Raw genomic sequence first — 144,179 nt, forward strand, 5'->3', positions numbered from 1 at the left:
CCCACTACATAAAATCAGACCCCTAATAACTCTAACCAATAACATACTAAAATCTTTATCGATAAACGAAAACATTTGCGTAGATGAGCAAATTATTCCATACAAAGGGATAAGCAGGTTGAAACAATATAACCCTCAAAAGCCAAAAAAATGGGGCTATAAAGTATTTCTACTATGTGGAGATGATGGCCTTCTGCATAATTTTGAAATATATTCTGGGAAAATACTAGCAGCGGAAGGATTCCCTGATGTTGGAGCAAGTGGCAATGCTGTGCTCCGTTTAATTTCTTATATACCGCAGCAAATTAATTATAAATTATTTTTTGATAACTGGTTTTGTTCCCCAAATTTGCTAGTCGTACTCGCTCAAAGAGGGATATTTTGCACGGCCACGGTCAGAGGTAATCGACTTCCAAATATAAACTTCCCAACAGATAAGGAGTTAAAAAAAAGGCGAGGATTTTTTGTTTCAAAAAAAATAATAATAAACGGAGTGGAGCTAAATTCAGTGATGTGGCACGACAATCGTGCTGTGACTTTATTAAGCACTTTTGTAGGTGCACATCCTCTAATAGACTGTGAAAGATATGATAGGAAAAAAAAGGAAAAAATCATGATAAAATGTCCAAATATTGTTAAAATATATAATAAATCAATGGGAGGTGTAGATCTCATGGATTCTTTACTTTCCTTATATAGAATTCATACGAAATCAAGAAAATGGTACCATAGTTATTTCATATGTTTGACATGTTACTTATAAATTCATGGTTGCTATATAAACGTGATTGTAATAATATATCAATAGCACGCAAGGATCGATTAAGTTCGTACAATTTCAAAATTTCAGTGGCGGAAGTCCTTTGCAAATATGGCAAATGCACTTCAAACAATATACCAAAACGAAAATCAGTTCAAACTGGTTATCGGGAAAAATGTAAAAAAGGACCAGCCCTATATTTACCACTTGAAGAGGTTAGGAAAGACCTCACGGCTCATTGGCCAAAATATAATGATAAGAAGGGTAGATGTAAAATGCCAGGATGCTTATTTATAACAAAAGTATCTTGCAAAAAATGTGGTGTATATTTATGTTTTACGACCACAAATAATTGTTTTATAGATTTTCATGAAAATTAAAATGTTTAAACCTTTATGTTGTATTTAAATAAAATTTTATATAAAGTACAATAAAAATTATTGTGGAAATGATTGAAATTTGTATCCTTAATTGCATAATGTGTATTTAAATCCACATACCATTCATCTTCTAAGAAATTTAGAATTTTTTTAAAAAAAGTGAGCCATGAGATTATCAATAGTATCTAGAGAAATAAAAAATCTAGTTTGCCAAAAAAAATTATTCTAACATAGTACATGCAATACAGGGTTAAGACTAATCAACATTCATTCATGGATTTTAAATCTTTCGGACTAGACGAAAGGCTCCTAAAAGTAATCTAGATATGATCTTAAACTTAGTTAAAAAATCTTCAGGCTATAGCAAAACTGGGTTGGGCAAAACCTACAATAATTCAAAAAGATGCAATACCTATTGTAATTGCTGGGAAAGATGTAATAATCAAAGCTTTTACAGGTTCAGGAAAAACGGCCATTTTTCTCATTCCAATTATTCAAAAATTATTAAATGATAAAGAAGTACGTACCTATATATTTTTGAAATTATATATTTTTTCTTATTAGATACATTCAACTGATTCAAAAATAAGAGCATTAATTTTGGTCCCTTCTAAAGACTTGTCAAATCAAATATATGAAAATTTGAAAGTTTATTTCTATAAATCATTAATATCTAAAATAGGTGCAAAATTTAGAAATTGACATATTCCTGTTCAGATGAAATAAATTTTGTCCAGCTAAATAACAAAATGAATATGTAAAATTTTATACATTATTCGGTTTAATAAATTAATTTTTAGGAATTACCCTTATAATAATAATGATATCATTATTTCTACTCCATCCAGTATATTATCATTATTAGATGAAAATAAAATAAGCATTTCATTTATCGAAATGCTAGTTGTTGATGAGGCTGATTTACTTTTATCATTTGGATATGGGGGAGACTTCAGACAACTTACAAAGTTTTTATTTTATTAATAAAAATATTAAAATAAAGTATACTTTTTATAGGTTAAAAAGATAATATTTTATTTATGTATATATATAAAGCAGGTTGTACTTAGCCCTTAAGTCATAACTTTTTTTCTGATGTATACTAACTAAAATTTACAATTTTTTCTAAAAATATTAATTATTGATTGAAAGAATATAATGATTTTATTTTTATAAAATAATTCTCATAAATATAAATTATAAAGAATTTATAGAACACATATAATGTGACAGCTTTATTATTTTGACATATTTGTTTTTTGTAGTAATGACATTTGGGCATCATCACTCTTAGACCTGCCTATGCCCTGTTTTAGGTTTTATAATTTTACTGTTGCAAAAAATAACATGACATCTTGCAAAATAAAAAAAATTCAGCGAAATATTCATAAAATATTAATATAAACTCAACAACATATTTCATTCATAATTTATGAAATAACTATTTCCTTCTTGCAAAATTTTGAAATTAACTTTAAAAATGTAATAATTATACATTTAGATATGCAAGCTCTTTAAGTTCAAATAGTAAAGAAAACAATTAAAATAATTAAGTATGCTAAATTTGATTTAACTAATGTAATTTTTAGATAAATATTTTATATATTCCATGTTAATGTAATCAATGTTCAATCACACCTATTTAATTTGGTTCTTGATTATTCAGAAACTCCCTAATTTGACCAAATTTTTAGTTCCAATCAAATTCCTATTAACTATTATTATAAAATGCCTTGATAAATTTGGTAACTTCCTACTTTGAAAAGTGTGCATTTTTAAATTTTGTTCATTTGCATAAACCTATTTGAAATGGGAATTTGTTGTATTCATTCATTTATACAATAAAATTTTATCATCTTTTTAAAACTACTCATTTCAGGCGCATAACCAATGGAGAGAAAAAGGGGAAAATTTAACCCACATTGAGTTTTCATAAATATCAGCTAATAAAAATTTTACCTCCCCCCCTCCACATCAAATTTCTGCAATATCAGAGTTTATCTTTGCTGCTAGTTGCATTAATAAAATATTTCCCTATAGCTCACTACTTTGTAGAAATTTACAAAAACCAAATTTAGATTTGGTTCAGGTTATTGATTTGGCGGAAAATGTATATGAACATGTAAATAAAAATGAATGTAGATGAATATTTTCATAATATTTATCTAGACGTTGAATCGAAGGCTAAATCTTATGATATAACACTAATTAAAGCTAGTCTAGCATTGACAATTGATGTAATATAAATGTTGACTCAACTGAAGAATTATAAAATAACCATTTTCATCCATTCTTAGATACTTTATCGCAAACTAAACCTAAAGTACGGTTTTTAGATAAAAAACAAGTCTTTAGCAATCTTCAAATTTTATTACCTCTGATACCACTATTGGTAAAAAATATTTAGCAAAATTTTATTCCTACGATATTGATGGTATATATATTTACTATGTTTGGCTATTTTATCTAAGCATGCTATTGATGCGCTCAATCGGTTTAAGGAAACCTTGGCTCAATTTCCAAATATTTTGAAGTTGTTTTATATTCATATTTGCCTATTACAACATGTACGAATGAAAGGAACTTTTCCAACTTATAAGGTTGATAACTTATTTACAAAGTACTACTTCCGAATCCCGGCTATATGGGTCAGCTCTGTTAAATATCCACAGAGATTTGGTTTTAACAACGAACGAAATTCTTGATGAATTGGCAAATTTCCCACGAAAATTAAAAATCGCAATAATTATAGTATTTAATAAAATTTTTGTATAATATTGTATTTGATAAGAGGTTATAAAAACTTGTTCTTTAAAAAATTTTCTAGTCAATTTAAAATAATTTGGAAATAGATATGGAAAGCCAAAATTATAATTACAACGTGATTAAATAAGATAGTAGGATAGGATATGTATATGGAGCAAAAATTACATCGTTATATGCAATAGCGCAAAAATAATATTTATCAATCAAGCTTTTATTTTTATATATATTGGCAATAACTCAAATTTTCAAAATGTCGAGTGGAGCACTCAAACACCGTCGATATAAACCAGAGATATATAATGACCTCTTATTCTCAATTGAATTTATAAAGACTGCTTCACAATTTTCAAACAAACAATGGAGAATAAATTATTTTGTAATCTAAAATTATTGTTATTTCTTGTCTTGCATAGAAAAAAAAATTAGCATCAAAAACTATTTAATTTATTACCCAAGATTTTTGATATTCTTCAAAATAGTAGTTGCTTACTTTCTTGCTTTGCACAGAAAATGTATGAAAAACTAGGGTAGTATCACAATTTGTGAGAGGAACTTTACTTTAAACTTAGGTGATTATCCTTATTATTCTACTTATTCCTTTTGAAAAAGTGATATATATTTCTCAATTAATAATTTAGTATTTCGTCTGCTCAGTATTTTTCTAAATTATATTTTTATTGCTAATCTGAAGGATTTGATTTATCGAAAAAACTAATTGCAAGTGGATATATATGACTATAATCAGCCGACGATTTGACAAATAAAAATTTTAGACTTTCAAACATTTTAAATTATAGGACATGCGAGTTGATTTGTATTAATTTATTTTATATCATTTGTAATTTCATAAAATAAATATAATTTTAGATATATACCAAGAACTTGCCAAACAATACTTATATCTGCAACTCTAAATAAAGATATTAAATTTTTAAAAAACATGATGCCTAATGATCCAGTATATAATATACTACACTTTACCATTATATATTTTTTTTTACTAGTTAATCATTAAATTGAAGGATTCAAATCTACCACCGCAAACACAACTATCTCAATATGTCATTAGGTATTTGATATCATTTTATTATAATTTAATGATAACTGCTTAGATGTGATGAGGATGAAGAAAAATTTACTTTATGCTACATCTTATTAAAGCTCAAGTTATTACGTGGAAAAACTATATTTTTTGTTAATACAATTGATCGTGGTTATAAGTATAAACTAATTTTAATTTTTATTCAATAATATTGTAATATAGACTTAAGTTATACTTGGAATTATTTGGTATCAAGTGTTGTTTACTTAATTCCGAATTGCCTTTATTATCAAGGTACCTACTATTCTTACATTTTATCTATATGTTATCAAGATGCCATATTATGAATCAATTTAATGAAGGTTTATATGATTATGTTATAGCTGCAGATGAATCGCTTAGACAAATAAATACTAGTAATAAAGCGAAGAGTTTAAAAAGGTATTGAATATCGTTTTAAATAGTTTATATAAAATATAATTAAAGTTTTGCAAAAGATAAAGAGTTTAGAGCCTCGAGAGGTCTTGACTTTCAACGAATATCGAACGTAGTTAATTTTGACTTCCCAAAAACAGTCAAATCATATATTCATAGAGTAGGGAGGTTAATAATTACGAAATAGTTTGCTTTAAAATACTTCATTAAAAATTTATAGGACGGCTAGAGCTGACAATAATGGCACCGCTTTATCTTTAATTAAGGATGAAGAGTGCGAAATATTTAAAAAGGTGGAGAAATATTTAAATCCTAAAAACAGTACGTTCAACATTCTCGAGCCCATTATAAAAACATTCAACGTTCCAATAAAACAATTAGACGGTTTTAGGTTTTATCATTTATAACGTATATCATATTCAAAATTGCTTCCGATTTTAGATATAGATCGACTGACGCCTATAAATCTATTACTCGTATATTGATAAAGGAAGCGAGATTTAAGGAGATAAAAACAGAAATTTTAAATAACGAAAAATTAAAAATATTTTTTCACAATAATCCTCATGATTTCGCCGTTTTGAGGCACGATAATGCGTTAAATATTAAAAATTCGCTTGTGAAAAGCCAAGTGGCATCTCATCTAAAACATATACCGGACTATTTAAGTATAACACTAATGTTGATTATGATTATTATAAGCAATATTTAATTATAATTTAGTTCCAAACGCTTTTAAAGAGCTCACTCCCAACTATTCTTCTACTCTCAACAATTTAGCGCACAAGAAAAATAATGAAAAATTACCGAAATATAAAGTTAGAAGAATATTAAGAAATTAAAAATACATTATTTATTAGAAACAGAAAATGGTAGATCCTCTCAAGTCATTCAAATTTTAGCGATATATAATTAATGTGACATAAATTACTAATAAATAAATTTATAGTAAATATGAATACTCATCTTGAATAAATAGTACATATAATTTATGAGAGTAAAATATCTTATTTTTTATATGAATTTTTTTTTATTAATTGAGATTTTTTTTATAATGGTTCCAGGCATGGAAGCATTTTTTAAAATGCGAAGATTCATAATTCTTTAAAGTAAACATTAATTTTCTAGGTTTGTCCATTTGAATTACATTAAGATGCTCTAGATACAACTTAAATATATAGTTTATTTATATTTATGCTATTAAGACATACTTTGGCGCTCTTTAATGCTAATTTCATCTCTATTTCACTACTTTGTGGGCCTATCCAAATAAAAACTTTAGACCCGTCATCTAAAAGCATAATATCCTCATCACATAAATCATCCTATTAAAGATATTTGTATAATAAATATGTTTTATAGCGGTTTCGCCTTTTATGAATTTTTTAATTTTGAATCTTATTCCATATATATTAATCACAAACAAGACTAAAAATTAATCTCTTTTCAGTAGATTCTGGAATCTTAAAAAATTTACACATGCAAGTATTCTAGAAAGATCATATTTAAATCAAAAATCCGAATTGTAACAAATATCGGTTGAACCATTTTATATAATATAATTATGCAGAGAAGCACTTATTTTCTACAAATATAGATAATTATTTTCATAAAAATGCTATTGAGCCATACAATTTAAATACTGACTGCCAAATAGCAGTCCATACAAATATCTAAAAATGGTGATGACTGATATTGATTAATCAAAATTGATTGTTAATCTTTAAGGATATGATAAGATTCAAACAGGTGCATGGGATAAAACTTTTAACGGTTCGAGCTCGGTAATTAGTATTGGTTCGAGTTCGGATCTCTGTTTTAATTACCTAAGGATCATTAAAATAGAGTTAACACTATGGCCTTATATTTATTAATTTAATACCTGACAAAAATCTGCGCATCTTTCAGTTATCCTGAAATATCCCATATCATTAGAACAGCGAAATAATCGAAGATAATTCATATATTTAGCTTCCTTCAATTTATAAAAATTATGTTGTATGTATATCCAAATATATTTAAATTTTTACTTTTTCATAATTATTTTTGCCACCTAAAGCAGGCCAAAAGAAATTTTCAGGTTCATTCCCTTCTTTGATAACTTGAATATTATAATCCTATCAAATAAGCAAAAAATTATATTGATTAATATTTGTGGGGGCTATTGTTGTTAAAAATCTCAGTTACGTCGATAATATACCTAAATCTCAAGATATCACAAAATGGTGGCAAGGTTTGGTCTTTCTTATGGCGAAATCTCGAAGCTTGGGTAATATTTATTTAGCTAAGATTTTGATCATTTAAAAAATCAGTAAAAGCTCAAGAAACGGTTTAAAAAAAATAATTGTGTCGGGTACACACTCAGGATATTTTTAAGGGTATGTTCATTTAATTCATCTTAATAAATCCAGAACATAAAAACGTGAATAAAAATAATGGTCGTAATTATGTGCGTCTTTTGTTTGACATTTTTCATCAGATAAGTGGGTGCCTACCGGAGTTGTTAAAATAAAAAATATAACTATTGTTTTTAAATACATTTTTATTTTATGTTTATTATTTTAAAATATCCTATTTTTATGTATTAAATACAAGTTTTATTTTATACAATGGATGGAAAATATGGTATAATAACTTCTATATTATAAATTCTGAGATGATTAATATTAGTAATACTGATGAAGAAGAAGAAAAAAGAATTGACATAGCGACTAGTCGATAAACTTCAAAGTTTCCAAATGAAGAAAACCGAAGGATTCAATATTATATATTTTTAACACTCAAAATGATATAGATAGGATATAAATTTTAACACCCACCAAACTTTGAATGATTATTTTAGTGTCGTCATTTTCATAATATAAAGGTGTTTTCCAAAATAACACCCTACCTTCCATCGCCAGTTGTAAGACTTATTAAAAATGTATTTAAATGAGATTGACTTGGGTATTATTTATGGAAATATTTAGATTCAGATAATGTCATGTCATATATGCCAAATGTGTGAAATCCGCATTTCATATTAAATATTTCAATAATTTTCATATTTAAATTTTCTCCTTTTGATCTCACATTATTATATATAATTTTTTTATTTTTTGTACTCTTAACGGTTAACGGTGTAGATATTTACCAGGCTAGATATTTAGGATTATTTTTAGCCAATTTTTTTAAAAATATCATATTTGGGTTTTAATATAAAATGAAAATATTGAGCATTTTTATTCAACAAAAAAACCTGACCATAGTTTAAAAAACCGGCATTCTTTTTATATATTTTTGATTACTCAAAACTAATAAAACATTAAAATAAGAGCCGCACCTAATTTTTGCAATGCTTTCGAGAGACAAAAAATATTAATAAATTTTTAACTGGAGATATTTTGTAAGCCAATTCTTCAATTATTTCGATATCATTAGCACAAGCTTGGCTGCCTATCCACGCATAACAAAGCCCTGGTTCTTCATTGAAGGAATTTTGAAATGGTATTTTCAAAATATAACTTAAGAAAATAAAGATATAATTATTTATTGTATTTTTTAAGTTAAATTTGAAATATTTTATTAATCTCTAATTTTAAAAAGACATAATCAATAAACTTAAAAACGTAGAATTTTCTTGCCTTTAAAAAATATTGATAATTCCAGTTTAAATTCATAAATTAACATACCAAAATGCACTATTTAAAAGGGTAGAATCACATTTTTGTATTTGTATACATCTTGTATAGAAAGTCGTGAAATTATTCGTTCTAATTTGGTATAATGATGGTGCCATCATATTTATCACATCATGATTTTGTAAATTTTTCTCATGAACTGTGATACTCTTGTTTTTTATTCTTGGTCCACAATGAATTATAAATTTTCTTTTGAAATGAGATAAAAATTTAGGACTTTCTTGTTGCTAATTTATGTACATTTTATAAATTTGTAGAAGTTAAATAATAGGCAAATATATATAAAAACTTGTAAAACTCGGACAACTTGCAAATTTTCCTTGCCAAATGTCTGTTCAAACTTTTTACCTAATCTAAAAAAATATGTATTTTAAAGATAGTCATATTAAGAATAGAATATCAAATTTATAAACTAAATCAACACGAATGTAAAATTATTAAATGACTATACAATATACTACTAAATGCGAAATTGCAAATGTGTAGACCTGTGCACCCAGATACAAATCGGTGGCGGTTTTATTTTTTCATCGTCGGCTAGTTTCATCGTTTTCAATAATAAAATATTTTTTAAAAATAGTTCCAGTCGAATCAATAATATTTTATCGATTTCTTAGTAAATATATATTTAAACAGAAACACCATATTATATAAATTTCGAATGCAAAAAAAATATTTAGGTAATAAATATAAATAACTAAAATCAAATATAGCTAAATGATAATTTTCATCGATAAATCTGATTATATTAAAATTGGTAGGATATGTTCTTTTGGCGTTAAGTATTAATTAAGCTATAAAAATAATTATTTCGGTAGGTCCACTAGTTGCGTTTGTAAACAACTTTTATAGCTAAATTAAATAATTTCGAGAATGCCAATCGTTTTTTTCCAAAATGATTGTGCATATTGCTCTAAATTGTTATTATTTAAATCTTTACATAAGATGGAATGGTTTCGAGTTATTTTTGCATTATATGAGTTTAAGTCGCATTTCGATCATTGTCAATAAGTTTTAGACACTTAATGAAAAATTGAAGTGGTGTAAAATCTTATATCAAAATATTTGGAAAATGAATATGAATGATGTTTAGACTATTCTTCATTTTTTTCGCAAATTTCAAGCATGGTTCACAATAAAAAATATCAGGCATGTGCTTTTCTTAATTTCTTTCTCCAAAATTATTTTACCGAAGTATCTTTACACATGAGATGACTAGTTTTCTTAATATTATAGAGCGTTGTTATTTGTTTTAATCCGTTTGAGTCCATTAAAATTTATTACACGAATAAATAATTGGAGAAAAGGGACATATAGTTTAGCAGGCTATTTATTTTAATAAAATGCAAAAATCTATTTAAAATTATACATAATATATTATGTTAAATCGGTGGCGAGCTTATCGACGCGGCTCAACTTAATAGGTGGCCTTTTCGGCGTGGCAAAAATTATCAGCGTAACACAGGTCTAGGACTACTATAATTATATATATTCAACATTTTTTTTTAAAGTAATACCCGAAAGAAAATGTCAACCACCCAATAGTGCTGGCATCTCTTCCTTGCCAAAAATATATAACAGGTTGAAATTTTTCTTCCCAGAAATGATTTTCAGAAGGTTTATTTAAATCAATAACATTTCCTATTCTATCAGCATCCTTATCTTCCGAATCTGACTCCACATCTTCATTTAATTAAATATTATAAATAAATTATAAACTAAAAATTGCCTTTTCAAAAAAATATAGAAAAAGATGAAGTAACTTATAATAGTAACTAACTAAACAAATTATTATATGACATTAAAAAAATAAATTATTCTTTTATACTTGAAGCAGAACGTTCATTATTTTTTATGGACTTAATGGTTATGAATGCCTGATTTTTAATTTCAACCGCGACCCAATATCTACAAATGAAAGCATAACACGCTCCAGAATAAAACTGACCTTTATTTGTAATAATGTGGATAAAATCATTAATCATTACATGTATAAATTCAAAAGATATAACTATTGAGAGAATTAATTATTCACAATTTTTTATTCTCTAGAATGATAAAAATATATAATACCTATTTCATTTTCCGGTAACTTAACATATTTTTTGCCTTCCAGCACAAAACATTCTAAGGTTTCAAGATCTTCATTCCATTCATTTATTAGTGCCTTCGCTCTTTCGTCATCTAAAGCTGGTTGACGAACTTTAAAAAGTGCTGATAAATCAATTTCATTATGTATTCCCTTCAAAAACTGTTTTATATCCATTCCTTTATTTTAATATGATTAAATATATTTAGTATTACGTTAAATATAGGGAGGAAGATATAATATGACTAATCCAATCAAATCAACCAAGCCTTCCCATTTTTTTTTCAAAATTACTAATGACCCCCCCCCCCCCCTAATGGATTGCCGATTTTCCTTTTTTCATATATTTAGAAGTAAATTTTAGTTAAAAAAATATATTGCATAAATTAACCTAAATACCAGGGATGTGAACCCGGACCCTGAACCCTCGTATTTTGGCTGAACCCGGACCCTTTTAAAAAGTGGAGGGTCCAAGGGTTCAGGGTGCTAAAAATTTTTAACTTAAATTTTTTTTTTAAATTAATGTAAAAATATAATTTTTAAAAAAATAATATAAAATTTTTATAATTTTATTAATTTTTTTCGTGGAATCTCCCTAAAAAATAGTCACTTTAAAACTATAATTGATAAAGCAAGGGATGTTGTAAAATATTTAAGAACTCCTACAATTGTTAGAATATTAAAATCCATGAAAAGGTAAATGGCAATTTTAGATTGCACAACACGTTAGTCCTCTATATGTATGATGCTAGAGCGATTATTAAGTTTGAAAGATTTCTGTAATGATTTTATCATAGGAGCATGTGAAATCATTTTGTCAGAAGATGATTGGAATCAAGTAAAAGAGATTACTAGTGTGCTGGTTCCTTTAAAAATAACAACATTGAGAGTGCAAGCAGAACAATTATGTTTATCGGATTTTTATGGCATATGGTTAAGATGTCGATTAGAGTTAGGGAGATTAACAAGTTCTTTTTCAAATGAAGTATTAGAAAATACCAAAATAAGAGAGCAACAATATTTACAAAATAGTGTTGTATATGCTTCTATATATTTAGACCCGCGATGGTTTTATTAAGTAGTGAGCAAAAACAAATGGCTATAGAACATCTTGAAGATTTATGGAATACCCAAAACTCTATTATTTACAATACATTGGTGGTTACAACAATATCTACTGGTTGTAGCGATAACAATGTTAATGATAACGATATTGATGATCTGGAAGTTTTACTATTAGATAGAGAAAAAAAATTAAATTATCATCTGATAGAAAGGAGCAAAAAATATCTATTGTATCTTTAATAGAAAGTTCTCGGAAGTTATGAGAATAAATAGAGATGCAAACATTTTAAAATTTTGGGAGGAAAATTCTTCAATATATCCAGAATTATATACCTTTTCTAGAATCGTCATGGCTGTGCCGGCAACACAAGTACAATAATTTATGTATTATAAAAATGACTATCTATTTTAGGTAAGCGTAGAAAGTAGATTTTCATCGTTGACTAATTTACGTGGAAATTTGAAGGATGATATTTTAGAAGATATCATGATTGTGCGATTGAATAAAATATTTAAAATATAAAATCTCATTTCATGTGTATATATTGAAGTATAATAAAAAATGAATGAAAAAAAGTCTTATTTTGAGTCATTATTTTTATGTTCCCTCTGAACCCGGACCCGGGTCCCTTTTAAATTTATTACCGGACCCGAACCCGGACCCTTTTTTTTTGTCGAAGGGTTCACATCCCTGATTAATACTTCATAAATTATGCTTTTAAATATTGCATAAATTATCATTATTACTTAATTTAGTCATTAACTATTTATTTATATTTCTCTGATATATTAAATGTTTTTATTTATTACCTAATAGCTGGGATGTGAACCTGATCTACTAAACACTGGTATTTTGGCTGTACCTCAACCAGAACTCTTTTTAAAAGTGGATGGTTCAAGGGTTTTAGGTGTCAAAAAAAAAATGTTTTCCTTTAAATTCGTGAAAATTAAATTAAATTTCTTTTTCGAAATCATATTTTATCTCTTCCCATTTTTTAAAATTTTCTGGTTTTATACTTCCATTTAATAGATAATATCTTTAATTTATATCAATTTTAGAAAATATATATGTGAAATTGTAGTGTAGGTCATAATATCTTATAAATGAAAATTTTATAATATGCTATATAATAGGAATCGTTGCTTATGTTGTATATCAATTTTAGAAAGTGAAATACTGAAAATTTGTAGCAGACGCGTAACTAAACCCCCTACCTCCATCGCAAATTTACCTGCTCTAGTAAATAACATTTTAAGATAATAAAATACCCCAAAATTGTAAACATTATATACGAATTTGAAAGATAAATTAGGAAAAGTTAATAACTTTTTAAATCGGTGGGTCTATTTATTTTATTGCTTGACTAACAACATAATAAATCATTTATTACTAAATATCACTCGGCAAACCACATAATAAATCATTTATTATTAAATATCGCTCGGGTGGGAAATGTCAATCGGCTAACCACATGCATTCCTTTTTTATGACGAACGCGGCCGAATTTAACGTTCGTTCAATTTTAAAAACACTTTATTTATATTTAATACTAATCCGAATTTTTAAGAAAAAAGTCTTATAATTTATAATCAATTGTTTTTCCTTTTTCACATTTCAATTTTTTTAACACGCCATTATTATAGTTTATATTTTAATAGATTAGCATAAGCATGGATATTATTATTTCAACATCATCTGATTATGAAAATTCAAAATCAGATGAATTAACACAATGGCCAAAATATGATAAATATTTTACAGTAACATCCTATATTGAAGGAACTAATTCAATACTTACCAAATGTAAAATGTGCCCAAAAATTATATCAGTTTCAAAATCTTCAGTTCCAATTAAAACGACATTTGATTCTAATATTAATTATTTTATATAATATATTATAACTAAGCAAAATCATTAAATTGAAGAAAAAATGCATTTGGGCTACTTGACGTCAACGATAACGATAGTTATTTTAAAACTAAAAAAATTAGTGGCCTAAAATATGGTCAATCAATGATAGACGCAGTATTAAATGGGATTAATAAAAGGTATTAAAGCTATCACTCTCAATTAATTACATATATTTTATTTTTTTTAAAGATTTGAACATATACTATATGAAGATCAATAAGTTCTTTCTGCAATTATACTTCCAGTATTCAAGCTTCAATGGCCATGGATAAACTTTCACAGAACGAACCTCTAAAAAATAAACTTATAGCGTTATTAAAAAAATGCATTGAAAACCCTAGAAATGATAATGCAAGAACTGTTAATTTCGAGATATCTTTTTTTTGACGAGGAAGTAGTGGATAGATTGGTGAAAGATAACTTATCTCAATTTTTTGAAGCAAAGGACAAAACAATAAATGTTTTTAATAAATTCCCCACGTTAAAAGAGTTGTTTATTAAGTATAATATCGCAATCCCCTCATATGCCCCTGTAGAGCGTGTTATTAGAAAATTTTTAAAACAATTGTGAAGAAAATTTTTTTATAAATAAAAATATCTTTTTACTCGCTATATTATATTGTATTTATAATTATATTATCAAAATAAAACTATATTATTTTTTAGCATGTCTAATATATTGTGTTAAAAAATATAAGCATGACCGGAAAAAAAATAATTATTTTTATTAAATTAAATTTAAAAAAAAGTTTCTACATCTTCTACAAGGCTTTCCATAAAAATCTTTATAAATTATATATAAAAATGAGCTTTACTGCATTCCAGATGTTTTCTTCCAATACATTAAATAATCTATTAATATCATTATGCGTTAGGTTTTATTTTGTATGAGGGTAACACATCTAAATTGTTTGATGTTGCTATCTGCAACAGTCTTTTGCATAAAATGTATATTCCTTTTATTTATATTCAAGTTTTCCTTCTTTAGAACCTGATTTGTTCAATTGGTCTAAAATATTTCAATTTCTTTTTTAGATATAAGGTACTAGTATCTAAACCAGGCTCATTCCATGTGCTAAAAATATTATTGTATCATTTAATAATAATTTTTACATTTTAAGATGTTATATTCTATCACTTCAAAATTTAAAAAAGTTTCAAAAAACGCAAGCTATTTTGACTTTTAATAAATAATTTAAAATGCAAAACGTAAATGTGATCAATTATTTGCGTTTTGAAACGCAGCGTTGAAACGTTCGATTTGTGCGCACTATAAGACATATATTAAATCAATAATAAAATACTTCTACAAATATTTTTTTAAAGATAAGATTAGTGTTGCTTAATCGGCAAACTACACCAAAGCCTAAAAATCGGCTAAAACTAAATTAGTCGAAAATTTTGCATCGGCTAATCGTCCGTCAGCGTTCTGTATGATATGCCTAGCATTAATTATTATTTATTTATTTTTAGTAAAATAATTTTTTTATTTAAATTTAATGTTAAATTTTATTATTATCCCCAAATAAACATATTTATATGATTTAATATTTTTTATTTAAATTATTATATTATGAGAATAGATTTATTTATTTGATTTTTTTTTAATAAAAAAAATGATATGATGCTAATTGTAATATTATTTTTGTTACAATTTATTAGTGATTTTCATGCCCAGAATTTTAAGCAAAAATATTTTTTGAAGTTAAAAAAGATTTTTGAAGTTAAAAAAGATTTTTGAAACATATTTTAATTTGATAAAAATTTTAAATCTTCTTTGTAAATAAATCTTTTTTGAGGAATTCTTTTGTGAATTTTATTATAAATAAACAATCTTTTAGGTGAATATAAATTTTTAACATGTTAAATTAAAATTTCAATTAAGATTACCATATAAAAAAGATCATGATCGTTATTTTTAAAGTTTTTTTTGAGGCAAATGGGCAAAAATACAGATTGTAAACATGTTAAATTAAAATTTCATAGAAGATGTAGCATGGAAAAGTGACAATTGTCATGATCGTTAATTTTAAAGATTTTTGACGCAAATGGGTGATAAAATATAGATTGTAATCTATTTTTGCCATATGTTTATAAAATTCAAAATCTTAAGATAAAATTTTTAGGGATTGTATCATATTGATAAATAATATTCGTATGGGTTTTAAGTCCTTTTAATAAAAGTCTTACCCTGAATTCAGACTTAGCAAGATTTCGCCGTTAGTATACAAAATTTTGGCTAACTGTGAGTGCAGAGTTTTACATTTTAATAGATGTAGAAATAAAATTTATTAATTTAAGTAATAAGATTGTGAATCTATATCTTAAAAGTTTAGAATTTAACATGAGTTACAATTCTCTTTAGTAATTACCATATTTTTATCAAATTTTAAGCAAACGGGAGGATTATGAGTATTAAAATTGCCATTTGTTTTTTTATTTTGCCAAATGATACCAACATATTTTTTAAAAATATAAGAAAGTTGTAGAACGAAGATTGTTATAATTCGCACTTTTCTGAATTATTTCAATAAAATTTAAACACAATATCTTTTTCAAAATGATATCTCAAAAAATATTGAAAATTGTTTAAAAATAACGATTATGACAATTGTTACTTTCCTATCGTACATCTTCTTGAAATTTTAATTTGGCATTTTTACAATCTATATTTTTAGCCATTTGCGTCATAAAATTCATAAAATTTAAAAAATAAAGATTATGACAATTGTCATTTATATAAGGTACTTCTTCTATGAAGTTTTATTTAAACATGTTACCAATACTTATTTTAGCCATTTGTGTCAAAAAATCAAGAAATTATAAAAATAACGATTATGATAATTGTCACTTATCAATGATACATCTTCACTAAATTTTTAATTTAACCTGTCTATGTATATATGGATAAATTTTTTGTATGAGACTATTTTGCGACACCCGTGCTCCGTAACAATAGCCAAAAAAATACCTAAACCTGATAATATATTTAATAAATTTATTTGATGTGCTGCTGGTATCAAGACAAATTACAGATCTGTAATGAGTGAGTTTTAACCTGAAAGCCCGCCCACTCATTGTTTTAAAAATTTTTATTCGCGCTTATAGTTTTTTTTAAATTTACCCAACCGTTAATTTATTTATAAATTTTGTTTAACTAGACTACCAACCCAATGTTTAAAAATTATTTTTTTAAAATTAAATTAATAAGATAGGTAATATTATGAAATAAAAAAATATTTTAAATTAATAGAAGTCTGTTCTGCTCATTGCGTCCGAAAAATATTTAAAATTCACCTCCCATTGTTTTAAAAAATATTTTTTATCCACCTGCCACAAGCCCAATGTTTAAAATCGTTTAGAAAGTCAGCACGCCAGCTAGAGGGATGGGCAGGCGCTAATCCCCCACCCGTTGCAGACACCTAAAACAAATCGTATAATTTAATATATCCAGTTCAATTATATTAGCTCGTAATCTATCCAATTACCGAAGGGGGGGGGGATTTCAATAAATCAAACTTTCGATAAATAAAATACAGGTGATCAGATCATAAAAAACGATTTAAATTTTAATAAAACTAAATTTAAAAAAATCAAATCAGCTCCAGTTCAGCTTGACTCATAATAAAATTAAATCCGGTCTGATTATTTATCGACTAGGACCAGTTCATGTGATGTTCTAACATAGTAAACTTACTAATACTAATACAATATTTATAAATGACTATTTTGGCAATTTGAAATGGAAATCAGAACAGTATAATAATTATTTTATATCTTACCATATCATTTTTGTTTTAATTAAAGAACAATCATGACCTTTTTTGTTAATAGATTGAATAGAGCGAGTGTGGTCAACAGCCAAGACGTCATTCCAACCCAAAAATTTGCATTTAAACATTTGAGTCTCTGTTCCTTCGAAAAGATGGATAATTTCACTGTATCCAGGTCTATCAGTATAAAAAATACGAAGCTACAATAATTAACTTTATTATGACTACTAATTTTTTAATCTTCTTTTAAAAGTAAAACTCTTATTTTAATTTATATCATTTTTAGAATTTAAAAAATTTGATTTATAAAATATAAAAAATTAACAATCAGAGATGCACAAATCCCTAATATCGGCCGATAGAAAATTATTCAACCCTCTAAAGGCTAATTGGATAATTTTTCAATGAAATTTTGCAAGGAACGTTCCCAAAAATATATGTATATAAATTTCTTATTTATTTCAATAATTAAAAAAATAAAATTTTTTAATCCATGTAACAGTTGCATAAATTAAGTTCTTTTTATTTTCTTTTATAATTTTTTTAATAAATAATTAATAATCATATTAAACTATACAATAGTAGAAAGGTAATAACAATTGTCAAACAAGTATTAGAATAAAAAAATAAAAAGAGAGGAAACATTTTTATCAAATTTAAAAATTTATTTAATTGTTTTTTTCTATATTTTTTCTTATTAAATAAAATTTTAAATGGATAATTTTATTTTTGATTATAAATAATAAATCATCCATAGCCAGGAAAGTGTTGAACGATGTTTTTTGACACTCAAATTTATACTAACACTACAAAGAACCAATATGAATGATAATATGTAATAATTGTTTCATTTAATGATTAAATAAAGATTAATTTAAATGTGTATAAAGAACGTTCCGAAAGTTGAAAGTGAGCAACTTTTTGACCTGAACTGGAATGCAAAAATGCCCTTGTTCTGGGTTTCTGAAAATGACTAATAAATATAAAATAATATCAATCTGTGTTATTTTTATAATTTTAGAAAAAGATTTACTTGTCTTTTCGTTCTTTTTTAAGAAATAATTTTATATATTCCGTTTGGTTGGTGGGTATTTCCATGACAAATTGACCAGTGATTCGGACGACCATTTTTAAAATGAACGAAACTTGGCTTAAAGGTTAAATTGATTGTATACTTTATACATCCAAATTTTAATGCCCTAGTTCAAATATATCCCAAGTTATGGGCCTCCTCATTTAATGAATCTTAAAATAAACAAATTTTATATCATTTTGTAGCCCTTAAAACTCTCCTTAAGAAAATGCAAAAATTGTTTTGAAAATATCTTCAGTGTGGTTGTATTTCCGGTAAAACAAAAAAATTATTTAAAGTGCCCCATTTTAAATGTTTGAAACTCATGAAATGTGTTTATTACCAATATATTTGTATATTTAAGTATAGATATTAATGGATTAGTTAAAAATATGAATGGAAAAAATAAGAATTAAAATTTTATTTAGATTTTATAATTTTAAGACAATCATAGGGGCGCTATATATATAAAGATAATTATAATATATTTTTTACTAGGATGCAAAAATATGTATGTTTAATTTATAAAATACATTATAATTAACTTCTAAAAATAGCGCCATCTATAACTAATTTATTTATTCCCAAAATTATAAAAACTAAATAAAATTTAGATTCTTATTTTCTCCATTAATATTTTCTTACTTAAATATTTAAATATATTGGTAATAAATGTATATGATGAGTTTCATTGTTTCAAACGCCATTTATTCTTAATTTTTCTATACCTAAAATTATAAAAAACTAAATAAAATTTAAATTCTTATTTTCTCCATTAATATTTTTATTAAAAATTTCATCATTTTAAATGGAGCACTTTAAAATTTTTTTTTATATTTTCCCGGAAACGACATTGAAGATATTTTTAAAATAATTTTTGCATTTTCTTAAGGAGAATTTTAAGGGCTACACAATGATATAAAATTTGTTATTTTAGACCAAATATATTTTAAGTATTTTAAAAGAGGAAAAGGCCTCATCAAATTTTTAAGGCCTATAATCGGAATATATTTGAGGTAGGGCATTAACATTTTCAATTGTATAAAATATACAATCTATTTAGCCTTCATGCCAAATCTTATCCATTTTAAAAATGGTCGTCCGAAATCATGTTATTTTGAATTAGTTATGGAATTACCCTGGTGCCTTTGTAAGAAAAGAAACTAATCACAACCCGAAAAGAAAGAGAATCTCAGATTCAAATTTTTATTTCATTTCATGATTATTTTTACAATATTTATTTTAAAAAAAAATAATGAATTTAAATATATGGATAAGTTATTCTGTTCGTTTTCCAGTTAATTTTTTTATATAAATATTGGTACCAGATATTTGTCGATATCCGACAGTTTAGGCAAAAAGTGGTATAGGCACATCTCTGATTATTATTTTTAATCTTCGTTAACACAAATTTTAATCCACTGGTCATGGTATCAATATAAAAAAATTATAAATAAGATATAAATAAATAAAATCTACCTGCGCTCAAAATCGTAGATGACTTCCTTGGCTAACTTGAAAGCAGCTGTTCGAACCAATCTGTTAGCTTTTTTACCAACCCATATAAAAACGTCGCAAGAATATGAATCCAAAATATAGACTCCTTTGCTATCTAAAAATGATTTCTTTAACCGTTTGTCCTTTAGTGGTATTCTAACTTGGGTTAATTCAAGGTAACCCATACCTAAACCCACTTTGTAAAGTATGTGTTGGGGTTTTTTAACGACCAATTCTAATTTCATCTTCGGTATTGTCCAAAAAAATACATTAATATTTCGAGAAAGTTTTACAATTGTTAAAACAATACAAAACACGAATCATATTTTAAAATAAATTTATAATAGAAAAATAAAAAATAAGTCATTCCATTACAGATGGACCAATAAAATGAGATTTTCATAATATTTTTTTACAAATGAATGAAACTTGTTATGGTGAATAATCTGAAAATTTATATAAATCAAAATTTAAAAGCTCTAGCTCAAATATATTCGGTTAAGTCTAATGCGGGCATTTTCATTTACTCGAAAAATATTTAATTGAAAGTTACAAATTTAATATAATCTTGTAGCCTTTAAAATTCTCGTAAAGATATTATTTTTAAACAAATTGTTATGTGTACAAGCATTTCCACTAAAACAAGAAATAATAATTTTGAGCTATCCCTAGTATTAAAAAGTCGAGTTCATGCTACTCCGAATCAGATGCTGTAATCGTTAGTCGACTAACTCAAGTGATGCACTTGATTCGACTAGAGAACGAGCATTTTAATTTGTATACATTATTATTAACAACAAAATTCGTTCTGATCTTTTAAAAATATCGCGAAATACTTGTATCTAAGACACAAGAAATTTTTATCTCTTGAACCAATATCTATTGTAATTTTAATAAGATACTTGCATCTGTATCTAAGGTCCTTTATTCTGAAAAGAATCTTTTACATTTTCTTGACAAAAGATACAGATACTTTTTAATAGTTATGCTTAAAAAATTTATATATAACAGAATATAACATTTTTCTTTGTAATTAATTTTCTTATTTTTTTTCGTCATATTTTAAATATATTGACAAGCAAAATTTATTACTCACAGTAAGATAACAGATAAAAATAACAAACCAAAAAAATAAGTAAAGAATAAATTTTATATAAATGTAACTCGATAACATTATTTACCCTTTTTTTTCAATATTAATTTTTAAATTTTCGAATCATGCAGCCTTTAGCTTATATAGCTTGCATTAATAAGTCTAGAATTGGAGTACCCCACTCGACATTTTCAAAATTTTGAGTTAGACGTGGATAATAACTTTCCAATATATATAAATAAAAACTAGATTAAAAAATATTCATTTGTGCTATTTGCATATAACGATGTAATTTTTGCTTCATATGCATGGCCTATCCTATTATCATATTTAATCACGTGATGTATTTTCCACCTTTTCTAATTTTTTGCTTTCCATATTGAATAGTAAAATATTTTCATTCCAGATCTATTTCTAAATTATTTTGAGTAAATTTTTTATTATTTTTTAGTCTTAATATGTTTTCATGTGTAATCTTTAAATAAAGATATAAAAATTGAATTTAAATTAAATAATTTGTATGTAAAATTCATCACAATTTTTTAATAATCTACTTGCTCATAATTTAAAAAAAGATTACATAAAATTGAATTTATATTTAATTATGTAAAATTTCAAATTTTTTTTATTAAGCATTACTTGCTCATTAAATAAAGATATAAAAATTGAATTTAAATTTTACATACAATTACTCTTATTATTATAAACCTTACATAGTCCTTCAACTTCTAGAAGTAAAGCCAATGAAAGAAAATGATTAAGAGAAATAGGTGACCTATATTAATATTAAAGGTTATATAAAAAGAGTTAGGATTGTTCATGAAGATCATACGAATAAATGTATATTTCAGGTCATAAGAAAACTTATGCTGATCAGAGTAACATGAGGCTTTTTGGAGCTTAGCTGATGAAGCTTCTATAGTAAATTTATTGCTCGGACTCCATGTTAGAGAAGGACAAAAAATTTTTTTAAATTATAAATACTGTTCATACTTATATTTTTTTGAAGTGGATAATGTTAAAAGTAGAGTTTGCAGATAATTTTTTTACAAACACTTGACATCAGTAATAAACATTAGTTATTTCTTTAAAAATTTATACCAAAATACTGGAACTTATTTGGTTCCTAGAAAAGGTAAAAATACAAAAAAGTTTTTGTGATGGAGTTAAAGATTTTATCATTGATATAAACACCATTCCAAGTGTCTATACACATTACAGGCAAAAAGATTCTTCTAAGGAGTAGTTTGAGGGAAGTCTCAATTATAAAATACTTAATGATTTATATTCTAAAAAATGTGCTGAATTATCATTAATTAAATAAATTTAAAAAAATAAGATATAGTGTTAATTTCGATGATTTAAAGTTTTTATGGAGCATTTTGAACATATATAGAATCATAAAGCGTTATATTTGCTTCATTTGCATTTTGATATTATCAAATAAATTTTATATTTAAATATTTTAAGCAAAAAATTTTAAATAAATTGATCAATAAATTTTTCCAATATTTGATTTTAAATCTTATTGTTGATTTTCTCATTTTAAACATTTGCGCAAGTGGAGCACTCCAATTCTAGACCGACGATATATTATTTATTTTTAATGCTAAAAAAATGTTATAATGAAAAAGAAATATGCCTATTAATTTAATGTTTATTTCTTATAAATTAATATTTTATCTCGCGAAAACAGTTTATTTTCTTACATAAACCTTAAACACTGATGAATATAAGAAAATTTTATCAACCAAAAAAATTCTATTTAATTTCTATTAATAACTATGCTAAAATTTCTAGAGTGTAGAGGTGGGCGCGGGCCTAATTTTTTATTTATGGCCCGCCCGCTCACGGTGGCAATAAATAAAATTCACGCCCATTCACGCTTACCACTAAAGAATTTCTGACCCGACCCGCCCGCTCACGACAAGCAATATTTTGATTCACGCACGTCACGCCCGAAAATTCACGGTGTTTTTAAATTTTTCAAAACTATTGCTATAATTTTACACTTTTTTGAATTCATTCTATTTATTTTTCTAATTTCATAATCCACATTAATAACAAAAAATAAATATAATCTATAAATCGAAATCTATTTAGAAAAAGAAGAATGTCCATCTTTTTTTATTTCAATTGTATACGCACTTCCTCTAATAAGAGATTGGCTATAGAAAATAACCTTTCACTAGAAGCCAAACTTGCAGCTGACAAAATTTTACTCGATAATTTTCTCAAAAAAGGAAATAAATATTCCTGCTTCCAAAACTTCAAATATTGTTTTGTTATTTATCTTATATGAATCTTTTAAGTTCATCCTCACAGCCTTCATCGATGATGTTGATGCTTCATCAGAATCATGTAAAAATTCTCTAATGAGTGTAGGATGAATTAGAAAAGTGATAGTTGGTATTGACCATTTAGAATATACGGTTTTTTATGAGTTTAGGATAAGTTAGGAAAGCTATAAATGATAGTTGGCATTGACTTTTGCATATCATCTAATTTTATATCATTTAGCATTTTTAAGTTTATTTTATATATATCATTTTCTTCTTTAAATTCGGATGTAGAATTAAGCCTACCTTATGTAGTGGCTGCATAATAATCTTTTAAAAGAAATCTTGTTCTGTATTTTGAGGTTTTGATTATTATTGTATCACGTTCAGAAGGTTAACAAAATTTTAATAATTTTTGTTTCCACAGACAAACTTCATTTATTGTGGGACGAGAATCTGCTCTCAGATTATCCGAGCATTCTTTAAATATTGATAAAAATTTATCTAACTCGCGATGTTGATATCAATTATGGCTAATCTATTTAATTCTTGCTTGCTAAACAAGTACGCCTGTATTTCAGAATATGATTTTAAGAAACTCTGCATCATGATATATACATTCCATCTCGTTATTCTCGGTGTTACATCTTGTTTAAGGGTGTGGTTTAGTTTGCTATTAACTGTAGATTGTTTGAAATATAGTACTATTTTTTTTACACCATTTATATTTAAGACTATTTCAATTAAACAATTGTCAAAAAACATAATGTATAATATTATTTGTATATGGCATATACATGCTAGCGTTTCGTCATCTTTGAATGCACTTATAAGATTTGCTCCGTTATCACTCACAAGTCACAACTATACATTTTTTTAAGTAATTTTCTACTTCTGTATATTCTCCTAAAATTGAATTGACTGCACTTTTAATTTTGACGTTTTTTTATCCATTGCCTTTGTGGCCAAAACAAATGTTTTAATTTAAAATCCTTAAAGATAATATGTCCTTTAATGGTTAAAAAACTTAGATTTTTATAGTCATCCGTCAAATATCAGTGATTATGGACAAGTAATTATTATTGATCATGCTTTTAATCTTAAATTTTATTTTATGGTATATTTTTATAGTATTCGTGAGTTTTCCGGTCCACAACTTTTATATTTTGTTATCCATATGTAACACCAACATTTATCTCTTGGCCTAGCTTGTAAAATCCTTCACTTTCTGTTGCATTTAAAGATTGAAGATCTTTACAAATAAAATATAACTGACTTTTCTGTAAAATGTTTAAGCAAAATTTAGCATAAATTCTCGCGATAAAAAACACCTAAACATAAAAAAGAAAATAGAACTAACGAAATGAAAGATGTTGTTTATAAAATGCGGAAGATTTTTAGTTTTCATAAATTATTCTTTTTTTAAAGAGGAACTAAATTAATAGGAAAATATATAATATAATTAAAAAATTGCAAATTTATATTTATAAAAAAACAATTTTAAAATAAAAATTTCCGTGATTCACGGGAAATTTATGTTCACGCCCGATCACGCCCGGGGAAAATTTTCGGAAGACCCGTCACGCCCAGTCACGCCTTGGAATTAAAAATTTATTTACACTCACGCCGTGACCCACCGTGACACGATGGGTCACGCGTAATTTCACGGCCCGCGCCCACCTCTACTAGAGTGTATAAAATGTTCAGATATTTTCTAAATATAATTATTTCCGAGACTTCTTGTGCTACCGGAAAAAAGAAACTAAAAAAGACTGCGCGACAAGAGGGAGCCTTCGACATCAAACAGTTACAGCATTTTTGGGATATAGAAGAGCCAATTTTGTGTCCTTGGAGAAATATCAAAATCACATGAAACAGATATTTTATTCGAAGAGGATATATTATGAGATTTAATATGACTGCTGATTTTTTTCATTGGAATGTATTAATAAATTATTTATTACACTATAATTTATGCAATATTTACAAAAAAAAATGGATTTAGCTGAAGTCATGAGAATCGCGAATAATTATATTACAACTTAGAAAACCAAAAAATAATATCGACCAGGAATTTCTCGAGATTTAAATTTTTCATGATATTGAGATTCATAAGCCTCGACTTTCACCGATAAACCAATCGTTCCAATATTAACATGGACACAATTGTGGATTATTTTAAAATAACTGTATTTATTCCATTTTTGGATCTAATTTTGACTCAAATCAATGGATTTGTGATTTATCAAAATAGCTCTATCCAATTTACAAATACTATATCTTATAACTCCCTATGATCTGAGGATATATCAAATCTTGATATTGAAAAATTAAATATTTAGTTATTATTTATTCGTAGGATATAAATGTGTCTGAAGGCCAATTATTTCAGAATTTTGGTTCCTCAAAGAAATACAGTGGAAGCATTGAATATTTTAAAATAATTTTTAGAAGTTTTCCAAATTATTAAATTTATTGTAAAGCACAAATGAGACTATCAAAATTAAGACTCCTTAAAATTGATTAAATAGACTAGCTTTACTCATCGAGATATAATCTACAATATAGAAAAAATTGGAAAAATCGCAAAGAAGATAAAAATTTTCATTTATAAATGATATTTTGATTAACTTTGTCTTTTTTTAAATTGTTTACTTAATTTTTTTATACTTTTTATACTTTTTTAATTTCATTTAAATGTTATTTTAATATAGATTTATATATCATGCTGTTTTTTATAAAATTTTTAATTTTATATTTTATTGTGATTTACATGGCTACGCGCCTGATAAATAATATTAGTAGAGATTTAATATTAATAATAGCACTTGAAGATAATTTAATAAAAATTATCGAAACTCGCTTGCTTGAACTCATGTTATGGGACAGGTTTTAAATGGCTAAAAATTTGGAATCTTGGTATATATATCTCCTATAGATTATTCATAGCAATATTTAAAATATATTGTTCTAAAAAATATTGCTAAAAATGGGGTAAATATAATAAAATTTTAAGTTTGAGAATATTGATGTAGCAGGCTATTTATTTGTCAAAAATTGTAACAAGATCTAATAACGGGCTAGATTTTCGAAATTTTGGGAGGAGGTGGTGGATATATAGGGATAAAATTATTATTAATTAGCTTTAAATGATATCACGATAATATAATATTTCCGACGGGGGGATCCTTGACCCCCACCCATCGCCCTAGGCAACGCTTATGCTAACTAAAAAGTTTTAACAAAAAATATAGATTTTTTTTATCAAATAAAACAAAAATTTACAAAAAACAGAATTTATGAGAGATAAACAGGCGTTTTCACAAAAATACGGACAATATCACGAGTTAAATTGGTAGTGTGATGTTTAAATATACAATATTTGAAGATTAATAACAGAAGGAACAATTGGTAAAGAATATATTTAGTTTAAAATTTATTTAATTACTTTGATGTTGTTAATAATATACAATACTCATTTGAAACTCGTCCTCTAGTCTACTCAAGTTTACAACTCGAGTTAAGAACTTGTGTTTAAAAACCGAGTCAGTTTTGGGTCATTTTCCAAAAACTTGGCTCCAGTTTTAAACTAAGTTGATTCAAATCAGTCGATTAATACACTAGCTAACCCTATTTTGGACGATGATTACCGGCCTATAGCTCTAGATATATATATATAGGCAAAACTTTAAAATTTATAATATATACTAACTTATATTCGTTTTACTAAAGGCGAAGGTTAAAACATATATACCTTCTAGTTATGTTATATTAATCAATCTTAAGTACAATATAATCCAAATTATATATTCCGAAATATGACGATCATCAGTGGCGTAAACCTCAATCGAAAGAGGTGAGGGGAAACCTTCAGACCTACCCTAGTGGGTTATTGAAAACAGTCAGCGCCGATATCCTTGGCAATCTAAGATAACAAAATCAGGCAACTATATGATGGAGAGCCCCTTCGTACTCTATTGCGACATATTTGCTTGATTGGGGTATTTTTTATTCATTGTCAACGAGGAATATTGAACAAATATATAATACTGATTACAATACATTATATTTAGTAATATTGTAAAGATGCTAGTTCAATATTTATATAGTAAGAGAAAATATTTTATACTAAAAATGGTATAAAAAACTGACAATTTTTTAAAAATTCTTTTTCTATCGTTATTTGTCTGCGTTCTCTACTTTTTACGGCCTGGACATCGCTATTTGTAAGACCCATTATAAGCCTTCGGTTATCACTTTTATCCATGTCATGTTTGGTTTTCTTCGATGCAGTGATCAAATCCATCGTACCCAATCATGTTTCGTTCAACTTGTATAAGCCAACTCAGTCTATTTTACTTGACTACTCTTCAAAAGAAGACTAAACTGAGGATAATTTGAAGAGGTGTATATAATACCATATTTAGTAACTAATCAAATTTAACGTTCATGTTTGGAATATGGTCATTCAAACTCAATCAGAAATATGCATCATGGTTGTCTTCAAAAAGCAATGAAATTCCCAAATAGTGTGGGATTTTATGAGTGGGAAAATTTTATTATGATTACATTTTAAAGGAATGCCACAAAATATAAATCTAGATCAAGCCAAGGATAAATTTTATCCTGATGGAAGGATAAAAAAAAGATAGGCTAAAAAAACATACCGCAAATCCTTAAAAGAGAGCTAACTAATCAGAAAAAATAAGGATTCTTAAATAGAAAATATCTCGATTTTATATCTATATAAATGAATGTCAAAGAATATTTTGGTTTATTTCTTATATACTATTATTAGGTTTTGTAGTTATGAGTTGTTTTACATTATATTTCCGCTTCCAAAAGATTATTATAGCATAAATAAAATAGCTGCCTTTCAAAAACTTGTTGGCAATATACTTTTTTTCATTTATACAATTTAGATTATTAAATTTCCCGTTATGATGCAGATATTCTGCCACGTCCTGCTCAAATTAACTTTGACCCTTACCATATGGTTCGGAAAATTATAGGGTTCGCCCCGTTATAAAGGTTCGGTTCGCTAGGGTCTCTGATAAATATATAGTATATACTACCTACATCATTAATTCTCCGTCACCAATATTCATACTTAAATAAAATATAAAAAATGTATTAATATATCATTACTTTAAAAAAATATTCTATAGCCTTCTTCTTCTTCTCCGTTTTATGGCGATTTCCAGGTTTACCCAGGTAGGCCAGTTTTCATTCTGATTTTTTTTTCAATTATTGACGGTTCTGAGCATCAATATTTGAAGATTCATGCTTCTCATATCCGCCATTGTTACATTTGTCCACGTCATCTTGGTCTAGGTCTTGATCCTCCTACTTCCATCAAGATGCACCTCTTTACCCAGTCATCTTTTGTCATATGTTCCAAATGCCCTAACCAGTTTAGTCTATTTCGTCGCATTACCACTCCAATTATTTCTATATCCAATCTAGCCCGCAATTCCTTGCTAGTTTTTCTTTCTCTCAGAGATACCCCACACATCCATCTAATCATCCTCATCTCTGTTCTTTCTAAATTGGCTTGGTGAGTCGCTTTCATAGCCCATGTTTCGCCGCCATAAACTAAACAATTCCTCACACAGCTTACGTAAACTTTCCCTTTTAACTTCAGAGACTATTTGTTAGAATAGATGACATCTCTCTGAACTTCTTCCATGCTTGTCTGACCTTGCAACAACGGCAGAATCTACACCACCATCTGCGTTTAGCATATCACCTAAATAACAAAACTTCTCCACTTTTCCTAGGGTTAATCCATTGCCAATATCCAAACCACCATTTTCTACGTTATCATTTTTATGTACCTCTTTTATGCACGTTCTACATACAGGTCATTCTTGCTAACATCAGACTTCCCTTTTCCCCACTACATCTATTATGCACCTATTCGTGGCATCTGGTGCATTGGATTGAATTTCTAGCAACTCCTTTCCCGCATACACCACAAGGCCACTTACTGGATTCCTCCATCTTTAGATTTTCCCCACCAATAATCACCGTTGTCTGTGCTGCATTCATTTTCAGGTCCTTTGCTTCTGTAGCCTCAATTCTCCCTCACTGTTTGCCATTAATACAAGGCCATCTGCATATAATAGCTCCCAGGGAAGTCCTTCACGCATTTCTCTAGCCACCACATCCATTACTAAGATAAATAATAATGGACTCAGGACGGATCCTTGATGAAGTCCTACCTTCACTTCAAACCTTTCACTATCTCCATTATCCGTCTGTACTGCAGTTTGTGCTCCCAGATACATTGCCATCACTGCCACTACCAACCATTCCTCCACTGCTGATTTCTCAAGGCCCATCTAGTAACCTCGCACGGCACCCTGTCAAATGCTTTCTCCAAATCAACAAAGGCATAATACAGTTTCTTTCCCTTCGCAAGATACTTCTCCGGTATTTGTCTCACCACAAAAATTGCATCTGTCGTTTCTTTATTTTGATAATCTGGAAGTAATCAATGAAATACATTCAAACCAATGTTTCATTTTTATAGTTAAAAAATACTTGGCCACCTTCAATATTTTCATGATTTTGTAAATTATATTGTCTGCCTTTTATCTCAGCCATATAAATACTTTTTAACCTTTTTTAATATAAATTACAATTCTAATGGCCTCCGGAAAACTACATCTGATAAAAAGGAATATTTAGAAATAATTTTTAAAAAGGTATATTATGGTAATATAAAGACAATTAAAAATCCTAGAGGTTCAAAATATACCATAATGAGAAAAAATAGATTGTTAAAAAATCATATAGAACGGTTTGAATAAAAAGAATCCTAATCTTCCCCGGTCTCCTCAGGTTTGTTCATAATGATTTTAAAAAATAGTTTTCATTCATTTACGAAATATTGTCTTCTTTGAAGTTTCAATTAGGGGGAAGAGGTAATTAATTTGGGGGTCCAACTATTTGGGTTTTTTTTATAAGTCATTAGAAACAAATTTGGAGTCCAGATATGGGGGCTGGGGAATTTTTTTTGGGTAGGGGGGCTTGGCCATGAGTTATGAATTGTATCTATGGAAAATCATTATTCTTAAAAAAATATATAGAGGTCCAATGTGGTTTTTTGTGGGAGAGCTCTGAGGTCCTCCAATACGCTTCTGCATGGCCGAGCATTAACGACGTTGGGTTATATAATTAATACTATTAATAGTCTTATTTTCAACAAAATATAAATATTTTATAATGTGTATCAGAGACTTGCAGGCCCTGTCCTAAGCCCGTGTTTAATTTTTTAAATACCCAGATAGGGCCTAAAAAAATATTTTTTAAAAAAATCAGAGCCAGCCAGGCCAATGGTACCTCTGCAGGTCTCTGATATATATAAAGATAATTTAAAAAAACATAATTTAAGAATTTTATTTTCTCGTTAGGGGACCCAGTGCACTGTTTAATAGAAAAATAAGAAATAACCAGGATACAATTAAATGAGAGTGGCCCAGTATGAAAATGTAATGCGAACTTACATTAATCACCAAAAGAGGAAATAATATAAGAATGATTTAAGTGCTGATAAAAATAAAAGGGACTAAGAATGATGTGTAAAAAAAGTTATAAATAAAATTATGTGATAGGGAATTGTAAAATCTGCATATTTTTTGCAACATTTGTATTTGTTTTCTTCGGTTCATGTCTCATCCCCAAAATGGACCCTTTAGATAGGCCACTGACGATCATACATATCACATGTGAACTAATTGTATAGGTAAAATAAAATACCGCCAAATACCGGAGTATGAATATCAATTATTTGATGATCTGCAGTTAGATAATCCCAAAAGCTATTTGGTTCTTTGCCCTCTTTAAATTGTATTGGGATGCAAGTTTTCTTTCTTTCAACATTATTTATTTTTTCCGCTAATAATCTAAAAATAATATTAATATCGATATGAGATATTATCATAAGCTTTGCTATATATTAGAACTTATTATGACCGTCCTGACAATAATTTTGAGATAAAAATATAGGGTTTAACCTAGCTTTGCTTGCATTCACAGATTTGCACTTATTTCCTTGCCATACAATAAGGGAGTTTGGAGTATCCAATAAATAAGTGTTTTCCGAGTTTAATGAGGAGGTCATCAATGGAACCTGAAATAATAACGATAAATTATTCACAAATTAATTGCGCCTTCTTTGTCTTAGGCCACATCCAAACAGAACGGGCATTTAATTGTTAATAAAAATCACTGTTTGGAAATGGTCTTATATAAAAAAGAGAGATGAATATACCTATTTTTAAAAATATTGTATTTGCCAATGAAATTAATAAAGCCATATAAATTCACTTTTTTCGTTACAAACCCAACCCATATTTTTATTTATATTTTTGAGCAACAAACTTTTAATAAAAAATTTATAACATATTCAATTAGTTTATTTTTTTACTTTTATAACTTTTCGTATTATATTTTTATCAAAATTTTAATCTTAATTTTATAAACATAAAATTAGTTATATAATTTTAATTTTGTTATATTAATATATAATTGTAATAAAATTTTGAGATTATATTAATATAATAAATAAGCGTCATGGAAGATAATTTCCTTGGGAAAACCCTCGTTTTTTCTAAGGAGGGGGGGGGGAGTATTTTTGATAATTATTTTTAAAAAAATTAGTTTTTTCGGGGAATTATCTCGTGATTCGGTAGGCCTACCCCCATTTTATTAGTAAAATATCTCACTCAAATATTTTATTAAGATTTGATATTTTCGACATTTATAAGCTTAAATAAATTATCAATAAGTTTTAATATTAATTAAAAATTTTACTGGAATTTTTGTAAATAGTATTAAAAATAAATCATAATATGACTATATTTAAGATTTTTATTATAAATCAATTTGAAACATTCAATAATCAAAATTTTCAAAAACCAGTTCTAAATATTAATGACTGGTATTTTTTGTAGTAACATCTCAAAAACTCTGAGTGTCATGTCTCAGTATACAGGAATCCGCGAAATTTTCAAAGTAGAAGGCCCAGCGTGCCCTTTCAAAAAATTAAAAAAAAAAATTTAATATGGTATTTTAGCATATAATTAATATTTTAACATGAAATAAACAAAATATTTTATAAACAAAATGGTAGTATATTAATATAATTGTACATTTTTAATTTAAAAACTATCCCTACCTATTATTTTAGCAGGTTCTTAAAAAATAATATTCAATAGAAATAGGAGAATGTCATTGTATCCGTTTTGACTAGCCGTCTATTAGCTGCATCCCTGCTTCTACACAAGGACTGCATATTAGAGGTCTACATTGGATGGGTTTTTAGCCCCGCCCATCTAAGTGGGCGGGCGGGTTAAATTTTTTTAAAGAACGGAAGTGGGCTAAAAAATTTACAACTTTTATTTGTTATTTGAAATCCTTTGAGTAAACATTAAAAAAATATGCTCTCAGATATTCAACATTTTTAATACCAAAGTATCGATAACTGAAGGAAGTTGTCTTTAGAAGAAATTAATTAGGCAAAAATAAATAGAAAACATGTTGGATTTGATTTGCATGGAAGAATTTAACATCAACGTGAATGAAAAACAGATTTTACCCATTTCCTTAAAAGCAAAGAGAATTCACTTAAGATTATAAATGCAATGTTTGAAATAGATATCATCAACGTTAAAATTAAACAACAGATGGGTAGATAAGGCTGTTACAGATGAGGAAATGACATAAAAAAATATTTAAATCTTAAGGTAACGAGTTTTTGTATAATTTAGCAAGATTTTAGGCTACTTAGTTTAGTTTAAGCAGGGTTTAGAACCGAACCGCCAAACCGGGATGAACCGTTGTAATTCTCTGAACCGTAACCGAATCGTTATCAAGAAAATATAAAGAGTGAAAATTAATTTTAAATTATTAACCTAAATTTTAGATTTTACCTTGGGGGCAATTTTTAAATTCGTGATTTATTTTCAAATTAAAATTTTTTATATTATCTACATATCAATCAATACCAAGTTTATTGCTTTTACTTTAAATACTCAATTAATAGAGATTTGGCAAATTACCAGTCAATTGGCTATTCCAAATTAAATTTGAAAAAAACCACTAATAAATTGTTGCGCAAGATGGAAGACTACTAGAGTTAAAAAATTTTTGTCTGCCAAGAAATATTGCTCCAAAGCAATGATCGCGAAAAATGTTCAGATAATGAATGGAAAATAATTAGCGATATAATAAAACCTTTATATCCAGCTTATATTTTGACAAAATATATACTTAACAATCGGCGATTTTTATGCTACGTGGATCAAATGTATCATGTAAACGAGCAAAGTAGACACTCCATTTGCCATACTTTTAGTTTCTACGATAAAAGCACGAGAAATAAATTTGAAAAATGACGTTTTTTGCTCAGCTATATATCTCGACCCAAGATATAATGTAATTTTAACATTTGAAGAAAAAGAGATGGCCAAAAAACATCTTTCTAAAACTTTGAACTTAATACAAAATTTAAATAATCCGAACATTGAAATTTTTGATAATATGCCTTCACATTCGAAAGATAATTTAATGATGATTTTGAAGATTTATTAAGCCTTAATAAGAATAATTATGAGGGCATAGAAAATTATAATAAATGTATAGAAATAGAATATATAATTCGGCCATTTGATAATATAGCGAGATTAAAAAAAGATACTAATCTTTTGAATTATTGGGAAAATGTAATGAATAGTATGCCAAAACATTATAAGTTAGCTAAAACCATGCTAGCAGTTCCAGCTAGGCAGGTATCCGTAGAAGGAGCATTTTCTAGACTTTAAATTTTACTCTATTCGCAGAGAACAAAATTAAATCCTGAAATATTAGAAAATATTTTAGTTATCTGTTCTAATTCTCTTTTTAAACATAAATAGTATAAATTTCATTATATTTATGCGTTATTTTATTCCTTTGTCAATTTGTCAAATTTATAATTACTAAGTTTAATAAAAATATGTATTAAATTATCGTGGTTAAATTAAATAAGAAATTATAAAAATATATATTAAAAAGATTTTCCTCAGATTTATATATATGGTTTATGATTAATTTTTTTTAAAATCAAATTTATAAAAACCGGAACAAACCGAAAAGAACCGTTATAAATTATAAACCGAACTCAACCCTAAGTTAAAATCATTTTTTACATCAGTCCAAGTCTAACCTTCCAAGTCAGGCCTGCCATTCAAATAAATTTTTTCAAAAAAAACAGAAATGGAACAAAACATTTATAAAATTTTATACTGAAACCCGAAACGAACCGACGGCTATACTTAACGGTTCGAAAACCTGAGTTTAAGTTTACAATTTATCAACAATTAATTTAAATTACTTTTTTTATTATTATTAATGGTTACACTTTTTATTTAAATATCTCTCTTAAGTAGAGGATATACTTCAAAGTGATATCCTAGTTTGATGGAAACTACATGAAAAAGATTTATCGAAGATAAAGATTAACTAGAAAAATATTGGCAATTCCAACAACCAGTGCTTTTTCTGAACGAGGAATTAGCATTGCTGGAAGGTTTTTAGTATCATTAAATATTAATTTCTATTATTTGTTAAATATATTATTAGATCAAATTAGTGTTGTTAAACGGCTCGATTTGAGCCGGCCTTTTTTGACGAACTGATTTTTAAATTTCTAGATCTGATTAAACTGGAATCATGCAGAGGGGATTGTTCATACCCTATGAATCTTCTTAATAAGTTTTCTTAAAAAATTTTGCAAAGAATTGGATTTCTTTTGTTAGCGATGTTGAACAGTGTCATGACTTGGGAGAAATCTAGTATAGCAACACCCCTTTGCACACTATATCCAACATACCCTGGCTTTGATTAAATCACCGTTTAGAATGCGCGGGATCCATTGCAAAAGTGCTGCAGTTATCACTTTAAAGCCTTTATTAATACATAATATATTGTATATATAGCCAGTCTAACAAAAATCAAAAGGCGTTGGATCAAATAGCATTTGAATTTGGCATTCAATTGCTGAAGATTGGAAGGGTACTTGATATACGGTGGATGACTAGCTGTCGTCGTAATGTTAGCAGTTTGGAATAACTACGAGAATCCAGCAAATTCTAGCAACAGTGGAAAATTTAAAGGGCTGTCCACCCGATTAGAAAGTGATAAATTCTATCAGATCTCGTGTTGAAGTATGATGTTCTACTTGAATTATCCAATCTGTATTTAAGGCTTCCGGCAAGAATAACCAGTTTATCTAAAACTGAAAAATTAATAAAGCGAACGATTCGTGTTCGAAATTGTTAAAAGATATGACTATTAGGTTCTAAATCTCCTTTATAATTTCTAAATGCATGTTTATTTATTTTAATTAGTGATATTAAAGGAAAACAGAAGACTATCAATGATCAATTCATTATTGCCCTAATAGGCAATAATTCTAATTATAATAATTAAAAGTATCTTTTTAGCTATCTTATCTGATATAGAATATTTATGAAAATATAACTAGCCAGCAGACCCTCACCTTCGTTATGGAAAAGAGCAAATTGACTTTGACTGAAGCTCGATGTGAATCTCGCAATAAATGGAATATGTTGATAATTAAAATGAAAGCAATAAATTCTTACGTTATCTGAAAGAGTTTAAAAATACGTGTAATATTGCTGAATGGGATCGCGTTCATGAATATCATTATGACGGATTTGCGTGAAAGTCTAATAATAAAACCTATTTCCAGTTAATGATGATGAACAAAATGAGTCACAGGTATACAAACGATAACCAATTCAAGTAAAAGTGGGGTTAGTATTATTAAAAATATTCGAAAACTGGCTATGGAGAATATTGATTTTTTCACCTTTTTTGATCTATTCAGATTTATGCATTATAATAATATAATTGTGGAAATCATTCTAAATAATTACCTCTTTTTTTATGTAATATATATTTTTTTCAATATATTTCAATTTTTATATAACTTTTTAAATAGCTATTTTATATAATATAGACGTTTTTTTTTGAAATGCTTCGATACAAAAAAAAATTCCCTCAAATTTTTGAGAATTTTGCCCATTTTAGCGTGCCCCCTATTATTTTTGTTAGAGTCCACGTCGTAAATTTACTACAACATTGCCAATGTATTACTTAAGAGGTAAATTAATAGAAAGAAGAATCAAGTAGCGTACAAAAACACAATATTGAATTATAAAGAATTCGTTTTTATAAGTCTTAAGAAAGATCTAACTCAAAGTTTATATGCAATTAGAAATAGAAGTAGATGATTATATTGAATAATAAATGATAAAATAGCGGCAGCGTCACCTTTATGTTTGTTTAAGATTGGATATATTTTATTTTGATATAGTTTAATGGTATCTTATTTTAATATATTGAAATCGTTTTAAATAAATTAAAAAATATTTTAAAAAAGTTTACAAATTGATAGCCTTTAAAATTATATGCAATATTAATAACTTTAAGTCCAAATAATATTATTAATGAAAATTTTTATAAATATATTTAATAGTTCAATAAAAAATGGAGTTTAATTTTATGTATGCATAATGCAACTTGTCTAGATTTCTATTTTGTAAAATATATTAAATATTGTTATTTTTATTCATAAAGTATTTTGTCTTATATTTGATATTTAATAGATTATAATATTCGATATTAATAAATTGTCAAGTACATGCTCAGGCTCTTATATGTTTAGCACTAAATGCTAACTTCCCTATTAAATAAAACACTACCTTTCCAGAAATGAAATAACATGATTTTTAATGACACCGATTTCAGAGTGTATTAATGAAAAAACAATTAATATATAAGAAAACAGCATAATTTAAAAAATGAAAAGTCAATTATTGGTAAAAGAAAAATAGGATATGTAATTTAGTCACAAATAAATAAATCATAACGTAACAAATATTTCAAGGTTTTTAAAGTAAAAATGCTTTGATATTTTTATGAAAGCATGATAATATATAAAATATTTTTACCGGTTCTGTGATTATGCTATTTGCATCGCATGAGCAACGATATAGTCGAGTAATATGTTCCTAATATTTTATAATTTAAAAAAATCATTATCCTGTAGAAGAGTTTAGTTTAGAGTAATAAGCTAATAGAATAAATCGAAACCATATTAGAAGAATCTCTCTATCAATAAAAAAACAAAATTTTATAAAGAAAATTATAATGTATGCTACATTTTTTTAAATTATATTTTTAATATAAGTAAAAGAATAGAGTTATTAAAGTAGGGCGCTACTTTATTTGAAAAATAGTGATTGGCTACTTTTTAATTAAAAGGAATAAATATTTTTTTTTGCCTATTTGTTTATTAAAAATTTCTATCTATAAAATTAAAAATACAATTTTATAATTGTGTTTCCAAAAAAGATCCATAATTATACCTAAAAATTTTTATTTGAATTTTTTGACATATATATAAAATTCTTTAACTTCGTTTGTAAAAAGGCGGATACGAAAATTAATTTCTTATTTCATAATTAAGTTTAAAATTTTATTATTTACTTTTGAAATTTAAGTGTATAATATCAAATATAAGTTTTAACAAAATATAACAATATTATTTAATACTACAGTGAAAAATATGTACAGGGTTGCAGGTGTTTAATTTGGTGATATATTAAAAACAAAGACTATTAAGTGGGATAATAAATAAGTTTGAAGTGTTTAAAAACAGAAATACCTCATTTATGTATTAGGTAAAATTTATTAAGTAAATAAAAATTTCTCATAAAACTTACAAAAAATAATTTTTTAAATTTTAAATGTTTAATATTAATAATATTTTATCCAATAATACTAGTGCTGTAAACGTTACTACAAAAAAGAAACCGTTACTCGTTACATCTGAAAAAAGAAACACGTTCCCGTTACTCGTTACCTTTTCAAAAAAAACGCGCGTTAGCGACTTTTCGTAACGGGCTACTTGTTACTTAAAAAAATAAAATATATACAAAAATATTTTTTCCGGACAATATATAATAAAATAAAACTATACAAAAAGAATATATAAGATCGTTATAAAAAAAATATTCATATATTTAATTATAATATAAATAAAATTATAAAAAATAATATATTATAAGATAACATCTTTATGTAACAATTTTTTATATATTTTTAGCAACAATTGATTTCAAAATTTTTCAGACAAACAAGAGCGCTTAGTGCTCAACACAGCTGGTTAAATAATGGGATGTGATATATAGTATTTTAATAATAAATAAAATATATAATGAAATTCTCTGTAAAATTTTATTATTGGATAATCCTGGCTACGCCACTCTTTCATATATATTTATTATTTAAAAAAAGTTTTTAAAATCACTATTTTTTATTCTTTAAATTTATTAACAATTATAGTCAAACCAATAGCAATACTAAAACAAGAAATAGAAGATATAACAGGGGCGTCGCTAGCCTTTACAATCTCAGGGGGCTCAACTAAAAAAATTTTTATAAGGGGCGAAGCCCCTCCATAACTTCTAATTGCGGGCCTTCGGCCTGCTTTTGCCCGGCCTTCGGCCGAGTTTTATATGAATATATTATACTTTTTAAAAATTTGCTAACTCTGAATAATTATTCTGAATTTCATATTTTGCCATTTATTATACTATGCATACAAAATAAACTAGCATATAAATAATTAAAACAATATAAGACATTTCTAAAAATATTATTTTTTAATATAAAATCGATTTATTACAGTATAAAATATTTTCGATTGCTAATATAAAAAAATTTTGCCTCTAAAGAATTACAAGTGATAAAAAAAGTTAATTAATTCATAAATATGCCTCAATTGATAATAATTTTTAAAAACTACATATTATTAAATTAGTAACTTACATTGACAAAAGGTCAAGAAACTAATATAACACACTGCTACCATTTTTAGACAATGTTTTATAGATTGACTAATAAGGAAAAATTTATAGGCCTAACCAAATCAACAATTCTAGGAGAAGAGAATATAAACGACCAATCCAAATCATAAAACTATATGGTGGTCAGAACTTCCTCTTAAATGACATGATAGAAGCTAGATAAGTAATTGAGAAAAAAATTGTGAGATATTAAATTTCTAAAAGATTATCTTCCATTTTTAATGATATATAAACGACTACACAGTTGACCATTATTGCTTATAAAATATGCAATCATATGATTTCAGTAGCTGTAATAATAATCTTAAATTACATAGCCACACAAATAATAGATGCTGGTTAATTTGCAGTCGTAGCCATGACACTCACTATATTAATTTATATCAGAATTTATTATGCTAGATAAATTGATAAAACAAAAACACTAAAAACCTTTAAAAGAAATTATGCAAATGTCTTGAAGCCTTAAGTTATTAACAAGGCAGGGATGCCATATTAGAAATGAAACATTTTGTAACTATAAAATAAGAACCAGAGTGATATGATATGATAAAAGAAATTAATTAAGATTTTATACACCTCTAGTTGGTATATTATATCTTAAAATAGTAGCAGTTTGTAATAATATCAAAAATATACTAGTATTAAAAATTTAACTCAAAACTGCTTTTCAAATAAGAAAAAAATAGTTTTCTATCTAATTTATTACATCCATTCTGGGATAAATAATAAGATGTTAAAATATTTGAAAACAATTTATTATTATATTTATTATCAAAAGCATTTATTAGTAAAATTTATTAAAATATTAACTGTAATATATTATATAACTGTCAAATACGTCTGTAAAAGTAATATTTAACCTAATATTTTATAACCAATTATATCTAATAGAGGATTATTAACTATATGTTTACTTACTTTTTATAAATAAATCTCTTATACTTATTAGGATTTGGACCTTGAAAATAATTTTAAGAGGCATAGTAACTAAATTTAAATATCAATAATATAGTTGATTAGTGATTTTGAACTCGGCTAATTACAATATTAAATTTTTTATTTTCAATTAATATTTATTTAATTAGGGTTATATAATAATTTAAATAATAAAAGTCAATAAAGCTTCAACTGTTAATGCTAAATTTATATTTAGTGAGTGATATTAATATTCTATTTTTAACACAGAATTTGATTGCAAGCTAACATAGTGAAAATATAATTTATAAGTATTAATCTAATCTAATAATTAAAATAGTATTCATTTAAGAATAATTTAGATAGACTTATTAATTTTTAAAAATTAAATCTATATATTACTCAATAGAATTATAAAAGAAATCATACAGTGGGCAATCAAAAAAATTTATTATTAGTTCAAGGGGATATTAAAGAGCCATTAAAAAAAATTGTTTTTCTTCAGGGGGCTATTCAAATTTTTCAGGGGGCTCGAGCCCCTGCGCGGCCCTTAGCGATGACACTGAGATAGAAAAAACTTAATATAATACTTTGAACCAACACCAATATTTTGTTAATTTTGGGTTTTTAATGTTGGTTTCCAGCCCAACATTGTAATATAATTTAATTGCTAATATTTAGGACTGTGCCGATCCACATATTTTCACCGATCCGATATTGCTCCAAAACTGATGCGATACTGATACAGATCCGATATTTATATTGTTTTTCACCCCCCCCCCCCTCCCCTTTTGAACCAAATGTAATCAAGAAATCAATATCTTTTAGGCAAAAAATCAAATTATGCATTTAATTTAATTTTTTTATTTCCACAATTAAGACTATATAAAAACATATATTTGATACTATATCCATTTTATGTTGGTATGAATAATAAAATTGCATTTAATATATAAAATTATAGTATATTAGATTTTTTTTTTAATAAATACGAGAGCCTCTAGATTTTCTGGCAATAAGCTTCTACGATATGGAGTATCTATATCCCCTACCGTTGAAAGTAAACTGAGATGCCTTTAGCATCATTATTTGTTTTGATAACGCATTTTGCAAAATTATCTTTGTCGTTTGTAAAATATTTCCATAATTCAGATACCATATTTAAAAATAATCTTTTATTTAAAGAATAATTAATAAAATTGGCGTTACTATTTAAAAAGATTTAAAATAATTAAAACTTTGGGTGTTCCTTTCTATTTTAATAAAAAAAAATTTAAAAATACTATAAATCTATTTTAAAAAAGAATAAAATTTAAAGGGTGTTGTGCATTTGCATTGTCTAAAAAAAAATTATTTAGAAAATATTATAATAATGTAAAATAAATATACATAACATAAAATAACAAAAAAAAAGTAAAAAAATCGGATCGGGTTTTTACAGGTGTCGGCCCGATCCGATATTGAAAAATTCTTAATATCGGTGCCGATCCGATCCGATATTTAATATCGACACAGCCCTACTTATATTTTAATTCCATGATTTAGCTTTTCAAAATATTATGAAAGAATATTATTCTATTATTGTAATATTTAAAATAATGATATATTAATTTATCTTTTTACCTTCAAATGCTTTTTTGAGTTTGAACTGCTGGACATTCAGGTTGAAATATTTGTGTTGGGATATAATTTACATTTCCAAAGTGTAGACTTGTTACCATTAATTTTCTTTATTGGTTTAAAATATATTTCAAATTGGGGCCAGGGAAAGATTAAATCATCTTTCATCTGAAGAAGTAAGTACTATGGACATAATATTCTTAAAATAAATTATAAGAATAATAATATCATTATTAACATTTACTTTGAATTTTGATTGAATATTAATTTCGATAGAAAATTTAACGAGAATTTAAAATAGGCAATGGTTGATATGAATTAAAACTCGGATTAAATTATTTATATTAATAATTAAAAAATAAATAAAATAATTTTATAATACAATAAAATATGTTTTTCTTTTTGTTGATATTTTTTAAGAAAAAATATAAAGTAACGAGTAACGTTTTGCGTTACCGTTATTCAAAAACAAGAAACGCGTTACCGTTACTCGTTACCCCTAGAAGAAGGTAACGAATGGCGTTTACAGCACTAAATAATACCAATAATAGTTTTACTCTTTATTTAATAATAATTCCTTTTTATCTAATTATTCTTTTTTCATTCCAGCATTTTCGCAATCCATAAGTGCCAATTCTACTATAATAAACAGTATAAACTCACCGACAATTCAAAACCCAAAAAGAAAATATAATTGTTGGAATAAAGAGAAAATTGTGTAGTAACAAAATTGTTATCCCAACGCGAAATGGAGAGAATGAAAATTAAGGATATTGCTAAACATATTGATTCAATAGCCTTGGTAAACAAATTAAGGCAAGATATCTTTCCATAATTTATAGGGGGACCATTGAAGCAATATCAAATCCAAAAAAAGGGATGCAAAAAAAAGAAACATACAAAATCGAAAGAAAGATGATAAATCTTTTAATGGATAACAACACGTCTACTAGATATCATAGAAAATTTGCCTCCAGGTTTCCCGAAAAATGAAGGGACCATCCGAAAATATATTTAAAAATAGGATGGTCTAAAAAAAGGGAATGGAAAGAGTCCGATCGACGAAATACACCAAGAGCAATTCGTATTCGCCAGGCATCGCCTTAAAATGCTAAACATTCCTATGGAAAATGTTCTTTCTGGATGAAACAGGCATAAAACTACATGTTATACCTGTGCATGCTTGGGCCTCCCTACAATGTCACACGAACTGTGATAATTCCACCTTCCAAAGGCAAGAACGTTAGCATTTTATGTATGATAAGAATTGGAGGCCTTATAACCTATCGAATTATTGAAGGACCTTATAATGAGTTTCTCTTTGTTGATTATCTGAGGGAATTAGTAACAATTCTTCCAAATGATGCAATTATCATTATGGATAATGCCGCAATACATAAGTGTCATCTTATCGAATAAAAATCGAATTGAATATCTTCCGCCATATTCACCTCAATTAAATCCAATTGAAAATTTTTTCGGTGTCATGAAAAACAAATATAGGTCTATACCAAGGCAAAACAATAGAGATCAAATCGTAAATAATGTTACTTCGATATTAAATCGGTACATACCGTACGATTTTACAAATTTTTTAATCTTAAAAATAATTTTTTGTAATGGTTATCGGGGACAACCAATCAATTAAAGGTAATATAAATTTATACAATATTTTTATCTTTTCTCTATTTATATAAAAATAAAGATGCCAATTTCGGAACACTCAAACTCAAAATTAAACGAGAATACAATTTTAAATTATAATATTTTCTCACAAAATTAAATCATTATGTAAATTATTATATTGTTTGTACTTGTAATTATAGATTATTATAATATATAAATTAAAATATTCAACTATATTTGAAGAAAAAAAATATTTGAAATTTATATTTTCTAAATTTAAAAATAAAATTTTATTTATTGGTAAATTTTCTTATTGGGTTGTTGCCAGAGTTGAGCAGTACCGCGAATACTTGTATCTAATATACAAGATCCTTTTGTATCTTGTATTCAGTATCTTATTGACATTTTTAATAAGATACTAGTTATCTAAGATCCTTTATTTTGAAAAGAATCTTGTATCTTTTTCATTTTCTTTAAAAAAATACAGATACAGATTCTTTTTAATATTCATATTTAAAACATTTACATATCACACAATGTAACTTTATTTTCTTCTGAAATCTTGTATTAATTTCTTTATTTTTTCCTGCTATATTTTAAATATATTGATAACAATTAGTTGGAAATTTTACAGATCACAAAGATAGATAGATTAAAAATAACAACACCAAAACTAAATAAGTAAAGGTTATATTTTATATGTAATATTTTTTAATTTGTAGAATGTTTAACATTTATAGTAGTGAAGATGAAATTATGGAGATAAATTCCCGTGAATCAAATCCAAATAATAAAATTCTAGATGGAAAATTTTATAAAGTAATTCATGTGAAAAAGGACAAGGTACAAGCCGAATGTCAATATTGCACAAGTAAAAAAGTTATTAAAGGTTGAACAAACTCCTCTACAAACTTTTTTATACATATTAAAGTATATTATACATTTTTATTTAATAATTATTAACATAATAATACCAATACTTAAGTCCCTCTTAGATAATTGTTATTAAAATATTTTATAGAAGATGATTGATTATAAAATTAAAATCATTTTGGATATATATTTTATAAGAGTGTACCGATACCACTTTTTAGAGGTCGATTTGATCTGATATTCCGGATATAAAATTGATATCGGCCGATTACCGATCCGATATCATATCTAATTTTGTAAAGATAGCAATGGTTTTAATTTTTAATATACTTTTTATCAGTATAACATCTATAATTTAACTATACCATAACTTATGTCATTTAAATATATTATAATGATTAGTTATAGTTTATATTCAATTCAATTGCAATTCTAAAAGTATATAAAATATTTTAACTGTTAAATCACTTTTATATAATAAGTAATAACATTAATCTATATGCATATTAGGTAATAAACAATTATATTATGAAATTTGAAATAAATATTTAAAATAATATTTAACATTAATATAGCGACGATTTCTTTTAGAAATATCAATATTTCCAATTTATAAGAAGTCAGTTTGCGGCGATAGTAACTGTCAAAATCACCAGCTTCGCTAAAATAAGATTCTGAAGAGATTATCTCACACTTTTATAAACAGAATGTGCAAAAAAATAACAATATGGTAGAATGTTTATTAATTAATTATTATTATTAAAAAAATATACATAAAAATGGATTTCGATTTTATTTATAATAATAAATAATTTTAGATATAATATAACTATTTTTTTAAATTTTATAACATTTTATTTTTGTTAAAGAAGCATTTTTATCTCAGATCAAATTTTATAATTACTATTTTAAGACGCAGAAAAATATACAAATATTGGAATACAGAAAAAATCGACATAGTTAATAACATGTTGTACCTACCTGAAAAACAAATGAAAATTAAAGACATAACTAAATATATTGAAATATCTACAACGTCAGTTCATAAATTTAGACGAGATGCATTTCCAGAAATAAATGGAGATCCTCTAAAAAAATACACTTTTCAAAATAGAAGAAATAAGAAAAATTTCATCTATCATGAAAGAGATATATGGACTTATTAATGACAAATAATACTTTTACGATGTAAGACATTATAAAAAATTAACCATTGTCCCAAAAATAAGGAAATATATAAAAAATATTGGCTGGTCGAAAAAAATAGTTGGCAAAGGGCCTGACAGAAGAAAAATGCCCGGTGTAACGTGTGAAAATGATCTGTAAGATTTCGATTTAAATGGCCCCCAATGTTTTTGAAGCGATAAATTAAAAGTAAAAGTTTTCATGACAAGTATTTAAAATTAATATTATAATATAGTGACAATAAATATACCCTAACTGTCTAATTATAATCTTTGATTGCTTTGCAAGATATATTAGTTTCATTTCAAACTTCATTTGTATTTTTAGATTAATAAGTCGAATACTGGGATATATCAAATAAATAAACACCATTAAGCAATAAAGTAAAGGATTTATATAATTTCTATTTTTAATATATATAAATTATTTATAATTATATACAAATAAACTTGAATATTATAATTATGTAGCGTAGTCTTATTGGTTATATGTTACACTCCCTAACCTACCTTCAAAATCTTGGTTAGAATCCCCGTACATTCCTTTTTTTTAAATTGAAAATCTATTGTTTTGTATTAATTTATGATACCTCCCTTTTTACCCTACCCTCTAAAAATCATTACTTACCCTTTTTAAATAATGCAAAGAAATGGTAAGATAAATTCTAAACTTAAATGACTTAATCATAATACTTATTTTGTTTACCTGATATAAAATTTTTTTAAAAAATCCATCTCTATATTATTTTATACTTATATTTGAATTGGGTCACATAAACTAATAAGCAAATAGACGAAATTGATATAACTATTTATCATATAATGCACATTATAATGTATATATAGAATTTTATTTATAAACTACAACTTTCATAAAAAAAATATATCAGCTGAATATAAATTATAATATGAATGAAATATATATATTTTTATAATAAAAATTATCTGATCCTAATAAGGAAATATTAAATAATGACTAGATAGATGATAAATTATTGCAAAAATATATATTATGAGGAATATAAATTATAATAATGACAAGATGGATGATAAATTATTGCAAAAATTAATATTATGAGGAATATAAATTATAATAATGAAGTATTTATATTTTTATAATAAAAATTATTTGATCCTAATAAGGAAATATTAAATAATGACTAGATGGATGATAAATTATTGCAAAAATATATATTATGAGGAATATAAATTATAATAATGAAGTATTTATATTTTTATAATAAAAATTATTTAACACTAATAAAGATGTATTAAATAATGATTAGAGCGAAGATAAATGATTGCAATCAAAAACATTTTCAAAATGGTTTCCTCCATTTTTTATATAAATAAAATTTTTCAATATTATCGCGAATATAAAATTATTCATATCGGGCCAATACAAAGTTATTATTATATTTTAAATATGTAAAAATAGGAGTATTAAGCATTGTGGCCATAGCCCTGACTTCTGTGTCAGAAGCCCATATCCGTCCTGTCATCACATTATTTACGATATACGTTTTTATATCCATTCTTTTATTTGTGTCATAAATGTAATTCTGAATTACTTTTTCCATCTGTTAGCATAAATTGTGCCAACCATTGCCTGAGAATAATATGGGAATTTTGAGCCCCTGTGATCTCCACACTAATCGCCCTAAATTTTATAAAGTAGAATAAAATGAAATTTTATATTAACATGTTCTACCTATAAAAAATTCCCATCACCTTCAATTTGCCCCATGATAGTTGGTTCACCAAGTTGTTTATCATAGTCTACATCCCGACAATGTTTGGGAGGCTTTAGAGCATATATTTTGGCATGATATTTTTTACATGCTTTTGTTGTAAGAAAAAAATATCTAGGGATATTTTCTAATTTATTTTATCATAATATCATCATCCAATTCTGTATACATAATTAATTAAAAAATATACGAAATATATATCAGAAATAACATTACCTATGGGAGACTTTGGATCGATAAAATCTGTATCAATTTTCATCTTCAGCCAACATTCTGGGAACCACTGTCAATAGGTAATGTATTATATATATCTTCACCCAGATGTGCTACTTATAATATTTTTAAAAAATTATCATATCATTCAATAAATAATTTGAATATATATCAAAAATAACATTACCTATGGGAGACTTTGAATCGATAAAATCTGTATCAAGTGGGAAATTTTAGGGAAGCAATATCTAAAGGCAATACATTATAATAAAAACATTTAAAATAATTATGTTGATATTAAATATTAACCTTTGTATCTAAAAATATTTTTTACTTTATAAAAAAAATGTGATTTTGAAAAAATCATTGCCATTTTCATCTGGATCTTCATTTTTTCGTACAATAATCTTTTAGATTGCGTAGATTGTATTTAGTTTTCAAAATAACATTATTTGTTGTTATTAATTTATATACACCTTGATACACAATAAATAATTTATATAATATAATTATTACCCTTATCAAATATTTTATTGATCAAATAAGGGCCAATCCAGGGGTTAATATTTTCCCCCCTTTCCTATCTGACCTTTTATGATTCCATGCAAGAACCTTTTGTCCCACAACAAAAGATTTTGCACCATTAGTCCTCTTCTCATATTCTCTGTTTAAGCTGAGCTGTGAGCTCTGTTATTTTCTTGAGATGCGCCATTTTTATATCTAACTCTTCCCTTAGACATTCGTCAATTGTTATTTTTGCCATGAGCTCTGGTAAGGCTAATACATCATTAATTTTATTTTGTAACTAAATAATAATTAAAAATATAATTATAAAGATTATCTCTACTGTAAGAGGACGTCGCGGTATCTGACCATACATCAGTTCATAAGGTGAAAATCCTGTAGAAGAGTGTATGCAAGAATTGTAGGTCCCACACATCCCTACTAAAGCGTCCGGCCAGTCAGTTGGGATATCCAAAACCGATTTTGCTATTCGGTTCTGGATTGTCCTATTAACTCTCTCAACCAAACCATTTGCTTGTGGGTGGTAGGCGGAGGTTATTCTCTGTACTATCCCACAATATTTATGGAATTCTGTACAAACATTGTTACAGAATTCCCTACCTTGATCATTTATCTGAATCTATATATTATATATTTTAGTTTTATTAAATTAAAAACAAATAAAATTCAAAGTTAAAATTGATATTTTTAATTTTATTACTTCATAACATTAATGGGTGTTGACAATAATGTATAAGGCATTCACAACAGATTTAGCTGTTTTATCCTTTATAGGAATGGTCATTAAATATTTTGAGAAATAACATATTGCACATAAAATATATATTTAAAATTTTCTCTAGACTCTGGCATCTGGATTAACGATGCCAATTTGATACCAAGACTTTGGTACTACCTTTATATTATGCAAAACATTTGAAGTTTTATCAAAACGACTGTTTGATTTTTGACAAACCACAGAGGATTTGATAAACTCCCTAATGTGTTTATTGCTTCCTAACCAATAAAAGCTATAAAAAATATTAATTAAGATAATGTTGCAAATGTTTACTTTTCAGATTATTTAATTAGTTTTATTTATCCACAAATGCCCTACCATGGAATTCATGGCTCATACCGTGTGAAAGTGATTTCATGAGATTTTGATTTTTATTGCTTCAAATACATTGGGGGCCATTTAAATATTAAGAATCTCACGGCTATTCAATATTTCAAAATCTCATGGATTTTTTTTAAATCTCACATTACGAATTCAATATGGATTAGATTTCCTCAAATTTAAAACGTCAGATTTTAATGTAGCTGTGAAATTGAAAATATTTCTATATAATACATTTTAATTTGAAAAGATAAGTTTTTAACTAACAATATATATTATAAATATTTTTAGTGATAATTTTTCCAAAATAAATGAATTTTTAAATTTTCAAAAATTCCACTTAATGTCAATAAATCTAACTTTATTAGAAAATGCACGGCCTACAAGATAAAAGATCACAATCTTTACTACATGATAGGGGAAAGTAAATTTTAGATATTTTTTATTTCAAATTGTCATAATGTATATAGGTTTATAAATATATTAATTTTTTTTAAAAATTTAGGATAATTATTAAATTTAATTAGAACATTTCATATATTTTTGTTAAAGTCTTAATTAATTTATTTTATAGGTAAATTAGGATGTAAGTGTATTTTTTATTTCAAATTATTTTAACGTATTTTATGTTTATATAAAAATAAGAACATTTAATATATTTACTAAGATTTTACATATAGGCATTATAAGATAAGTGCTATTTATACAACTAAAATTTAATTTATATTATCACATAATTTATTATTTCTGCAACATCACCTAATATTATTATAAATATAAAATTTAACATTGCAGAAGTTAACACTTTGGGTGAAAGTAAATGTCAGATACTTTATAATGTATAAATATGAAATTTTCAATGCAATTTTTCATTATTATTTAGCATTATAAATCTTTAAGCCATTTATTGTTTTTATTTTTTCTGCTTATTATTATATATATAATTTAATGATATATTATTTTAGAAGAAGAAAAGTTATATTGTCAGGAGATGAACAAAGGAAGATAATTAAAATGATACATGAGGGGGTGTATCTACAGTTCCAGGTATTTCCATGGGAGGGCATCTGGGGATAAATAAAACTAATCAAATAATAACTGAAAAGTCAACATTTGCAACATTATCTTAATTAATTTTTTTATAGCTTTTATTGGTTAGGAAGCAATAAACACATTAGGGAGTTTATCAAATCCTGTGAGGTTTGTCAAAAATCAATCGTTTTGATAAAACTTCAAATGTTTTGCATAATATAAAGGTAGTACCAATTGGTATCAAATTGGCATCGATTTAATCCAGATGCCAGAGTCTAGAGAAAATTTTAAATATATTTATGTGCAATATGTTATTTTTCAAAATATTTAATGACCATTCCTATAAAGGATAAAACAGCTAATCTGTTGTGAATGCCTTATACATTATTGTCAACACCCACCAATTTTATGAAGTAATAAAATTAAAAATATCAATTTTAACTTTGAATTTTATTTGTTTTTAATTTAATAAAACTAAAATATATAATATATAGATTCAGATAAATGATCAGGGTAGGGAATTCTGTAACAATGTTTGTACAGAATTCCATAAATATTGTGGGATAGTACAGAGAATAACCTCCGCCTACCACATACAAGCAAATGGTTTGGTTGAGAGAGTTAATAGGACAATCCAGAACCGAATAGCAAAATCGGTTTTGGATATCCCAACTGACTGGCCGGATGCATTAGTAGGGATGTGTGGGACCTACAATTCTTGCACACACTCTTCTACAGGATTTTCACCCTATGAACTGATGTATGGTCAGAAACCACGACGTCCTCTTACAGTAGAGATAATCTTTATAATTATATTTTTAATTATTATTTAGTTACAAAATAAAATTAATGATGTATTAGCCTTACCAGAGGTCAAAAATAACAATTGACGAATGTCTAAGGGAAGAGTTAGATATAAAAATGGCGCATCTCATGAAAATAACAGAGCTAGCTATACAAAATATTGGCACAGCTCAGCTAAAACAAGGATTATGAGAAGAGGACTAATGGTGCAAAATCTTTTGTTGTGGGACAAAAGGTTCTTGCATGGAATCATAAAAGGTCAGATAGGAAAGGGGAGAAAATGTTGAACCCCTGGATTAACCCTTATTTGATCAATAAAGTATTTGATAAGGGTAATAATTATATTATATAAATTATTTATTGTATATCAAGGTGTATATGAATTAATAACAACAAATAATGTTATTTTAAAAACAAAATACAATCTACGCAATCTAAAAGAATTTATTGTGCGAAAAAATGAAGATCCAGATGAAAATGGTAATGATTTTTTCAAAATCAAATTTTTTTTATAAAGTAAAAAATATTTTTAGATACAAAGGTTAATATTTAATATCATTATAATTATTTTAAATGTTTTTATTATAATGTATTGCCTTTAGATATTGCTTCCCTAAAATTTCCCACTTGATACAGATTTTATCGATTCAAAGTCTCCCATAGGTAATGTTATTTTTGATATATATTCAAATTATTTTTTGAATGATATAATTTTTTAAAAATATTTTTATAAGCAGCACATTTGTGTGAAGATGTATGTAATACATCCTCGTGACAGTGGTTCCCAGAATGTTGGCTCTAAAGATGAAAATTTTTCACTTGATACAGATTTTATCGATCCAAAGTCTCCCATAGGTAATGTTATTTCTGATATGTATTTGATTTATTTTTTAATTAATTATGAATACAGAATTGGATGATGATATTATGATAATAAATAAATTAGAAAATATCTCTAGATATTTTTTTCCTACAACAAAAGCATGGAAAAAATATCATGCCAAAATATATGCTCTAAAGCCTCCCAAACATTGTCAGGATGTAGACTATGGTAAACAACTTGGTGAACCAACTATCATGGGGCAAATTGAAGGTGGTGGGAATTGTTTTTATAGGTAGAACATATTAATATAAAATTTCATTTTATTCTACTTTATAATTTATTCTACTTTATAAAATTTCATTTTATTCTAATTTATAAAATTTAGGGCGATTAGTGTGGAGATCACAGGGGCTCAAAATTCCCATATTATTCTCAGGCAATGGTTGGCTTATTAGGATCAAATAATTTTTATTATATAAATATAAATACTTCATTCATATTATAATTTATATTCCTCATAATATATATTTTTGCAATAATTTATCATCCATCTAGTCATTATTTAATATTTCCTTATTAGGATCAAATAATTTTTATTATAAAGATATAAATACTTCATTATTATAATTTATATTCCTCATAATATGAATTTTTGCAATAATATATCATCCATCTAGTCATTATTTAATATTTCCTTATTAGGAACAAATAATTTTTATTATAAAAATATAAATACTTCATTATTATAATTTATATTCCTCATAATATATATTTTTGCAATAATTTATCATCCATCTAGTCATTATTTAATATTTCCTTATTAGGATCAAATAATTTTTATTATAAAAATATATATATTTCATTCACATTATAATTTATATTCAGCTGATATATATTTTTTATGAAAGTTGTAGTTTATAAATAAAATTCTATATATACATTAAAATGTGCATTATATGATAAATAGTTATATCAATTTGTGACCCAATCAATATAGTTTAAAATAATATAGAGATGGATTTTTTTAAAAAATATTATATCAGGTAAACAAAATAAGTATTATGATTAAGTCATTTAAGTTAAGAATTTATCTTACCATTTCTTTGCATTATTTAAAAAGGGTAGGTAATGATTTTTAAAGGTTAGGGTAGAAAAGGGAGGTATCATAAATAAATACAAAACAATCAGATTTTCGATTTAAAAAAAGGTATGTACGGGGATTCGAACCAAGATTTTGAAGGTAAGGTAGTGTAACATATAACCAATAAGACTACGCTACATAATTATAATATTCAAGTTTATTTGTATATAATTATAAATAATCTATATATATTAAAAATAGAAATTATATAAATCCTTTACTTTATTTGATATATCCCAGTATTCGACTTATTAATCTAAAAATACAAATGAACTCTTGAAATTAAACTAATATATCTTGCAAAGTAATCAAAGATTATAATTAGAGCTAGGGTGTATATAATTATTGTCACTATATTATAATATTAGTAATTTTAAAAACTTGTCATGAAAACTTTTACTTTTAATTTATTGCTTCAAAAACATTGGGGACCATTTAAATCAAAATCTCACAACCCATCCGTGGGATTTTGATGGTGTGAGATTTCGAAATCTCACAGATCATTTTCACACGTTACACCGGCCCAGACTGAATTTAAATAAATGATATATGTTATATGGCGTCTAGTTTCTATAAATAAAATCTCATATTTTTATTTTACATTAAAAATTCAACAATTGAGAAATTGAGAAATATTAAAAAAAATTCCCAAAGCCCGACCCGGCTAGATTTTTAAAAAAAATATTAAGCCCGGCCCAGCCCGAACCCGAATTCTTTTTAAAAAAATAGGCCGTGCCTACTTTTGCAGATCTCTACTCCATATAATGTTCGCCCGACTATAAAGATCCCATCCTCGAAGGGTAAAAATGTTAATATTCTTTGCAATTGGTCGGAGGAGTAATTCATTATAAAATTATAGAGGGAGTTTATAACGGTATATTATTCCAAGATGAATGATTGATTGCCCAAAATTTTATTTTGAATATACCAAGAAAATTTATATGGGATTATGCTAGGGTGAATATGACGGTAGGTATTCAATCCTATCTTTGTAGGCATCGATTAAATGAGATATATGAATAGATTTATACAATAATTGCATTTGATGGCAAAATATTAATAAGCTCTCGCATGTAATCTAGGAATAATACAATATTATAAGTTCCCGCTATAACTATATAATGAATTACTCCTCCGATTCCAAATGTGCAAAAAATATAACAATTTGACCCTTTAAGGATGGGAACTTTATAGTCAGGCGAACATTGTATGGGGCCCAGACATAAACTGGTACCACATGTAGGTTGATTCCTGTTTCATCTAAGAAAAATAATTTTTCCTTTAAGATATTTAAAACTTTCAAACAATAAATTTGACGAATATTTATAGCTTCAGGAGTATTTCTTCTGTCAGGCTCTTTACCATCTCTTTTCCTTCTGTCAGGCTCTTTACCAGCTCTTTCTTTCGAATAGCCAATATTTTATATATATTTTCTTATAGTTATTTTTGGGACTACCAGGTGGTAAATTTTCAATAATTTCTTGTATCGTATACGTATTATTTGTCATTATTAAGTCCATGATATTTCTTTCATTAACAAATGAATTTTTTTTCTTACTTCCTCTATTTTGAATAGTGTATTCCTTTAGAAGATCTCCATTTATTTCTGCAAGTGTATCTCGTCTAAATTTATGAACTGATGCTGTAGACATTCCAATATATTTAGCTATGTTAACTTTCATTTGTTGTTTTTTAAAGTAGGGACAACATTTTATGATGTCGATTTTTTCTTTATTCCAATATATGTATATTTTTTCTGGTCTTGAAATAGTAGTTGAGGATTGAAAGTTTGGATTTAAGTTAGATTTGAAAAAATTTGATAATATATTATCTATAATAAACATTATATGTAAATTCAAATTAGACAGTTAATTAAAAATCATTCTTGAGAATTCTCATATAAATTTATATTTTGAAAATGAATTTTAATTTTTTAAATTTTTTTTATAAATCAATTTTTTTACGTATAATATATTTATAAATAAAAAATAGGTTTTTATTTAAGCATTATTTACACCTTCTTTTTTTCATTATATCTAATTGAATAATAAATATGCTTTAAATTTTTATGTTTTCAATTAATATAAGTGCTTGCTAATGCTATCTATGTATAAAATAAAAATCTAACCTAATAAAAAATGCTAATATATAATCAAATAATGGTCCGTGAAGTTGGCCATCCACTTTTGGATTTTTAATAGTTTATCAGTTGGACTGATTTGTACCGTTTTCAGTTCGATTTGTACCATCACCGTTTTTCAGATATTCAATGAACAAAATGGGGGGGGGGCAACTTCACGACAGCCCCCCAACTTTTGAATTAAAAATAAAAGGTGTATAGGTCGATAGAAAATGATTTGTACTGATTTGTACCGTTTTCAGTTTGATTTATACCATTACCGTTTTCCAGCTATTGACAGTTATATGGTGCCAAAAACACTAAACATTTTATTTTTTTAAATTTCTTAACGTACAGCAATAGAGAATTTTTTCTTTCTTCCTAATGATGCCTCAAATTAAGTTTTATCTCCATTATTTATTTCAGAAATCAATTTTAAACCTTATATTATAGCGTGAAGTTAGCCCCCCGATATTCAAATTTTAATATTTTTCAAATTTTTAAAACGGAATTGATTTGTACCATTTCAAACTCGATTTGTAACATTACCGTTTTCCAGCTATTGACCGTTAAAAATATGGCGCCAAAATAAAAAAACACTCAATTTTTTTAAAAAATAAATTCTTAACGTACAACGATAGAAATTTTTTTTCTCTTCCTTATGAAGCCTCAAATTAAGTTTAATCTCCATTTTTTATTTCGGAAATCAAATTTTAAACCTTATATTATAGCGTGAAGTTAGCCCCCCGATATTCAAATTTTGACATTTTTCAATTTTTTAAAACGGGATTGATTTGTATTGTTTCAAACTCGATTTGTACCATTACCGTTTTCCAGCTATTGACCGTTATAAATATGGCGCCAAAAATAAAATACCCACAATTTAAAAAAAAAATTTCTTAACGTACAGCGATAGAGAATTTGTTTCTCTTCATAATGATGCCTCAAAGTTTTATCTCCCTTATTTATTTCGATCCCCACTTTAAGGATTAATTTTACACTTTATCTCTTTCACTATTGTGCTGTTTGTTTGTATAGTGGAGCCCAAATATTTGCAGCTTTCAATTGCCGATATCTGCCATTCATTTATATCAATGCTCTCTGTTTCATCTCCTCATCACCATATACTCAGTCTTTTCTCTATTTACTTTTAGTCCGTGTCTTTATAGGATATTTATCCAACTCACTTATCTTTCTTTCATTTCATCGTTGGATTCCGCAAGTATCACAATATCATCTGCAAATATCATATTCCACGGGACTGTTTATGGTATAGACTGTGCTAATACACCTTTTACTATTATAAAGAGAAGTGGGCTGAGAGCCGATCCTTGATAAACTCCCTCGGCTATTGTGAAGCGTTGAAGTAAGAGTTTTGTTATATGACCCATATACATATCCTGAATTATTCTTATATATTTTTCGGAAACCTTTTTGTGGCGTAGCGCCCACTAGATAAGTTTTCTAAGGATTCTATCGAAGGCCTTTTCTAGATCGAAAAAGACCATGTGCAGCTTTTTATTCTTTTCCCTATATTTTTCACTTATTTGCCTAATTGCGTGGATAGCATCAGTTATTGATCTTCCAGGCATAAAGCCAAACTGAGTCTGTCCTATTTCGATTATGTCTCTTAATCTTTTTTCTATTATTTTTCCGTATAGTTTCAGACAGTATGATATTAGTTCTATGCCCCTATAATTTTGACAGGATCCCTTTTATTTTTGAAGATAGGAACTAGATAGCTCTGCCTCCATTTTTGGGGAACCTCTTCATTTCCAATATTTTATTGTACAGATTGGTGAGATGTATTCCATCATCTCCTAGTGTATTAAGACTTTCTATTGGAATATTTGTTGTTTTTCATATGCTTGAGGTATGTGATTATTTCTTGTTCTGTTATAGGTTGTACAAGGTTTTGACATGGGGAGTGTTCGTCTTGATGCAGTATGTGGGGATTAAAGTTGAGAAGCTCCTGAAAATATTCTTTCCATCTATTCATTATTTCTTTTTCCTTTATTATCAATTTCCCATCTTTATTCTTGATTACTTTCGGAGCTCCGTTAATATCCCTAGAATTCTTTTCTCGTTGTTTGGCTAATCTGTATATTTTATTTCGTCCTTCTTTGGTATGTAGTTCTTCATACATGTCATTGTATGCCATAGATTTGGCCCTAGCCACCGCCTTTGTAGCTATTCTCTTGGATTTTTTGTATCATGTTTTGTCATCTGGGTTTTTGGATTTGTGCAATATTTTATATAGGACTTTTATCTCCTGTATAGTGGCTTGTACCTCTTCATTCCACCACCATAGTTCTTTGTATGATTTGTTGCCCCCCCCCCTTGTCAAGCCTAATGTCGATTTGGCAGTGTCTATTAATCTGGATGAAAGATCTGTCCACATTTTTTCACTGACTTGTGAGGAATCTATTGTTTCAATGTTAGCATTGATTACAAAGGCATCTGTCATTGATTTTAATTTACCCTATTTGATGCATGGTTCAAGTTTTATCTTGTTTTGAGTGGATTTATTTGCGAGGTGTAAATCCATGACTAGTAGCTTGTGTTGAGCGGCAATATCTTCTCCTGGGATGACTTTGCAGTCTATTACATCTTTTAATCATCTGCGAGAGATAAGCATTTGATCTGTCTGGGTTTTCCTTGTACCCTTTCATGTGTTATTAAATAACTGTCCTCTTATAGTAAGTATTGGTTAAGGCAAGATCGAAGGCTTGCGCAAATTTCAGTACATGTTCCTTAATCATTTCTTTCTCCATATCCAAAACCACCATGATGCCTTTTGTAGCTGTCTCTTGCTTTTCCCACATGCGCATTTAAGCTCCACATATTATTACTAAGTCATCCTTAGGGATTTTCATTACAGCTTCATCAAGGATAGCTATAAAGTCATCTTTCTCCTCTTCCTTGCAACCCGTTTGAGGAGCATATACTGAAAGGATGTGTAGTATTGATTGACCAATGCAGAGTTTTATTTTCATTAGTCAATCAGAGATACTGTTGACTTCTACCACTGAGGAGGTTAAATCTTGACTGAGGATGATGCCGACACCGTTCCTATTGCTAACAATTTTATTATAGTTGATATAGCGTGCATACAAGAGACGAAATGGAAAGGTCAGAAGACTTTAATGATTGGAGATGGGTATATTCTCTTGTTCAACATTGATGCCAATTCTCTCGTCTTACCTTTAAGCGTATCAATATTCAAACTTGCTAACCTTGTTTTCTTTGCTTTGACCTTTATTTTACTTTTCACAGGATGGAGGTCTACACCCTGCGCGTCGCTTGGAGGGAACACCCTAACTTTCATATTCCTATTTTTGTTTATTGGATAAGTATCCTTAGCACCCGGCTGTCCAGGCCTGTCGGTGACCGGGGTGTCATCTCTAAGCTCCGAAATTCATCTTACCATATGTCTTTCTTTACACATCAGTCATCGAAGAAAAACCAGAAAATTTTTATGTTCCTTACCAGGATTGAACCAGGGACCTTCTGTTTCCAATAATACATCATAACCCACTGGGTTTTATCAAATTACATAATCCATCAATTTTGCGAAATAAATAATGAAGATAAAACTTAATTTGAGGCATCATTAGGAAAAGAAAAAAATTCTCTATCGTTGTACGTTAAGAAATTTAAAAAAAAAATTTTGAGTGTTATTTATTTTTGGCGCCATATTTTTAACGGTCAATAGCTGAAAAACGGTAATGGTACAAATCATTTCCGTTTTAAAAATTTGAATATCGGGGGGGGGCTAACTTCACGCTAAAATATAAGGTTAAAAATTTATTGAAATAAATAATGGAGATAAAACTTAATTTAAGGCATCATTAGGAAGACAAAAAAATTCTCTATCATTGTACGTTAAGAAATTTTATAAAAATATTGGAGTGTTTTTTATTTTTGGCGCCATATTTTTTAACGGTCAATAGCTGGAAAACGGTATTGCTACAAATCGAGTTTGAAACGGTACAAATCAATTCCGTTTTAAAAATTTGAATATCGGGGGGGGGGGGCTAACTTCACGCTATAATATAAGGTTTAAAATTTGATTCCGAAATAAATAATGGAGATAAAACTTAATTTGAGGCATCACTGGGAAGAGAAAAAAAATTCTCTATCGTTGTAAGTTAAGAAATTTTTTTTAAAAAAATTTGAGTGTTTTTTATTTTTGGCGCCATATTTTTAACGGTCAATAGCTGGAAAACGGTAATGATACAAATCAAACTGAAAACGGTACAAATCATTTTCTATCGACCTATACACTTTTATTTTTAAAATTCAAAAGTTGGTGACTGTCGTGAAGTTGGCCCCCATTTTGTTTTTTGAATATCTCAAAAACGGTGATGGTACAAATCGAACTGAAAACGGTACAAATCCGTCCAACTAATAAACAATTAAAAATCCAAAAGTGGGGGGCCAACTTCATGGACTTATCAAATAATATAATATAAAATATATAACATGTGCTAATGCTATCTATGTATAAATATTACCATAAATTAATTAAGAAACAAATCATGTATAGTAAGAGTAACTTGGTGCACGAAAATAATTGAAAAATATGTTATTATAAATAACTTTTTAACGGTAAAAAAATATGATAGAAAATAAAATACTAAACAGTACTTTAATTCATGTAAATACATATGTAACAAAATATAACAATATATTGTTTATAAACATTTTTGACTTTCATTATGTAACACTAATAATTAAAGACAACAAATATCAATACCAACAACAATACAGATCTTAATCTGTTGTATAAAAACCAGTGGCGTAGCTACGGGGGTGGTTTTCGGGTTTGGACCCCTCCCAGAGCAAATTTTTTTTTTAGATTATACGTTCAAAAGACTTAAAAGTTACTTTATATCAAATAAATACCATGAATATTTAAATTTTTGATGTTCGTGGAAGGATATATATTGAGATAATCTACTTAAGATAAACCCAGCCGAAGGCCCGTAAAGGGGGACTGGGGGGCAGCCCCCCAGTCTTATATATGTATGGATCCCCTCTAAGGAAAATTCCTAGCTACGCCACTGATAAAAACTATTGATAAGGGGCATGAATGTTTATTCTTTTCATTTTACTTTAACCATATCATATATTCCCAAAGAAAAAATGGTCATAGAAATTGATTCTACATAAAATAAATTTATGTGAAAAAACAGAATAAAGAGCTTAAACTTTTATATATTCAAAATTTAATCTGACCTTGTTATAATAAATTTTTAATTTATATTGACTCATTAAAATTATTACAAACAAAAAGATCATATCGATGATTTAGTATATTTTTGATTTAAGACATACATAGAGACACAAGTAAAATTAATGCTTGATTAATTTTTAATACCTAAAATATTTTTAGAATTCCTATTAAATCAACCAATTTAACCTGCATTCGGTTTTTTTATGTGTAAAAACGAATAGTAAATTATTCGGTTTTCTCAATAAATAGAATTATTAGAATATTTGATTTTAAATATGAATAAAATCGATTTTTAAATTTTTAAAAATAAAAATATTAAGATAATTCAACTATTTTCAAATTATCATGAAATAGTGTAATATTTGTTTATTTTGATTACTTTATCAAACCATATTTTTTTAATTTTATTAAAAGCTTTATAAGAAAATTAATATTTCAAACTTTTTTTAGTAATTAATTATTAAAATATCTAGTATAATTATGAATATTAACTTCGGAATTAATTGACCATGATGATCAGATTGATGTCCTCATTAAATAGAGTTATTTGGGAACAATATGAATGTAGAGTTGATATTAGAGTTTGAAGAGAATCTTCGAAGATATTTTTTAAAGATCAATATTTATTAAAAATATTTCTGATTTCATTATGAAAATTTCTTTGATAATAATCACAAAATATTTTTTACAAAAGGATTTGTAATTTAAGGTAACAATTGATTAATTTTTATTTTGCAGAGCATTTTAAACTCTGGTAGATCTAGTGGAAAGGATAGATACAATTAGGGCTGTGCCAATCCACATATTTTTCAACGATCCGATACGATATTGGGTCAAAACCGATCCGATATTCATATTGATCTTTCACCACCCCCCTTTGAACCTAATGTAATTAAGAAATCAATATTTTGCTATATGCAAAATATATAATTATGCATTTAATTTAATTTTTTTATTTCTACAATAATTATAAAATACGGATTAATAGTTTAAAATGAAATCTTCATTATTCCTCCTCGTGAAATTCGAATTCCGCAGATAACGCATTTTGCAAAATTATCTTTCACTTTTGTAAAATATTTCCAGAATTCAGACACCATATTTAAAAAAATTATTTTATTTTAAGTATAAATAATAAAATTGGCGTTATTATTTAAAAAGATTTAAAATAAATAAAACTTTGGGTGTTCTTTACTATTTTTATAAAAAAACTTTGAAAATACTATAAATCTATTTAAAAAAATAAATAAAATTTAAGGAGTCTTATGCATTTGCATTGTTTAAAAAAAAAAAATTAGAAAATATTATTAATGTAAAATAAATATAAATAAAATAATAAAAAAAAGAAAGTAAAAAGATCGGATCGGGTTTTTACAGGTATCGGCCCGATCCGATATTTTTGGAAAACGCTAGATATCGGTGTCGATCTGATCCGATATTTAATATCGGCACAGCCCTAGCTATAATCATAATTTTAAAGATAAAATGTTAACATTCATTATAAATAATATCATATGCCATTTGAAAACTGCAAATTCAAAGAATTTTTTAAATAATCTTGTTTCAGTAAAGTCAATAAACTCCAACACACTTAAATTGCATCAAAAATTTTTTCAGAAAAAGAAAAGCAAATAATAATAATAATAAGATAAATTTTTGATCTGATATTTTAAAAAGCTCGAATCAGGTCCTTTTTAGGGAGGCCTTTATTGGCCGAACTCTTGTGGCCTTACGCAGCCCAGACCCGTGAAAAAATTAAAATCTAAGTCCAGGCTCAGCCCATCATAGCTAAAAAATATATTGGAGATGACCAGGCCCATGGAAAAATTAAAATCTAGGCCTTGGTAGAATAGGTGATATAAAAAAAAATATCTAAGCTATTTGCAACAAATGTACCATAAAAATAATACCAAAAAATTACTTTATTCCTATATTATCATGATAAACTTTGTTAAAAATTTAAATAAAAACAAACAAACGTTATATTAATAATTATTTAAATGTTAAGTCCAAGCCCATGGAGAAATTTAAATTGAAGCTCTTTCAAGCCACATAAATTCTAGGTCAGTGTCGACCCAATGTAATCAATTTTAAAAATATCAACATACATTATTTTCTATGATTTCTAATTTTTAGAAATAGATTGATATTTTTATGCCTGAGATATATTAAAATAAATGAGCATTTTTTAATTTTCCGTTTTTTAAAAGCCCAAGTCATAAAATAAAAATTTGGAAATAAAATTTTATTATTTTTCTTACATTAAAATATTATTATACAATCGAATTGAAATTTCATTATTGGTTGATTTTCAAAAAGCTATTTTATGTTAAATTAATATATCAAAATTAATTTTTTCAGAAAAATAACCAATCGAAATTATTTATGTATTGCTATACATCCAATTAAATATTTTATGTCAAACTTTAGGAACGATGCTACAAAATCCCGTCGCCGTTCTACCCCCTTCGATATACCTGATATTGTAATCGAATACCTCCATAAACTCGGGGCTTTCTTCGTTTTGCTCTTCCCTAGAGGTTCGGCACGAAGTGGCCCTCAAAAAGTTTCGTAAATTCACGGCGTGCATAGCTGAACAGACTTGTTTGTCCAACTAAATTAGAGATAATATTTAAATATCGTTTAAAATATATATAAACATCGACCGTGCCTCAAAGGCCTAGTTCAAATCTTGGCCAACGCAACATTACTTGAATTGAAATTGGTTGCTGTTAATTTAAAAAATTATATATTCGTCTATTTGAAATTATTTTATTTAATGAATTATAAAATAATAATAATTTAAACCTAATATTGTAATTGTTTATTTAAATCATTGTTTTTTAAATTTAAATCTGATATTTAATGTATAATTTTGCATAACCAATTGTTATAATTGGATATTATTTATAAGTAGTTATTGTTGCAGTGAAATATGCGTTATTAATAAATAGGGGGTAAATAAACAAAGATTTATATTAATTTATAAGCATATTAAGCTTAAAAAAGAGAAAGCAAATAAATAATCTTAAACTTCATATTTAAATATTATAAAAGAAATTACGTCGGAAATTAAATTTATTATGATAAAAATCAGAAATTTTTAAAAATTTTTTTTGATAACAAAATAGACCTAAAATTAAACAAAACCAAAACAGAAATCTGCATACTCAACCCCGAGATTCCCCTAGACTCATTTAAAGATTACAATATTATCGAAATCGAAGATATCCAACTCTTGGGATCCCCACTACTTATAATAAAATTTCGGAAAAAACTATCGATAAAACCTTCTCCGAGATGCAAAACTTGGAAAAGTTCATCAATCATATCCCATCGCACCAACTTTTTTATCTATTAAAAAAGTGCTTGTATTTACCTAAAATCTCGCACCTCTTCCACTCATCCTCCTCAGGATTTTTCACCCAACATAATATTCGCTTAAAGACCTTTATGGAAAGGATCCTTAATCTTCCATTATCAGACTTTAACTGGCACCTTGCTCAATTACCCGCTAAACTTGGTGGTATCGACCTGATCCCCTTAGAATTACTCTCCCTATCTCTTTTTATCTCTAATCGCCTTTCGCTATTCCGCGATCTCATCTTTCATAACCCCCAATGACGATCTCTTAACAGTAGCAATCGAAAGATGGAATCTACTAACCCCAGAGGATCAAACATTCCCAACTGAAATTTCTAATAAATCAATCTTGGAACCCCTTATAAAGAAACTACAAAATAGTCTTAACCTTTCAGATATCAGCGATATACAACTTCTTTAACTAAACGATAAATACGGAGGGCATGAATGGTTCGAGGCACTTCCAAGCCTAACTTTTGATAATCTCTTAACCAATGACCAACTGAGAGTTACGATAGGATTTAGACTTGGATGCTTGCTTACACATTCACACACTTGCCACCGTTGCAACCTACCCGTTCAACCAAACGCAAGACACGGCCTAAACTGCTCCCGTAGCCAAGGTCGCCACCTCCGGCATAAAGCTATAAATAAAATCATCCATAACGCTCTTAATAAGGCTAAAATACCTAACATCCTAGAACCAACAAACCTCTCTTTACAAGATGGTATCAGACCTGACGGTTTAACCTGCACCCCATGGTCCAATGGGAAATCCCTAATATGGGAGGCAACCTGCGTCTCTTCCTTTCCCTCATCAATTAATTCAAACCCTCTTACTAGCGGGGAAAATAGAAAAATTAATGAATACTCAATACTAAAAAACTTTATTTTTGAACCCATAGTCATTTCAACTAATGGCAATTTCTCACAATCAACATATTTTTTTTTTTAAATTTAGCACGTAAAATTTTTAACATTACAAACGATAAACGCGAATCAATTTTTCTTAAACAAAAACTCCAATTAAAAATTTTTAAACATAATTATACCTGTTTTTTAAGAACCTTTTTACTATAAGCTCTTTTTAGAGCCATCGATATTTTTAAAATATATATTCACTTTTAATATATATATATTTTATTTTTATATTTTGTTTACATGTTTTAAAGATAAATGATTTGGTAAATTAAAAAAATAAAATAATGTCAAATAAAAAAATGTTAAAAATTAAGAGATGAAATTGTTGGGAATATTATTCAGCTCTTACAGGGATTTGTTCTTTATGATTTTACTTATTTCTAATCCCATATATTTATCGCGAATATTTGATTAATTAGGATGTTATAAAAAATAATCTAAAAAGAAAAAAATTGTGAAATAACATGTAATCAAACCATGATTTATTTATATCACAAACACCACCTACCTGAAATTTTTTTATTTCCGATTCACCCAGAAAATAAGAAATAATAATCAACCAACGGTTGGTAGATTTAGTTGTACAGACCCTATAATCTTCAAGACCTAATATACTTTACTTAGATCATTCAAAAAAAATTGCAATATTAAAAACTTAATAAGAAAAACAAAGTTATATATAAGGAAAAAAACTCTTTAATGCTTGATTTCATCATAAAAGATTTTTTATCCATAAGAAACAAAAAAAAACTTTTTACGAGAATTTTGGATAAAATTTAAAAGATCAAAAAAATCGAGATTTTTTATCATACTATAAATTTACAACATAATTTCTTTTTAATATTTAAACATCATTCTTAAGCTTCGATTAATTGAGTTCACTTGTTTAAGTCAAAATTAAAAGTTTTCCAAGATAAAATTTTTTTTAAAAAAAATTTGTGATTTTTCTAATAATTTAAATTTTGACATAATATCTTTTGTAATATTTAAACATGAAGTTTACGCTTATTTTATCGCTTTGACTAAATTGCAAAGGCCCAAAATACAAATGTCAAGGTTAATTGCAAATGCTTAAGTAAAAATTATATATATATATATAAACTCTATTAATTGAAGTGAGATTCATTTTCTTATGATATAAACAACTTATAAAAATTTAATTAATAGATATATTCAGTAATAAAGGAATTTTCATTAATAATATATTTCAATAAATTCTAATTTTAAATTTAAATCTGTATTATATATATTGTAATGCATACAATATATAATAAAAAAAATACAAAAGTGGATCAGAAAAATTGCATAATAAATCATTTAAAGAACTTAAGGTAGCTGGTGAAAATCCAAAACAAAAGTTGTTTTTTTGAAAATAACAATTACAACCTCATCAAAATTATCTTCATTTTTCCTAAAGATTTCTTCATATTCTCCTTTATGCTCAAAAAAGGTGATAATACAACCTTGCCTGAATTCTAATTTATACCATAAAAAGTTCAACTTAATCACATCTTAAAAAAAATTAATCTGTATCATTTTTGGTTCATATTCTAATACAATATTTGATTCCTAATATACACAAACCATAATTTTAAACCAGTGTAAATTAGCATATTTAATAATAAGTGATATAAAATCTACAACTAAACCAACAAAATATTCATTTATTCAAGAAATTCCAGACTCTTCTTTACCTTATGTGATAATACAATCCGAGATTCAATTATCGTTTCCTTTAAATAATAATTGCATTCCAATTCTATCGTTAACTTTAAAAGAAACTTCTACATTACAATTACCTTCATCTATGAATTCTAATCTATTATATGGCTTTTCATGCACAGAAGCAGTTATCCAAAGGAAAATTTTTTAACCTATTGGGTCAAATTTTTTCATTTAAATTCAAATGCAACAATTCCACAAAAACTCGCTTTTTTATAAAAACACCCAATCCAACCCATGAACCTAAGACTTGTACATCGCGTTTATATTATAGTGGTTATGACAGACAAAGTACCAAGAAACTTAGTTGCTTTAATTATTGATGAAATTATTGTATAGCTTTTGCAGGGTAGTAAAATGCATTTTTAAAAGAGTTCACCAAATTTTAAGCATATATTCTGTTGTTGAAATTCATGATAATTCAATAGTCTAAGTAGTAGAATACTTTCTTAGGCATCCAATGACAATAGTATATAAGATTCACTAAATCATAAAATTATTTCTGCGAACAGGGGCGGACTGGAAGACTAAAGGCCCCGTGGGGCATGATTCGCCCCTAAACCTTCCGGGCTATACTCTATTATTTCATTTGAAAAGAAAGTTTGGTATAAAATTAGAATGCTATTATCTTTAAAAGAAGCGAAATTGGATTCTTGAGTGAAATTGCATCATTATATATAGGAGAATCTGAGGGAGTCTCTTGTATTGAACATTTTGTTTGTAGTTATAGATGTTATATCTCTTGTTAAATATGTTAATTTAGGCGGTTTTAAATTTGTGGCTTGTGTATTATCATGGGTGAAGATACTTGTAATATAATACATAAGGATGGATTTTTTTTACATGTGAGATGAACTTTTTGGTATGAATTGGAATCATAGATAAAGTTGTATTATAAACTATTTTTGAATATAAAGAAGAGTCTGAAGAAGTCTCTTTAAAAATAAAATTTTTTTTGATGAAGTTGTACATAATGAGAAAAGACAACTTTAGTTGTTATCGATTCTCACCAGCAATCTTATTTCTTTACAAGATTTATCATGCAATTTTTCTGCTCCATTTTTTTTAAACTAATATTGTATGCATGATAATATAAAAAAATATAGATTATTTTAATTTAAAATTAGATGTTATTTTAAAAAAATTACATTTTTTTTCTTTATATTTAATAATTTTAGTCAGAATTGAAATGTAGATGTTATCTTTAATAAAAAAATGATTAATAATCAATAAATTTTAAGTAAAAGAATTAATGGATAAATGATATAATAAACTTTCCAATCTCCCCACTCTAGCCCAGGAAAATCTTAAAAATTTACAGTGTAATCGGTTGTACAAGATAAATTAGCCAATACTAAGTGATTAAATTGATTTAATTTAAATTAAAATTTTATATCAGTTCAATTAAATTTTAAAATATAATATAATAGTGTAATAAGTCACATTTTTAATTTAAAAAATATGGTTCATTATAGTTAGCAGGAGTATAAATTTTCTTAATACTTAGTGTATATGAAAAAAGAATCCAACAAATTAGTATTTTAAATCAGGGACAGGAAAAGGTTTTTTGGGCTAGGCTGGATAATTTTTACTTTAACTAAATAAATGTCATGCCTCAAAATTTTAAATATTTTATATTTATGTCAAAATTAAAGAATTTGAAAGAAGTTTCATTTTTTAAAATAAATATTTATTTTATCTTATATATATATCAGAGACCCTCAGAGGTACCATTTATATAGCCCGGCCCGGATTTTAAAAAAAAATATGCGGCCTGGATTTTAAAATTTCAGGCCTGGCCCAGATTTTTTTTAAACATATATTTATTTTTAATTTTTATTGATAATAATTGAGATTTTAAATATTTAGTTTTAAATTTTTCGGCTCGGCCCTGATACGTCTAAAAAAATTAAAATAAGGTCCAGCCCAGGCCTGTAGATCTCTGATATATATATTTAAGGAGTTTTTGTTTTGTTTGTGCTGCTTGGTATTTTCATTTTGGTCCATTCCTATTAAATATTTATATAAAACTATTATAATAATGTCCTATTTAATATATATATATAAACTATAAATATTGCATGTATATACTTATATAAATTAATTAAATATTTACCTGACGCTAAAAGAATAGAAGTTTGAACAAATGCTAGTGTGAATAACCCGATTATTGGTTCAAAAAAATTAAAAAGACTTTATAAAATGTGGAAACAAAATGGTGTGGGCAAGCGATAAAGCAAGAAGCTTTATTATAAAAGTTATGCAAATTTAAAACCCTATTAACGGCACAATCTTTTTGAAATAATTGGGTCACTATAAAGATTCTATAAATGATAACCAATCAAGGAAGCGTGCATTTAATATTGTTAAAAATATTGAAAAAGATTAACTATGAGGAATATTGTTGTTTATTTTCATTTTTTTGAACTATTCCGATTAATGCATTATATTAGTAATATTTTTATTTTTAATAATTATGAAATGTATTCTAAAAATTACATATTTTTATGCAATATATATTTTTTGCAATACATTTCAATTTTTTTATAACTTTCTAAATAGTTTATATAATATAGATATAATGTATTTTATATGAAATGCTTCGATACCAAATATTTAAAAAAATACATAAATATTTTTATCTCACATTCTTGGATAAACAAAAATTCACTTCTATTTTTTGTCCATATTAGCGTGCCCCCTACATTTTATAAAGTAATAGCGTGCTTTCGCCGCAAATTTTAGGACTATAAGATTGAAAATGAGGTCAAAAATTAAAAAATCATTATATTTAAAAAAAGTGTAATGTCAATTAGAGATCTGCAAAGCCTAGCTAGTCCGAAGCCGGGCCAGGAATATGTAAAAAGATTACAACAGGTTAGTTATTCTTGCATAAAAAATTTCGGGCAAAGTCGGACAATTTGTATATAAAATATCATGTAGGGCCTATCAAGTCTCTGATTTTTAGTAAAATTTTAATAGGCCAGCCAGCTCGGGCATTAAAATTTTGATATATTTTATTAAATTTTAAGCTAATATTTTGATTTATACTATTTGAAAATAAATTACAGCTTATTTATTTGTATTGATATGATTAATAACAAATAGATTTTAAAAATAATTTTATAAAATCATAGAAATAGATGCCATAGAGGAGAAATATAAGGGGACTTAATTGATATTGGGAAAAAATTGAAAATAGATATTAAAAATGATATGGCGGGAAAATTCGCATAAAAAATGTACGAGGGGGGGGGGAGGTTGAACTTTTTGTAAACTTTAATAGGCTGGCATGACTTTTTGTAAAATTTTCATGGGCATGAAGAGCAAAAGATTTAACGGGTTTACTGGGCAACTTGTGAAAATTTTTTAACGGGCTGAAATAGGTCGAAATTTGCAGATTTCTAGTTTAAATTGAATATTATTTTTCGAAAATTTTAGAATGCATGATAAAATAAAAAATTGCGAATTGACGAATATATATAAAGTTGGGGTATGTTATGTTTCATAAACATTTCTTCGAAGTAAGATAAGATATTGAAATAGTTCAATCTGTATAAAAGGCGATTTTTTTACATAGGTTTAATTTACAGTTATACCTAGTACATATCATTTTTAGTAAAATAAAATATTGAAAATTAACATTTAATTATATTATTTTTATAACAAATAATTTTAAACAAATTACCGAAGCCTTTTTACCGATCCAATAAAATATTTTCCAAGATAAGGTTGGGTTAATTTCATAATTTTGAGAGTAGTAAGTTTTTAAAACAATGTAACAATCACCATCGTAAAATTTGCCATTAAGTGCTAAAAAGATTAAAAATATAAATATTTTCTCCGCTAATATTATACATGGTTTCCCATCCAAATAAGGAAAAGGTCTGAGCAAAAGGGAAGTGTCAATCAAGAAAGGGAAAGTCCTCCGAGAAAGGGAGAAGGTCAATTAAAAAAGGAAGATCGTTATTTGTTTTTATATATTCTTAAAAAAATTTACAATTTTTTATTAGTTTTTTAATCCTGATCCTGAATATCATCAATATATTCTTAAATTTTTGGATATTTTTAATTTTACTACTTATTTTATTTCTAAATTTTTGCGATCTCAATCATTTTTAATCTATTTTTGTCTCTTTTCTCTATTTTATTTTCTTCTTCCCATTTTTGATGATTCTATTTTTGTCTTTTTAAAAATAATTTCTTCATTTTCCGTCATTTTTTTCAATGTTCTATTTTTTGTCATTTTTAACCATTCTTTTTTCATTTAGCAATTTTTGGTGTTTTTAAATTTTTTAATCTCACTTATAATTTTTTTTTACTTCCCTTTGGCAATATAAATTTTTTTTTATTAATATTTATATCTCTAATTATTTCATTACAATTAAGGTGTATAGTAATAAACAAAAAAATTATATTAATCATTATCTTCTACGCAGGCAGCATGTCCAACCCATAAAATATTTTTCATAAGTATTACTGATTTAAAATAAATATGCTACAAATTTATTCTATGAATTAATATCGATTTCAAATTTTCCTTAAGGTTATATTTATTGACCATTTTTAAATTTCCAAATCATTTGAAACCTTTTCACTGCAAAACTAAAGAAAAATATTTCAAAAATTGACATCGATTTGATTGAGACTGCATCATATTGGAACTTAAGGAAATTAAGGTAAATGTGGATGACATTTTATAAATTATATGTCATTGTTGAGTCAAAAGTAGAACTTTATGAATTTAATATTAGTCTAGCCAGAATAGTAGCAAGGTAAGTACATTATTACACTATTAATACAAATTAGCTCAATCCCAATGAAGAATGAATTTCATATTATAAATTCATGTGTCAATTAAATTTCTTCCCATTTTTTAATATAACTATATTTTGTAAGTTTATTTTATATTTATGCAATAATTCTAAAGAATATTTTTGTGCATTAATCTATATTTCCAATATTTTTTTACAAATTCTTTTTCGAGACATTTATTTAAGTGATTTAACGCGGATTATATACATTTAATATTTTATCATTAATTTATATTTGAATTTGTATATTGAAATCGTCAATTCCCAATAAATTTCTGAAACTTAAATATTTTTAATAACTCCTAAAATAATTCTTTAAATCCCCCCTCATAACAATTTCTGCATATGCGCCTGCTTCTACATTTTGAAATATAGGTCTCCATATTTAGAAAATAATTATTGGCATTTTCTTAGGATATTTCTCTCTCCGTGCTCTATAAAACTAACCAATTCCCCTTCAATATTAGGATTTTGAATTCTGGCAAAATCTTTCCATTTTTAAAAAAGACAATTTCTATTTAATTCAGATTTGAGCTATATGTCAAACGAAAAAAGGACAAAAGAATGGCTAAAAATAACAAAAAAATAAAGATTTGAAGAAAAATGACAGGAAAAAATAAAGAAATTAATTTAAAAAAAAAAAAAAAATTGTAAGAACATCGAGAAAAGAGGACAAAAATGACTTAAAGAGTTCAAAAGTAAGAAATGAAAAAAAGGAAAATTAAAAATAATTCAAAATTGAAAAATAATGATATTTCAGGATTATTAAACTGACAACAAAAATCATAATTTATTTAATACACAAAAAATAACGATTTTCCTTTTTTAATGGGAATTATCTTTTTTTGATTGAATGGCTTTTCCTTTTTTTTGATAGGACATTTTGCTAAGTCTTTAGTAATATTCCTTTTTTGATTGAACCTTTTCATTTTTTGATCAAACCTTGATTTTTTAATTGACGCTTTTTCTTTTTGGAAGGGAAACCATGTAGGTTATAATTTTTAAGTGTTAAACTATTCTACCCTCCTCTAATCTATTGGGCAGAAAATTTTCGATTTCCCAGCAAATAATACCTAAATGAAGTTTGTTTAATTATTTTAAACAAATAATAGATTTTTACCAGGTTGAGTTCCAATTAAAGGTTCAAAAAAATCGCTGTAATCTATGTTGCTATTAACCTTTTCAATTTCACTATATATTTAATAAAATTCATAAAAATTAAATTTTGATTAATAATAACATATCATAATCAATTTGCTTTGTATTTTTGGATAAAATCAATTTAAAAAATTAATCTATCCTTTAAAAAATATAATGATATTTAGGCTTTTCATGTCAATTAGATCGTGATTCGGCCGACCCCTTTTAAAATTGTTAACAATTTCTGGAAATATTTATATAGGTAAAAAAATGATGGCCGTTTATTTTAGCTAGTTAACATACCTGATTCCCGAGATACCAGGCCTCAAAGGTGTGACCCGAATCAGTAAAGTGCTCTGCCAAAAATTTATAAATAATTTATTAAGGCTATGTCACTTTGTTTTTCAGTCAAAACCTGTCTTTAGCTTCGCATTTGAGAATTTTAACTTTTTAAAAAGTAAATATTGGCTTCCCATGTTAAATACTGGAAAATTAAAAGTTTTGACTTGAAAAATTTTAATTTAGCTAAGACTCCGCCTAAACATTGCCCAAAAAAAACAAGTAAAATTAAATCCTATTTTATAAACTCCCCCATAAGTGAAAAGATACGATCTCGAATAACATTTTCTAACCAATTAATGTTAGTATTATTAGAATTCATTTTGCAGTTTATATCTGTTGAATGGGCTTCTCTGACGAATTCATTTTCAACTTTATCAAGACCACCTTGAGGTTTATCGTAAGATGCTACATCTGACATACCCTTTTGAATTTAAATACAAATATATCATTTAAGTTTGCTCAAAATAGGTTTTGTATAGGTTAGATTGTGTCAAGTAAGATTGCATATAAAAATCATTATACCCGGTTTTTTTTTAAAAAATCAGTGATTTGAATCAATATTTTTAGTACAAATTTATTTACTAAATTTGATAAAATGGTAAAGACTCAGACTTCGATTGTTCCAAAATTAAATATTTTTAAATGAAAAAAAACTAAATTAATGTTCGAAAATATCGACCTAGTGTGGTGTCGAATATATTGGCCCACCAGAGCTGGTATGGGTCGCGACTTCAGCTATTCAACAAACTTATTCGGTTAGGTATATTGACAAAAAATCAAGATACGGCCCGGTATCGGAAGAAAACCGAAATTCTGTATATCTCTAGTTAACATTAAATTTTATAAAGTAAAATTAAAATTAAAATGCGAAAATAAAGAATTTTTGTTAATATCAATTAATCTACAGTTTCATGCTTATAAGAATATTTCTAAACCTCAGCATAAAAATATTAAATTTAACGTTAAAAACTGTAAGAAATGCCAAAATAAAGTGTTATTTCCAATGAAAAAAGTCTAACGCTAGCCTCTGTATCTAATGATCTTTAGCAAATACTTAAATACAATCATTTCTGCAGAGAAAATAATGAGTGCATAAAAAATTGATAATACTCCATTTAAGAAATTATTGGATTGGAAGAATTTTACATCTATCAATTAAAGGGAATAGAATGGATGTGGAAAGTTAACAAATCAAGTATTTAAATCTTCATCTAATCTCATGTTTTAGTGAATAAAAAAATTAATTTATCCGTGAGTCGCAAGATATGATTAATTATGTTTTCATTATAACCATAAAATATTCAACTCTTAAAGAAAAATATAATTCAGTTTATGAAATTAAAATATAAAAACAATAATTATAAGTTTTTTGATAATAATAATAATTATAACTTGCAACACTTGTCGTTCTTTTTCACCTTCCTCAATCTTGTTTTTTTTTGAAGTATTCATGTCAGCACTATTTTTAAACTCCAAACTCTTTTTAAGAATCGATTTAGTCATATCATCGACTTTCAAGCGTAATCGTAGACAAGTAATAGCATAAAACCAAAAAAAAAATATAAATTTATGTTTTTATTGTTTATATTATCAAAAATATTGGTTATTAAAATATTACTCTCTTGAGTTGTTCCAGGATGTAATATATCAGCCAAATGTAAATGGTGTTCCAGTGAGAAATTAATATTGTAATAATCATAATTGCCCTCGATTTTAGTTGTATCGGATTTTTTGTGGGGCATTAAGAAATTGGGATTATTTTTTATATCTAAATTCTAAAAAAAAAAATTAAATATTCATCCCATATTTAAATTTATTTAATGAAAGATAGGATATTCAGCATAATTTAGAACCTGAAATTGAACTGGCTTTGTTAAGATAGTTAAAGGCAATTTTAATGTTTAAATTTTTCTTTATGCAAATGTTTTCAATTACTTTAAAACTCTAAATACTTGTCTAATATAATTTTTATACAAAATGTCACAAACACATAATGGTGGCAGCGTAAAGCGTCTACTCACTCAACTTTTCTTATAGTGATGAATCCAAAATCATTTTAAAACAAAAAGAAAGATATAAAATATTAAACTTAAATTAACTTCTTAAAAATTATATAAAATCCAACTATAAAAATAAAAAATTTCCTCACAAATCCTATCTAAAAAATATATAATATAAACATACTGGCTTCTCACGAAAAAAATAAAAATAAAGGTAACGTACCAAATACATTATTTTAATATTTTATCATATTTTTTTTACCATTTTATTAAATATGCATTATGATATTTTTATTTTACCATATTTACCGTCTAAGGAAACTTAACTTACTCACCTAACTTTTATGATATTTTTATTATCATACTTTATTTTCAATAGTTATCTATTTTTATTAAGTTTATTTAAGTTAATAATCCTTGACCTTAACAGGTCATTATAAAAAAAATAATAATAAAACAACCTTAACAGGTCATTATCGAAAATATAAAAAAAAATAATAAATAAATAAAAAAATATATATTAAAAAAAATAAAACAACCTTATCAGGTCATGATCAAAAAAAAATAAGAAAAGAAAAAAGAATAAAATAAAACATAAGAGCAATTTTCTTAACCTTCAAAGGTCACGGTTAACCCTTTCGTGCCCAGCGAGATCATTTGTCATCCATCAAAATTTTTAATCAATTAATTTTTATATTTAAAGAAACTAATGGTTGGTACTTAGAGATATTAATTTATAAAACAATATTTATTATTTCGTATTTTATCTTTAACCTGTCAAAATCATTATTTTATTATATCAAAATCATCATTTTATTATATCAAAGTACAAGTATTTTGTGTTCATGGGAAATATGCCGAGCGCGAAAGGGTACAAAAGAAAATATACTATATACATATAAATAAAAAAAACTAATAGCAATTTTTGAACGGAGAACTAAAAAAAAAAGAAAAGAAAAATTTTATACAATAAGGGAAGAAAAACTCACTTGTACAAATATATACATAAAAAATTTTTTTTATAAAAAATAAAATCAAAAAGCAAAAAAAATAAAAATAAATTGTTTCAATGTCTAAAATAAATGGACGGAGTTGTATTTCCGATATTTGTAATATCTACATTGACAGAATTAACAGATACTTAAGTAAAAACAAAATTACAGATAAAGCTTATATTCTAACACAAAACCTTCCCGAAGATATCTATATTAAACTACAAGCGTTAAGTAGCGATGCAGAATTTAACAACTACGATTCTATAATAAAAAAACTTAAAATATTGTATCCTCAAAAGAATGTCAATAATAAAATCTTAGAGTTTTATAACACGAGTCAATCTAAGGATGAGAAATTTATAGAATGGGCGACTAAGATTTGCCAGCTAGGTAAGCAATGCAACTTTCCTGAGGATAGAGCCATTGAGAAAATCAAAATATTTACTTTATCAAAAGATATTAAACTTAAGATCAAAGATCTAAACAATATAGAGGAGATAATAAAAACAGGCAGTGAGGTAGAGGATATTGATACAGATATTATTTTTCATAAAGCTATTACTAAACTAGACACTTTAGGCTTGGATGATAAACCAAAAGCTGAGTTAGAGATAAAACGTATTATAGAAACCAAGAAGACGTCAGACGCGAAACAAATTAGCAAATACGATAATAAACAATTGGCACACTATGATAATAATTATGTTCAACAATGGGCTCCACGACCATATTTTGACAGTCAAAGATATTACAGCCAAAATAACTACTATATACCTCGTCATCAGAATTAGATAAGATACAACAATCAAAACAGATTCGATACTCACTACAGACCATATTCCAATAATTTTCGAAAAAGTTACCCAAGACATGATTACAACAACCACAGATTCAATCAACACAGTGACAACAGAAAATTTAATAATTACAGGCAATACAACGAGAGGTTTAATGATAGAAATAATGCAAGAAATTTTGACAGGTACAATCAAAGGTTCAATAATAACACGCAACAATATAGATATTACAATAATAATTATTCACAGCAAAGTCAAAACAATAGAGATTACATACAAAATACAAATCAACCATATGATAATAGATCACATTACAATTACAACAGAAATAACGATACTAGAAATCAGATAGAATATGGCAACAAGATTAATACAGTAAACATCGAAGAAGTTGATGAATTTAAAAGTGATAAAGCAGAAAACAAAGATTTTGACTTATTAAACATAAGCGTAAATAACATGACCGAGATTATAATGATAATGACAACAACGCGTATAAAGTAACTTTGAAATTGAACAACCTGTCAACGGTCATGCAGGTTGACACAGGTTCCAGGTTCTCAATAATACCTAGTTCGATAGCTAAGAAAGCAGGCGTCACTGAATTGAAGAAATCTAATTTAAAATTAACAGGCTATGACGGCTATCAAATCAGAATATTAGGGACGCCGCAGATCAGGGTAAATTACGAAGGAGTTAAAAATTTACAAGCGATCGTTGTTAATAGCAATAAGAGTCCATTACTTGGCAGAACTTGGCTAAGTGCCTTCAAGAATATTTTAAAAAAATTTGTAGGAAATATAGATGATGATTATTGTAATAATAAACTTACTAAACTCATACATGATTACAAACTAAAAATGGCCGATAAACCCATCTGCAAAACTAATATCAAGCTTCGCTTAAAGCAAGATGCCGTACCAAAGATAATATCGCCGAGAAGAATACCATACTCCAGAATAGATATAGTAGGTAAAGAATTAAACAGATGGATACAGGACAAAATAATAGAGCGCGTAAAAGATGTACGTTGGGCTAGTCCGTTAACTCCAGTCTTCAAGGATGATGGAAGTCTCAGGTTATGTGCTGACTTTAAAGATACAGTCAATCCTTGCTGGAGATTTCAAATATCGAATAGACGATTTAATAGCAAAACTATCAAAAGGAAACAATTTCACCAAAATCGACTTTAAAAGCGCATTTTGCAAATTCCCATAGATAAGAGCTCTAGGGACATATTGACCATTTCTACACACAAAGGATACTTCAGATTTACCAGACTACCCTTTGGTCTCAAAACTGCGTCTGCTTTATTCCAGCAGACCATTAATAAAATATTCGGAGACATGAAAGATGTAATATTTTATATTGACGATCTTTTAATAACGGGTAAAAATGACGAAATACATATAAAAAATATAAAGAAAGTTTTTGAAAGAATATTAAAATTTGTTCTCACACCAAATTTATCAAAGAGCGTATTTATGAAAACCAACGTCAAATTTTTAGGTCATGATATAGATGCAGAAGGTATACACCCTAATCGAAATAAAATTAGGGCTATAATCAACATGCGAGAGCCAAAATCTTATGACGAACTTTCTACATTTTTAGGAACTACAGAAAATTTTTGAATAATTTTGCCGACCTAGCAGACCCGCTATACAAAATAGTCAAAGAAAAATCGAAATGGAAAGCTGAACCTGCCAAAAATTTCAATGAAATAAAAACATTAATCAGTCAACCTCCTACATTAAATTATTTTAATCCAAACTTACGTATAGATATAGCTGCTGACGCATCCAAACGTGGACTTGGAGCAGTACTTTTTCATATAGAGAGCCGGAAAGGAAAAACCTATAGCCTTTGCATCAAGAACATTATTAAAGGCAGAGATAAACTACACAAATATCGAGCTCTTGCCATAATATTTGCAATTAAAGATTTCAAGAATACCTAATAGGTACGAAGTTTATTATCATCACCGACCATAAACCCTTGATTTACATCTTTTCCAAAGGGTTGAAAGAAAATACTTCGATGTCGATGCGTTTACAAAAGTGGAATATAGCAATGGGAGCTTATGATTTAAAATAATTCATAGAGCAGGCAAATATAATACAGTTCCTGACTGTCTATCAAGATTACCACTCAGTGTAGATAAGGAAATTATTGATAATATAAGTACGGACAACACAAAAAACGACTTATGGGATATTCCGATTAATTTTAATAAAGTATTAGAGGAAACACATAAAGACAAAGAAATATTGGATATCATTATAACGACATAAGGAAAGGTGACGGTATAAAAAACAAATCATACAAAAACATGGAAAATGAATTAAGTATTATAAATAATTGTTTGTTCAAAGAAAACAAAATTGTGATTCCTGCAGGCATGAGAAAAACTATGTTGAAGGAATTACACATTGGATGTTAGGTGCTGGAAAGACCATCGCATTATCCAAGGATTATATGTATTGGCCAGGTATGAACACGAGTATCAATCTTGAAGTAAAAAATTGTGAAAATCATGTAATATTTGGGCATCGAATCCCAATCAACATCCATGGGTTACTACTTCTAAACCTTTTGAAAGAATACATATAGACTATACTGGACCTTTTATCAAAAATATTGGTTAATAATAATAGATGCATACAGCAAATTCCCAATAATAACTCCAGTCAAATTTATTACAACAGACATCACTTTAAAAGAACTTATGAAAACAATCAGTATATTTGGAATACCGGAAGAAATAGTAACGGATAACGGTACAAACTTCACGAGTCACTCGTTCGATAAATTTTGAGATCACGGAATCAAACACACCCTAACCGCCGTTTACCATCAGCAGTCCAACGGTCAGGTGGAAATGATGGTGGATACCTTCAAAATTAGTATGAAGAAAAACATGGAAAGAGAGAACACCAATTTAGACATAGTAGAAAGGTTTTTATTTAATTATCGTAATACTCCGAACAGCTCAACAGGTATAGCACCGAGTAAACTATTATTTTCACATGATACAAGGATAAAATGGGATCTAATGAAACTAGTGATTAACAAAGAAAAAATGATGACAAAGATAACAAACACGAACAGGATAATAATGGTAGGAGACAACGTATGGTATAAAACATTCATCGAAAACAAATGGGACAAAGGCATCGTCATTAAAAAAGTGAGTGAATTATTATACAGAATAGACACCGATTGTAAAATAATAAGAAGACATATAGACCAAATAAAAAAAGATCATGCGAGACAGTAACGGTGAACGAACCGATAAGAAATTTTGGAGGGGAAAGAGATGAAAGACCTGTAAGAGCAAAACGTTTACCGAGTCATTTCAAAGACTATGTAATGAATGTCAAGGAATACAATATTTGGAAAAACAAATTATAAACACACGCGATTTAATAAACATTAAAAAATGAAATAAAAAAAATAAAAATTAAAAAAAAATATATAAAAAATAAAATAAAATGCTATAAAAATAATAATAATAAAAATTCACATTAAAAAATCAATTATCATTCTATTCTACTACAATTCATTAAATGATAATGATAACGAACAAAGAGACGAACAGAAAAACGAATAAAGATATGAACAAGAAGACGTATGATGAGACGTTGAGATGATGATGATGAATAGGACAGAAACAAGAGAAACTGGGATAGCAAAGAATTACTCAGAGAGAGAGATGTTAAGATAGTTAAAGGCGATTTTAATGTTTAAATTTTTCTTATTTTAATGTTACTATGCAAATGTTTTCAATTACTTTAAAACTATATATACTTGTCTTTTTTTATATACGATATATACATTTTATTTTTGATTGAAATTGAAATATAATTTTTATACAAAATGTCACAAACACATAAGGCTTCATCTGACACTTACTGAAATTTCAACTTGAGGAAAGATTTAAAAAAGGGTAAAGCTTATATTTAAATATAATCTAAATTTATTTAACCTATTAATGGTCAACGTTACATATCTGCAGCAGTTGCTATTCAATTATTTTTGACATAACTTTTTTAAGTTCAAATAATTTTAAAAAATGCTTTTATGGCCAGAGATTGTTCTATATCATAACAAAAAAATATTGGAAAATATTTATTTTTTGCAGAGGGACGATTTTTTAAAATTACAAAAAATATCTAAAATTCATTTTTAAATTATAACATCTAAAATTATGTAATTTTATTAGGACTGTGATTACTAACATTTCTAATACCTAAATAATTTGTAAAATTATCAAATAAAAATTTATGTACTATCAATTACGTATAACTGCTATTAATGATCTGCATCGGGCCTATTTTTTCAAGCCCGGCCCAGCCCGAAATTTTTTAAAGTTTTGCCGGCCTGGCCCGAACCCAATTCCAAGGTCCAACCCAACCCGGTCCGAATCTTTTTAAAAAATAGGTCCGGCCGAGCCTACTTTTGCAGATCTCTAACTGCCATAATCCCGAGGTAGGTTTCGCCATTTTTAAAATCGGATTGAAATTGAGCTATTATGCAAAAATATGAATCACTATAAAATAAATGTGTTCTGAAAAATAAATTTTTGAGATTTAAAATGTATATAAATTTATTACAGATTATAAAAAAACATTCAAAAAATTCAAATGTTGGAATTATAGATTAAATTAATGCGCAATTTATTAGACCAAATAGATCAAGTACTAATATTTTTTCTATTTCTATATTTTAAACAACACTAACAATAATAAAAACTATAAATATATTATATCTGAAGAGATGAGTATATATATGATATTAAATAGTATTATAATCTTTATTAAGCTGTGTCCAAAACATTAAATAATTTAAATCGAAAAACATGAAATAAGAATTTTTTAATAGAAAAATAAAAATATGGCCTATACAGGGATGCGAACCCAGCAAAATTTTTGCCCGGGTTCGGTTTAAGGTTAAAAAAAATAGGTGGGTTCGGTTCAGGGAAATATTTTTGAACCCGGGTTTGGTTCCGGGTTCAGCTCGGATTTAAGAATTTTTGAATTAATAAAATAAATATTCTATATTTAAAACATAATTAAAATACTAGACATAAATTTGGTATAAAAAATAAATTTTTTATTTTATTTATAGGCAAATATAGTTAAAAATACAAAGCATAGTCATGTATAGATTTAAAAAATTTTTATTTAGACGTATTTCTTTAAATTAACAATACCCAATATAATAATTTTTACTTTGACTTGTTCACTTTCATTTTCCTCTAATTAATAATCTTTGAGAATAAGTTATAAATTAAAAATAAATGGCGTAAAAGAATTTAATTGTTTAAAATAACAATCCAATAGGAATCTTTGAGAATAAATTTAAAAAATTTTTTAAATGGAGTAAAGTTGTTTAAAATTTATTAACACTTCACTTAAATGGAAATTTGAAAATATTATAAAATGTCAATTATTAATATTTGTATTTACAATTATACAAATATCTTATATGAATTTAAACAATACACTGAACCAGGTATTGTTAAAGGTTCTAAAAATTTTATACACGGGGTTCAGGTTCGGTTAGGGTTCAAATTTTTTCCCCAAAAACCCGGGTTTTCTTTTCCTAGTTGGGGTTCAGTTAATCCCTGGGCGCAATATATATAAAATTTTCAAAACTTTATAGATTTCCTTGAAGTTTCTAGGAATCTCTAAAACTGGTTTTGGACGCAACCTTATATACTTGTTTATTTTTTTAAAAATGATTTTAGCTTATGTAATTCAATCAAATAATTTAAACAGTAGGTAGTAATTTATTAAAAAATTTTAAATAGTCGTGCCGCTACTTATATTGGTATTAGCGTATTCGGCGCGCCGAAAATTGACGATATAAAAATAAACCGGTGCCGCTTATTTATATTTCGGCGCATTTAAAATTCAATATTGTATTTTGATTTTTTCCTATATATATGTTACAGATATACAACGTTTCAAATTTCCTATTTAGATTGGTTTTTTCGTGCGGATTTTATTTAAGTTAGTTAGGCCAAAATAAATAATGCTGCGTTGATCCACAAATTTTTCACCGATTCGATCCGATATTAATACAAACTAGGCTAGAAGTCTGCATTGGGCGGGGTTTCGGCCCGCCCGCCTATCTAATTGGGCGGGCGGATGGGCGGGTAAAAATTTTTTTAGGAATGGGCAGGTGGGCGGGCGGGTTAAAAAAATTGATATTATGGGCGGGCGGGTGGGTAGGTTAAGAAATTTAAACAATGGGCGGGAGGGTTAAGGAAATTTAAAATTTTTGTTTAAAAATAAACTAAAGAAAAATCATAATTAATTAAATGATCAATAACAATATTTCTTTTTTTATTGTACCAATCGTTTTTTTTTGAGTGAAGAACACTTTACTAGTTTTTCGACATCTTTATCTAATTGTTCCCACCATATATAATGTCTCGTAATGGATTTTAATACCCGGATGTCCCGTATGCAATATATGTAAAACACTTTTTTGAAGTGAATATGGAATGATTAATCTGCCATTCCAAAATAAAATACCGTCATCATTTTCTATTTCATCTATTCTTATTCTAAAAGCTTGTAATTCTGGTGATTGATTTTGTATATTTTTACCATTTATTAATCATTTTGTTGGCTTTCGTTCCCTCGTTGGATATCGGGGTTGAATTCTTTCTTGACTTGGTTCCATTGTTTATACTGTTTTTATCATCTCCTAGCTTTATTGATTCGGTTTCCACTGGTTCTTCCCTTGTTCGTAGTTGGGCGGCATGTTTTCCTATGATTTTTTCTTTTTTTTCCCTTTTTAGGGTTGTGATGGTGGATTCCCCTGGTATACTGCAATACTTGGTATATCTCTGCATTGTTTTTGACATCAACTACAGCTATTTACTAGTTTTTCGACCCACCATATATAATGTCTCGTAATGAATTTCATTGATGTAATACCCGGATGTCCCATATGCAATATATGTAAAACTCTTTTTTGAAGTGAGTACGGAATGATTAATCTGCCATTCCAAAATAAAATACCGTTATCATTTTATATTTCATCTATTCTATTCTAAAAGCTTGTAATTCTGGTGCTTGATTTTGTATATTTGTACCATTTATTAATATTTTTACTCTTTTTAAATTGGAACTTTTGCGGTTTCCTCTCTAAGTTCTTTTATTGATAGAGTTAATGTGTCATAAGTAAGATTTCTTATATATTTCACTGTTTTATTTTCACTTGTTATTCTATCATCATTTTTCTCTATTGGGTTTCGCGATAAAGCAACTGCAATTATATTATTAGCGCCATTCTTGTACATTATATTATAATCATATGCAGATAATTTATAAGCCCAACATAATAATCTTTTTGTTAATGAGCTTAAATCTGTTATTACCATATATCTTTATTAAAGGTGTTCAAATTTTAAATTTTCGTCCATACAAATAATTATGAAATTTTTCTAGGCCGTTTATTATTGCTTTTGCTTCTTTGTCTATTGTAGAATATTTCTTTTCAGCGTCTTGTAAAGTTCTTGAGGGGTAAACTATTGGAAATTCTATTTTTGCATGATTACAGCTACAAATCCTTGGTTAGATGCATCTGTTTCTAAAATTAACTCGAGGTCTGGTTTATAAAACTGTATAGTATTTTGTTCTGTTATATTCAGTATAACATGAAACGATTACAAAAATAGCAAGGTATTTTATTTTGAAATGGCAGATTAATCATTTCGTACTCACTTCAAAGTTTTACATATATTGCATACGGGACATCCGGCACTTGAAGAAGAGAATATACTTCAAACGGATATCCTACTTTGGTGGAAACGACAAGAATGAGATTTGCCAAAGCTATCAAGATTAGCAAGAAAAATATTGGCAATTCCTGCAACTAGTGCTTCTTCTGAATGAGGATTTAGCATTGCTGGAAGGTTTTTAGAACAAAGAAGAAAATGTTTGAATCCAGAAAATGTCGATTCATTATTATTTTTGCATTATAATTATATATAATAACAATTAAATATTCTATTTGATCAAATAAATTGTCCATATTTTAAATTGAATATTTTTATATGCTTAAATTAATTTCCTAAATTATAAACTTTTTGTAGAGGTGTAATGTTTAAATATTTTTATTAGATACTTAAAAAATTTAAAGAATGGCCATAATTAAATTTTATAAGCGGACTTGGGTTAAAATTTTTTATAAATAATGGGCGGGCAGGGGGCGGGTAAGGAATTTTAAACAAATGGGCTGGGCGGACGGGTATATATTTTTTGAAAACTATGGTTGGGCGGGCGAATTAAATTTTTTTTAAACATTGAGTGGGCCCAATGTAGACCTCTAAACTAGGCCTATTCAAAAAAGAATTCGAATCGAATAGTGCATTATTCATATTAGATTCCTTTAAACGAATCGAATAATTTATTATTCGTATTCATACAAATAATAAAATCTATTTGTATTCGATTGGAATTATTCGAATAATTGAAATGAATTTCTTAAATAAAAATATATCATATTTGATGTGTATTAAATTGTTGTTTTTGTTATTTATTGTAAAATGATTTTATTATTATTATTATTATATAATTTGAGATTAATTGAATAATAAATGATGATTATGATTTTGTATACGAAATAAAAGAATAAAAAGAATTCGATAATATACTACAAAATTTACATTACAAAAATGGCGCAGTCGATAAAAAGTCTAGGATTCAAACCTGTGTTACAAAGATTGGTACAACTTATTTCAAGAATTTAAAAACACACAACCAAGTTAAACATCATCACAAGAAAAATCTCTGTTATTAACAACAATAGGGTGTGATACTTACAAAATACTGGTGCACCTGTTAGTCCGGGAATCAAAGAGGTATTAGAAATACATAATATTTTAATCACATTTTCATCCCAAACCTAAATAATAATAGAGAGATATAATTTTTATCAAAGAAGATTTAGACAGATTGCTAAAAATAGGAATAACAGAAAAACATAATCATTCACTTTATGAATCACCCATGGTAATTGTTCAAAAGAAAGATAAAACATTACGAATTTGCGGAGATTAAAAAAAACTATAAATCAAAATATTAACATTGATCCATACCCAATACCAAGAATCCAAGATTTATTAGCTAGTTTGAGAAAAGAAGAGGAATTTTCAATATTGGACCTCTCAGATGCCTATTTTCAAATTAAAGTGGGGGAAGAGTCTCAAAAATATCTTGTAATCAATACGCATAGAGGATTATTCAAATATACAAGACTACCTTTTGGTATATCGTCTTCTCCAGCAATATTTCAACGAGCCATAGAGAATTTATTAAAAGGTTTTGAAGGAGTAGCTTGTTATTTAGATGATATTATAATAACCGGGAAAAATAGAGAGAAACACGAAACAAATTTAAAAAAGGTACTAAAATGTCTAGATGAAAATGGAATCAAGCTAAAAATAGAAAAATGTAAATTTTTTAAACAAAATGTCGAATACTTAGGACACAATATTTCAAAAAACGGAATTACAACTCCAAAAAAAATACTGAGGCAGTAAAGAATGCACCAGAACCAACAAATTTGAAACAATTACAGTCATTTCTAGGGTCATCAACATACTATTCAAAATTTATTTCAAATTTTGCAGCCAAAGCCAAACCATTATACAAATTATTAGAAAAAGCAGTCGTTTGGAGATGGACTAATGAATGCAAAGACGCGTATAAAAAAATAAAGCAAGAAATATGTAGTACTCCAATATTACAACATTATGATCCAAAATTACCCATTATATTAGCAACAGATGCATCAGCCATAGGAATTGGGGCAGTAAATAGAAGAGGGTAAGGAGAGACCAATTGCATTCGCCAAGAACGCTAAATGCAGCTGAAAAAAACTATAGCCAAATAGAAAAAGAAGCTCTGGCCATCATATTTGGGGTTACAAAATTCAAAGAATTTATATATGGAAAAAAGTTCACATTACAAACAGACCACAAGCCATTAATGAGTTTATTTCATCCAAGAAAAGATATACCAACAACATCTATTGCCAGAATAAAAAGATGGGCTTTATTATTAGCAGGTTACTAATATGAAATAGAAGTCAAAAGTAGTAGACAAATAGCAAATGCTGACATGCTATCTAGATTACCCCTAAAGGGAACTCCAATATCAGAAGAAGAAACGATAGATCAAATACAGGTGGGTGAAACACTTTTAAATGCAAGTGAAATTAAAAGAGAAACAATACGAGATGATATACTTTCTAATCTATACAGATATACAATAGATGGATGGCCAATAAACTATGATGCATGTTTAAAGAAGTATAGCCAAAGGAGAGGAAATTACAACAGAGAGAGGTGTTTATTATGGAGAACTAAAATGATAATACCACAACAATACCGAAACAACGTGTTGGACATGATACATCAAGGACATATCGGAATGGTAAAAATGAAAATGAGAGCACGACAATATGCGTGGTGGCCTAATATAAACCAAGATATAGAAACATGGGTCGAAAATGTAGAGAATGTCAGGAACAACACGATATGCCTCAAATGACAGCAATTCAAAATTGGCCAAAACCACCAAAAGCATGGCACCGAATACATATTGATTATGCTGGACCATTTCAAAATCATTATTGACTGGTAGCAGTGGCTGGCCAGAAATAGTTCCCATGGCTAGCACTACAACCGAAAGCACTATAAAAATATTAAGAAATATTTTTGCAAGATTCGGATTTTCCAAGATAATCGTTTCTGATAACGGACCCCAATTCAGCAGCAAAGATTTTAATGATTTTTGTGAAAAAATGGGATTCAATTAGTGCACGGAAGTCCTTACCATCCTCAGACAAATGGCATGGCCGAACGTTTAGTTCGAACTTTTAAACAGAGTATGAATAAAAGAAACGAGAGGGATTTAGAAACCAGTCTAGCTAATTTTCTTTACAATTACAGAAATACACCAGCGACAGAAACTGAACAGTCCCGCTGAAATACTACTAAAATTTAAACCTAGACTATTGTTAGATCAAATATTAACGGGGGAACAAAAAGTAGAAGTTAGAATACCACAATCAAAAATTCCAGATAAATGAAAAAGTTTGGTCGCGCCTTTAATAAAGAAAAAAAATGAGAAGAAGCCTTTATTAAAGGCTTACTCGGACCACAACGTTGTGAAATAAGTATACCGGGTAATGCGATTATACGTCATACGGACCAATTAAGGAAAAGAACCGAAAATATATTAATTGAAGAATACGAATTAGAAGAGGGAACTGGTAGAAGAGAAAACCAAAGAGATAGTAAACAAAGAGGATGTAATAAAAAATAACGATGAAATGAATTTAAAAGAGAGGGAGGAAGAAACAAGTCAAGATCGATATCCCAAAAGGATACGATCGAAACCAGATAGACTGGGGATAAATAATGTGTATTAAATTGTTGTTTTTGTTATTTTTTGTAAAATGTTTATTTTATTATTATTATATAATTTGAGATTAATTTGAATAATAAATGATGATTATGATTTTGTATACGTAATAAAATAATTCGATAATTTACCACAAATTACATTACAATATTCAACTATATTGACAAATTTTTTTATTGCAATTGATTTAAAACAGAAAAAATGATTATAATAATATTTAAAAAAATATGTAATCAAGTTATAAACAAAATTAAAATGTATATCATTAATTTAATTCATGATTCTAAGCCAATATTTAAGGCAGAGTTTTTCTTATATTTTCTTCCTTATAAGACATATGATTTTTTTAGACAACAAATTAGTTCCAACTAAGAAAAGCCTTTTACAAGCAGTTGATGTTACTTGTATAGATAGGTAAACCCTAGATGTGAATGAAACCTATTATAATGATTAATACAAGGGTTTCCCATTCAAAAAAGGAAAAGTGTCAATCAAAAAAGGAAGATTCTCAAAAAGAAAGGAAAAAGTCCGATCAAAAAAGGAAAAGTGTCAAACAAAAAAGGAAAAGTGTCAAACAAAAAAGGAAAAGGTCCAATCAAAAAAGGAAAAGTGTCAATCGAAAAAGGAAAATTCCCAAAAGGAAAGGAAAAGTGTCAATCAAAAAAGGAAAATTCCCATTCTAAAAAGGAAAATCGTAATTTTTTTAAAAAATATTATTAAATTTTTCAATTTTTTTAAAATTTTTATTTATTTTTGTCATTTTATTTCTAACTTTTTGAGATTTCTTTACCTTATTTGTATCTTTTCCCAATTTATTTTTCTTACCATACTTTTCTCAATTTTTTTTCATCTCATTTTTATAATTCTTTTGTATTTTTAAAAATAATTTATAAATTTAGGTCCATTTTTTAACAATTCTTTACGTTTTTTTTTATCATACATATATATACAATATTCTTTTTAAGATTTATTGTAATCTTTTACATACATCTAACCTTTTCAATCTCTTAAGTCATTTTTAATCTTTATTTTTTTGACCTTTTCTCAATTTTTTTCTTCTCATTTTTGATAATTTAAAAAATAAAAATTTAAGAATGATTATTGTATTTAATTGCAATTGCTAAATTAAATTAATCGTTTGGTTATAATGTACCTTTTTAAAATTAAATAAGTTTAAACTGTAATACCAAACGATATGTAAATTAATAAAATATAATCATTTTTAAATTCTTTTTTTAAATTTATCAAAAATGAGAAGAAAAAAAAATTCAGAAAAGCTCAAAAAAATAAAGATTAAAAATAACTTAAAGAGATTGAAAAGGTTAGAAATGTATGTAAAAGATTACAATAAAAAACCATAAAAAGAATATTGTATGTATGATGAATAAAAACGTAAAGAAGTTTAAAAAATGGATCAAAATTTATAAATTATTTTTAAAAATACAAAAGAATTATCAAAAATGAGAAAATAAATCGAGAGAAGATATAGTAAAAAAAGAAAGTAAAGAAAATGGTAAAAAGTTAGAAATAAATTGAGAAAAGATACAGTAAGAAATAACTGTAAAAAAATCTCAAAAAGTTAGAAATAAAATAAGGAATGACAAAAATAAATAAAAATTGATAATATTTTTTAAAAAAATTACGATTTTCCTTTTTAGAATGGGAATTTTCCTTTTTTGATTGACTCTTTTCCATTTTTGATTGTACCTTTTCCTTTTTTGTTTGACGCTTTTTCTTTTTTGATCGAACTTTTTCCTTTCTTTTTGGGAATTTTCCTTTTTTGACTGACACTTTTCCTTTCCTTTTCCTTTTATGATTAAAACTTTTCCTTTTTTGATTGGGACTTTTCCATTTTTGAATGGGAAAGAGGGGATGTTGTTTTGCCTTTACATTTTATGCTCCTGAAATGATTGAAGCCGCCTTTTCACCGTCTTTATTGATTTGATATTGATCCCATTCGCTCTTTTTGTGAGAAAATTTTGTCAAATTCAACATCAAGCATAACTATTTCATCAGAAGCATTCTCCTGTAACATAATTAGGCTACTAATAATTTATTATAGAGGTGTAATATATTTTTGTACCATTGGTTTGTGTAATTTTTTAATATAATTTATTATGAGATTCAAAAAATAAACTTCTCGTGAGATTCGAAAAATACGGCAAATAAAAATTTAAATATTGCTTTAATTTTCAGTTCAGGGATTTAAATTTGTGCTAGTTTTTTTTTATGAACACATTACATGTCAGATGGGAAGGTCATCAAATAAAAATGACAAATGTTAGATTTATTAAAAGCAATTTATTAATTATTCCGAATTCGTTTTATTCAAATCTAATAAATAATTATTCGTATTCGGAAAAAACAATAATTTATTATTCGTATTATTCGATTCGAATAAATAGGCCTAATACAAACCATTGAAAGTATGTCATTAAAAAAATCAAAAAAACTAACTTATAGGAATAATAAGTGTATTTTGTTTTTATTCTCCAAAAATTAATAAGCGTTTAATTTAGCCAATTTTTAAAAAACGGCTAAATAAAGTTCTTCGCCAAATATTATTACCATGCCTCGAAATGCGGCTAATAGATGTCCTAATTTTTCTACCATCTGCGGGCAAAATCTCTAAGCTTAGGTAATTTTTTTAACCAAAATCTTAATTTAGCCTTTTTTTTAAATCGTCTTAACAAGCCAGTTAACAAAGCTAAACATAAACCTAGATATCTTAAAAATCTTTTATTGTTGCTGATGATATAACATCATGTTTCTCTTTAAAATAATTAGATTTTTTATAAACATTACAAATAAAATAGAATTCTGATTCCTTTTATTATTTATTATTATCATGAAATCAATTATAGATTAAAAATTATCATATAATTATATGTACAATAAAAAAATAACCAAAAACAATGAAAATATCGAATCGGTTTAAAATATCGGCCCCTAAAAAAAATCATATCTAAAAATTTTTAGCATTTTCATAAGCTGGAAAAAATATGACCATTATTAGGTTAAATCTAAAATTTCGATATTCTCAGTTAGATCTTTTATCCTTCCTCTATTTCATAACGCGCCTTGCGCATTCATCTTATAAAAATTGAAAGAGATTATAGTGAAATTTAAAAATTTATAAATCAGTTCGTTTTATTTAAAATAAAAGTTGTAAATATTACTTTCAGATTTGCTAAATTGTAGATGTTTCCTGGAAGTGTTGTCAATCGGTTATTGTTTAAGATCAGGGATTTTAAATTTGTGCACCTATTTAATTTATTAATCAAGCATTAAATAAAATCATAAATTCCTAAAATTAATTATTACATTATAATTCTTTATAATAAGCAATCTTAATTAATTTTTTATCGAAGATAGGGTTGGTCAGTAAAAATTAATTTGTAAAATGACGATTTTAATAATCCCGTGATTTTTTTAAAAAAAATATTTTTCTTAATTTATCCCATTTATTAGACTTTTTTTCTACCCGACCCAAATAATTTTTCATTTTTTTAAGATTTTATTTAACTTATGTTCTGCCATTGGCAAAATAACCAATTCACTTCACTCTCTTAACTTTATACTTTTTTGGTATAGATTTAAACACTATCGATCACATAAGTAGAATTCATTTAATATATTTAACACCCTGAAAGCTAGTTAAAAAATATGAGATATTAATGTCTATTCCATATAAAAAGAAATGACTGAGCAAGAGTAACATTAATAAAATTTGTAGGGTATATGAAATAAAATTTTAAAAATATTTGCAGAGATGAAGAATATCTAAAATGTATGTGTAGGCACATTCCAAATGCTTTTGTATTGATCAGTCTATGATTAAAAATAACAAATAATGTCAAAATTAATTATGTTCAATAAAAAAAGTTATGTCCAAATTTATTTTAACTATTTTGCCAAGAGCTGTGAGAACCATGAACTTTTTTTCAAATTTAGGGTTCCATAGTTGGAGAATTTTTTTTTTTTCTAATCTTTATTTTTTTTAAAGAAAATTATAAAAAAATTTGAACAGTATTAAAAACATATATTAAAAAAATAACATTTCAGGGTTGTGTATTTGATTGGTAAAATACGATTCGCAAATACAGTCAAATTTAAATAAATGTTTTTAAGACAATATTAATTAATACTTTTTTAAATTCATTGTCATTCAATAACTAATGTTTTGCTCTGAGTGACAGAGTCTTGATCTGATTTACATTCTATAATCATTTTCTCTAATATTTTTTAATCAATTTTCCTGTTGTGGAGATCTTCAATCTATTTCTGTTTTAGGAAGATTATTAACCCAAACTGACTAATTTCTTTCTGAAGAAGAAACAGAATTAGGAATTGTTAGTGAAATGTCATTTCACTTAATGGGCATGTTGGACAAAGCTCATTCCACTATCCTGAGACCGGAATCTTATTGTTTCTTATGGAAGTTAATGTTTCGACATAATTTGCTATTAAATATGCCGCTTTTACTACTAAAATTTATGATATCACTTTATTAATCATCACCACCTAATAAAAATGCCTAATTCTTTTATTACATTACATGCTTCATTAAATTCAATCTAGTAAGATGCTCCCCTTGATATTGGGGGTCCAAAAAATAAGCAGAGCCATTCATGTCAAATCGATCAAAAAAGGCACATTTTAGGCCCACCCCTTTTGTTTAAAATTTCTGGAATTGTTTAGATAGAAAAAAATGAGAAAGTCGTTTATTTAAGCTCGCTAGAACATCAGGTCTCCGAGATACAGGGCCTCAAAGGTGGGAGAAATACTGACTTTCAAATCTATAAAATTTTTAAATCAAATTGTAGGTTAAAAAAAATCTCTAAAGGTCTATCATAATAATAAAAAATTGGCCCCAACTTGCTTTGACTTCCGGTTAGCCTATATTGCTTTACCCGTGTTTTTAAGCATTAAAGGGAGTTGGTTTTTGAAAATTTTTTGTTGCCTTTTACTTAGACACCTTTTATAAATATATATAAAATATGAAAACCTTGGTGAGGCCAAGGCAACCCAATTCCGAAATATGCATTTTTACCAAAAATTGACATTTTTATTTGCATAAAAGCTACAAATTATGGTTTAAAAATTTGTTGCTAATTTACTATAGTTGTTAAAGTATTTAGAAATAAAAATGTGGTATCTGTATGTGTTTGGATACTATTTAAGATACATTTTGATATACTTTTTAGAGATGGGTGCGGGCCGTGAAATTACGCGTGCGTGAGTGTGAATAAATTTTCAATTATTAGACGTGACGGGCCTTCCCAAAATTTTTCTCGAGCGTAAACATATATATCCCGTAAAATACGGAAATTTTAATTTTTATAATTGTTTCTTATAAATATAAATTTGCAATTTTATAATTATAAATAATATATATTTATTATTTAATTTAGTTCTTTTTTAAAAAAAGATTAGTTTTTGAAAACAAAAAATCTTCCGCATTTTATAAACAACATCTGGTATAAAAGTGCGCACAAATTGAGCGTTTGCGTTTTGCCGTACTTTTTTTAATAAAAAAATGTAACGCTTGCTTTGTTTAAATTGAGGCGGCGTTTTTAAATTATTTATAATTTTGTAAATAAATGGAGTTTATTAGTATGGATCAGGAAAAGATGTTAGCATTATATTTATTGACAAAACATAAAAGATATTTAATAGCTGGTATATTCTTTTTACAATTATGTTGCATACATAGTTAAATCAGTATGCAGAGCAATTTGGAATCAAAGATATTTACATGCTAAAGCCTTCATGAAAGGATTGGGGAAGAGTACATTAAATTTATATATTCTAATAATTTAATATATAATTACTTAGATTTCCCAAGAGTTCCTGATCTATTCAGGGTTCCCCAATTGTATTGTTGCCTTGGATGAAAAATATATTTATATAAAATATCCTCTCATTAGTAGATCTCAATTTTTTTGTTACAAACATAGATTTACAATAGTTTTGTTGGCCTTTACAGACATAAATAGATAATTTGCTACATAATATAATAATAAGCAATGAAGGAATATTTTGGTACCTTATATTTTCTTTATATGTAAAAGATACAATGTCAAATCTGACCACTAGACCATTCTTTATTGGCATAGACAGAGAAAACAATTCATCAACAATTGAATCAAGAATTTTTAGAGATAAATTTAAAAAATTTTTAAATTTTTAATTATTTTTTTATATATCTTTGTTATAAATAATGAATTGTATCAAATATGTAATTGATTATTGTTATTATTTAGAATAATACCTAATAAATAAATTTATATAATAAAATAGAATTGTTTTTAAATTATTAAATCTTTATTCTGATCGTGATCACCATATAATTTAAAATCCTTGAATTTATTTGACAAAAAATTTAATAAAAAATTGAAGTTAATGAGTTATTTATTAATTATATTATAATTTCTATATTATTCAAAGCACTTTTATTTTTATTAGAATTAAGTATTTATATTTTAACAAATCTAATTTTTCAATCTTTATTAATAAATTTAGACACTATTTTAATAAATAAAAACTTTATATTTATTTTAAATAGTAAAAGATATCTAATAACAAATTTGGACGAATAAAATTTTATTTAGGAATAAAAATAAATACAATAAAATCATATATATTTACAAATAATATATATATATATAGACATAATTTATTCATTAATGCTATTAAATATTTCAAGAGCAGTTTGACCATTTTCTATTGACTGTTCTATTGGTTGAATGTAATTATTCATTGTGATGGAATAGAAGATTTTCATTACTTCAGATTTAAAAAGATATTGGTTAGGTATACTAAAACCATCTAGCCCTTCTTCCATTGAAAGTAGAAATAATCTTGATAAAATATAAGTTTTTCAAGACAATTATAAATTTTACCTGTTTGGAGATGGCTTCTATTTATAAGATTCAATAATTTTTCACCCAATTTTTGGCTTGGGGATGAAGTAACATTCTTAATACTCTTACTAGTATCAAAATTACTAGTGATTAGCCTATCAGCAATTGTAGACTCCATAAATTTTATATACTCCAATCATTTGTATGTTGTCTATCAATTCATATTTAAAAATATAATATATTTTGGTCATCCCATGCCCTAAAAATATAAATATTAATATTTAAAAATATATCATATTTCTTACATTTTTGAAAGAATATCCATATTTTATGGTATCAAAATTTTTGTTTTATAGAAAAAAGTTACAAAAAAAGCAAACCAGATTGCGTTTTTTAAAATTGGCGCAATTGGAAAAAGTAAAAGTGCGCAATTTAAATGAATCGTTTGCAACGCAGCGTTTGAAACGCTCAATTTGTGCGCACTATAATGAAGCTAATTCTACATTCTTTTTATGTTTAGGTGTTTTAGACTTTTTGCTAACTTTTGCTTAAACTAAAATTTATATGTTCAAATCAAATTTATCAAGCTTATTTACATGTGTATGTTGATCTTCTTTCAAGTTTGTTATTATTAATATATTATTTTACTATAAAAATGTAATTCTTAGCATTAAATTATAAATTTTATTATATTTGCAAATGTCAATGTAAGTTAATACTTTTTATTATTTTTAATAAATGCTTTAATTAGGGCTGCGCCGATCAACATTTTTCGCAGATCCGATCCGATATTGCTTCAAATCCGATCCTATATTTATAACGATTTTTCATCATCCCCCATTGAACCAAATGTAATTAAAAAATCAATATTTTTTAAGCAATCAAATTATGCATTTCATTTAATTTTTTTTATTTCTATAATTAGGACTAATTAAAAAAATATATATTTAATAATATATCTATTCTATGTTGGTATGAATTATAAAATTGTAACATTTAATATATAAAATTATAATATATTTTTTAAATAAATATGAGAGCCTTTAGATTTTCTGGCAATAAGCTTCTACGTTATGGACTATCTATATCCCCTGCCGTATTGAATGCAGACTCAGATGATTCCGCAGATAATGCATTTTGCAAAATATCTTTGTCTTTTGTAAAATATTTCCATAATTCATATACCATATTTAAAAAAATTGTTTTATTTAAAGTATAAATAATAAAACAGGCGTTATTATTTAAAAAGATTTAAAATAAATAAAATGGGTGTTCCTTTCTATTTTTATAAAAAAAAATTTAAAATACTATAAACCTATTTAAAAAAATAAATAAAATTTAAGGGGTGTTGTACATTTGCATTGTTTAAATAAAATATTATTTAGAAAATATTATATATGTAAAATAAATATACATAAAATAACAAAAAAGAGAAAGTAAAAAGATTAGATCGGATCGGGTTTTAACGGGTATCGGCCCGATCCGTTATCTTGATATCCGATATTTAATATCGGCACAACCCTAGCTTTAATGTTATGTATGAGTATTGAAGGAGTAGAATTTATAATATTATATTATATATAAGTATTAATTTATCAATGAAACTTATAGCTAAAAAATAGGATTAGATTCCTAATCAAATCTTAGTTTTACATACTCCTCAAGGAAAAACATTTCATATTTTTTTAATAAAATATGCTTCTTTATTAACAATTAAGAAACTCAAAGATCTAAAGGAAAGCCAGCTATATAAGCTATACTAATAGACCCAATAAAACACAACAACCTGAAAAATACAAATATTTTAAAAAACATTACTCAATTTAATAGTATCTTGCTTTCTTGAATAAATGTATTGATGAAGATAATTTAAAATCTTATTTTATTAATCTTGGTTTATACCTTTTTATTAATCAGTCTAAGGAAAATCACATGATATATTTTTCTAATATATTATTTAGTTAAATTTTAAATAAATGGTCTTAATTTTTTTACCATAATCTCTGGTTTAAATAATTTTAGGAAAATACTTAATTCATTCATTTTATTTATTAAATAAATAATTTTAAGTGACCTTGAAAAAGAAAATCATACACAAAGCAGTGGAGATAATAATGATAATTGAGATGGGCATGATTTCAAAATCGGAGATGTTGACTAAAATAAGAAGGAACGACATTGATATTGAATTTAAAGCTCCAGAAAACAGAAAAAGCAAGATATGAGATAATTTCTTAACAATTTCTTACAAAATTTTGTAAAATGTACAATTTGCCAAAACGTGATGTCATATAAATGTAAAACAGGCACTGCCAGTTTATTTAGACATAAATGTTCCATAAAAAATCATTCTAATCAGTCAACATATAATATGTTTAAAAGACAAATGTCAGGCAAATCAAAAGTAGTTTTACAGAAAAGTGTTATATATTTGTAAAGATCTTCGACATTTAAATGCAACAAAGATTGAAGGATTTTACCTAGGCCATAATTTAATAGATGTTACATATGGACAACAAAATATAAAAAATATACTAAGCCAAAAAACTCTCATGAATACTATAGCTCCAAAAATATACGATGAAACTAAAATTAAGATTAAAAGCATGATCTACTAGTCCATAACCACTGATTTTTGGACGGATGAGTATAAAAATCGAAGTTTTGAACCATTACAGGACATATTATCAATAAAGATTTTAAATTAAAAACACTTGTTTTGGCCACAAGCGTAATGGATGAAAAAAATATGGGTCAATATTAATAGTTAATTCAATTTTAGAAGAATATACAAAAGTAGAAATATTTAAATAAATGTATAGTTGTGACTGATAACAGAGCAAATCTTATAATTGCATTCAAAGATGACGAAAGGCTATTATATATATGCCATATATTAAATAATATTATGCATTATATTTTTGACTAGGGCTGTGCCGATATTAAATATCGGATCGGCACCGATATTTAGCGTTTTCCAAAAATATCGAATCAAACCGATACCTGTAAAAAGTCGATCCTATCTTTATACTTTTCTTTTTTTTGTTATTTTATGTATATTTATTTTACATTAATAATATTTTCTAAATAATTTTTTTACAATGAAAATGCACAACCCCCTTAAATTTTATTTATAGTTTTTTTTATAAAATAGAAAAGAACACCCAAACTTTTATATATTTTAAATCTTTTTAAATAATAACGCCAATTTTATCATTTATACTTTAAACAAAAGATTTAAATATGGTATCTGAATTATGAAAATATTTTACAAAAGACAATTTTGCAAAATAAGTTGTCTGCGGAATTCTAAATCCACGGGGAGGAATAATGAAAAATTAATTTAATACTACCAATATCCGTAAACTTTTTTTAATTATTGTAGAAATAAAAAAATTAAAAATATTGATTTCTTAATTACATTTAGTTCAAAGGGGGGTGGTGAAAAATCAATATAAATATCGGATCGGTGAAAAATATGTGAATCGGCACAGCCCTATTTTTGACAATTGTTTACCGTACAATATTTCAAACAATCTACAGCTAATAGCAAACTAGGTCACACCTTAAACAAGATGTAATAACTAAATCGAACTCGGTATATATCATGTTACAGAGTTTCTTAAAATCATATTATGAAAAGCAAGCAAGAATTATATAGATTAGCCACAATTGATATCAATATCATACACGAGTTATAAATTTTTTTATCAATATTTAAAGAATGCTCGGAAAATCTGAGAGCAGATTCTCGACCCACAATAAATGGAGTTAATCTATGGAAACAAAAATTAGTAAAATTTTTTCAACCTTCTGAAGGTGATACAATAATAATTAAAACCTTAAAACGGGGAAAAAAACAGTAAAACAATTAACACCCAGGACAGGATTTCTTTTGAAAGAAAGATTTATTAAGTAGCCACTAAATAAAGTAGGCTTAATTTTAGATCCAAATTTCAAAAACCTGAAGTTTTTATTAGAAGAAAAAGATGATATATATAAAACAACCATAAAAATGCTTAATGACATAAAATATGATATGAATAAGTCAATACCAAGGTCAATTATTATTTATAACTGTCATAATTCATTATAAAAAACCATATATTCTAAATAAAACATTTAGAGAATTTCTAGATTCTGATGAAACATCATTATCTACCGATGAAAGGTGCGAGGATGAACTTTAAAGATTCATCGCTCATAAGACAAATAACAATGACCGTATTTTGAAGTTTTAAAAGCAGGAAAATTCCTTTTTTTTTTGAAAATTTAGCGAGTAAAATTTTGTCAGCCCCTGCAAGTTCGGCATCTAGTGAAAGATTATTTCCTGTAGCCAATCGCTTGTTGGAAGAAAGGCGTAATCAATTGAAATAAAAATACATGGGCATTCTTCTTCTTTTTTTAATAAAAATTTCGATTTATAAATTGTATTTATTTTTTGTTATTAATATTGATTATGGAATTAGATAAATAAAAAGAGTAAATACAAAAAAGTATATAATTATAGGTTATTAAGTTTTGAAAAATTTAAAAACACCGTGAATTTTTGGACGTGAATCAAAATATTGCCTTTCGTGAGCGGGCGAGTGGGGTGGTAAACGTGAATGAGCGTGAATTTTTAAAAACCATCGTGAGCGGGCGGGCCGTTAATAAAAATTAAGCCCGCGCCCACCTCTATTGTCAGCAATGGTCTTTAAGATTTTATTTTGATGCAATAATCCTTTGCTATATCTTTGTAAATTCCTTGCCATTTTATCATATGTATGACTACCAGTCATTCTTTTACAAGCCAACGCTACATTTTTCTTTCCAAATTTGTTGTATATAGTGTCTTCTACTTTTCAGATGGAGCAGCAGCATAATATAAAAATCGCAAAATTTAATCAATCTTTGCCACCATTAAGATGATTTCGGAATAAAAGCTCAGTGGCATTTCTGGGCCACATTTCATAACAAATCAGCTTGGCGGGGTCGGAGGTACAGTCAAACGTTTGGTGGCCTGAGCTAGATTACAAAGACCGTTTCAGAACAAATAACTCGTCCTAAAGAGTTTTTTGCCTATTGTAAAGAAAATATTAAAGGTATAAGATTTATAATTTATTAATATATATTATAATTTTTTTTATTAAGGAATAGATTTCTCCTATATTATGGAAGACAATATGAGAAAGAGCGAAGAGAGATTCAATAAAGAGCCTTCAATACCAGGAAAGCAAAAATTTCATACTTTTCATTCAATTTCTCAGGATAAAATTGAAGCAAAATTTTTTTCAAATTCAACAGAATCGCAAATATCAGATATAACATTTCATTCGAATATTAATGGGAATTTAATATAATGAAAAATAAATGAATATATGGCAATCAATGGTGTTATCATTAATAAAAATGGATAATAAAAGATTATATGAAATTTATAATGGTATTTTGATATATTATTAAGATGTTAAAGGTACATTTGGCTCATCTGTCCCTCAGTTAATTTGGTACATTTAATAGAAATTTGAAATATTTTAAAAAAGTGGATATATCCTGTTATTTATTTCGGAAGTGCTGATTGTGTCGCCAAGGTTTTCACATCTTATATATATAGAAAAAGCGCCTTAATAAAAGGCAACAAGAAATTGTTCCCCAGTCTCCCTTATTCTTTCTTTCTTCCATTTTCAATTATTTTATAAATAATAATAAGAGACTTAGTCTAAAAATTTTTAAGTATAATCTGATACGATTTGCGATTAATTTATGTATCAATGCTTCTATAAATTAAATATATTATAATAAAATTCGCAATACCCGCAGATGCTATCTGGTAAGGTCTGTAAAAGGTTATCGGCCAGTGAAAGCACTTGAAGGGACATCAACTTACCTATTGAAGGTGGTATACCTTCGTACTCGAATTGATTATTGTCAAGGTATAAGCGCCTAAGTTTGACTAACTTACAGGTAGGGCTGGGCAACGATCTGAGGGAGTTAGAACACAAATTTAGTACCTCCAGATTTTCCCATGCATCTAAAAAATTTTAGCGGTTTGAAATATAAACAAAAGTAATCCAAAGATTTACAGAGATTTTTTAAAATAATATTATAGCTCAAAGAAACAAATATTAAAGCATTACCTATTTTAATTGGCATCAAGGTGATTGCGTTCTTACTAAGATTCAGTCTACGCAAACTTGTCAATTTAAATAGTTGATCAGGAATCCAGGTCAAATTGTTGTGCGATAAATCTAATTCTAATTATGTATATATATCATGTTACATTGTATTAAATATTTCAAAATTGTTAGGTATCCTTGTAAATTAGGAGTTTATCATTTCAAATCTATAAAGTGGTATTTTAAATTTTACATGTATCATTTTACATTAAAATAATATTTAATAATGCTATATAAGCTAAAATGCTATAAATATTTTTTTTTAGATATTACCATGGAGATTAATCAGGGTTTCGAGATTTGTAGGTATATTATTAATATATCTTCCAGTGTTTTTAAGCTTTAAAATCTTTAATCCAACAAGAGAGGGCAATTGTCTATATAATTAATATAAAAACAATCAAGTATAGCAATCATAGTTGGGTATCAGAATAATATGATAATAAAGAAATATAATCTATTTTTTACATATTTTCTAAATATATATGATTAATTTGTATTTTATTGGAAATATTTATATATTAATAAATGGGTCTTATCCTAAACTATTATTAAATTTTCATTATAATCCATAAAACGAACCTAAATTGAAAATTTGCCATAGGATTATCGTCCAAAATCAAGGTTTGTATACTATTTAATCGTCGTAGATGAGGAGGTAGTGTCTCTAAATGAGTTTATTAAAATATATAAATAAGTAATTAGGGATCTGCAACAGCAAAAGATTACAAACCTCGGCTGGGCCGAATATGTTAAAATAAGTTTAAATGATATAAATTATACAATTGAGTTGTGTAAAATCACGTAACTTTAGTATTCAATCGTTTTTTATAAAATTTCAATTTTATTTTAAATCCATTTATAGAATCAGCATAATTTTTAAAAACTCGGAGGCAAAATAAACAAAATTTTATAAAAATCTGGTATTGGCTTATAATTAAAAATTCAACTCAAGACTTTTTTTTTAAATCCAGGCCTGGTGAGGCTTTTAAAGATGAGATTTTTTAAAATCCAAACTTGTATAGAGCTGTTTAAATTAAAATTTAAAAAAGATAAATCATAACAATTGATAAAATGAATATATATGAGAGGATGTTTTTAATTAGCTTTTATAACGGTTTAATATCCAAGATGGGCTCCTTATATAAACATTTCTTAGCTTAGATTTTTTAGGGATATTTTTATATTTTTTAAAATACTACCCTAGTCTCCTTGTAAATATAACTTTTTCCCTCCATTAACACCAAAATTAATTACATTTTAACTCCATCATTAACTAAAGCTGATTGTATCAAACAATATACAATATTCTGAGGCCCAATTATTTTTTGACTTAATGTTTATAAAAGATAAAAAGTTTATTAATTTATGCCCCATATTAACCCAAAATATCCAAATTTATATCTTAGGAGTGCGCTTAGCGTGTCCGATTTTAATCGAAAAATATAATTAAACGCATTTTTATAGTTAAATAAAAATTAGACATTATTTTATTTTAATATTAGAGAAATTTCTAATTTATTCCTTAGAATTTTTTTCTAAATTTTATTTTAAAAACCCCTCGCCATTCTATATTTTTTCTAGGCCTAATCCTGATTTCGAGCCTATTTTTATAGATTTACCTGGTTTGTCTAAAGGTCTATAAATATAAAAATGTCATCTTCGCCACATTGCATTATTGATAACGCATTTGCGGTGTAATTCAGTGGAGAAAATGCGTTTTTGTGTTTCGTGATAATCACAAACTTTAATATATTTGTGATAATATTAATTCATTTTCGATATGAAAATATCTTTTCACGTAAATCTATATTCGCATGCTTTTGAAAATTTTTTTGTATTAATATGAAATCCTATTTTCCATATTTATTACATTTTAATAATTAATGAATCGGTTCTTTCTAATTTTTCGATTAATTTATATATAAATTAATTAAAAATTATTATTTTTGAATTCATCACACTCAGAGCATGAATCATCTCCAGAATACAATTTAATAATATACGTATTTCCGTAGATTTGGAATAACATCTGTGTTGTATCTGTCAGGTGAAGGGCCGTAGCCACGGGGGGACCCAGAGAGGGGGGGCAAACATCCCCTTCCCCAAAAAATAATAATTTTGGCACACAAACCTGGCCCATCGAAAAAATTTTGCCCCTGAAAAATGGCCGCTAAAATTTTTCCGGGCCCTAAATTTAATTTTTTTTATTAGTTATTAAATTTTATATAATAAATAACAATTAAAAATAAAATACAACAAAATTTTTAAATAAATATTATTTAATTTATACAAATTAATAAACAAGAACATACCTATATATAAAAATAAATATACATTCACCCATTAGTCACCCAAGCTATGAATTTGGACAAAAGGAATTCAGCTTATAGGAAAAATGCTTTAGCTGTAAAGAAGTGACTGCTATAAAATGAAAGCTCATTTAAAATCAATAACAAAATGGCATGATAAAATTTTTAATTAAAATAGGATACTGTGATAACAACAATTCTGGTAAGACAGCAAATTAACCGTAATCGTTATCATCTTAAATCAATATTTGATTTGATGCTACTTCTTAGCATACAGGAGCTACCTTTTTGTGGGGCAAGTTCTATAAAAATTAAGGTTGCTGCAAAAGATGAAAACATAATTTATTCTTCTGGACTATTTACATAATGTTTTCATACACCACCCAAAAAGATCTTGAATTAAATAAAATTATGAAATGAATATCCAAACGGCACAATATACATCACTTCAAATTCATAATGGAGTATAACTATAGCAGAGCAGATATGGTGCTGAAATATATCTCAGAGAAATATAATATAAATGAGATGCCTTTTTATTGTCTTAAGGTTGATGAGACAAAAGATGGATTAGGTTAAACCTGAGCATAATTATACTCGTTATTTTGTAGAAAAATTTAAGAAAATTTAATAGGAATCATTAATTTAATGTCTTTCTGCTGAAAGCATCATTAATTGTATTTTAAAGCTACTTAATGAATAAAATATTAATTCATCTAATGTAATAAGCCAGGCATATTATGGTGCAACATCATGTCTGACCAAAATGGAGGAATACAAACCCTGCTTCAAAAATAAGTATCTTGGTAAAATAATATTGTATTTTTTAATGTATCTAATTCATATGCAGTGTATAATTTTTCTAGGGTTTTAATGTATCCTATAAATAAGCAGGCCATAGCAGATTTTTAGACCAGAGGTGGACAGGTCATTTAGGAACATCTTGTATTATTTAGGACAATCTAGGTGAAGTATTATTTTACTCTTCTAAAACTCATGTATCATGATACGTCGAAGCCTCTGGTCCCTTATCTCAATGCATTAATATTAGTGTTTTTAAAGTTACTTTTGAGACATAACTAGTTAGAGTTACTAGTTACATTGGTAAAAATATAACTAGTTACAGTTACTAGTTATATTTTTATAAATGTTACTAGTTATTAGTTACAGTTACATTATAAGTAACTTTTTGGTTCTTATGAATTTTAAAATGGTTTATTAATTCTAAAAATGGGTTTCAGGTTATGTATTAAGAATTAATGATTTTTTTCACTCAAATATTTGCAAATATGATATTTATATATACAGTTGTTGCAAATTATTTTAAACTCATTGCAAAAATATATTTTTTAATGTTAATTGAACTGTATAATATTGGAGTTTTTTTTTGTCAAGAAAATTGTGATAATAAGAATAATAAGGGAAGGGTATTAGATAATTTATTTTTTATTTAATTATATAAGCATGCATCCTATTGTATAATTTGGAAAACACTTTAGATCATAGAATTTACCTATTTTTTTGGAAGGCAAAAAAATTCTAAACAAGAGGACCATGACAAATACCCTAGATAATTCCCCAATTTTCAAAAAAATTAAATTTAGCCTATAGAATGAAGGTTATTTGATTAATCTTTTGTTGAAGGAAATGATATTATCTGCATTATAATATTTTGTTTTTCTTTCATAGTCTTTGTCTTTTTAGCAAGTATATATGACTAATTTAGCATTTTATACAAAAATTATTTAATTCCAAAATAATCTAAATCTTTGTCTTTCCTTATACAAAGTTTTATACTCTAATTTAGTAAAATTTAAAAAAAATACATTTATAACTTATGAAATTCCAGAGTATAAATATTGCCAGCAACTTGTGAATATGGAAAATATTGTGCTAAATTTGTAAGGAAATATAATATTAAAAATTAGGTTTATTTTTTGAATTTGGTTACAAAATTATAAAACACAGCAATGTAACAATTTAAGAAAAGAAAATCTATTTCGACATAGCCTTTGCGAACACAATCAGACATTTAAACAAAATTTTAAATTTAATTTAAAATTAATTTAGCACAAAGCTAGTCCCTTGGAACCAAGGTTTACCCCTCACTTGGAATTATATATGTGTAGATCGTTTTGTCAGATCTTTTACTATTAATTCCATCACTAAACTAAAAATACAAAAAATAAATATAGCCATCTTAATAATCTGTTTGTTCGGGTAGTCTCAGACACCTGTGGATCATTTGGACCCCAAGCCCTAAAATTATTCAAAATAATAGGGCAAAGGTTACTTTCAATCACATGTGATGCTTCTATCTAAAACAAAGATATTAATAAATTTATCGATCCAACTGTATATCTATACATGGGTCATTAAGCCCCGCCGACCAAACCTAAATATATTTTTTTATTTTTTTTTATTTCTCTTCTTTTAATTATACATTTTTATAAAGTTATAGTATATTAATTATAATTTTAATATTCTTTTAATAAAAAATCAAGTTACATATTAAAAATAAAATTAATTATTTGAATATATTATTTAGATTTATACATACATATTTTTAGAAGTAACTAGTTACTTTTGTCAGTTACATTTAAAAAATATAACTAGTTACAGTTACAATTTTTAAAATATAACTAGTTACAGTTATTTTTTAGCAAAAATGTAACTAGTTACAGGTTACTTAACTAGTTACTTTAACAACACTAGTTAATATAAATGACATTAATTGACAATATAATGTCATTTATACTATCAATTAAAATTTATGAAGTAATAACAATAGATCCACTAATCTACAGTCAGTAAGTATTAATAGAGTCGGTGCCAAAAATTGTATTAATTCCATATAATTAATATTAAAAAAAATGATAATTCTTTTAATTTGATAAGAATTATGGCTGAAAATCTCATCCTCAAAAATTATCAAGATTACAATTCTTTGAAAAAGAATTATTATTAAATTATTGTATTGCAGATCGTTTTTCAGATAGTTACACAAAATGATTATAATTCCCCCCCCCCTTGACATCTATTATTTTATATCAGATAAAATAGCCCCATTAGAATAATTATTAGACTTAAACGTGGAAAGAAAAGAAATAGCAAAAGGATTATTAGTCGCAGAGTTAAAGAAACATATGATTTTAAAAATATCGCAAATATTATGTATAAAAAAATATCATCTTGCATTCAAAGAATTGTATAAATGCCAATTAGAGCAATACTGGCTTCTTGTGAGGTCTCATTCTCTACACTAAAAAGAGCTTCATTACACTAAAAAGAGCTCTATAATTTAGTATTTCCTTAGCTCATGAAAAAAATAACCAGAATATAACATTTAATTCAAACTATTTGTTTTATTTCAAAAAAATATTACCCTGCCCACAAGTAAACAGTTAGATACCCAGCAAGAAATTCCTGGCTAAGGCCTTGGTCTTTACAAGTGACAGATTTGTATTTTATTTATATATTGATGTTTTCCAAGTCAATGGATTATAATCAGAAGATTTTTCTCTTTGTAAGAAATGAATGTTTAACCAGATTATGATTTATCTGATTTTACAAAATTACAATATTATACAATTAAAGGATTCAATAAAGTAATAGATTATTTGGCTATTATATGATTGATTAAAAATTCTAAAAATGGTTAGAATCTGCTATTTTTTGATCATTTGGACAATTTTATTTTATTATGGTTTCTTGATTTTCATTTATATTTTGGTTTATCTCTTGTTTGATTATTATTTTTATTAATATATTTTCAAATTACTTTTTAACTTTATAATTAATTTTGCATTCCATCCTTGTCACGAATGTAAAATATCTAGATATCTTAAATTGGCAACAATAAATAATTTACTTTGTATTCAATAATATTATATTTAAAATATATAAATAAATGTTGACTAGACTTTGGGTGAAATTGATCTGCTCTAGTCTATGATACATTGAAATTTTAAAAACATCACTAATACTACTAATACATAAGGTATTAAATACTTATCAAGATTATAGATCTGGCCCATTAATAATTTTTGCACAAGTTATTATAGTTTTTTTAATTTGCGTGGCCTGGCCCATCAGGCTTGGCCCTTTAAAATTTTATGAAAAATCAACCCCAGTCCATATATTTTTTTGTAGAAAATTTCTGGCCATCAATATTTTCTTATCTGTATCCATTTTTTCCCTAATATCAATTAAGGCACTTATACCTATGACTATCTATTTAACAATGGTTTTATAAATCATTTATATTTGATTTATCATGTATTGTAAATTTACTATATTATTTATAGATTTAGTATTTCAATTAGACATTTATTAAAATACAAAGTAATAAGTATATTTTATTTTATTTAAAATTGTAATAATGATTATGAATAAATATAAAGATCTTAAAAAAAAAAATCAAAATAGCTTAAAATTAAAAAATAATATTTATTTTTTTAATGCCCTAGCTGGTGAATATTATTTTTACAAAAAAAAACATAGATTTGTGAGGCCCTGTCTGAATTTTTATGAATATACTGTAACCATCTATAGGCTAGAAAAATCTATATATACTAATCTGGCCAGGCCCACTAAATATTTTGCCCAGCATACCAGGCATGTTATAATTTGTTTTTTAATTGACAGACCAAAATTTTGGATGGGCCACGCCAAGCTTTGTAAATCTATGATCAAGATCCTTTAACAATTTTCAAATATAATAAACAAACAATTAAATTTGTTTGTTTAGAATTATATAAAATAAATTCATAATAAACCTAACAAATTTCCACCAATATCAAGATAAATAAGATCAACAAGGCTTGTAAAAAAATGATTTGCTATCTTTGTGATTCTTTTTAATATTATATAAATATATAATTTTACTCAAATTAAATAAAAATAATGACACATGTTTTTTTATTTCACTTTTTGTTTACTTGTTATGGCTTAAATTTAAAACTTGAATTCCCTGTGCCTCTAACATTTGAATAGGTATATGTTCTATATTATTATAACTAAGGTCCTATATATAAATATTGATTAAAAAATTGTAAATTTAACAAAATTACAATAACAGTTAAGTCTTTTAGCAAAAATAATTCAGGAGAAAAGGATTTGTAAGATAGTAAATTTTTTTTAAGATTTAAATATCTTAGATTGTTTTTATTACCCAACCAATTAGGTATTTCCTTTATATTGTTATCAATCAGTGTAATATTTTCCTATAAGATTTATAAATATATTTATTAACTTGATAATTTACTAATTTATCAAGATTAAGCAATTCTGATGGAACTTCATTTAACTCTGAAGAACAAGCTTTAAACCAATGAAGACCTTTCATATGACACATTTTATCAGATATTTTATTCTTCTAGAAGATTTAGTTATATACGAGCCATAAAAAAATGTAAACATAATCTTGTCCAGAGAAATCAATACCTCTAACAAATGGTAATAAATTTACAGTGGACATAATTATCCTGATAAATTTACTGAACCTAGGGTGTAACTAAACTGATAATTGACATATAAACTGCGAATGGACAGGTAAACTGAGAATAGACAGGTTGCCTATCAATTATATTTTAAAAATATAAATAATGTATTTGTATTATGTAAATCAAATTTATCCAAAATTAAAATTATCTAAATAAATAAAATAGAATATGGAAGAAAGAGTAGTTCATAAATTTAAAATATGTATAGAACAGGGGCATGACTAAAATACACGTCCTCAACTACGCGTCCCTACGCGTCCCCGGTCAAATGGGTTTAATTTATGTATTAATAAAAAATCTTATTTAGATTTATAAGATGTTAAAAAATGTTTTTTATGATTTAAAAATAAATATGATAACAGTAAAATTTTTAAAATATTATTTATTTTACATGAAAAAACTACGCGTCCCTACGCGTCCCCAGTCAAAGCAGATTCATATTTAGCTCATTAAATGAATATAAAAAATGTTTTTTATGATTTAAAAAAAATGATAACTTAGTATAATTTTTAAAAAATAATTTTTTTAAATGAAAAACTACGCGTCCCTACTTGTCCTCGGTCAAGATACATTTTTTTTAAAAAAAATAAAAGCAGATACATATTTAGCTCATTAAATGGAAACAGAAAATGTTTTTTTTTATTTAAAAAAAAAGTGGTAACTTAGTAAAATTTTTAAAATACTAATTTTTACATGAAAAAACTACGCGTCCCCGGTCAAGATACAATTTTTTTTAAAAAATAAAAGCAGATCCATATTTATCTCATTAAATGGATACAGAAAATGTTTTTTTTTATTTTTAAAAAAAGTGGTAACTTAGTAAAATTAAAAAAAAACACTTTTTTTCTTCATTTTTTGACTAAAATACGCGTCCCCGGTCAAGATAGATTATTTTTATAAAAATGAATATAGAATCGTGTATAGTTTTTCAAGAAGATTCCGAAAATGGTATTATAATTTTTTTTTTAAAAAAATTAATTTTCGAAAAAATTTTTTTGACTAAACTATGCGTCCCTACGCGTCCAACGTCAAGATACATTTTAAAAAAAAGAAGCAGAATTATATTTGGCTCATTAAATGGATACAGAAAATGTTTTTTTTATTTTAAAAAAAAGTAGAAACTTAGTAAAATTTTGAAAAAACACTTTTTTTCCCCTAAAATACGCGTCCCTACGCGTCCCCGGTCAAGATAGATTACTTTTATAAAAATGAATAAGATTCAGAAAATGATATTAATAAATTTTTAAAAAAAATTTTATATTAAAAAAATTATAAGTCAGCTTCATACACATAATTATGGTGGTAAAATTTTCTCAAGCCTGCCAAGCGATAGTGGTATCAAAATTATGATATTAATAATAGTTAAAAATATTGATTAAATTAAGTTAATTTTAATAAATCAAATATTTATGAAGAATTATAACAAAATATAAAGTTAAAGGGGGGCTGAATGGTAAGAACGTTTGCCTTCCTATCGTTAGTAGGTTTGAATCCTGGAGTACGAAAAAAAATATTAAAAAAAAAAAATTTAGCATTATATTATATAGTCTCCTTAAATTTTAAATACATTAGGAGATAAGAAAACGTTCATTTCTTGATTACTACGATTATATATATCAGATGTAAATCGTTAATATTCAATCCGCAAGATGGCATTTATCAATTTAATATAATTTATAAAAATATTCTAATTTTATTCTCATTCTAAATTATCAGTAAAAAAATAGGTAGGTTGAATAAATTTATTTTATTGTTTTGGAACTATTTAAATAAATATACTAAGAAAAAATAATAATTAAAGATTGAATCGATACTTACCTGCGAACAAACCTATGTTTTTTTTATCATCCTCAGGTTATTATTGCTCTAAAATACACAAATTTCTTATAACTTTAAGACACTACATCTACTTAGTAAATTTTTTACTTTTGCACGGATATTATAAAATCTTAATATATTGGGAATAATGTTTTTCCTCCTTACTTCTATTTTCAATAACTTTCATAAAATTTTAAAACTAAATTAATTTTTTAAATGGTCAATTAAAACAGACTAATTTTATTTCACCAAATTTATAAAACAAATAATTTATAAACCATTTATTATTTGAATTAAAATATCATTTATTAAATATAATATGATTTATATAACATATTTTTATGGTATAATTTAAAAAAGATATTATTATCAATAAAGTTGATAATAAAAAAAAATAACTATAAGTAAAATAAACAATTATAGTACATTAACATTTATAATATCCTATACATTAAAAAGTAAGCATAATATGGTTAAAAAAAATAAATGTTAATTTTTTGTAAAATAGTATTGGTGTTTCTATCCCGGTTGTCTTTAAAGATTATTGTTAAAATTTTAATCGTTATCCAATGGATCATATGACTAAGGTTTCGTCTTACGAATGTTTGATAGTGTATTATGTTTGATGACGATATCTGTTTTCTTGAATAATTATATAATTATTTTTAAAAATATTTATTCAATAAGCATGATTATTTTGATAATAATATTAAAATTTATAAATAACTATTTAACTTTGTATTAATTAAAGAAATTTTTTCTCTATGATGGTTTTAGCCATAAAAAGTTGGAAATTATTAATTTACACATTTTTATGTTTCCGCTCTTAGCCACGTGGAGGAAACCATTTTTAAAAGCTTTTAGGTCTTAGTTTAAAAAACCAAGACCATGGATATATAGCGGGTTTAAAATTTTAAACCTGAAATATAACCATTATATTAGATTTAAAAAATTTAAAATTTATTAATTTAAAAAAAAAAAATTACTCCCCATAATCTAATAATTCATCATCTGTATGATGATCATTATTAGACTTGGGATTAATAACTAATCTAAAAACATCCGACGCCAAGTCAACACATGGTTCCTGGTTACTTAATGTCGGCGCCGTTACGGGAATGGGCATTGTGGATATCGGCGCCTATACGGGGATAGGGATTATGGGAATCGGCGCCGATACGGGGATGGGGATTATGGAAATCGGCGCAGATAGGCGAGAGGGCACCGTGGAATTAGACTCTAGGGCACGGCCCTCTTGACAAAATAGGACGATATGATCGCCACCTCATCTATAGCATCCAGATGCACGTCGAGAGCCTCTCGAGGAAGATTCTCTTCCTCCGTACCAATAGTTGGTACCATAGCCACTAAGGGCTACGCGACCTGCGAGACCGTCTGTCTCTAACAGGCCTCACTATATTGAGCATTAAATTTAGAATATTTTTATAAATTATTTTAAATTTATTAAGAAGATGTAGTGTCTTAAAGTTATAAGAAATTTGTGTATTTTATAGCAATAATAACCTGAGGATGATAAAAAAAACATAAGTTTGTTCGCAGGTAAGTATCGATTCAATCTTTAATTATTATTTTTTCTTAATATATTTATTTAAATAGTTCGAAAACAATAAAATAAATTTATTCAACCTATCTATTTTTTTTACTGATAATTTAGAATGAGAAAAAAGTTAGAATATTTTTATAAATTATATTAAATTGATAAACGCTATCTTGCGGATTGAATATTAATGATTTACATCTGATATATATAATCGTAGTAATCAAGAAATGAACGTTTTCTTATCTCCTTAATGTATTTAAAATTTAAGGAGACTATAGAGTGTAAAGTTAAATTTTTTTTTTAAATATTTTTTTTCCTACGGATTCGAACTTAGGATCTAACGATACGAAGGCAAACGATCTTACCATTCAGCCCGCCTTTAACTTTATATTTTGTTATAATTCTTCATATATATTTAATTTATTAAAATTAACTTAATTTAATCAATATTTTTTAACTAGTATTAATATCATAATTTTGATACCACTGCCGCTTGGCAGGTTTGAGAAAATTTTACCACCATTATTATGTGTTTAAAGCTGGCTTGGAAATTTTTTTAATATAAAATTTTTTAAAAAAAAAATTATTAATACCATTTTCTGAATCTCCTTGATAAACTTTACACGATTCTATATTCATTTTTATAAAAATAATCTATCTTGACAGGGAACGCGTAGGGACGCGTATTTTAGTCAAAAAATGAAGAAAAAAAGTGTTTTTTCAAAATTTTACTAAGTTACCACTTTTTTTTTAAATCAAAAAAACATTTTCTGTATCCATTTAATGAGCTAAATATGAATCTGCTTTTATTTAAAAAAAAAAATTGTATCTTGACCGGGGACGCGTAGTTTTTTCACGTAAAAAATTAGTATTTTAAAAATTTTACTAAGTTACCACTTTTTTTTTAAATAAAAAAAACAATTTCTGTATCCATTTAATGAGCTAAATATGAATCTGCTTTTATTTTTTTTAAAAAAATGTATCTTGACCGGGGACGCGTAGGGAAGCGTAGTTTTTCATTTAAAAAAATAATTTTTTAAAAATTTTACTAAGTAACCACTTTTTTTAAAAATAACAAATAACATTTTCTGTATCCATTTAATGAGCTAAATATGAATCTGCTTTTATTTTTTTAAAAAAATTGTATCTTGACCGGGGACGCGTAGGGACGCGTAGTTTTTTCATGTAAAAAAATAATTCTTTAAAAATTTTATTAAGTTATCATTTTTTTTTAAATCATAAAAAACATTTTTTAACTCATCTTATAAAGCTAAATAAGATTTTTTATTAATATTATATAAATTAAACCCCTTTGACCGGGGACGCATACGGACTCGTAGTTTATGGGGACGCGTATTTTAGTCATGCCTACAGAACAGATATGTTTCATAAAAAATATAACACCCATAATAAATTTAAAAATTCATAAATATATTTACGTTAGATGGCGTAATATATTACATATTAAGTTTTTAATAAAAAAAATATGAATAATAGGAGCAAAATTCTTTACTTTGGATTAATTTATTTGGCACAAGCTATATAATCATAAAATGAAAAAATTTTAAGTTTCCATCATTATTTTTGGAGTTATGATGTTAATTTTCAGTTTATTCAATTTTATAGATAAAAATATTTATTTTTTGGACTCATTTTGTTAACTTATATAAACATAAAATGAAAATAATTTTAAGTTTACTCATTATTTTTTGAGTTATGATGTCTCACAGTTTAGTCAAAATTTTTTAGATTTTTAGGATTTTAAAAATATTTTATTTTTTGACTCATTTTGTGTAAACTTACTCATATAAACATAAAATAAAAAAAATTTAAGTTTCCGTCATTATTTTTTGCATTTATTTATGAGTCAAATAAATAAAATATTTTTAAAATCCCAAAAATCTTAAATATTTTGACTAAACTGAGAATTGACATCATAACTCAAAAAATAATGACGGAAACTTAAAATTTTTTCCATTTTATGATTATATAGCTTGCACCAAATAAATTAATCCAAAGTAAAGAATTATGCTCCTATTATTTATATTTTTTATTAAAAATTAAATTTATAATATAATACGCCATATATATTTATCGTTTTTAAAATTTATTATGTATGTTATATTTTCTATGTAAAATATCTGTTCTATACATATTTTTAATTTATGGACAAGTTTCTTCTATATTCTATTTTATTTATTTAGATAAAATTAATTATGGATAAATTTGATTTACATAATAAAAACATTTTATTTATATTTTTAAAATAAAATTGATAGGCTATAAAATAAAAATAAATTTTACTTGTCTATTCTCAGTTTACCTGTCCATTCTCAGTTTACCTGCCAATTCTCAGTTTAGTTACACCGCTGAACCTATCATAAAATAACTAATCTTTTACTTGTTATGTCACGTTTTATCTAACACTTTTAAGTTACTTTACAACAATTACATTATATAATACTGAGAATGGAAGTCAAAGGAACCAAATCTAACTACGGACTAGATATTTTATTCCATCCGTTATATTGCGTGATTTTCCCTTTCCTTATATAAAAGAGCAGTGCAACAATTGGACTATCTTATTATTTGGGTTAATAAGTTTATTCAGGGGTGAGGGTTAATCTAAGATAAACAATCCACAAATAATTTGGCAGACTATAGTTACATGTGCGTTTTAGTGCAGTCATTTATTTACACTCCTGCGGCACATGCATAGCCAGAGGATCGGGACAATAGGAAATTCCAACCCTCGGATATTTGCCTGTTCTCGTAAATATCACTTTAAGCTAATAAAAATATCTCCTCTACACACATCCTCCTAACCCCTCTTCTCTATATAACACTATAAATGTTATTTTGAATGAAAAATTAGCAACAGTCATTAATTTTTTTAAAATTATAATAATTCAAAATTTTTAGAAATAAATCATTTTTATGGAAAGTAAGTGAAAAATTAAAGAAATTATTAAAAATATGTAATAGCCAAAGGCATGAAATATGTAAAGCACTAGATGATTTTAAAGTTCTATAATAAAACTTATGTGTAAAACCCAGGGGCAGTGGCGTAGGCATGGGGGGGGGGGTTTAAACCCCCCCCCCCCCATGAATATTTTTTTTTAATTTAATTTCTTTTTTTAAATATTTTAATTTTATAAATTCTTAATAAACGCTTGATTTTTATGTTTTAAATTTATTATAAATAATAATAGATATTCACATTTGATTATTTTTATATTTATTAAATAAATTTTATATTATTTTGCATTTCATAAAAGTTGTCTAGTTTGCCATATTCCATTTTATAAAAATATATATTTCTCATTTTCAATATGAATTTCACACCACCCAAAAAAAAGGAAGTTATTTATTCAAACGTATCATGATATTGACTCAGAAAATCAAAAAAAAACTAAAAAGATTTTGTCCAACCAGATTCATCGAAAGACAAGAGTCGGTGGAATTCTTTATTGAACTATATGATGTTGTCTTTGCAGCATTAGAATTTTATATATCAAGCAAGGAAAAAGATTCAGCAGATTTTGAATATCTTTTGCAGGCTATTATTAAGCCACAGTTTTTAATTTCAATTGAATGTGTTTATTTTTTATTTAATTATACATATGATTTTAGAAAAAGACTACAAAAAATTGATTTGGATTTAATGGAGATTATGAATAGAACAAAGGATATAGTTGAAATATTAACAAATATCAGAGAGAATGTGGATAAAAAATTCATGAAATATATGAAAAAGTAAAGGAGATTGCTAATATGCTTGGATATGATATTTTTAAACCTAGAGTAGTCTCTAGACAATCCAATCGATCAAATATTGATGCATCTACGATTGAGGATTTTTATAAAATAAACATTTTTATTCCCCTTATTGATACATTTTTATTTCAATTAAAAGAAAGATTTATTAGTCATAATTATATTTTAAAAAGCTTTTATTTTCTTTTGCCGGTTGAGTCTAAACTGTTGATTACACATGAAAGAGAGGATATTAAAAAAATCTCAGAGTTTAATGTTGATGATTTAGTAAGTTCATATGATAAGTTACTTTGTGATGTCGAATTTTGGTATAAAAATCTTGACAGAATAGGGTATTCTTTGAGACCAAAAAATGCTCTGCAGGCCCTTTCCATGTGTAATTGTATTTTAGATTCTCTGCCTAATATTAAAAGATTATTAATTATTTTAGCTACCTTGGCAATTGCACTAATGAAAGGTCTTTTTCAACTTTAAAAAGGTTAAAAACCTATTTAAGAAACACAACCGGTGAAAAACGTTTAAATGGATTAGCCCTATTGAATATTTATAAGGAGATTATTTTAGATAAAAATTTGATTCTAGATGAATTAGAAAAATCTCAGAGAAAAGCAGATCTCTCTTTTTAAATTCAAATCAAAAAATAGCAATAAAATTTTATTAGTTTTAATATATAATCAATTTTGTAAAAAAAGTATTATTTATAAGATAATATCATCATATTTTTTTAAATACCATTATTTGCATAATACATTGTAATTTTTAATATTAAAATCTGTATTATATAAAATATCAACATTTTAAAAATATTATAATTAATAAAAATATATAAATGATTAAATAAAGGAATGTAAAATATATAATAAAATACCCTAAAATTTTGTTAAATAAAAATATATACATGATTAAATAAAGGAATGTAAAATATATAATAAAATACCCTAAAATTTTGTTAAATAAAAATATAAAACAATTTTAACAAATCCAAAAGTATAAGCAATTTTAACAAATCCAAAAATATAAGCAATTAAGTGTTCAAAAAAAATGGGAGGTTTGGGGGGCGAAGCCCCCTAAAAAAAATTTTAAAAACCCTCCCATGATAAAATCCTGGCTACGCCACTGCCCAGGGGGGTCGCTAGCCATTACAATCTCAGGGGTCTCAACTAAAACAATTTTTATGGGGGGCTTCGCCCCCCACATACCCCCCAAATTGCGCTAAGTTTTATATTATACTTTTTAAAATAAGCTAACTGAAAATTACTTCTGAATTTTATATTTTGTCATTTATTATATTATGCATACAAAATAAACTGGCACATAAATAAATATAACATACAAGACATTTCTAAAAATAATATTTTTTGATACAAAATCTATTTATTACAATATAAAATATATTCGATGCTGATATAAAAAATTTTGCATCTAAAGAATTACAATTGATAAAAAGGTTAATTAATATATATGACTCAATTGATAATGGTTTTTAAAAACACATAAGACAATATAATTCTTAGCAACCTATATTGAAAAAATGTCATGAAACAAATATAAATCTCTGTACCCTTTTAGACAATGTTTTATAGAATGGACTAATAAGGAAAAATATATATGCCTAACCAAATTAGCAATTCTTGAAGAAGAAAATATATACGACAATCCAAATAATAAAACTATATGGTGGTTAGAGCGTCCTCTTAGATGACATGATGGAAACTAGATAAGTAATTGAGAAAATTATTGTGAGATATTAAATTTTTAAATGATTATCTTCCATTTTTATTTATATAAGGCCATGAAAGAACTACTGCATCTCTTTCCATTAATAATGTCCATGAAACTACCCAGTTCATTGATGCTCGATATATATCCGCCATAGAATCGCTATGGCGTACTCTGGATTTTGAAATTCAGGATCATTCTCCTTCAGTCTATCGTTTAGACCTTCATCCACCTAATCAACATTTGATCCTTTTTCAATCAAATACTGATTTAAATAATATCTTAACTAAAAATCCTGGTACAAAATTAACCGAATTGTTTAAAATTAATGATCTTGACACAGATGCCAGACAATATATTTATGTAGATTTTGTAAGATATTATGTGTGGAAACCTCTATCTAAACAGTGGATAAAACGACAAAGGGGTGGTAATAAGGTTATTGGCCGTATACGCACAGTTTCTCCTAAAGAGGGTGAGGTATTTTTATTTAAGACTATTACTTAATTATGTAGCTGGGCCAACATGCTTTGAAGATCTACGCTCTTTTAATGGAATTGTCAGTAATACTTTTAAAGATGCATGTATTCGACGTGGTCTGTTATCAGATGATGCGGAATGGAACCATTGTTTAGAGGAAGGTCTTTCATTTAAGATGCCATATCAATTGCGCCAGTTATTTTCTGTTATTTAATACATTGTGAGCCGAGAGATCCTCTAGGTCTATGGAATTCTTTTAAATTTTATCTTTGTGAAGATTTTGCTTAGAAAATATCATCAGAGCCGGATAACCTTATCAACGAAAATCTCGCGCTATGCCACATCAATCAAATTTTGATTCAAAATGGTAAATCTCTTAAGGATTTTTTGGGAATGCCTATACCTTTATTATCCACTCAATCTCTATCTTCTACAGCTAATATTAGGTGGCACCTTATTCGGGAGGAAATTTCCTACGATACTGATGATATGTATAAAAAATATTTGGCTAACTACAATTTATTTAATCGGGATCAAAATATTATCTATACAAAAATTATGTTCTTGCCCTCCACTCCATCCCATAATTTATTTTTTATAGGTGGTCCTGGTGGTACTGGAAAATCATTTCTATTAAATACAATAACTTGAGAGCTCAAGGTAAAATTGCAATAGCTGTTGCATCTTCTGGCATTGCTTCAACTCTTCTTCATAATGGCCGTACTGCACATTCACGTTTCAACATCCCCTTAAGTATTCATGAAAGTTCCTCATGTAATATTCCTTACCAAAGCCAAATAACTGAATTGATAAGACAATCGGTAATTATAATATGGGACGAAATATCAATGACTCATAAACATATATTCGAGTTCGTGGATAGGTCATTTCAGGATATAATGAAATTAGACAAACCGTTTGGTGGTAAAATTATTATTTTTGGCGGAGATTTTAGACAGATTTTACCTGTTATTAAACGTGGTGGAAGATGCGACATTGTTAACTCAACCTTAAAACGATCCTATTTATGGTCGCATATAGTGCCATTAAGGTTAGGACTTCTACAATTTCACGAAGCAAATGATTATCTTATTAATAATAAATACTCAAAATTTCTTTTAAGAATTGGTGAAGGCTATGAAACATTTGATGGCTCCAGGGATAAAATAAAAATTCCTGAAGATTGTTTATAGCTTCCAATGATATCGAGGATCTTATTGCTTTTGTTTACGATATAGACAAAGACAATACATCCTTTAACCGAACATCATTTGCTCAAAATGCAATCCTGACCCCATAAAAACGTAGATGTCGATTCTATAAATATTAAATTGATTAACAAAATTCCGGGGGATTTAATTACATACATAAGTGCTGATGAAACGATAACCGAGTATGAAGCGACGTTTTATCCCACTGAATTTTTAAACTCTTTAAGTATATCAGGATTACCACCTCACAAACTTTTACTCAAATTCGGGGTACCTATAATATTAATGCGTAATTATATTCTGCTTCTGGTTTGAATAATGGGACTAAATTGATTATAACTTCTTTGCTACCAAATATAATTGAGGCGGAATTTGTTTCTGGTAGTTTCTCATTACTAAAGTTCTCATTCCTAGAATAAGTTTAATTCCTACAGATTCTGGCTTGCCATTTTCCTTTAAGCGCCGCCAATTTCCCGTGAGACCTGCTTTTGTCATGACAATTAATAAAACTCAGGGACAAACGTTGAACAAAGTTGGCATCTATTTACCTCATCCTGTTTTTTCACATGGACAGCTATATGTGGCTATGTCTCTTATTTGTTCTCCTCATAAATTAAAGATTATAACCAAAGATAAAACAAGAAATACAATCAATATGGTATATCATGAGATTATATCCGATTAATCCCGGTTTATACGAATAAGAATGAACATTACTTAGTATGATATTATTTTATAATTTAAATAATTTAATATTATTTAAGCATCCTTTTGTCGGGCCGCACAATACGCCCTTTTATCTCCGAAGAATATTTTGTCTAACTAACTAAAAATTATACAAAGTTCATTTTTAATATTTTACTAAATTAATATAACAATTTTTAAGGATCCTATTTTTTTTAAAGTATACCATTTTGTCTTATCCACCATTGCTCTATTATCTATGCTGAACCCTGTTTTTTCACATGGGCAGCTATATGTAGCTTGTCTCGAGTTTGTTCTCCTCATAAATTAAAGATTATAACCAATGATAAAACAAGAACTACAACCAATGTGGTATATCATGAGGTTATATCCGATTAATCCCGGTTTATACGAATAAGAATGAACATTAATTAGTTTGATATTATTTTATAATTTAAACAATTTTATATTATTTAAGCATCCTTTTGTCGGGCCGCACAATATGCTCTTTTATCTCTGATGAATATTTTGTCTAGTTGAAAATTATACAAAGTACATTTTTAAAATTTAACTAAATTAATATAACAATTTTTAAGGATCCTACTTTTTTAAAAGCTTACCATTTTGTCGGATCCACCATTGCTCTATTATCCCTGCTGATTATTTTGTATAACGCACAAAAAATATACATAGTACACTATTTTTATTATAAATAATTTTATATATGATTTTATATCTAATACAAAAAATCTTCGTTTTATTTCAATAATAATGTTTATTTATATTTTTGCCTGATTTCTTTATTTGTCTAGGCTAACCCAACCTTAATCCCTTGCATTGCTACAAAACTTGATGAATCTATTAAAGATAATCTAAGAAAATAATGACGAACAAACAAACGCCTTGCCAGTTCTAGAGTTACTGGTAGCCAAAATAATAAAAAACTACGCTTGAAATTAACTCCTCTGGAGGTTTATTTACTTTTTTATCTTATATTTTATATTTATATAATTTGCACATTAGTGTTTAATGGCACTTTTATAAATAGATAGCATTTTTTTTTATTTAAAATAAAATATAACAAGACATACATTAAATTTATCCGAAAAGCTACAATAACCCTAACAAAAATTCATTTTTTATATATAATTATAATTAATCATATTATTAAAAAGTATAAGAGTCAGTTATTTTTATTTTCAGACGCGTAACCAATGGGGGGGGGGGGGGGAAATTCCCATCCCCATCGTAAATTTGACTGTTTTCATAAATATCATTTTAAACTAATAAAAATTTTACCCCCCCCCCCCCCCAATCAAAATTTTACAATTATTTGAATATCAATTTTCCAACATAAAACTTATTTTTTATAAATAAATTTTATTAAAATTTCCTTTCCTTGTGAGTACATTAACATTATTCAAAAATATTAATAAAATGGAAAAATTTTAAGTTCAAAGAGATTGAAATCAAATGGTAATTTATTTTATTATTATATATAATTATTTTATTAAATTCAAAATTATTAGTAAGTTAGAATTAATAAGTATTTTTAATATTAATTATTAATAAATATCTATAATTTTTTAAATATTTTATTTTTACTTCGATTTTGAGAAGAAATAGAAATACAAAAGTTAAATAAGGCTGAGCATGAAAAAAAGTAATGTGTCATCAGAAGCGATATCATTATTGAATTCAATTGATCAATCAGAGTTTATCATTGCTGCTAGTTGCATAATAAATTATTTTCCTATAGCTCACTACTTTGTAGAAATTTACAAAAATCAAATTTAGATTTGATTCAGGTTATTGATTGGCGGAAAATATATATGAACAAGTAGATACAATAAGAATGAATGTAGATGAATATTTTCATAATATTTATATAGACGTTGAATCGAAGGCTAAATTTTATGATATAACACTAATTAAACCTCGTCTAGCCTAGGCAATTATTGAGATGTAAAATAAATATTGGCTCAACTGAAGAATATTATAATTCTTAGATACTTTTTTATTGCAAATAAAAGTACGGGTTTTAGATAAAAAAAACAAGTCTTTAGCAATCTTCAAGTTTTAATACCCAAAGATCCATCTTCGTTTTCTAATGCCACTATTGGTAAAATTAAATATTTAGCAAAATTTTATTCCTATGATATTGATACTGAAATAAATTTAATCAATGAATTCGAATTGTGATAAATATTTACTACGTTTAGCTATTTTACCTGAGCATGCTATTGATGCGCTCAATCGGTGTAAAGAAACCTTGGCTCAAATTCCTAATATTTTGAAGTTGTTTTATATCCGACCATGTTTGCCTATTATAACATGTACGAATGAAAGGACTTTCCAACTTAAGAAGGTTGAAAACATATTTATGAAGTACTAATTCCGAATCTCGGCTAAATGGATTAGCTCTGTTAAATATCCACAGAGATTTGGTTCCAAAGACAAACAAAATTCTTAATGAATTGGCAACATTCCCACGAAAATTAAAAATCGCATTATAATTATAGTATTTAATAAAAAAAATTGTATAATATTGTATTTGATAAGAAGTTAAAAAAACTTGTTCTTTTAATTATTTTCTAGTCAATATTTTATAGTGTTGTTAAACTCATTTTGAGCCGATTTTAAAAAACGGCTAACTCAGTTATTTATCCAGAAAAATATAATGCAAGCCTGAAAATTTTGCTCATAGAAGGAGCAAAGGTCTAGACATATAGTATCGAAATTTCGAGGCTTAGTTAATATTTTTCTGGCGAAAATATTGAGTTAGCCGTTATTAAAAATCGGCTCAAAACGAGCCGACATTAATATTTTATATACACTACTATTAGTATTTTAAATAAAAAAATTATATTATACTTATATTGTATGTTTAAGCTGAGGCAAGTTTTTAAAGCAAATTTTATAAAAAAAATGACATTAAACTTTAATTCAATTTTACATTTAAAAAACTTTATTAAATATAATATACCTAACTAAAAATAATAAAAAATAGGCTTGTGATATCCATTAGCACGAATTAGTAAATAATAGTAACAAATAGAAATATAATTATTATTAAATTATGAATAATTAAATGGAATAGCTAAAACATAAGACCCGGCCGAAGACCGGGTAAAGCTGGCCGAAGGCCAGATAAGGAGGGTTTGGGGGCGAAGTCCCCAAAAATTCCCCCCCCCCATAAGAAAATCCTGGATACGCCACTGTTTATTATATTTGTCATGATTCTCTAATAAGTGGTTTGCCCAGGCCTTCCCAGTTTCTCTTAATACAAAATTCACATGTTTTTTTACAACTTAAACTTATTGGTAAATCATATAATTTTCCTTCATGTGATGATAAATCAATTAAAAATTTAACGATCTCCTAGGTTGGAAATTTTCATAATTATATTGGATACGACTGGGCTTGGAACCTCATAATTTATATTATCTTGCAACTTGGGAATATCTTTAACAAATTATTAAGTCCTAACAATTTTTAGAGATTATTACTTTTAGCGATTTAGAACTATAAATAATACTGCTTGGGGTTCAACAAGTTAATTATTTTCCTTGAATTTATTTTTAAATATATTATATTTTTTATTATTTTTAGCGATTATTACTTTTAGCGATTTAGAACTATAAATAATACTGCTTGGACGATGGTTCAACAAGTTCATCATTTTCCTTGAATTCCTGAAATCGGAGCGCCAGTTATTTTAAAAAATTCTCTAAATAAGGGCACTCTAAAACAGACTTAATCAAAGTTTCCTTTTCACTGATTTCATAAGTTAAATATTAGAAGAAGTAAGATTATTAAATTAAGCTAAATTCTTTTTTAAAAAAAGAAAAGATATATACTCTTTTAACACTTACATATCACTTACACTTTTACTCCATACTCTTCATTATAATATCACAAAACCTTACAGGCAACTAATCCTTATAATTGCCTTATTCACTTATATCTGTTTGTTTTCTGAAGTTTAAATATTTAAATAAGAATATTAAATTAAGTTAATTATACTAATTATTTTATCTACTTTATATTAAGAATAAGAACCTCTAATAGGTTAAAGCGTTGTGTTAATTTAATAAAGAAAGTGTTTATTAAAAAAGAGTAAATTTGAATGCAGGTTGATCTTATGTGGTTCAAAAACATTATGACCATGTAAAATCTTTAACACTTACTTTCACTGTATCACTAAATATCACAAAATTTTAAGAAACTACTTCATATAAATTGCCTTATTCAATCACATTTCCCTGTTTTGATAATTTTAAATATTATAAGTCTATTAAATTGTGTTAAATTAAACTGAATTTCTCTTCATATATAAGGGCAGACGTTATTTTGTCATGATTATCTAATAAGTGCTTTGTACAAATTTTTATTATTTTTTATGGAAATTCATAACTGAGTTAATTCAATAAATTTAATATATCTAGGCTTGAGATAATTTTTTCAAAATTATTATGGGTTGGACTGGGCTTAAAAAATATTTCTCAAAATTAAACCTATATTGGGATTTTTTAATGTTAATAGTCTTATGTTATTATTTTTATAAAGTAATATATTTTACCCGTAGACTAATTGGTAAATCAGAGATTTCCCCTTCATTAATTATAAATTTAATATCTCTGGGCTTGGTTTCAAAATTATTAGGGATTGAGATGGGCTTGAGAAAATCTTTTTAAATATAAAGATCTTGGATGCTTGGATATTTTTTCCAGATATTGTAGGCTTGAACCTATATTCTGATTTTTTAATATTAAATGTTAGTCTTATGTTGATATTTTTATAAAGATATATATTTTAACTCAAAGAATAGTTTTCAGTAACATACAAAATGTATACTGATTATGCTATGCCGACAACATATGTATCCCTACTAAAGATATTACCAACATTCATTATTTTAACAACAGTCTCAAATAATATGGGAAAAATTAAAATTTAAAAAATACTAAAATTCTCTTTTCCTTTCTTTCCCTTTCAATTTCTTTTATTATCTTCCGCTTTCCTATCTTCACTTTTTAATTTTCTTTATCTTTTTCCCTACCTCAGGCTACACACTTCAGCTGAAAGCTGGGCTTATCAAAAAATAAATATCATTCAATTCTTAATTCAACTCATATTCAAGCAAAAAAAATTATACTGGGCCATATGACGTGAAGCCCAATAAAATCTACCAAATGCAAAATAAAGTTATTCATATATATATACAAAAAATGCTTATTAGAATACATCAATTTTAGCTTCTGATGGATGATATTCCCACTATTTCTAGAGAGGGTAGCCTAATATTGACTCCTCTTCAGGTTTAATACATTAATATGTTTTTTTATTTATTCTTTGTTTTTTTAGATAACAAGCCCTGTTACCCTCACTTAATGATTGTACAGGTGGTATATTGACTCCTCATCAGGTTCAATGCATTTATTTTTTAAAATTATTCTTTTGTTTTTATTTTAGTTAACAAGCCCTGTCTTAACCTCACTTAATAATTGTACAGGTGGTGATTTATCCGTCATTAATAAAAGAAAAAGATGGCAGGTCAATCAAAAAATGAAACACACGAGACCCTACAAAATCTACTAAGAACGCAAAATAAAGTTAGCCTTATATATATATATATAAATGCATAAATGTTCATATATTTTTTTATATTTTAGAATACATCTATTTTAGCTTCTGATGATATTCCCACTATTTTTAGGGAGTTGAACCTTATATTGACTCCTCTTCAGGTTCAATGCATTTATATTTTTTAAATTATTTATTTGTTTTTATTTTAGATAAAAAATCCTGTCTTAACTCATTTAATGATTGTAGAGATGGTGATTTATTCGTCATTAATGAAAGAAAAAGATGGCAGGTCAATCAACAAAAGAATAGATATAGGGATTGTGAATCCCAGCAAAATATACTAACAACACATAATAAAGTTAGTGTGTATATATATATATACTAAAAAGGCATATATGTTCTTATATTTTTTTATTTTTTAGAATACATCCATTTTAGCTTCTGATGATATTCCTACTATTTCTAGGGAGTTGATTCTAATCTTGACTCCTCTGCAAGTTTAACGCATTCATTTTTTTAAAATTTTTTTATTTGTTTTTATTTTAGATAACAAACCCTGCTTTATTTCCTCCTTATAATTGTTTAAATATTGATATATCTACCATTAATAATCAAATACAAAATAAATGTTCAGAAAAACATGATAGTCTCGATAAGTCCCCAACTAGACAAATTTTATTTTGTAATGATAGCCTCCCAACTACTAGAGTTATGCATATATTGACCCCTTTACATGTTCAGTAGAGTATTTTAATGTTCGTTTTATTTCAATAATAATGTTTTATACTGATTTCCTTATTTTTTTAGGTTAACCCAAACTTGATCCCTCACATAGCTACAAAACATGATATTTCTATTAAAGATAAGCAAAGAAAAAAATGGCGACTCATTAAACGCCTTACTCGTTCTAGAATTACAGGTATGCAGGATAATAAGGACCTACGCCTGATATTAACTCCCCTGCAGGTTTTTAATTATTTATATATATAGGTTTATTTTATATTCACCCAGATACCTTCAACTGATATTTCTATAACCACTACCACATTCCCTATGGCACCTCTACCATGCATATTTCGACATATATTTGATGACCACCACTCACCTATATTAGATATCGGAAACATGACAGAAATATGCGCCCTCTGCAATGCTAAAATGTGGAATGGAGAAAAATTATCAAAAAGCTCAAAATATTCAGTTTTCTACATGTTACTTGAATGGGAAGGTAATTTTATTTAAAATTTCACAATTGCCACCAAATTCATTACGTTTATTTACCGGGGATCATCATCATCCCACTTTTTAACAAACATAAGAGCATGAAATTCCGCACTGTCATTCACTTCACTAGGAGTTAATATAAATAATAATTTATCCAATTCGCGATCAGATAATTATACCTTTCAAATTATTGGACAGGTTCATCATCGCATTGTTTCACTCCTACCAACATTAGGGGAAACACCTAAATTTGCCCAATTATCTATACATGATAGTATAAATGAGATAGAAAACAGACATAACCAGGTTCCGTTTTTAGATCGTTGTTTTTTAATGGAATTGCAGGATATTGTTCACACCTACAACCCCTTTGCTTCTCAATTTTTGAGAGTATCTTCTATGATCGCTAATGGCGTTCCTAACATATCCTTAAACTTAAAATCTATTCCAAGTTTTGACATACGTTATAGCAATAAACCTACTTCATTTGAAATAGCAGTATTATAACTTGGTGATGGCAGTGATCATATAGCCAATAGAGATATTATCTTAAAAACTATATCTGGTCCTTTAAGACGTATTAACGAGCTCCATTCCTCATACGATCCCTTGCAATATGTTCTTCTATTTCCCAGAAGTGATATTGGATACCACCCATCCATTCATTATAGAAACTCAACTAATGAATATGTTACCTGCAGGAGAGTACTATGCCTATCGCTTTATGGTCGGGCAGGATGATGAGAATGTTATTTTAAGATCCAAACATCTTTTTCACCAATTTATCGTCGACAGTTATGCCAAACAGGAAACGCTTCGATTAAATTTTATACGTAATAATCAATCCAAATTACGCGCCAAACTCTATCAAAGCATACATGATGCTATTTTAGAGGGAGATACTAATGCTGACAATCTTGGCAGAAGAATAATTTTGCCTTCTTCTTTTACCGGTGGCCAAAGGCATATGCATCAGCTTTATCAGGACGCAATGGCTATTGTACGCTGCTTTGGTAAGCCATCATTACTCATTACTTTCACCTGCAACCCTAAATGGATAAAATAATGTGTGAATTATTTCCTCATCAGACCCCAAACGACCGCCCAGATTTAGTTTGTCGCGTTTTTCGTCAAAAATTAAAATGTCTAAAAAAGGATTTGCTCTATTATCATGTTTTTGGCAGAGTAATCGCTTATATAGATGTCATAGAATTCCAGAAAAGATGTTTGCCTCATTGTCATATGTGCCTTATATTAGATAAATCTCATAGGCTACCAACGGCTGTTACTTATGATGAGGTAGTTTGTGCTGAGATTCCTAACAAAATAACTGAGCCTAAGCTGTTTCAAATTATTAGCAATTTTAATACACATGGGCCATGTGGTATAACATTTCCTAATAGTCCCTGCATGATTGATGGAAAATGCTCAAAAAAATATCCTAAATCATTTGTGGATACCTCTTCTATTGATAAGTATGGTTATCCTTTATATCGGCGACGAAATGATGGCGTTACCTTCCAAAAAAAATTAAACGGATTTATATTTAACAACCGTTGGATTATTCCTTATAATAAACATATCAAAAAAATATAATGCACATATAAATGTAGAAATTTGTTCTTCTGTCCAGTCCATAAAATACCTTTATAAGTATTGTTACAAAAGCCATGACAGAACTACTGCATCTCTTTCCATTAATAATGTCGATGAAACTACCCAGTTCATTGATGCTCGTTATATATCCGCCATAGAATCGTTATAGAGTAATCTGGATTTCGAAATGCAGGATCATTCTCCTGCAGTCTATCGTTTAGACCTTCATCTACCTAATCAATATTTGATCCTTTTTCAATCAAATACTGATTTAAATAATATCTTAAATAAAAATCCTGGTACAAAATTAACCGAATGGTTTAAAATGATAGACAATATATTTATGCGTTTAAGGATATGTTAGGAACGCCATTAGCGATCATAGAAGATACTCTAAAATATTGAGAAGCAAAGGGGTTGTAGATGTGAACAATATCCTGCAATTCCATAAAAAGACAACGATCTAAAAACGGAACCTGGTTATGTCTGTTTTCTATCTCATTTATACTATCATGTATATATAATTGGACAAATTTAGGTGTTTCCCCTAATGTTGGTAGGAGTAAACCAATGCGATGATGAACCTGTCCATTAATTTGAAAGGTATAATTACCTGATCGCGAATTGGATAAATTATTATTTATATTAATTCCTAGTGAAGTGAATGACAGTGCGGAATTTTATGCTCTTATGTTTGTTAAAAAGTGGGATGATGATGATCCCCGGTAAATAAACGTAATAAATTTGGTGGAATTGGGAAATTTTAAATAAAATTACCTTCCCATTCAAGTAACATGTAGAAAACTGAATATTTCTACATGATCTTTTTGATAATTTTTCTCCATTCCACATTTTAGCATTGCAGAAGGCGCATATTTCTGTCATGTTTCCGATATCTAATATAGGTGAGTGGTGGTCATCAAATATATGTCGAAATATGCATGGTAGAGGTGCCATAGGGAATGTGGTAGTGGTTATAGAAATATCAGTTGAAGGTATCTGGGTGAATATAAAATAAATCTATATATATAAATAATTAAAAACCTGTAGGGGAGTTAATATCAGGCGTAGGTCCTTATTATCCTGCATACCTGTAATTCTAGAACGAGTAAGGCGTTTGTTGAGTCGCCATTGCTTATCTTTAATAGAAATATCATGTTTTGTAGCTATGTGAGGGATCAAGTTTGGGTTAACCTAAAAAAATAAGGAAATCAGGCAAAAATATAAAACATTATTATTGAAATAAAATGAACATTAAAATACTGTACTAAACCTGTAAAGGGATCAATATATGCATATCTCTAGTAGTTGGGAGGCTATCATCAAAAAATAAAGTTTGTCTAGTTGGGGACTTATCAAGACTATCATGTTTTTCTGAACATTTATCTTGTATTTGTTGATTATTAATGGTAGATATATCAATATTTAAACAATTATAAGGAGGAAATAAAGCAGAGTTTGTTATCTAAAATAAAAACAAATAAAAAAATTTTTAAAAAATGAATGCGTTAAACTTGCAGAGGAGTCAAGATTAGAATCAACTCCCTAGAAATAGTGGGAATATCATCAGAAGCTAAAATGGATGTATTCTAAAAAATAAAAAAATATAAGAACATTTATGCCTTTCACTAACTTTATTATGTGTTGTTAGTATATTTTGCTGGCATTCACAATCCCTATATCTATTCTTTTGTTGATTGACCTGCCATCTTTTTCTTTCATTAATGACGGATAAATCACCATCTGTACAATCATTAAATGAGTTAAGACAGGATTTGTTATCTAAAATAAAAACAAATAAATAATTTAAAAAATATAAATGCATTGAACCTGAAGAGGAGTCAATATAAGGTTCAACTCCCTAAAAATAGTGGGAATATCATCAGAAGCTAAAATAGATGTATTCTAAAATATAAAAAAATATATGAACATTTATGCATTTATATATATATATATAAGGCTAACTTTATTTTGCGTTCTTAGTAGATTTTGTAGGGTCTCGTGTGTTTCATTTTTTGATTGACCTGCCATCTTTTTCTTTTATTAATGACGGATAAATCACCACCTGTACAATCATTAAGTGAGGTTAAGACAGGGCTTGTTATCTAAAATAAAAACAAAAGAATAATTTTAAAAAATAAATGCATTGAACCTGATGAGGAGTCAATATACCACTTGTACAATCATTAAGTGAGGGTAAGACAGGGCTTGTTATCTAAAATAAAAACAAAGAATAATATAAAAAATATAAATGCAATGAACCTGAAGAGGAGCCAATATTAGGTTCAACTCCCTAAAAATAGTGGGAACATTATCAGAAGCTAAAATAGATTTATTCTATAATATAAAAGAGTATAAAAAAAATATATATATAAGGCTAACTTTATTTTGCTTTGTTAGTAGATTTTGTAGGGCCTCGCTATCCCTAGTGCGTTTCTTTTTTTGATTGACCTGCCATCTTTTTCTTTTATTAATGGTGGATAAATCACCACCTGTACAATCATTAACTGAGGTTAGGACATGGCTTGTTATCTAAAATAGAAACAAAAGAATAAAAAAAAAATGCATTGAACCTGATGAGGAGTCAATATAACCTGTACAATCATTAAGTGAGGTTAGGACATAGCTTGTTATCTAAAATAAAAACAAAAGAATAAATAAAAAACATATTAATGTATTAAACCTGAAGAGGAGTCAATATTAGGTTAACCTCTCTAGAAATAGTGGGAATATCATCCATCAGAAGCTAAAATAGATGTATTCTAAAATGAAAAGTAAAAGCATTTTTTGTATATATAGATGAATAACTTTATTTTGCATTTGGTAGATTTTATTGGGCTTCACATCATATGACCCAGTATAATTTTTTTTGCTTGAATATGAGTTGAATTAAGAATTGAATGATATTTATTTTTTGATAAGCCCAGCTTTCGGCTGGAGTGTGTAGCCTGAGGTAGGGAAATAAGAGAAAATTAAATGGAAAGAAAATAGGGAAATTAATAGGGAAAGGAAGGTAAAGATAAAGAAAATTAAAAAGTGAAGATAGGAAAGGGGAAGATAGGAAATGGGAAGATAATAAAAGAAATTAAAAGGGAAAGAAAGGAAAAGAGAATTTTAGTTTTTTTTAAATTTTGATTTTTCCCATATTATTTGCGACTGTTATTAAAATAATGAATGTTAGTGATATCTTTTGTAGAGATACATATGTTGTCAGCATAGCATAATCAGTATACATTTTGTATGTTACTGAAAACTATTCTTTGAGTTAAAAAATATATCTTTATAAAAATATTAACATAAGACTAATATTTAACATTAAAAAATCCCAATATAGGTTCAAGTCTACAATATCTGGAAAAAATATCCAAGCATCCAAGATCTTAATATTTAAAAAGATTGCCCACCTCAATCCCTAATAATTTTGAAAACAAGCCCAGAGATATTAAATTTATAATTAATGAAGGGGAAATCTCTATTTACCAATTAGTCTACGGGTAAAATATATTACTTTATAAAAATAATAACATAAGACTAACATTTAACATTATAAAATCCCAATATAGGTTTAATTTTGAGAGATATTTTTTAAGCCCAGTCCAACCCATAATAATTTTTAAAAAATTATCCCAAGCCTAGAGATATTAAATTAATTGAATTAACTCAGTTATGAATTTCTATATTAAATAATAAAAATTTGTACAAAGCACTTATTAGAGAATCATGACAAAATAACGTATGCCCTTATATATGAAGAGAAATTCAGTTTAATTTAACACAATTTAATAGACTTATAATATTTAAAATTTTCAAAACAGGGAAATGTGATTGAATAAGGCAATTTATATGAAGTAGTTTCTTAAAATTTTGTGATATTTAGTGATACAGTGAAAGTAAATGTTAAAGAGTAACCCAGTTTACATTGATCATTATGTTTTTGAACCACATAAGATCAACCTGCATTCAAATTTCCTATTTTTTAATTAACACTTTCTTGATTAAATTTACACAACGCTTTAACCTATTAAAGATTCTTATTCTTAATTTATAAAGTAGATAAAATAATTAGTATAATAAACTTAATTTAATAATCTTATTTAAAAATTTAAACTTCAGAAAACAAACAGATATAAGTGAATAAGGCAATTATAAGGATTAGTTGTCTAATAGGTTTTGTGATATTATAATGAAGAGTATGGAGTGAAAAGTGTAAGTGATATGTAAGTGTTAAAAGAGTATATATCTTTTCTTTTTTTAAAAAAGAATTTAGCTTAATTTAATAATCTTAATTCTTCTAATATTTAATTTATGAAATCAGTGAAAAGGAAACTTTGACTAAGTCTGTTTTAGAGTGCCCTTATTTAGAAAATTTTTTTAAATAACTGGCACTCCGATTTCAGGAATTCAAGGAAAATGATGAACTTGTGGAACCATCGTCCAAGCAGTATTATTTATAGTTCTAAATCGCTAAAAGTAATAATCGCTATAAATAATAAAAAATATAATATATAAATCAAGGAAAATGATTAACTTGTTGAACCATCGTCCAAGCAGTATTATTTATAGTTCTAAATCGCTAAAAGTAATAATCTCTAAAAATTGGTAGGATCATCTGTTTGTATAAAATAAATAAATAAAATTAACAAATTAAAAAGATAAAAATAAAAATAAATACGTACCGATGACATGACGTAGCGATGACATAGTGAGGACATCGGAAAATTATAATATAGATAAACGACTACACCGTTGATAAGTTTTGCTTATCTAAAATATGCAATCATATGCTCTCAGCAGCTGTAGTAATAATCTTAAATTACATAGTCAAGCAAATAATAATAGATGCTGGTTAATTTTCAGTTATAGCCATGACACTCACGATGTTAACTCATATCAGAATTTATAATGTTAGATAAATTGATAAAACAAAAACACTAAAAATCTTTAGAAGAAATTATGCAAATATATTGAAGCCTTGAGTTATTTACATGGTAAGGATGCCAAATTAGAAATGAATTATACAGTAGCTAGAAAATCAGAGTGATATGATGAAAGAATTTAAGATCTTATATATTATTGTATTGTTAATTATATTCAAATATTTCTAATTAATTTTTTGCAGAAACATATTCGGTCATATCAAAATAAAGCATTTACGTTTGGTTTCTGTTTTTTTTTATCTCGAAAAGAAATTTTTTATAAGTGCCATATTATGGATAATTATAAAAAAATTTATAAAATAAATATTAAACGATATATTTACTCGCTTATACTAACGCCTAAAATTGCGTTTCATAATATAAATTATAAGGTTAAATAGTCTGATAAAATAAGTTCTCTACGACGGTTAGTCATTGTTGCATATTTATTTGTAATGTGATCCATATGAATGTTATTAATAGTATTTTTTTCAATGCTCAATAGAGCCAACGAATTTAATCGTTCTGACCCATTGTCGATCGAATATATGTTTTCACCCGTTTAAAAGCTGAAAACGATCTTTCACATGAGCAGGAATTAAAAGGTATAGTTCGCGCAATTTTAAGGCAATTTTATATACGAGGGAATATATCGATGGGTACGCTTTTTTTCAAATCTATTATTGATTTGCACATAGGTTCATGTGTTTTATTATAGGTTAAAATATAAATCTTTAATATTCCGTATTCTTCCATTGGATCAGGAAGATTATAATGTAAGATAAATGGTTTAATGATATCATTATTTAAAAAATGGGGGCAGGGGCGCACTGGCCATAAAACCAGGTAAACATTTTGTCCACGAGGCCGCGAGAAAATGTCGATTTTTAGGCCGATCACAGGAAAATATCAAAATAGAGCCCGATTAGAAAAAAAAATATTATTATGTTCACATTATTTTCACTTATCATTTATTTATTTTTAATGATATCTCTATGATTTGAATATTACATTCCTTGAGAATTGTTATGTCGTTTACTATATTTTAATGCATAATATATCAATAACGTCGCTTGACGATACACATCATTACCACGTTCTTTTCTTTTTTTTCAAATGAAGTGAAAACGCTTCCGCTTGAGTAGAGTGAAATCTAAGTTTTGATTAATTTATTATATTATATTTTTATACATTGATTTATTGTAGAAATAATATAGCCAACATTTCTTGTTCTTAATTCATTAAAATCAAATAAAATCCAGGTCGTTGAATCAGATAAAAGGATGGATGCTTGGTTGAAACACAATAATTTATCTAGCCAATATAAGTTGAGAAGTCTGCAAAAAATAGGTGAGATAAGGTGGTGGGCATGTGAAAAAGCCCTTAGATGGATATATGGTAAAGAGAGCTTTCTTCCAATAACAATAAAGGCACTTCAATTTATAATAGATAATAAATAATTTGATACAAAAACTTGATAATTTATGTAAATTTAAGACTCTAAGCAGAGACCTTCATAGGCCAACCCGGCCCGCGGCCCGCATGCCCATATGGGCTTAATATTATATTTATTGCGGGTCTGAGCCGGGCCTGGGTTTAAAAAAATTTTTTTTTAATGGGCCGGGCTTGGGCCTAAAATTATTAAATTTAAATTTAGATTATTTAAAACAGTTGCTAATTTAATGAAATATTGCCTTTTTTTCTTCTAATAATAATAAATTTCAGTATTGTAAACAAAATTATTGCCTAAATATATTTAAATATTTTTAATTTTCATTAAATAAAAAAAAATTAAATTTTTGTGTATGGGCTTGTGAATTTTTTTTAACATTAAATATGGGCCGGGCTTGGGCCAAAAAAAATTTTTAGTGCGGGCTTGGGCCGGGCGTGCAAAAAATTATGGCCCATGGGGCCGCTGTAATATCTTCGAACTAAAAAATTAGGTGCTTTGTCAGCATAGAAAATGAAAGAAGATGCTAAATCTTCTATATCATCGATTGTTACATCGATTCAAAACAAAGCAATAAATGGCTTCTAATTTAAATGAATCACTTTCATATTCAAAGCTCCCAGAGAGTCTCAGGATACAGAATGCCTGTCAAAAATCAAATAGGACGAGCGAAGAGAATATAAAGTGATAAATACCAAGATAAACGTCCTCAATCGATTGACCTTTATAGGTTCGAACTATTTCGTCCTATAATTGATCAAATTTTAAACAGATTGTCGGAACGGCTTTCTGCGAATTGAGAGCTTATCTTGAATGTGCAATATTTGCATCCAAGACATTTTGATGAAATAAATAGTAAAGGTATTTCTGAAAAGTCCTTGGAAAACTGGCACAATTGGCATATATATTGAGTGTTAATTTTTAAAAAAATTATGTTCATTTTTCAAAGATTTGGTAGCAGAATTAAATGAAACGGACGATGAAGTCGTATGTACAAGTGAGGAGTCAAATAAAGAAGATGGAATATTACAATATGATAATAAATCAGAGTATGATAATAAATGTAACAAGTGTTTAATATGCGTGTATAAAATTCTTAAACAAGTGACACTAATTTATTTTTAGCATATGTATACATTTTAACTTTGTCATTTACGCAGGTTAATTGCGAAAAAGCATTTAGTAAATTAAAAATTATTAAAATAAACTTAGAGCTAAGATTGACCAAGAAAAAATAGAAGCGTTTTTAATGATGTCAGTTAAACGAGAACTATTAGCGCAGATTGAACTTGAAGATATTCCTGTATATTTACGCATAGGTTCAAAGTTAATGAGAGATTTATTAACGTAAAAATTATATATTTTCTTAATTCTTTTATTTGAATCTTATTAATATTATTTACAATATGATCGGTGCCTGCAGCAATTTTATTCTCTGTAATATTGTATAACTGTAATAATTTTATATTTATAATTAATTGATTTAATATATTGAGTATGTATTTTTTTTTATATTTAGCATGTGATGTATGATTTGATTTTATAGTGCAATATCGTTGTGATTCTAATATAAAATATATATGTGCAGTGAATATTATTTTATATAGGTAATCAATATGATTTTAGATGTGCATTTTTTTTAAAATAAAATATATGAATATCGTATACGTAATACTATTTTTTTTAACTAAAAATGTAAATCGTTTAAAATTATTTTCAAAAATAGAAAAATTAATAAAAATCATGTAAATCAAAGAAGCCATTTAAGGGTACCCTGTCGAAGACCGGGCAAAAGCGGGCCGAAGGCGTGCAAAAATGGGGGTATAGGGCGAAGCCCTCATATAAATGAGGTCGCTATAAAAAATGCCCACGAGACCGTAGCGTCGCCAGTCCACCCCTGAATGAGGGGAGGAGGGATGTAAGGCACTTATAGCTATTAATATATCTGTGTTTTCTTGACAAAATCTCTTTTTTAATTCATTTATCTTAATATCCAAAATTGGATAAAAGACATGACACTTATAAAATTAGGAGAAACAATATCATCTATTTGAATAGAATCATTTAAAATGGTAGAAGGTATATTTGTTCTTTTATTTGTTATTTTTATATTATATAAATTGCAGATTTATTTACTTGGGTAAATAATGAAGAAAAATAAGAATTATTTCTTAAATTTGACAAAGAAATAATAAAAGACTCGATAAGAGCCAATGCTATTGATATATCCGAATCTGATTTTGCAAAAAAATAGAAATATTGGAACATATAGATAATAATTTTTGGAATATAAACATACACATAATTGTATCATATATTGTAAAAGAATATATAAAATTCCATTGGTTTTCACCATATCACCATGCTCTATATTTTCTAGGTAAGAAATAATGGCAGGGAAAGTGTTTTTTACTGCCTCTATTGTTCTAATATGGGATCCCCAACGTGTAGAACTCAAGGCATCAATATTTTTGGATTTCAGCCCTAATCTTAATTGTAAATCAAGAAATTTGTTATGATGGATAATAGATATTGAGAAAAAAGCATGAATAGATTCTAATACATTAAAAAAAATTCTAGACTGAGGTAAATATTTGCATGCTGAGATCAATACAACATTGTGTTTATGTGCATAGCAGTGCACATATATAACCATTTTGTGATTTTTGCGATATCTTTCCTAAACTCCTGAAAGATGCTCTTTCATAACACTGGCACCATCATATGCTTGAGCAACGCAAATTGCATTTATGGGATTGTTGTTTAAGGTTGTTATTAGTGTCTTGTTAATGATTCTGCATCTAAGTCTTCAACTTTTTTCAAAGATATAATTATTGTTTTATCAACATATCTAACACATATTTCAAATGTTCATATGAGCTAACATCACCAGTGTCATCCACCATGACAGCAAAATAACCTGTCTCCTTTATTTCTAAAGCTATGTACTTTAAGAATATGTTTCCCGCTACAGATAGCATTTGATTTTATGATGGTGGCTTATATGCCATCAAAAATTGATCATACTCTTTCAAACAGTTTAATATTTCACAATAATTCCCTTGATTATTGCTTGTCTTTCTTTCATAATGTCCTCTAAGGGGAAGTTCTAACTTACCACATAATATTATAATTTTGAATAATCGTTTCAAATATTCTCTTCTTTCCATTATTGTTGATTTAGTTAGAGCTACAAATTTTTCTTTAATGGTCCCTTCTATTAAAGATTGTTTAAAATGGTTCCAGAGAATTACATTCGTTGCATGACCATTTGTTGCTCCACGAGCTGTTAAGAATCTTTTTACCTTACAAAATTTTTGATAACCTATATCAAAGAGATAACTTTTTTAAGGTTGTGTGGGAAAATTACGACAAGGAAAACAAAAAATAGCTTTTCTGGTAATGCTATATTCAATCCAAGGTAAGGATTTGTACCACTGAGGTTGAAAGGTTGAAAAGATCTTCTATCTTTCCCGTTTTGATACTAAATTCCTTTAGTTTAAAAGTCGGATTGGATATAAATTATGATAAGACTGTAATTATGCCATCGCCTCATGCATTCCCTTTGGGCGATTGGGTGGTAGGGGGAAAGTTGGTTAAGGTGGTGTCCTCCTATAAATATCTTGGGGTCAACATAGATAATAGAGGTAGCTGCAAAGATGAACTAAAAATCAGAATTCAAAATGCAATAGCAACTTTTTATAAATATTTCAAACTGTGGAAATCCAGGGAGATATCGGTTGACACTAGGTTACGAATCTTTAATTCCACCAACATTCCAATTCTCCTTTTCGGCGGTGACATATGGGAGATAACGAAGACAGAGACCAGGAGACTACAGACGTTTGTTAATAAATGTCTTAGAATAATAAATGGCATCTTTTACCCCAACATTATCTCTAATGATAACCTTTGGAAGAGGTCACGCCACACTCAAATACATATGACTTTAAAAAAGAAGCGCCTCACCTTTTTCGCTCATATTCAAAGGAATCATACAAATAATAGCCTGGTCCTCGAGGCCATAAATTGGTTATATTCCTTCAACGGCAAAACTTAGGGGTTGTTAAAAATTTTATGGTTCTATAGGGCAAAAGGACATAATGGATTTAAATCTAAATACGAAAATTTCTAAAGCTGAATAAAGATAAGAGGTCGATAAAGAAACTATTAAAGATCAAATCAAATTATTTAAATCTCCCATAAATCCCTCCTAGAAACAGGTTATTTTTTGCTTTTGTTTGCTCTTTCTTTTACTCTCGCTTCTCATCCTTAATCCAGTGGCGTCGCTAGGGGGGGGGCGCAGGAGCTCGAGCCCCCTGAAAAATTATAGCCCACTGAAGCAAAAATTTTTTTTTAATGGCTCCTTAATATCCCCTTGAACTAAAAATAAATTTTTTTGATTGCCCACTGAATGATTTCTTTTATAATTCCATTAAGTAATATATAGATATAATTTTATTATTTAGAAATTAATAAGACTATTTAAATTTTTATTAAATGTATGTTATTTTAATTATTAGATTAGATTAATACATATAAATTATCTTTTCACTATGTCAGCTTGCAATCAAATTCTGTATTAAAAATATAATATTAATAACTAACTAAATATTAATTTAGCTTTAACAGTTGAAGTATAATTGACTTTTATTATTTAAATTATTATTTAACCCTAATTAAATAAATATAATCATATATTATTTGAAAATTAACAAATTTAATAATGTAATTAGCATAGTTCAAAATGACTAATCAAGTATATTTATTTTGAAATTTTATTATCAACCTTAAAAATATTTTCAAGGTCCAAATAAGTATAAGAGATTTCTTTATAAAAAGTAAGTAGACATATAATTTATAATCCTCTACTATATACAGTTGTTTATAAAATATCAGATATAATGCCACTTTTATAGACGTATTTGACAGTTATATAATATATTACAGTTAATATTATAATAAATTTTACTAATAAATGGTTTTGATAATAAATATAATAACAAATTGCATTCAAGTATTTAACGCCATCTATTTAGTTATAAATAATATTTAAAATTAATCATTTTATTATTCATATTGCAATAGGTGTAATAAATTTGATATCTTTTCTTCTCCTTTTTTACGTATTTTTAGGAAAGCTATTTATTTCATTTTCGAAAAACAGTCTTGGGTTAAATTTTAATGCAAGTATATTTTTGATATTATTACAAACTACTATTATTTTAAGATATAATATACCAAGTGCGACAATATATAAAATCTTAATTGTTTCATCATATCATTCTGGTCCTTATTTTATTGTTAGAAAATGTTTCATTTCTAATATGGCATTGCCGTGTAAATAACTCCAGGCTTCAATATATTTTCATAATTATTTCTTCCAAAGATTTTTAGTGTTTTTATTTTATCAATTTATCCAACTTAATAAATTCTGATATTAGTTTACATCGTGAGTGTCATGGCTATTACTGCAAATTAACCAGCATCTATTATTTGTGTTGCTATGTAATTTAAAATTATTAATATAACTGCTGAGAGCATATGATAGCATAATTTAGATAGACAATAATGGTCAATGTGTAGTCGTTTATATATCATTTAAAATGGAAGATAATCTTTTAGAAATTTAATATCTCACAATAATTTTCTCGATTACTTATCTAGCTTCCATAATGTCATCTAAGAAGCTTTATCCCATATAGTTTTATGATTTGGATTGGGCGTTTATACTCTCTCCTCAGGCGCGTACGCAGGAATTTAGTCTGGAAAGGGGGGGGATAATAAAAATTTTTAAGAAATTTTATTGTTTTTTAAAAATATCAAGCATAAATTTATTAGGAATAATAACTATTTCTAATACACAATTTAAATTAATGTGAATTATAAAAAAATTATATGTAAAGAATCACTTAAATGACCCAAATAGAAATTTGAATTTTTTGAGCCTTTAAACAAAAAGTTTCTTAGGAATAATTGCATTTTGTATGTTATACATTTACAATGTAAAATCCAATCTTCGTTGTGATTGAGCTAATTTTTCGAATCTAGGAAAATAATTCTCCGGAAAAAAATTCCAGGAAAATAAATCCCCAGAAATTAATTCCCCGGAAAAAAAATCCCCGGAAAAAAACCCCAGGAAAATAATTCCTAGGAAATAAAATACCCGGAAAATAATTCCCCAGAAAAAAATTTCCCAGAAAATAATTCCCCTGGAAAATAATTTCCCGGAAAAAATTTCCCCACTATATATTGAATTGCTAATGCATTGCTAAACTGCATTGCTAAAAAGCAATCAATCATAAATCAATCAAAATTTTATTATGTATATTTTATTAATGATAATTTTTTAAACTTTTTTTAAAATATACTTAAATCATTTTTTTATTATAAATGAAGAATACTGATTAAATATCATATAGTATATAATTTTATTTTTATTTAATATTATTAATAAGAAATTTATTTTTCTAGCTTATTAAAACAAAAGTACATTTTATTCAATTTTAAAAATTAACAAATATATATCCGTAAGAGGGCGTTATATGGTTTAATATGTATCATTTTAGCCGGAATGATGATTGGATAGCACTTTTTTTATATTTGGGTATATATACATATGAAAAACCTAAAAATTAAAAAAAATTTTAAGGTTTCTTTGATGTTTAATTTATGAGTAGGTTTAGAATAGTAAAACAATGGAAATTTTCTAAAGTAAATATTGCTGGCGTTATTTATCAAAATCTCTTCATTTTTGTTTTATACGTGTATATTTACGTGCTAAGCATTATCCTAAAAAATATTTTGATTTGACCGATTGCCGAGTTCAAAACCGACCACTTATTAAATATTCGATTGATCAAATTTGCTATAAAATAAGTTGAAAAATGTTGATTTTTGTTTTATGTTTCTATAAATACGTATAAAACATAATTCCAAAAAATATTTTAAAAATATCGTGATTTGACCCGAAAACCGACCGAATGACCAAATACTGCATTGCTGGCGTTATCCATGGCAAAATCGTCATTTTTGTATTATACGCGTATATATATACGTGCTAAGCATTATCCTAAAAAATATTTTGAAAATAATTTGATTTGACTGATTGCCGAGCTCAAAACTCCACTTACTAAATATTTGATTGATAAAATTTACTAGTTTTATGATTTGAAAAATGTTCATTTTTTGTTTTATATATCTATAATTACGAGTAAAACATATAAGAGTCGGTTATCCGCCAAACCACGATATTTTTAAAATATTTTTTGGGATTATGTTTTATATGTATTTATAGATATATAAAACCCAAATGAACAATTTTCAAATTATATTACTAGTAAATTTGAATCTAGGAAAATAATTCCCCAGAAAAAAAATCCCGTGACCTGGATCTGCTCTGCAGTATTTAATTAAATAGAAATGTTTTTTAAAGTCAAATTTCTTCGAGGATTTGAGATTTTAAATAATAAAACGAAAGTCAAATAAATCTAATTCACCTTTACACACTTTCATCAACTTTTAGGTATTTATTGAAAAATTATTTTTACACAAATTTTAATCATTTTTTTAGAAATATGATAAAAGGCTTTTCACAGTTTACTAACTCTTAAATAGCGCCCCTTTTTGTTTTTACAAGGATTAGCTATTAAATAATATAATTTTATAAATTTTGTGGCGAAATAGGAAATTAGCAATTCAATCTGATACCCTCTATTTGATAAAAATTATTTTACTGAAGTATTTACCTACTTTAAGAATTTAACTGACTATACAAAATCACTATAAAACTTGCAAAATTATATTTTTAACTGCCCAATTTTAATTAAATACTGCCAAAAGTAATGAAAAATGCTGACCACTTTAATCAAAATACATCCAGAGGTGATTATCAGCGGTGAGTATTATATTTTTCTAATCTAGTAACAATTATTATTTTGCTTATGAATTTTTTTCAAAAGTTACAAAAAAGAAATAATTATAATTTTATTAAATGATATATAGAATAATAAATTATATTATTAAAAAGAAACAATTCTAGAACGTATATGTTCTCCAATTGAAGAGAGAAAATTGGGCAAGTCCCTTCTCTCTTCTAAATAATCAATGCATAAATTTTTTAAAATAGTTTGTTTCGTTGCATAAATACGATTTTTTTTGGGAGTGTATGTCCCAATATTCCATTGGCCGATTATTCCCATATCAACCGCTATTTCCATCCTTATTTTTTCGAGTAGTTCTCATATCTTCGGTTTTTTGTTGCCTACAATATGCTTAAATCGGTTATTCCATCCTTCACATACATTGTTTGTTCGATTTTCCCCAGCAATCGTAACATTGAACACATTCCATGTTTCTGGTGGGAACAATGGCTCTACTTGCCTTTGAGAGTTTTTCCCATGTCTCAATCCATTCACATAATTTTTATCAAAATAAAACAATAATTCTTTGTTTTCATCCGATACAATGGTTTTTAAATACTCCATACCTCGTTTGACATCGTGTATAGGTAAGAATGCTAATTCATCGATCATAGCTGCAAATAAGCATAACATTGGATCATTCAGATATGATGATTCTAACCCCAATTCCTGAATCTTTCTATGAGTTGATTGAGTTAGATGATAAAAACATCCTAGGATGTTGATATCTCTACCTAAAAGTTGAAAAAATATAGATTAAAATTATTGTATAGGTTTTATTTAATATTTATGTCTTTATCAATTTTTATTAATTACACTGTGTGACAAGAAAAATGGGAGAAAAAATAAATAAAAACAAGTTTTGGTGCAGAATTTGACATTGAGTTCGAATTCGTTTTCTAAGTTTTCCCTTCACGTCAAGTTTTAAAACTATTATCGTATAAAGGCAACTTTTCGAAATCTCAAAAATGGTAAAATTTAGGTCTTTATACGGATATATTTTAAAAAGTATGAAATGGAAATCCCTGAAAATTGGTGATAGTGTTAGATTTATATTTCCTTATAAATTTATTAATTTTTATAATTTTTTATC

The 144,179-nt window shown here is 26.7% G+C and overlaps 2 protein-coding genes across 3 annotated transcripts; one reads left to right on the top strand and one right to left on the bottom strand.

The window, feature by feature from the left end:
- Positions 1–1,336: 1,336 nt before the first annotated feature.
- On the top strand, positions 1,337–6,354 carry LOC135925142 (probable ATP-dependent RNA helicase DDX56). The gene is made up of 15 exons (XM_065460345.1): positions 1,337–1,455; positions 1,498–1,659; positions 1,705–1,788; positions 1,836–1,897; positions 1,941–2,108; positions 4,774–4,864; positions 4,911–4,975; positions 5,019–5,126; positions 5,171–5,242; positions 5,282–5,389; positions 5,435–5,551; positions 5,604–5,774; positions 5,825–6,051; positions 6,107–6,201; positions 6,244–6,354. Exons 1-15 carry the CDS (start codon positions 1,378–1,380, stop codon positions 6,283–6,285), a joined length of 1,650 nt encoding a protein of 549 aa, XP_065316417.1. The 5' UTR covers positions 1,337–1,377; the 3' UTR covers positions 6,286–6,354.
- Positions 6,265–109,142, bottom strand: LOC135925141 (protein flightless-1-like). Of its 2 annotated transcripts, XM_065460343.1 has the most exons (32): positions 109,055–109,142; positions 108,902–109,012; positions 108,708–108,860; positions 108,576–108,661; positions 108,414–108,490; positions 101,906–101,990; positions 101,597–101,700; positions 101,285–101,401; positions 100,962–101,178; positions 91,479–91,563; positions 74,676–74,832; positions 74,450–74,568; positions 73,348–73,478; positions 72,696–72,766; positions 72,598–72,648; positions 70,450–70,574; positions 63,181–63,369; positions 37,869–37,928; positions 31,866–31,981; positions 31,619–31,754; positions 20,455–20,717; positions 17,950–18,080; positions 11,137–11,331; positions 10,892–11,011; positions 10,581–10,746; positions 9,353–9,416; positions 9,055–9,290; positions 8,757–8,886; positions 7,414–7,500; positions 7,266–7,358; positions 6,595–6,708; positions 6,265–6,551 (listed from the first exon to the last, which is right to left on the bottom strand). In XM_065460343.1, the coding sequence occupies exons 1-32, from the start codon at positions 109,112–109,114 to the stop codon at positions 6,417–6,419; spliced, it is 3,984 nt and encodes a 1,327-aa protein (XP_065316415.1). In that variant the 5' UTR covers positions 109,115–109,142; the 3' UTR covers positions 6,265–6,416. The 2 variants fall into 2 exon arrangements, with proteins under 2 accessions (XP_065316415.1, XP_065316416.1); XM_065460344.1 differs by lacking the exons at positions 108,414–108,490; positions 108,708–108,860; positions 108,902–109,012; positions 109,055–109,142 and having other exon boundaries at positions 6,267–6,551; positions 108,576–108,595.
- Between the last annotated feature and the right edge of the window lie 35,037 nt (positions 109,143–144,179).

The sequence above is a fragment of the Gordionus sp. m RMFG-2023 genome, chromosome 2 (assembly GCF_954871325.1).
Source record: "Gordionus sp. m RMFG-2023 chromosome 2, tfGorSpeb1-WG-v2, whole genome shotgun sequence".
NCBI classification, from domain to species: domain Eukaryota; kingdom Metazoa; phylum Nematomorpha; class Gordioida; order Chordodea; family Parachordodidae; genus Gordionus; species Gordionus sp. m RMFG-2023.

Excerpts from the sequence above, each read along its gene's own strand:
- LOC135925141 (XM_065460343.1), bottom strand. The coding sequence starts at position 109,114 with ATGTCCACTGTAAATTTATTACCATTTGTTAGAGGTATTGATTTCTCT. Across the intron at positions 108,861-108,901 it reads TGCTTAATCTTGATAAATTA|GAAAATATTACACTGATTGA; the intron begins GTAAATTATCAA and ends TAAATCTTATAG. Across the intron at positions 108,491-108,575 it reads TTAAATTTAAGCCATAACAA|AATCACAAAGATAGCAAATC; the intron begins GTAAACAAAAAG and ends AATATTAAAAAG.
- LOC135925142 (XM_065460345.1), top strand. The coding sequence starts at position 1,378 with ATGCAATACAGGGTTAAGACTAATCAACATTCATTCATGGATTTTAAA. Across the intron at positions 4,865-4,910 it reads ACATGATGCCTAATGATCCA|TTAATCATTAAATTGAAGGA; the intron begins GTATATAATATA and ends TTTTTTTACTAG. Across the intron at positions 5,775-5,824 it reads AAACAATTAGACGGTTTTAG|ATATAGATCGACTGACGCCT; the intron begins GTTTTATCATTT and ends TTCCGATTTTAG.